The sequence below is a fragment of the Phocoena sinus genome, chromosome 7, assembly GCF_008692025.1.
Source record: "Phocoena sinus isolate mPhoSin1 chromosome 7, mPhoSin1.pri, whole genome shotgun sequence".
NCBI classification, from domain to species: domain Eukaryota; kingdom Metazoa; phylum Chordata; class Mammalia; order Artiodactyla; family Phocoenidae; genus Phocoena; species Phocoena sinus.
In genome coordinates, this window is record NC_045769.1 from 44,177,368 (window position 1) to 44,321,546 (window position 144,179).

General features: G+C 39.4%; 2 protein-coding genes across 6 annotated transcripts; one reads left to right on the forward strand and one right to left on the reverse strand.

The window, feature by feature from the left end:
• Positions 1-32,400: 32,400 nt before the first annotated feature.
• NAB1 (NGFI-A binding protein 1) lies at positions 32,401-77,328 on the reverse strand. 5 transcript variants are annotated; one of them, XM_032637878.1, is made up of 9 exons: positions 77,057-77,209; positions 76,129-76,232; positions 66,395-67,232; positions 55,029-55,162; positions 52,561-52,612; positions 41,038-41,127; positions 38,686-38,848; positions 36,476-36,592; positions 32,449-34,916 (listed from the first exon to the last, which is right to left on the reverse strand). In XM_032637878.1, the coding sequence occupies exons 3-9, from the start codon at positions 67,211-67,213 to the stop codon at positions 34,828-34,830; spliced, it is 1,464 nt and encodes a 487-aa protein (XP_032493769.1). In that variant the 5' UTR covers positions 67,214-67,232; positions 76,129-76,232; positions 77,057-77,209; the 3' UTR covers positions 32,449-34,827. The 5 variants fall into 5 exon arrangements, with proteins under 5 accessions (XP_032493767.1, XP_032493769.1, XP_032493766.1 ...); XM_032637875.1 differs by lacking the exons at positions 76,129-76,232; positions 77,057-77,209 and adding exons at positions 72,434-72,541; positions 76,720-76,804; XM_032637876.1 differs by lacking the exons at positions 76,129-76,232; positions 77,057-77,209 and adding an exon at positions 72,434-72,721 and having other exon boundaries at positions 32,401-34,916; positions 38,686-38,845.
• LOC116756851 lies at positions 76,239-100,882 on the forward strand. The gene is made up of 2 exons (XM_032637880.1): positions 76,239-77,048; positions 100,770-100,882. Exons 1-2 carry the CDS (start codon positions 76,384-76,386, stop codon positions 100,777-100,779), a joined length of 675 nt encoding a protein of 224 aa, XP_032493771.1. The 5' UTR covers positions 76,239-76,383; the 3' UTR covers positions 100,780-100,882.
• The last annotated feature ends 43,297 nt before the right edge of the window (positions 100,883-144,179 follow it).

The following is a 144,179-nucleotide window of genomic DNA, read 5'->3' on the forward strand; positions in this document are numbered from 1 at the left end:
GCTCTCAGTTTTGGATTCCAGTTGCTAATTCTGCAGCAGCAGGAAACCTTCCCATGAACATTTCAGGCATTGTATTAGGGCCTTTATATATATGATCTCATGTAAGCCTCAAAAGCCTATATTATGACCTATATTTTATTGATGAAGAAATAGTAACTCAGAGAGGATAAGTACATTTCTCAAGATCACACAGCTAATAGTGGTAGATCCAGAACTTAGACCCAGTGCATCAGACTCTAAAGCCCTGGTTCTTCTTCCTTTAGGCCAATGGCCCATAATCTCCTGGGAAGATTTTAAACTAAAATACCTGGGCTCACTCCCAGTTGATAATGATTTAATATGCCTGAGGTTGTCCCCAGGCAAAGATAGGGTTGTAAAGCTCCTCAAGTGAATCTAAGATGCACCCAGCATAGAGAACTACTGCTTTAGGTGAAGTGCGGCTTCTTAGCCTTGTTCCACCCACTGCTGTGTTGCACTGATGATGGTTATCTATTCTGCAAGCTCGTCTGCTCTTATAAATCACCACACTGGATCTCAAGCATTTTATTTTTCAGCCCCCTCTTGAACTGCCCACTATTTTCCAGTTGGAGAGAGATCCTAGTTCTCCATCAATTTTGAGGGCATTTGTGATTGGCTTACTCTGAGTCCATGGAAAAATCAAGTTCTTCCTGACTTGGGTCACCAGCTTTGTTTACTCTCTCAGACTTTCTCTGGTGATCCTTTCAGGCAACTATTCCCCCCTGCCTCTGTTCTCTGGAAGGGTCTCTCTGAATGTCCTCACTAGTAATAAAACTAACATGCCTAAAGCCCCAAAAGGTCAATTGGCAGTATTCACACCTCCATACTTCCCACAATCATTCTAGAGAGTGCTATCAATCAGGAAATGGATTCACCTGAGCTAAGATATGGCCTTGGCATTCTCCTCAATGCAGTGCCACTCAATGCAGGTGACCACTACTAACCAACTGGAACTGGCATGGAAAGTAAAACCTACCAGGCTTAAACTCACAGTGTAAATGGCTGTAATAATGTCCAATGAGGGAAGATGAAGGGCATCATTCTTAATAGCTCAGATCCTATTTTTTTACACCTTCCTTATAAGGGGCCCTCAAAACAGAGAGATAACATGCCTTGTGATAATTAAGTTCAGATGTGATGCAACCAGTGACTGTTTTCCATCACCCAGGTCATTCACTAACCTTGCAATAACACTGACCCTCATATTACTTGATTAAACTTTTTGGACACTGCTTATAGCATAAAAGTGGGGTTTTGCTCTACATTAAACTATGGTTTGCCTATTGTTTTTGGCTGAACGTTTTTGTCCCCCACCAAATTCAGATGTTGAACCCCTAACATCCAAGCAGTGGTATTTGAAAATGGAGTCTTTGAGAGGTAATTAGGTTTAGATGAGGCCATGAGGGTGGGGCCTCTGTGATGAGACTAGTGCCCTTCAAAGAAGAGAAAGACAGAGCTCTCTTGCCATGTACATGCACAAGGAAAGGCCATGTGAGCACACAGTGAAACAGTGGAGGTCTGCCACCTAGGAAGTGTGCTCTCACCAGACACAGAATCAGCTGGCACCTTGATCTTGGACTTACTGCCTCTAGAACTATGAGAAATAAATGTCTGTTGTTTAAGCCACTCAGTCTATGGTATCTTGTTATAGCCGTCCAAGCTAACTAAGATATTTGTGCCCACTTACACAATACTTGAGAATGGGTTAAGACCCAAAAATAAAATTTAACAAATTAAGGGCTGAAGGAAGCTTTTATCCATCCTTTTTGTTCTTTCTCTTTCTACCCATCTCTTTCTAGTCTTATTTTCTTTAACAGAAGAATTGATATTAAATTCTCAATTCTTGTATATTAAGGTTAAGAGGTGAAAAGGGATATTCTCTATTCATAATATATTCAGCTTTAAAAAAGATGCATAAGAAAAAAAAACTATGAAATTTAAAAGTCACACCAGCATGCAAGCAGTTGCCTTTTTAGGCTGATGGAGTTAGAATTGATTTCTTTCATCTCTAGTTCCTACATTTTAAAAATATAATGTGAGTCTATTATTTGATAATGGGAAAATTGATGATTCATGTTTTGAAATGTCAAAAGTTTAAATTAATAAAATTAGTATTATCTTTAAAAAGAAGACAGATTAAGTTACTTTTTTATAGATGTTCTCTCCTTGTAGGGTTTTATATAAAATAATCTCTGTGTGATATTGAGACAACAGGAATATTGAATTTCAATTTACAAGGAATGATTAGATTAGTTTACCAGGGTTTCCTTTTTTTTGGTTGGGGGGTGGCTGCGTTGGGTCTTCGTTGCTGCACACGAGCTTTCTCTAGTTGCAGCTAGTGGGGACTGCTCTTCATTGTGGTGCGCAGGCTTCCCATTGCAGTGGCTTCTCTTGTAACGGAGCATGGGCTCTAGGCGTGGGCTTCAGTAGTTGCAGCATGCAGGCTCAGTAGTTGCGGCACGCGGGCTCTAGAGTGCAGGCTCAGTTGTTGTGGTGCATGGGCTTAGTTGCTCCAGGGCATGTGGGATCTTCCCAGACCAGGGCTCGAACCCGTGTCCCCTGCATTGGCAGGGAGATTCTTAACCACTGCACCACCAGGGAAGTCCCTACCAGGGTTTCATTTTGAGGATCCTGAAGATGCTGCTGAAGAGCTTAAAAAATAAGTAAATAAAAAGATTTCCTTTTAAAATAACATGAGTATAAAAGTTGAAGAAACAACTATTTCTCCCAGAATTTTTTCTTGGCTTTACAGTAGGTCAGATCTGGTTTAAATCTTTGCTTGGCCAATATCTGCTATATTTCACCACAGGCAGATTATACCTACTCTGGACTTCTATGTCTCCATTGCTAAAATAATCTCTATCTTGCAAGCCTATTGCACAGTGGAAAAAAATATGTATTTAAAAGCACAAACTGTCTCATTTAAACATGTGCCTGAATATAGTTCATTACAGTTGAGATTCTTAGATTAAAATCTAATGTTCTGGGCTTCCCTGGTGGCGCAGTGGTTGAGAGTCCGCCTGCCGATGCAGGGGACACGGGTTCGTGCCCTGGTCCGGGAAGATCCCACATGCCGCGGAGCGGCTGGGCCCATGAGCCATGGCCACTGAGCCTGCGCATCCGGAGCCTGTGCTCCGCAACGGGAGAGGCCACAACAGTGAGAGGCCCGCGTACCGAAAAAAAAAAAAAAAAAATCTAATGTTCTTCTAATTTTCTAGCACGGTTCACTGATGAAAAATCCTTTTAGCATGTGTCATGAAGAGCTGTCTGCTGTACTTCCTCATCAAATTTATTTATTTTAACTTTTTATTTATTTATTGGCTGCGTTTGATCTTCATTGTTGCATGCAGACTTTCTCTAGTTGCGGTGAGTGTGGGCTACTCTTCGTTGCGGTGCGCAGGCTTCTCATTGCGATGGCTTCTCTTGTTGTGGAGCACAGGCTCTAGGCATGCGGGCTTCAGTAGTGTGGCTTGTGGGCTCAGTAGTTGTGGCTCATGGGCTCTAGAGCACAGGCTCAGCAGTTGTGGTGCACGGGCTTCACACAACTCCACAGCATGTGGGATTTTCCTGGACCAGGGATTGAACCCGTGTCCCCTGCATTGGCAGGTGGATTCTAAACCACTGTGCCACCAGGGAAGTCCCCTCATCAAATTTTTAAACCATCAGAATTGTACTGAAACATTTCTCAAAATCTAGGTTGCAAAAACACATCATTGAAGGAAATGGCATGAAGTTGGTGAATGTATCTTTTCTGAGAATCCTAACTTCAGTATAATTAAATCTTTAGTGTAGTAAAGATTGGCTTCTCTATAGTACTAGATGAAACAAGCAAGGAGGCTCTTCCCCATTCTGACTCCACCTCTGAAATGTCCTGGAGAATCTCCTTGCCCAAATTTTACCCAATATTGGCAGTTCCTGCCCAAGCTCTCAGTGACCCCCAGCATTCCTTTGGCTCATGATTTATTATATTTCATACATTAGTCTCTCTCTGGTTATTATTATTCTAAAGGTACATTAGAGGACAGTAGAAACCAGAGGATTTCTGGGTTTGTTTTCATCTCTAAGATTTGATGACTTCTTGAGAAAATTGTGGTTGATTGAATAGCTGGAGAAATGGGCAGGTCTCATCTAAACTGGATTATAAGTCCTTGGGGATGTGTTTTCCTAGATACACTTCTTGTCATTTTCTGTGTTTTTGAAATGAATGGTATTAAATTTAAAGCAAAGAAATGTAAATGAAAATGTCTATTCTGGGACTTCTCTGGTGGTCCAGTGGCTAAGACTCCACGTTCCCAATGCAAGGGACCCAGATTCTATCCCTGGTCAGGGAATTAGAGCCCACATGCCGCAACTAAGAGATCACATGCCACAACTAAAAAATCCCACACGCGGCAACTAAGACCCAGTGCAGACAAATAAATTAATTAATTAAAAAAAAAAGTCTTTTCTGCCATAGTGCAAAAATTGTACTCCTATGGAAAGCTTATGTTACCAAAAATTTTGTCATAAACTTAATTGTTTCCATGTGAGGTAGGGTTAGGATCTAGAGAGTCTCTTATACACAATTCTTATCACTTTCATTGTTATTACAAGCTAAACAAAATTGGTGTAAGTGATCAACAAAAGACAGCAGAGTTAAATGAGCAGCCAGCCACACAAAGCAGCAACGTATTCCTAGACTGTGTGAGCCACAGCATTTTCATTTTTCTTATTTTGGTGCCAGTTCTTGACTGAAATTGTTATAATCAAAGGAAACGTGTGTCAAGCAAAACATGTTCCCTAATCAGTCAATTGTCTTTCAAGCAATTCATGTTAACAAAACTTGCTCTGAGGAAGACATGTCTGTACTTAATACCCATGAGTGGAGTTACTGTCTACCTCATTCCAGTCTTTTAAAAGAACCCAACCCATTCACTGAAGCTCTTCAGAATTCTTGATTTTGACTCTCTGCCCTATTTTTGTTCCACACCTTCACCCTCAGTCTCCCCTCAGGCCCCCACGCTGGCATCCCAATTTTGGATTTAGCACGTCAGAAACCTCTTCAGGACAGAATTCTCAGCTCCTACCACCTGGTCTCAACCATCCCAGCCATGGCTAAGATGAGATGCTTTGCCCCGGAGCACTGGCCACAGTATGTGAGATCTGCCCAGTTGTGCCCAGTTCTCACCTCCTAGGGGAAGGATGCTGTATAGGGGTGACCAGTAAGTAAGAAACACACAAGCAACCTCAATTCTTTTTTAGTGTATCCTGTGGATACTCATTGATGCGGGTGAGCAGAGCAAGACAAGATTCTCGTACCTCTGGGGGGTTTGACATAATCTAGTTTGGAAGAAAAGGTTTGCACTAGACTAAGATTTCTTCTCATCTGGTGATTCCGTAACTTATTCTTATCAATGCTTGCAGCTACAGAACAGAGTTATTTTGAGCGAGGAGTTGTAGTTTACAGCTCAATTCCTTCAGTGTGAGCAAGCAGTGCTATTTATAGTTATCTCATTTTATTGCTTTAATTTATGTATCTGAAAGAATCTGCTCTAATTGTGGGCAATTATCAGGAGGGAAATGTGCTCTCATGCACCTCAGGAGATTTATTTGTGGCCTATGATTTTAAATAGCCCATTTATTCCTCAGTGGGTAGAAAATCAATTTTATGGATCTTCAAACATACATAATAACCATCATAAATAATAAAATTAAATATTAAAGTGGCATTAGCACTTTATACATTTGCTTTAACGGCTTTTCTTTTTTATCTATAAAAGTTACCTATGTTTGTACTATGTACATACTTCCAAGGGTATTTCTAGTATAACACAATACAAAGAAGAGCTTTGACCCACTCTATGGATTACTAGGAGTAACCAAGACTGGTTAATGGCACGGATGGGAGACACAAGGCCTCAAACAACAGAGAAGACCCTCTAAGGCATAAGAAATGGAAGAACTGAATTTCTTCTGACCTCAGACGACCTTAAGGAAGCATGATCTGTCTAAGCAAAGTTTACCAGCTCTATCAAGTATTTGATATGTATCTTTCCAATCCAGCTTTCTCACTGACATATAGTTATATTTCTCAACCAAAAGATGAATGAGAATATCATCTTCTCAAAAACTGGAAGTGCATTTTTGTTGCTTATAGAATAAACTTAGGAATCCCTAGCTGGCTTCTTTACCCATATTGTTTTTCCAGCAATGCCATATTCTCTAACATTTTAGGCCTTGCTTTTGTAATTTCATCTGACCCTAATGCATTGTCCGCCTATCAAAACCCTGCCTCACATTGAAGGATATTAAATGACACCACTCCCAAGAAACCTTTTCTGATCAAAATCAACCTCCCCAATTAAAATCAACACCCCTCCAACCTTCCAAAGTAGTTATTTGATACAGTATATCATGACTAGTTGCTGATATACTTATATCTCCCATTAACATCTATACTCCTGGATTTCAGATTGTCTCATTTATCTGTGCATATCCCACAAATTCCACATGTATCTCCTATGCATAAGAAGAAGTTATGTAATTGCTATGTGAGCACAATACTGAGAGATGGAATAAACTAGAATATCCCCATCATTGTCCCAATCCTATCAAGGGGAAACTTGGAATCCAAAGACTCTGATCAAAGCCTGAGCCACCCCTCTTAGACAGCTGGTGTGGTGGCTCATATCTTCAGGCCAGGTTCAGGAAAGAAACAATTGTTCCTTGGCACAAAAAAACAGCAGGTTCCATTTTTTTAAAAAAAGGATAAGAGAAATAGTGGTAACAGGAGAAATATACTTTCTTCAGTGTGAGTTTAGATTATGTTGTCTCAGACAAAAAGTAATGCTTGCATTGGTGAGGTGTGATTACTTGCTGGCTAACCAGTGGGAAAATCTACTGCGGTTCTCATGGTCAGGAGACTGAACTGGGATTACAACAGCCACTTTCACTCTCATTTAGGGGTCTAGATCCTGTCCCTTCCCTCCAGAGCTGACTGAATCAGAATTAGTACCACAAAGAACACCATGTCAAAGCCTGAGGATGTCAAGCTTTCAAGATGTAAAAAAGTTTCTCTGGACAGAGCTTCCTCTTCCTCATTGGAAAGAATTTCTCCAGAGAGAGGATGGGGACTTTAATGGGGAGTAGGGGAAGATGAAGGGAAAAAGATATAAGGATGCACCTACAAATGATATCTTCCCTTTAAAGCCCATGCTGGGAAGGGCCTTTGCTTGGATGGGACAAGGGAATGCCTTGGATAGAGCCACAATCAATGTTTCTTTCACACTGCCCTACTACACTGAGATCTGACACAACCATGGAAAACAACAACACACTTCACAGACTTGGACTGAGGCTCTGTTTGATCAGGTACAGACTGGCAGGCCAGGGGGTCAGGCAGAGACAGAGCTGGAGGGGACTTTGTCCCCAAGTGAGTTACTAGGAGTAGTCATACCTGGTTAATGGCAGTGATAAGGAGACCCACTGTCTCCAGAAACGGAGAACATGACGAAACATAGAGATGGTAACACTGGACTTCCAGGTGATTGTATCCATATGTCAGCAGGGAACATCCTAAAAACCAACAGGAGTGGCCTCACTCTGGTGATGAGTAATAGGGATTCTGATAAGGGAAAATTTCTTTTGGACTCTCATTGTTGGGGGCTTAGTACAGATGAGTAGAGATTTAGAGAACTATAGGTGGACTCTTTGCTGAAATAAATCATTTGCATAGAGAGAGAAGGCAAATAATACATGTGGAGGCCATACTTAAGAGAGCATTAAAGGCTATCTGATCTCCCTTTCCCAGCTGGTGAATGCCAGCGTTTTGCTTCCCAGCTGAGTCAAGTTTGTCAGAGGACCTCATTGGCTGCACTATATGGAGCTAGATCCCAGAGGCACCTTTTGGGAAGAAGCTCAGTCGAAAGCCAAGCAGGTATCCAAACTCACAATCAATAGAATGGGGTAGGGCAATGGCAAGTCTGGTGATAGGGCACAGGATAGGTTTAAAGTGCCAGGTAGAAGGGTCCTCTGAGCCAAAGCACATACTTTGCTTTTTCTAGTGAGCCAGGGGCACTGATATCTGGATAGGGAGAAAACTCTTAATGGTACTGACTGCCCCCCAAAAAATGTTTGCCTAAGAAATTTGGATTTTATGCTATTAGCAATAGAGAATCATGGAAATTTTTTGTAGTGCTATGTTTTGATTTTCTTTAGCAGGGCAATGAATGAGTAAAGTAGTGTTGAGGGGAATTATTCTGGAAAAAAAATTCAGAATGAATTGGAGGATAGAAAAAAATAGAGGTTGAGACTGCATGAGATGATAAGGGACTGAACTAAAGGATGACAACGAGACTAGAAAGAAATGGATGTATGTATGAGAAGATACAAATGAAGAATCAACAGGACTTGGTATCTGGCTGAATAGAGAAGGATAATTTTCAAAGATGATTCAAGTTTTGAATCTAAGTGAAGAGGAAAATGTTGGTACCAGTCAGGAATAAGAGCAGTTGGCCTTTCCTTTGTCTCCGCTTCAAGTTTTCCCTGAGCATATTTTGGTGGAAATAGCTCATTTTAGGGAAGTTAATACAGCTAAAAATATTTGTATCAGGTAATTTGAGCAGAGAAAGAGAAAAAATAAACCTCCTTCCTGATTACAGAATTCTTCCAGCTAGATAGGAAGATAATATAAGCAGAGTCCAACAAAGATATAAATTCAAGCTAATACTCTTTTTTTTTTTTTTTTTTGCGGTACGCGGGCCTCTCACCGCTGTGGCTTCTTCCGTTGCGGAGCACAGGCTCCGGAAGCGCAGGCTCAGTGGCCATGGCTCACGGGCCCAGCCGCTCAGCGGCATGTGGGATCTTCCCGGACCGGGGCACAAACCCGTGTCCCCTGCATCGGCAGGCGGACTCTCAACCACTGCGCCACCAGGGAAGCCCAAGCTACTATTCTTTAAATATTGTTCCACATGTGTTTAGTAGGGGTGTAAATAAACTGATATTTTTATTAACAAAAGTTATATGTCTTTTTATGTTAAAAAGAATTGATTTATTACATGACCTGAATGTAGCATAGTATTTTTACATTTCATAGTTTTTAAATAATTCCTGACAATAATACCATTCAAATTTTATTTTGCTGAACCTGTTGGAATTTGCTTCACTTGGAAAAGCACAGTTTCAATTTCAATCAGCTTTCAGCTATAGAATCTTAAAAGTAATCATCTGACACAGAAGACATCCAACACTGTTTTTTTTGCTTTTTCCATATCATATCTTTTCCATAAAAAGAAATTTATTCTGTACGAGAAATGTCTACAGAAGCAAGAGAAAAACGCATTCATTTAGGGAGTTACTCCTATAGCTGAAAATCAAGACTGGAAAAATTTGGCCAAAAGATCCCACTTTTCTGTGCTTTTTTGTTTGTTTTGGGTCCCTCTCTCTTCAGTTTTCTTTTGCAGTTTTTTGAATAGGAAACTTCTTGGGAGTCTATTAAGGGTTCAAAATTTAGACAATAAAACAAATCACTTGTTCCCAGTAAATAGCACCATGCCTTGCAGTAGTAAGTGTCATAATTTTAGCTGACTGAGACTTCAGGAGACTGTCAGCTAATCTCATGGTTGATATCCAACTTATAATTGCACAGTGCAGTGTGCATTTATGTGTTGCAAGATTCTCACCAGAGATTGTTTTTGGTATTTCTACTCAAGAACACCAAAGGAACAAGACAGCTTATATTTAGCCTATTATTCAAGGAGTTACTTAATTAACCAGCATGATATTCCCAATTAATTCCAGTGTGTCCACATGAATTCCTGTAGACTGGGGTCCCAAGATGGTCAACAAGCTAGTTACCTTTTAAACCAGCTCTGAATTTAAAATAATTTCTGTTGTGGGAAATCGTGTAGGATTTAATCATTAAACAGCTAATTGGTTTGTTTCAGAGAACACTGTTGCAAAATCACTTGAAAATGTGGCCATTTTGCTACCTACCAGGCCATCAGTCACTAGCTGGGCTGAAGGTGTACCTTTTCTTCTATTCTATAGCAATGTGCTTAGCTTTACATGGATAATACCAACGTCTTCTCCCTGTTGCTAAAAAACCACAGTTATAAGTCAATGAATCTTTTAATCTGTGATATTAGGAAATCCATAAAATTCAGAGGCCAAGAAATTTCCTTTGGAAAACAACGTTCTGGTGTTTTAGTTTTCCAGGGATGCTGTAACAACGTACCACAGACTCAGTGGCTTAAAAAACAGAAACTTATTTTCTCACAATTCTAGAGGCTATTAGTCCACGATCAAAGTGTCAGCAGGGTTGGTTCCTTCTGAGAGCTGTGAGGGAGGGACCTGTTTCAGACCTCTCTCCTTGCCTTGTAGATAGGCACCTTCTCCCTAAATCTTCACATTGTCTTTCCTCTGTACACTGTGTCTTCTGTCTAAATTTCCTTATCTATATAAGGACAACAGTGATATTAGGTTAAGACCCACCCATAAGACCTTATTTCAACTTAATTACCTCTTTCAAGACCCTATCTCCAAATATGATTACATTCTGAAGTACTAGGTTTGGGGGGGGTTAAAACTTCAATATACAAATTTTTAGGGGAACATGATTCACCCCATAACATCTGGAGGCAAGGTTTTATGGATCTTAAAGGTCTTTAGCACCTATTTGAGTCAGTGTAGACACTGGCTCTCAGGCAAAGTGAGTCCCAAATGTGTCCCCAAACCACACCAGTACTGCCCGACATGCACCCTGGGCTTGCTTTCTTCTATTTTTTTACTTCAGCTCCAGCTTCATCACATCTGCTCCTCAGAAGGCTGCTGGGAGAAGGCTCACTGTGGTCACCAGCCTGTGAGATCTCCAGAGTCTTTGTCCAGGGTGCAGGGTCTACTCTCACAGCTGCCAGTCCTTGGGGTGCCACAGCCATGCTCCCAACCACACTTGTCATCTGGGTTCCTGAAGCAGCCCTGCCTGTACTCAAAGTCTCACAAAGTCTTCTTGACTAACTCACTCAGCTCCAGCCTCCAAACCTCACCACACAGAGAACCCCAAATCAGTCCAAGGGATTTGGAGGAGAGATTTCATTCTGCCCTCTCCAGCCTTCTCCCCACTCCACCTCAGCCCATAAAACCTACAAAATGTCCTCATGGTTTCAAGACAGGGACTTTAACTCTGAGGAATGGAAACAAGCAACCTCTGGCTTACAAACATATGTGGGGTGCTGAGGGTGGGCAGTGTGGGTGGGTGGGTGGTAAAGTGCTGTGCAGGTGGGGAGAAGGTGTGTGGTGTGTTTGTATGTATAGACAGTATTGGTATTTTAGCACAGAAGTTGATTTTTCAGTCCTAGCTCTGAATGATCAGCCTGTCTACAGACATTTACAGATGTGTTAAGATAATCATAGAATCTTAAAGAGTCTTAAGAAATCTTACAGATCCTTAAAATATTATCTTTAGAGTTTATGTGAAAAAAGTGGGGCACAGAAATATTAAATGTCCAAGATTACATAATAGTTCATAAAAGATTAAATTTTATATGTCTGAATGCTAACATATTGTCTAATGATCTGATACTGAGTTATAACTGTGTAAAGGGTTTCATATGAAAGCACTTTGGAGTGTCTGCCCAGTTCATGACATCCCCCTAAAATATTCCCCGCCCCCCCCACCCCCCCCTCCCCACCTAAAGTGGATGAATCTCCATTCTCTTTTCCACAGTTGGTTGGACTGGAGTGGACACCTGACCCAGGCTATGCCAATCAGAATTCCTCCCCTGGGAATTTGGAATTAACTTGGAGATAGAAAGCAGCCATGTGTGTGATCTTATGATGAGGCAAGGTTCTCCACTGCCCAGTAGTATCCAAGTAAAGGGAGAGTGGCATCTTGCTCCCACAATCACTACCCCCCTTTGCGGTCAGGGCCCACCCTCTGTGGTGAAAAACTTAGGAATGTCCCACTGTTGAAATGGCTGATAGTTCACATGGGCAGATCAGTTGGAGATCCTTAACTTCTTAAGTCTAGGAGGCCCCCTTCTGCTGGATGGGCCAAGGTGATGTGATGTGCTAGCTGCTGTCAGTGGAAGGACCTCTACAGGTAGCAAAGCACAGAGCCCAGCTAATCGTGGCTCCCTTACACAAGGACCAGGGCAAGTGTAGCCTCGCTCCAGTGGTGACCCAAGGTCTGCAGGCCTGGCTGGGCTCCCCCATGTGGCTCCCAGCCCTGCTGAGTAAGGTACTCACATCTTCTCCAGGCAAACTCTGCCTCCATCCATGTGGCTCCCCCAAGGTCCTGGTCCCTCATCCCCGGCTCCACTGACCTGCCTCCCTTCTCCCTGGGGGTAGGGGGTGGTTACATTCAGCATCTTCTTCCAGCCTCTTTCCAAGGTATTGTTGTTAGGATATAAATTCTATACCCTGCTTCCTTCAAGGCCTTTTCTTTCATTTCTCACAATGTTTTCTTCTCTCAACAAAACCTACCTCATTCAAATCAAAAGCTTTGGCTTCTATACATGTCTTCATGAAGACTTTGGCTTTTATGCGAGACTTCTATGAAGTCTTCAGGGGAATTTGTCTACTGTGGGCAGGTATTCCAGAAATAACCCTTATGGGTGAAGAGCTTTGGTTTCTGGCTGCGCTATGACTCCCAGAGCGGTACCTACCACTATACCGAGAGTTCAGGGACCTGACCACCGCGGGTGCCATCACCCAGTGCTACCGAGATGTGGCACCTGGCACCACGCCCAGACCCACTGGATCCAGATCTCTGATGCTGCCCAGCAGTGGTCAAGCGGTTCCACGACTCCAAGGTCAAGTTCCCACTGCCTCATTGGGTCCTGAGTCACTAGAACGAACCACGCTTCACCATCGAGGCTCAACACCCTCCTATTTTTTTTTCTTTTCCATTATGGGTTATTACAGGATATTGAATATAGTTCCCTGTGCTATACAGTAGGACCTTGTTGTTTATCCATTCTACATAATAGTTTTTATCTGCTAATCCCAAACACCCAGTCCATCCTTCTCCCACCTCCCCTCCCCTTTGGCAACCACAAGTCTGTTCTCTATGCCTGTCAACACCTCTTTTAGATGCAGAGCCTCCCCACCCAAGTCTACCCAGATAAACTCCTTGGGAAGGTGGGGGGGAGAAGGGCAGAGAATAATAGGAAATATCTGTACCTTCCTCTCAATTTTACTGTGAATCTTAAACTATTCTAAAATGTAAAGACTTACCAAAAAAAAGAAGAAAAAAAAAAGTTGCTGCTTCCAGTACTATTATTGCTGACAGACTCTTACAAAAGAGCTTATTTTGTTAAAAAACAAAAAACAAAAACAAAACAAACATTGACTGTTTCTTTATCTTTGCATACTGGCTGGAACATTCTTAATTCTCTTTCAGTCAGTGTGGATGGCTCTGGAGGAGCAGAAAGAACTACAAAACAGAAACACACACACAAATTCTTATTTCAAAAACTCACCTCCTAAGTGGGTAAACTCACTTTTGCTGGCAGTCATATTCCACTTCATGAATTAAGGAACAGGTAAAAGCCAGGTGGCAGGGATAAAAAGGAAGTAGACTTAGAGAAGCAGAGAAGACAGTGGGAACAGAACTATGTGGGTTCCTGATAGTGTCAGTTTCCTGGTTTCAGCCCAGCTAGAGCTGTCCTTTTATCCTCATATTCTTAAACATCACTATATTTTTTAAATAAATTTCTAATTTTTCTTAAGCTAGCTCAAATGAGCTTACATATTTAGCAATCAGAGCAGTGCTACTGAATACAGTTTTAAAGTTTCAAAGCTAATCTACATTTTCCCAACTGTCTTAAAAAAAACACTTTAAAATACATTAATAGATGGTTAAATGGTCCTACAATTTTTATTGTGAAAATCTGTGTTATTGACTGCAACTCTATGGTTAACATTTTCTTGATGAAGAGTTCAGAATGCAGCTGTCACATAAAATCTTAAGTGTTGGTATCCATCTGGAAAGAGATACAGGCAAGAGAGTAGACTAGCTCCCTGATGCTAACTGGTAGCTGCTGGGCTATGGATGTCTTCTCCAGATAAAGGCTCCCTCTGAGCATGAGGAGTAGCAGGAAGAGACTGGACTTTGGGAGCAAGCGTCAGTGCTCCAACCTCAGTCACTACCAACAAGTAGTTGATTCCCTTGCCTCGACTTGAGATCTGCCATATGCTAGGGATGAAAGTCATTTCCTTTCCCTATTATTTTCACTCTTCCTGACACTCTCTTTTAAGGAAAGCTTATGGGAAATTTTGCTCCCATGACTCTTCCTGCCTTAAGCTGGAGCAATCAGATCCCCCCTGGAGGAAATATGGAATTGGGCTTTCAATCTTAGTTGGGATCTGGACAGAAAGTCGTGCTTAGCTGGGCAGCCATGAGTATGCTGAAGCAGACACTGCTAGTGGGACAGATGAAGCACATGTGCAGAGGGAAGGGGAAACTAGGAAACATTTAGCTTCTCTGAGACAGTGGAAACAAATAAACATCACTTCTGAATTCCCAGCTTCTTGGGCATTGGTTCTTCCTGAGGCTGTACTGATATCCTGCCCTGGATTCCTTGCGATATACTTGTATTCTTCCAAAAAACTTCCCTGTGTGCCTAAACTGATTTGAATGGACTCTTTTGCAGTCAACCAAGAGCTCACACTAGTCATTATATAATTGACAGAGTATGTAGTCTGTCACTTATTCACCTGATTCTCAGAACAGGTTAATATCAAAAAAAAAAAAAAAAAAGAAGAGCATAATCCAAGTTTATTTCTTCCCTTTCCATGTATCTTTTCAAGGAAAGAAGGGTTTTTCAATTTCTTAAATTTCTTTTTAATATGAGCAAAGATATAAGAACTTGTTATATAAAGTGCCATTGTATTTTAGTTGTTGGCCTAGATGTGAGAGCCAAAAATTAACTATGCTTAAGATATGGGATGACAGATTCAGGAGTTCCTATTTTAAATAATACTGAGGCCATCAGATCCTTTTCCTCACAAATTTCAACTACTTATGGGGTGATGTTGTGCCAGAAATCTCCTACCATCTGTAGGATCCAGGTTGAACTCTAATGAATAAAAAAAGCTAACTGAAAATGGAATGCTATCTTTGTCCAAAATAGGCATAGACAGCTTGGTTGTAGCTTTCCTAGACAATTAAATCCAGAAGAGACCAATGAGGTCAGGGATTCCTAACTTGGAGTCCATTCTATATTGGGTGAGTCTATGAGTCCATTGAAATTTATGCAAAAGTTAAGACCTGGGTGCATTATGAGGAGAGGATCAATATACTTCATCAGATTATCAGAAGGACATGAATCGACAACCAGTGAAAGCCCAACCTTCTTTTTACTGAAGAGGAAATTAAAGTACAGCAAAGATGTGATCTGATAAGTCACACATTAAGACAATGGCAGAGCCAAGGACTGGAATCCAGCATCCCAAACCTCAGTCAGTGTTCTTTTGCTGCAGGACAGCACCTCCCATGTGCTTGAATAAAACCCTTTTTGTTTTTTAAATCGGTTTGTAACAAATAAGCAAAGCATGTTCTTTAAGGAAAGAAAGGTTGCAGACTCCAATAATTTTTTTTCTTCAGTTACTATTAGCAATAACTTAAACATTATAAGGATAGCCTCCTGGATTCTTGGGGATACCCATGGAATCAGGTAAGACAATATCTGTACCTCATAAAAGACTGTGACTGTTTACAACACTTTTATGTCTTTTATATGCCATAATTCCACTGCAGTCCTGGGATCTGGAGAGCATCTCTTATGATCCACATCTTACAAATGAGAGAACTGAAGGTCAAAAAGTTTTAATGACTTGTTTAAAAGTCTCGTCACCTGAAGATAAAACCAGTTATAAAACAGAGGCTCTCTGGGGACTACCCTGGTGGCAAAGTGGTTAAGAATCCACCTGCCAATGCAGGGGACACAGGTTTGAGCCCTGGTCTGTGAAGATCCCACATGCCACGGAGCAACTAAGCCTGTGCACCACAACTACTGAGCCTGCACTCTAGAGCCTGCGAGCCACAAGTACTGAGCCCGAATGCCACAACTACTGAAGCCCGCACACCTCAATGAAGAGTAGCCCCCGCTCACCGCAACTAGATAAAGCCCGTGCACAGCCACAAAGACCCAACACAGCCAAAAATTGATTAATTAATTAATTAATTTTTAAAAAACAGAGGCTTTCTGACCCCCAGTCCTTAACCTATGTAGCACATGTCTTTGAATTACCAAAGTGTACTTCTCTGGTTAAAGGAAATGCAGCTATAGATGTAGAGATATAAGTGACTTGTTGATGGCAAATAAATGGTAGATGAGCCAGAACTCAAATTCATGTTTCCTGAATTTTCTCTGACCACTAATAGTAACGTGTTTTGTTTTGTTTAGGGGTACACTCTTCACCTAGTGGAGAGGCAGGATGGTGCAGGAGAGAGAGCACTGGACTAGGGAGACAGGGACCTAGGGTCTCACCGTGGGTCTATCACCTCTCAGTTGTGAGACCTTTGACAAGTCACTTAACAGCTGGGCCCAGGTTCGTTTAGGGAATTGGGCAGATGATTTTAACATTCTACCCTCTTTCAATAGAAACAGTTCCTTAGATTCTTCCATCTATATGTGTGTATATATGTATCACTACCCATGTTATAAATTCTACCTCAGAATTCTGGTGCCCCATCTGCAGTCAGAACAAACATAAAATGGACATCTTGTGAGAGATTTTGAGAGAATAAAGTGACTTTCAAAAACTACTTTTATTAAGTTAAAAATAGCAAATTACAAAGAATGAGGCTAGTGTAATTTTCTAACTCAAAGATTTTTACAAAAGCTAATGACCTTGTACTTTAAGAATAGTGGATTGTAGGCTACTACATAGAATAGTTCAAGAATAGCAGATTGTAGGCTACTAAAATATTAGTTTTTATAGCTCTTTACTCCCAATTCCAATGTTGAGTTTGGGCAGATCCTATCTTCCCAAAGCGGCCAGGATGTGGTTGGGCATATATTCCTTCTTAGGCTCTGCTATGTATACATTCACTCCCTTTGGTGGCAGAAGCAAAGAGCAGATGTATCCAGTTTCCTTTCATAGAATTAAAGTCACCAAGTTCATCATTTCTGTGAGATCAGGGAGAATATGTTTTGGCTAAACTACAGCTATTAGAGTGTTTTAATCATAACTCAAAGCTGCCCGTAGCATGAGGAAAACAAGTACATTCTAGAGGTTAAAATGTATTTTAAATCTTTAAAAATACATATACATTGGTGAACTTTTACTGTTTTCTTCTAAACATTCTCTTCATTCTTGTTTTTTACTACCTATTTTTGAAGACATAAAAACTGCAAATAAGCAGTGATAAAATAAATGAAGTGTTTTAGAACAAATAAACACAGATTATTGTAAACAGCCAGATGTTTACTTTGGTAGCCTGGCATCATGGGTCGAGTCATTAGTATTTTACAGTTAAAAGCTCATTTTACTGAGATGCATAGAAAAACAAAAAACCCAAATGTTTTCTTTTACACAAATTTGTTCTGCTGTGAAGTTTGGTGTTCCTGATCAGTTGTTGTGGGATTCTACTTCAGCCTTTTGAGATGCAGACTGTGTGACAGGGGCTGAGCTGAGGAGTTTAAGGGATCCAGATGCACTAAATTCTGGCTTGCATCGTGAGCTGGGGTGTGTCAAAGAGCTCTAAGTAAATCTGTCTAATCTGTGATGAAGGAGGGATGTGGTGTTTATCAAGGAATAGGCCACCCTTAGATTTGCATAAAAGATGCCCTATATCAAGGCCATTACTAATTTTCATACTCTATTTACTTTTATCAGTATGTTGTATTTTACTTTAGCGAATTGCATTAAACAGTTGCACCAATTCTTTTCCCCAATTACCCTGTTTGGTAGCACACTCTTAAAGGTTAACAATGCCCTACTTAATAATCACATCCAACAGCCTGTTCGCATCCTAAGTGACTCTTGTCTAATTTGACATTACTGATCACCTCTACTCTGTAGCTTCCAGGATGTTACTCTCTCTCTCTGTTCTTCTCTCTAACTGCCCTTTCTTTTGTATCTCTGGCGGTTCTTCTCATTCCACATGCTCCATATGAGTTAATATTTCCCAGGATTCTATGTTTAACTTTCTCCTATTTCTACCCTCTCTCATTCACTCCCATGGCTTCAACTACCATTTATAAGACACACTACCATTTATAACCCCCCAATCCATGACCCCAGTCTTGACCTGAGCTCCAGGCTTTCCTCATCTCCAGACTTTTGTTTCCAAGTAAATCCTAAATAGCTCCACTAAGATAAACTGATGGCCTCTCAAACTCAGCATGTCAAACAGAGCTCATTGTCCCCTCCTCCCCATGGAAGGCAGCCTTCAAGATGGCCCACAATGATACCCATTCCTGGTGTGCACATCCTTGAGTGAAGGCAGAGTATGGGTCTGGATGGTGGGCACAGTTTGTAATTTTTTCTCTTATTCTTTAAATTTGTTCAGAATAATGTCATCTGTTTTATATTATAAATGTTTCAAGTTCAGGATTCATACCTTAATTTGTTCTTAAGGTCACCTTGTCCTTAGATGCATGCCTAAAAAATGTTCGTGATAATTTTTGTTGGATTTAGAAAACCCTTGAGTTTTAAGAAAATATTTAACAAAACAACACATGATTTCTCTATCTTAAAAAAAGACTCTCCATTTAAGAAACAAAGTAACAATCTTTACATTTGACTTTGAATTTATCTTAAGCCGTCAGTGCCTATGCTGCTTCTTCCTCAACCTTTTGTAATTGTCTCATTGGAGCCCTCACATTGGTCCACATAAAGGGGCTGGAGGCAACCTATAATTTTTAAATACACAGTCTGATTTTCTTTCCTCATTAAAGACAGAAATCAAAGCAGAAACAATTGCCACCTGCAAACTAATTCCTTCTCAAAGTATCAGTGAACTCCTAAACCTCTCAGTGCAGTTCTTCTTTCATAAAATGAGAAAAATAATGCCAAATTTGCTGGTTTGTGGAAAGGATTAATTTGGTCACAATTATAATGATAAAGATAGCCTTGCAAGGTTTAAATAAAGGTGCTATTTCTAGAATTTTTCCACTCATTTCAGGAAAGGATAATAAACTAGATTTCACAATTGTAAAATTAGCTTTTTCCCTTTGTAATAAATAATTTGTGGGTGAAATTTGGAGGCGCAAATGATGTGAAACATGGTTTGAAATCTAGCTAATTTTTTCCTTCACTCAGTCCCTCCTTCCTCTCTTCCCTCTAAACGACACACGCAAAACACACTAAACCTTTATTTGGGGGTCTTTTTAGGTTTATTTGTGGATTATCAGTTTATCTATAACTAACTTTGCTCTCGGTGGAGTCTCTCTAGGAAAAGGACTTCAAATTCTCAAAAATCAACTCCAGCTTAGACCATCATTATCATTGGTTTGATATTTCTTGCTGCCTGCAGGGCAGCGCTCTCACACATACCAACAACTTCCAAATTGAACCTGTCTGAAACGAAATATTATTGAACACCAAAACTCACTCTCCTTCCTAAATTCCTCTGTAAAGTGGTGCTACTCTTCCCTCCTTTTCCCAGGGCCACAAACATGGATAATTTTTTATCCAGTTGACCAATATGTTCCCTTCACATGAGCCAGACATTTATTTTAGTCTATTATCAAGTCCTGCCAATTCATCAACAACAACAATCGCTGTCTTCCTCTGCTAGACAGTGAGTATCTCTCAAGTTGGGGGGGACCATGTCTTATGATCTTTTCATCCCCAGTTCCTAACACTGTACCTGGATATTTTTAAGCAGGTGGCTTTTGCTGAATTAATGAATTATTGAATGATTGGACAGCCTTAACTATTATTCCCCTTGCTCCTTATTCTCACTGCTCAAGTCTAGTTTGACCACCTGAAGGTTGAACACTGCAACAGCATCCTAGTCAGTCTTTACACATGTCAGAGCCAGAATCAAGCTTTTTGGAGGCTCCTTGGAATACCTTATATTAAGAATCTGATTTATATTACTTTTTTCCTGTTTCAAACATTTTTGGACTGTTTCACTCCCCTCCTCAAACACTCCTAATTGCTTCCCAAATTAAATGAGAACTTTGTATGAGTTTCAAAAGACTCCATTTAGTGAGCATTTTTTTTTCTAGATGTTTCATCTCTAAATTTTTATCTAAATTCTCTGCTCCAGTCCATTACATTTCCCAGTGGTACCTGAATGTGACTTTTCTGCTCCCCAACCTGGGCCTTTCATACGTGCTAGCCCTAAAGCAGTGTAATGCCCCTTAAATTCTCTGCTGCCTTCAGAATGGCTTGACACTTACTTCCTTTAGGAAGCTTTTGCTGGAATCTAGACACCACTAACAACTAACCAGTGGATCTATACTCATGTGCATATAGCCCAATAGTTCCTTTTTAAAAAAAATATAACATAAACAATATTTTACTAACATTACTGTTACATCTGAGAATTTACCAGTATTTTAAGATAACTATTTTTAAAATTTTATTTTATTTGTTTATTTTTTATACAGCAGGTTCTTATTAGTTATCTATTTTATATATATTAGTGTATATATGTCAATCCCAATCTCCCAATTCATCCCACCACCACCCCGCCCCCAACTTTCCATCCTTGGTGTCCATACATTTGTTCTCTACATGTGTCTCTTATTTCTGCCTTGCAAACCAGTTCATCTGTACCATTTTTCTAGATTCCACATATATGTGTTAATATACGATATTTGTTTTTCTCTTTCTGACTTCACTCTCTATGACAGTCTCTAGGTCCATCCATGTCTCTACAAATGACCCAGTTTCGTTCCTTTTTAGGGCTGAGTAATATTCCATTGTATATATGTACCACATCTTCTTTATCCATTTGTCTGTCGATGGGCATTTAGGTTGCTTCCATGACCTGGCTATTGTAAATGGTGCTGCAGTGAACACTGGGGTGCATGTGTTTTTTTGAATTATGGTTTTCTCTGGGTATATGCCCCATAGTGGGATTGCTGGGTCATATGGTCATTCTATTTTTAGTTTTTTAAGGAATCTCCATACTGTTTTCCATAGTGTCTGTATCAATTTATATTCCCACCAACAGTGCAAGAGGGTTCCCTTTTCTCCACACCCTCTCCAGCATTTGTTGTTTGTAGATTGCCTGATGATGCCCATTCTAACTGGTGTGAGGTGATACCTCATTGTAGTTTTGATTTGCATTTCTCTAATAATTAGTGATGTTGAGCAGCTTTTCATGTGCTTCTTGGCCATTTGTATGACTTCTTTGGAGAAATGTCGATTTAGGTCTTCTGCCCAGGTTTGGATTGAGTTGTTTGTTTTTTTTTAAATTGAGCTGCATGAGCTGTTTATATATTTTGGAGATTAATCCTTTGTTTGTTGATTCATTTGGAAATATTTTCTCCCATTTTGAAGGTTGTCTTTTCATCTTGTTTATAGTTTCCTTGGCTGTGCAAAAGCTTTTTTTTTTTTTTTTTTTTGCGGTACACGGGCCTCTCACTGCTGTGGCCTCCCCTGTTGCAGATCACAGGCTCCGGAGGCGCAGGCTCAGTGGCCATGGCTTATGGGCCCAGCCACTCCGCGGCACGTGGGATCCTCCCAGACCGGGGCACGAACCCGCATCCCCTGCATCGGCAGGCGGACTCTCAACCACTGCGCCACCTGGAAGCCCTGTGCAAAAGCTTTTAAGTTTCATTAGGTCCCATTCTTTTATTTTTGTTTTTATTTCCATTACTCTAGGAGGTGGGTCAAAAAAGATCTTTCTGTGATTTATGTCAAAGAGTGTTCTATGTTTTCCTCTAAGAGTTTTATAGTGTCTGGCCTTACATTTAGGTCTTTAATCCATTTTGAGTTTATTTCTCTCTATGGTGTTAGGGAGTGTTCTAATTTCATTCTTTTACATGTAGCTGTCCAGTTTTCCCAGCACCACTTTTCTTTTTTTAGTAAATGTATTATTTATTCATTTATTTAATTTTTGTTGGCCTTGTGTCTTCGCTGCTGCACGCGGGCCCTCTCTAGTTGCTGAGAGTGGGGGCCACTCTTCACTGCGGTGCGCGGGCTTCTTATTGCAGTGGCCTCTCCTGTTGCAGAGCATGGGCTCTAGGTGTGCAGGCTTCAGCAGCTGTGGCACATGGGCTTCAGTAGTTGTGGCTCACGGGCTCTAGAGCACAGGCTCAGTAGTTGTGGCACACAGGCTCAGTTGCTCTGTGGCATGTGGGATCTCAGACCAGGGCTCGAACCCATGCCCCCTGCATTGCCAGGCAGACCCCCAACCACTGTGCCACCAGGTAAGCCCCCCAGCACCACTTATTGAAGAGACTGTCTTTTCTCCATTGTATATCCTTTCCTCCTCTGTCATAGATTAGTTGACCATAGGTGCATGGGTTTATCTCTGGGCTTTCTATCTTGTTCCATTGATCTATGTTTCTGTTTTGTGCCAGTACTATATCGTCTTGATTACTGTAGGTTTGGAGAATAGTCTGAAGTCAGGGAGTCTGATTCCTCCAGCTCCATTTTTTCCCCTCAAGATTGCTTTGGTTATTTGGGGTCTTTTGTGTCTCCATATAAATTTTAAGGTTTTTTGTTCTAGTTCTGTAAAAAATGCCATTGGTAATTTGACAGGGATTGCATTGAATCTGTAGATTGCTTTGGGTAGTATAGTCATTTTCACAATATTGATTCTTCCAATCCAAGAACATGGAATATCTCTCCATCTCTTTGAGTCATCTTTGATTTCTTTCATCAGTGTCTTACAGTTTTCTGAGTACAGGTCTTTTACCTCCTTAGGTGAGTTTATTCCTAGGTATTTTATTCTTTTTGTTGCAGTGGTGAATGGGATTGTTTCCTTAATTTCTCTTTCTGATCTTTTGTTGTTAGTGTATAGGAATGGAAGAGATTTCTGTGCATTAATTTTGTATCCTGCAACTTTACCAAATTCGTTGATTAGCTCTAGTAGTTTTCTGGTGGCATCTTTAGGATTCTCTATGTATAGTATCATGTCATCTGCAAACAGTGACAGTTTTACTTCTTCTTTTCCAATTTGTATTCCTGTTACTTCTTTTTCTTCTCTGATTGCTGTGGCTAGGACTTCCAAAACTATGTTGAATAATAGTGGCGAGAGTGGACTTCCTTGTCTTGTTCCTGATCTGAGAGGAAATGCTTTCAGTTTTTCACCATTGAGAATGATGTTTGCTATGGGTTTATCATATATGGCCTTTATTATGTTGAGGTAGGTTCCCTCTATGCCCACTTTCTGGAGAGTTTTTATCATAAATGGGTGTTGAATTTTGTCAAAAGCTTTTTCTGCACGTATTGCGATGATCATATGGTTTTTCTTCTTCAGTTTGTTAATATGGTGTATCACATTGATTGATTTGCGTATATTGAAGAATCCTTGCATCCCTGAGATAAATCCCACTTGATCATGGTGTCTGATCCTTTTAATGTGTTGTTGGATTCTGTTTGCTAGTATTTTGTTGAGGATTTTTGCATCTGTATTCATGGGTGATATTGGTCTGTAATTTTCTTTTTCTGTAGTATCTCTGTCTGGTTTTGGTATCAGGGTGATGGTGGCCTCATAGAATGAGTTTAGGAGTGTTCCTTCCTCTGCAATTTTTTGAAAGATTTGAGAAGGGTGGGTGTTAGCTCTTGTCTAAATGTTTGATAGAATTCACCTGTGAAGCCATCTGGTCCTGAACTTTTGTTTGTTGGAAGACTTTTAATCACAGTTTCAATATCATTACTTGTGATCGGTCTGTTCATATTTTCTATTTCTTCTTGATTCAGTCTTGGAAGGTTATATCTTTCCAAGAATTTGCCCATTTCTTTCAGGTTGTCCATTTTACTGGCATAGAGTTGCTTGTAGTAATCTCTTAGGATGCTTTGTATTTCTGCAGTGTCTGTTGTAACTTCTCCTTTTTCATTTCTAATTTTATTGATTTGAGTCCTCTCCCTCTTTTTCTTGATGAGTCTGGCTAAAAGTTTATCAATTTTGTTTATCTTCTCAAAGAACCAGCTTTTAGTTTTATTCATCTTTGCTCTTGTTTTCTTTGTTTCTATTTCATTTATTTCTGCTCTGATCTATATGATTTCTTTCCTCCTACTAACTTTGGGTTTTGCTTATTCTTCTTTCTCTAGTTCCTTTAGGTGTAAGGTTAGATTGTTTATTTGGGATTTTTCTAGTTTCTTGAGGTAGGATTGTATTGCTGTAAACTTCCCTCTTAGAACTACTATTGTTGCATCCCATAGGTTTTGGATTGTCATGTTTTCGTTGTCATTTGTCTCTAGGTATTTTTTTTTTGCGGTACACGGGCCTCTCACTGTTGTGGCCTCTCCCGTTGCGGAGCACAGGCTCCAGACGCGCAGGCTCAGCAGCCATGGCTCACGAGCCCAGCCGCTCCATGGCATGTGGGATCTTCCCGGACCGCGGCACGAACCCGTGTCCCCTGCATCGGCAGGCAGACTCTCAACCATTGCGCCACCAGGGAAGCCCTCTAGGTATTTTTTGATATATCCTTTGATTTCTTCAGTGATCTCTTGGTTATTTAGTAACGTATTGTTAAGTCTCCATGTGTTTATGTTTTCTTTGGTTTTTTCCCTGTAATTGATTTCTAATCTCATAGCGTTGTGGTCGGAAAAGATGCTTGATATGATTTCAGTTTTCTTAAATTTACTGAGGCTTGATTTGTGACCCAAGATGTGATCTATCCTGGAGAATGTTCTGTGCGCATTTGAAAAGAAAGTGTAATCTGCTGTTTTGGGATGGAATGTCCTATAAATATCAATTAAATCCATCTGGTCTATTGTGTCATTTAAAGCTTGTGTTTCCTCAGTAATTTTCTGTTTGGATGATCTGTCCATTGGTGTAAGTGAGGTGTTAAAGTCCCCCACTATTATTGTGTTACTGTCGATTTCCTCTTTTATAGCCGTTAGCAGTTGCCTTATGTATTGAGGTGCTCCTATGTTGGGTGCATATATATTTATAATTGTTATATCTTCTTCTTGGACTGACCCCTTGGTCATTATGTAGTGTCCTTCCTTGTCTCTTGTAACATTCTTTATTTTAAAGTCTATTTTATCTGATATGAGTACTGCTACTCCAGCTTTCTTTTGATTTCCATTTGCATGGAATATCTTTTTCCATCCCCTCACTTTCAGGCTATATGTGTCCCTAGGTCTGAAGTGGGTCTCTTGTAGACAGCATATATATGGGTCTTGTTTTTGTATCCATTCAGCAAGACTGTGTCTTTTGGTTGGAGCATTTAATCCATTCACGGTTAAGGTAATTATCAATATGTATGTTCATATGACCATTTTCTTAATTGTTTTGGGTTTGTTTTGTAGGTCCTTTTCTTCTCTTGCGTTTCCCACTTAGAGAAGTTCCTTTAGCGTTTGTTGTAGAGCTGGTTTGGTGGTGCTGAATTCTCTTAGCTTTTGCTTGTCTGTAAAGCTTTTGATTTCTCCATCGAATCTGAATGAGATCCTTGCCAGGCAGAATAATCTTGGTTGTAGGTTCTTCCCTTTCATCACTTTACACATATTGTGCCACTCCCTTCTGGCTTGTAGAGTCTGTGCTGAGAAATCACCTGTTAACTGTATGGGAGTTCCCTTGTATGTTATTTGTTGCTTTTCCTTTGTCGCTTTTAATAATTTTTCTTTGTCTTTAATTTTTGTCAATTTGATTACTATGTGTCTCGGCGTGTTTCTCCTTCGGTTTATCCTGCCTGGGACTCTCTGCACTTCCTGGACTTGGGTGGCTATTTCCTTTCCCATGTTAGGGAAGTTTTCGACTATAATCTCTTCAAATATTTTCTCGGGTCCTTTCTCTCTCTCATCTCCTTCTGGGACCCCTATAATGCAAATATTGTTGCATTTAATGTTGTCGCAGAGGTCTCTTAGGCTGTCGTCATTTCTTTTCATTCTTTTTTCTTTATTCTGTTCCACAGCTGTGAATTCCACCATATTGTCTTCCAGGTCACTTATCCATTCTTCTGCCTCAGTTATTCTGCTATTGATTCCTTCTAGTGTACTTTTCATTTCAGTTATTATATTGTTCATCTCTGTCTCTTTGTTCTTTAATTCTTCTAGGTCTTTGTTAAACATTTCTTCCATCTTCTCGATCTTTGCCCCCATTCTTTTTCCGAGGTCCTGGATCATCTTCACTATCATCATTCCAAATTCTTCTTCTGGAAGGTTGCCTATCTCCACTTCATTTAATTGTTTTTCTGGGGTTTTATCTTGTTCCTTCATCTGGTACATAGTCTTCTGCCTTTTCATTTTGTCTTTCTGTGAATGTGGTTTTCATTCCACAGGCTGCAGAATTGTAGTTCTTCTTGCTTCTGCTGTCTGCCCTCTGGTGCATGAGGCTATGCAAGCTTCCTGATGGGAGGGTCTGGTGGTGTGTACAGCTGGGTGTTGCTCTGGTGGGCAGAGCTCAGTAAATATTTAGTCTGCTTGTCTGCTGATGAGTGGGGCTGGGTTCCCTCTCTGTTTGGCTTAAGGTGACCCAGCACTGGTGCCTACCTGGCTCTTTGGTGGGGCTAATGGCAGACTCTGGGAGGGCTCACACCAAGGAGTACTTCCCAGAACTTCTGCTGCCAGTGTCCTTGTCCCTGCAGTGAGCCACAGCCACCCCCCCCCCCCCCCGAACAGGAGACCTTCCAACACTAGCAGGTAGGTCGGGTTCAGTCTCCCCTGGGGTCACTGCTCCTTCCCCTGGGTCCCGATGCACACACTATTTTGCGTGTACCCTCCAAGAGTGGAGTCTCTGTTTCCCCCAGTCCTGTCGAAGTCCTGCAATCAAATCCCCTAGACTTCAAAGTCTGATTCTCTAGGAATTCCTCCTCCTGTTGCTGGACCCCCAGGTTGGGAAGCCTGACATGGGGCTCAGAACCTTCATTCCAGTGGGTGGACTTCTGTGGTATAAGAGTTCCCCAGTTTGTGAGTCACCCACCCAGCAGTTATGGGATTCAATTTTATTGCGATTGCGCTTCTCCTACCGTCTCATTGTGGCTTCACCTGTGTCTGTATGTGGGGTATCTTTTTTGGTGAGTTATAGTGTCTTCCTATCGATGACTGTTCAGCAGTTAGTTGTGATTCCAGTTCTCTCACAAGAGGGAGTGAGGGCACATCCTTCTACTCTGCCCAAGATAACTATTGATAATTTTTTCTAGTTTTTGAAAAAAATTTTTTATTGAAGTATAGTTGATTTACAGTGTTGTGTGAATTTCTGCTATACAGCAAAGTGATTCAGTTATACATTTATATATTTTTCATATTTGTTTCCATTATGGTTTATCACAGGATACGGAATATAATTTCCTGTGCTATACACTAGGACCTTGTGGTTTATCCATCCTAGATATACTAGATTGCATCTGCTAATCCCAAACTCCCAATCCTTCCCTCCCCTACCTCCCCTGCCTCTTGGCAACCACACATCTGTTCTCTATATCTGTGAGTCTGTTTCTGTTTCGTAGATATGTTCATTTGTGTCATATTTATATAATTGTTTTAAACTTATTTATTTATTTATTTTTGGCTGCATTGGGTCTTCGTTGTTGCGCACAAGCTTCTTTAGTTGTTGTGAGCGGGGGCTACTCTTCATTGCAGTGTGCAGGCTTCTCATTGCTGTGGCTTCTCTTGTTGCAGAGCACGGACTCTAGGCGCATGGGCTTCAGCAGTTGTGACTTGTGGGCTCTAGAGCGCAGGCTCAGTAGTTGTGGTGCATGGGCTTAGTTGCTCCATGGCATGTGGGATCTTCCCAGACCAGGGCTTGAACCTGTGTCCCCTGCCTTGGCAGGCGAATTCTTAACCACTGTGCCACCAGGGAAGCCCATTTGTGTCATATCTTAGATTCCACATATAAGTGATACCATATGGTATTTGTCTTTCTGAGTTACTTCACTTTGTATGATAATCTCTAGGTCCATCCATGTTGCTGCAAATGGCATTAGTTCATTTTTTTTTTTTTTTTTTTTTTTGCGGTACGCGGTCCTCTCACTATTGTGCCCTCTCCCGTTGCGGAGCACAGGCTCCAGACGTGCAGGCTCAGTGGCCATGGCTCATGGGCCTAGCCGCTCCACTGCATGTGGGATCTTCCCAGACCGGGGCACGAACCTGTGTCCCCTGCATCGGCAGGTGGACTTTCAACCACTGCGCCACCAGGGAAGCCCTAGTTCATTCTTTTTTTATGGCTGAGTAATATTCCATTGTATATAAACACCACATCTTCTTTATCCATTGCTCTGTCAAGGGACATTTAGGTTCTTTCCATGTCTTGGCCCAGTAGTTTCTATATGTGTGTATAGTTAAGCTGTATCTGCATTTCAAAGTGTTTATTGTGTTAAACATTGATACAGTATAGGCCACTCAGTTGAGAGGAAACTTGACAGGTTAGGGTGCACAGGGACTGGCATCCAACAAGTGGACTGGCCCAAGTTACTACTTACTAGGGGTGTGATAACTAATTACCTAATCTGGAGACCTCCGTTTCCTCATCTGTAAAATGAGGGTAATAATAATTACCTCCTGGAGTTGCAGAGAGGATTAAATGTACAGCAGTTAGCCCAGTGCTAGAAAATGGTAAATTTGATATATGGCACTACTACAACTGTCACTAGAAATATAAGCCTGTTTTAGATCATGTGCTTTGCAAAGCAGAACTAGTTGTCTTTTTAATAAAGGAGCATACAAGTGACATATTTTTCCTATAAACTATTATATATATAATAGTTAAAATCTTGGGAAATTAGATCTCTCTCCTCACTTTTAAATATTACAATATATTGTTTTTTTTCTTCTCTTTGAATAAGTTAGGTAACCTAAAATTTACTTCCCCTTCCATGTTAATCTTTTTAACAAGTGGATATTGCTTTTTAATATTCTAAGAATTGGAGTTAAGTACCTGGTTATATCCGTGATATGTCTGTCTTATTTTACACAAGCTGTCTTCCCATAAGTAAAACTCAGAAAGATGTGCTCCAATTTGAGAATTAGCTGATGCATGCAGAAGAAATTCACTCATCAATGTATGGGCATGTTCTGATGATAGAATAACTGGCTGATTTCAGAAAGGAAAAAGATGACCTAGTCTATTTTAACTGCTGATGGAAAACATCCTTACATTATGTTGTCAGAGACCTGAGGGTAGAAAGTGTGTACTCCTTTTTGGAATTATAACTAAAATGATGTGACTCTGGAGGACCCACAGTATGAGAACATGCTACCAAAAAGATCACTTTGTCTTCTGGGAAGGATACTAAATAGCAGGGCATGGGGCTAGACCACAGATGTTTGGCTTAACAGTTCACAGTTGAGGATGGTAGGTAGTCTCAGAAAATTATAAAATGCCTCTGCTGAGCCAGTTACCACTAAGATTCCACCTACGTGTGCACTACTTATTCACCTTCCTACATACTTGAGCCTTAGTGACCTGTCAGCAGAGGGTGTCTGTGACAGTTACAAGAGAATGGCCTTATTTGCTTAGGATTGTGTGTGGGTGTTGAACACGGCACTTTTAGCATAAATTTATGAGGTGCAAGCTTTTAATGCAAAGATGACTCATAAGGTTTCAGAATGTGTAAATATGAAGCACAATCTAACTTATACCGTCACTGGTACTCACCCACAGCAAAACTAGCCTGGGTTGATTACCAAATTGTTTGGACTACCAGGAAATTCACAAAGTTTGTCACTCTTAATAGGCTGATGACAAAAATTCTTGGGTTGATTGTAACACTTGTTTGGCGCTACCATCTTAAACCAGTGTTACATGTACTTAATCTGCATTTTGCAATATTATGTTTGATGGCAGCATTCAATTATCTCTATTTCTGAGATTGTGAAGAAGTCAATTCTTTTGAGAAGTTACACTGGAAAACTTAGACAGCAATTGTATAATACAGTAAAAAAAATTAGAGGCAACAGAAAAAGGATCATAACTAAACATTTGATATGGATGTTGAAATAAAACTAAGATCAGCATTTTTTGTGATTCGTTTCTGATGAATCACAGAACTCGCATTTCTCTTGCGAGTTTTATGCAATTGCTACAAAAATGTCATAAAAATTTCCTTTAACTGAAGATGAACTGGTAAAGAATAGACCTTTAACCTTATTGGGAGCAATACTTGGAAGTAGATTATTTAGCTGTCAGAACAATAAAACCTTGGAAACTGTGACCAAACAGATACAACCAGGATTCAATAGGATATTGTTTTAATACTTCAAAATGTTGTGGCCCTTAGAAGACAGGCAGAATATGAAAGAATAAAAATATAAAGGATCTTAACCAATTTTGTAAATGGAATCAACCATTATTCATAGTTCCCTTAAAATTGCTATTGATACTATGTATAAAATAGATAACTAATGAGAACCTACTGTATAGCACAGGGAACTCTACTCAGTGCTCTGTGGTGACCTAAATGGGAAGGAAATCCAAAAAAGAGGGGATAGATGTATACATATAGCTGATTCACTTTGCTGTGCAGTAGAAACTAACACAACATTGTAAAGCAACTATAATAAAAATTTAAAAATAAATAAACTTATGGCTAGAAAAAGATTTATGTTGAACTTAAAAAGTTAAACACAGTAAGTTTTTGGATTCTAACTTTATCAGTTGATTGTGAACTTACAAAATAAATTTCTGATTAGCTCTGCATAAAAAATTTAAAACACCATAGAGGTGTTTTTTTCCTTTAAAAAAAAAATTCGTATGTCAGTAGAAACAAAGGCCAGAGAAGAGGTTTTAAAGCTTTAACTACTGCATACTCAGAAAGTAAGAAAAACACTGGCATTTAGCTTTTGATCACTCCTATGTAAAGTAAGAATCATAGTCACTAAAGAAACAGTCAACAGGAAGGATTTTTGAGATTAAACATATTTACAATAAAAACAAATTTCTGGACATTGGATCATTCTTTTATTAACTTTGGAGGCCCACTTGAGAATCTCATTTATGAGAACACCCACAGATAACAAATAAATAAGCCTGTATTCCCTGAAACGCCACCCATGCACACAGCTGGACCATAAGTTGGTTTTTAGTTAAATAGCAGCTACCATATTTGGTCTTATGCTTCAAGCTGTTACAAACACAACGCGTTTGCTCAATTCTAACTTCAGCTTTTTACTAACTGAATTCATTTCCTATAAGAGACAGACCTCCTAGTTTCATTAGGTTAATGTCTTGTTGATTTTCTTTTGAAGACTCAGTGCAGTATTAAGTGAAGTCACCAGCAAAATGGGTACTGTGTCAGTAATACTTAAAACATTTGAGTAGCCAAGTGAGCAGACCATATGTTAGGAAATTCCTTGCATGCTTATTTAGGCTTCAAGTCTTTCAATACCATCAACTATAATTGTAAAGGCACACTAGGTGCTCATAATCACCAAATCTTAAAGCTTTTACCCAAGTGGTTTTACTAATTAAGGACAGGAAAAAGCACTTTTTCCCCCTGCCTTCTGATAGGTTCAACGGGACTGTCAAAAGAATGATTATTCATGGCAAGCATTATTTTCAAGCATTCAGCTTAATAATTTTTTAAAAAGTGACCTCAAGTTGAAATGTACTACCGTTATGACTTTATAAGCACACCCCATCTCCTTCTGTTAACTATTCCACACCTGGCTGATCTCGAGTCTCACTCACTAAATGTGCTTTCTTTCACCTGTAAAGTATCTACTACCATAATACCTACTGAACACAGAATGCAGTTAAATGTCAGTTCCTTATTCATCCCTCTGTAACACACTGAAATTTGGATTTTATCTGAGTGGTAATAGTTCCCATTCAACTAGGTATTGGGTTCCCAAAGGGCAAAGACCATGTCTTATATTTCTTCTGTGGCCTCCACCCTCACCTGAGTGTGTGGCTCAGCACTGAAGCTCTTTATTAATCTACCAAACTCATCAATTACAATTTTGTTGCAAAGCTTCTGCTAATCCTCTACCACAGGTTAGTTGAATTTCATATAATTAGCGCTTAATACTGAGACCAAATCACATTAAGACTGCAAATATTAGCATATCATGAATGTTAAATCCTAATGTTCCCCCTTTTATTTATTAATTTAGTTGGTTAGACATGGTGGGTAGTTTTCAAAATGTCTTTGTAACATTCTCTTAGGTGAGAACAAAATAAACCAAATTCTCTCTCTGACAGACCAGAGTACCTGTCTGCCAAATAACTTTATAAAAATGAAGGTAGCTGACAATAATATTTAGTCTTAAGGTATAATAAGCCCCTGGCCCCTAACACTCAAGCCCAGACCAAATGAGAGAGGGGAGACAGGTAGGCTAATACTACTGTGAGGAGTGCTATGCAGAAAGCTCTATAAACAGAGGTACGTGGGGCACACAAAGTCTTTATTGCCACAGGAAGCAACTGCACTCATCCCACGTCACCAACAGCTTTAATAGTCACAGAAACGCAGACTTCACGTAATAAAGTACAAAACAGACTTGGGGAGAAATGGTCCCTTGAACTATATTGGTTGTAATACTGAGGTAACCAATTGACCTTGTTCAGTGAAAATACCTCTAACACAATGAAAAAAATCAACTAGTTATAACATCCAATTCATATATACAATTCAAATAAAAATATATATTATTTGCTTCAATGTATAGCAAGTTTAATACATTAGTGTTTACAAAATAAAAACTGTATTCTACTGAAATTTTTCTTGTGCTTCCCCCTTATCACTAAGCATGAAAGACCAGAAAAGTATGATACTTAAGGAAACTTATTTATAGATTTAAAGATGCAGTTTGTGCAGTCATGAAAGACAGACAAATATTAGTTGTAAGATTACCACATCTTTAAAAATTTTTGCTTATTAAAATCTACAAACTTGAACCATAAGACACAATTAAAAAAAACCCACAGAATTTCTCAAAATAGATTAGAATACAGGAAACGTTTCATGAAACTACTGAGATACTAACCAGTTCTATGGCTAATATTAAAAACTGAACAATCTATGTAAATCGTATTCATACTATTTCTATGCACAGTGAACAATACAATCACAATAATCAACCTCAAGCTAGCAACAAAGTTGCAAAGTCCATAAAAAGCTTCTTCAGTGGGCAAAACACTATGGTACAATTAAAACATTTAGGAAGGAAAAAAAGCCTTTTAATAGTATAAAAGTTGTTTACTGGTGTTTCTACTGTAAAGCTATTCTACAAATCAAAATGAAAAAGGAATTATATATGTGACAGTGATCAGAGACTACAGTGCAGACATTTCATCTAACATTTGGCTGATGAATTTTAGTATAATAGATTATAACTTAATATTTTTTACATAGTTATGACCTAGAGCAGAACCGAAAACAACACAAAAAACACATATTCCAAGTCAATACACTCTTCTCAGCAATATCTGGGTTTAGATGAATCTGGAGGAAGTAAGTAAAGCTGTCAAACATCTTCTCTTAAACCAACAGAAAAAATGTAAATTGGGAGAAGTGGTATTTGTTTTTCACTATGGATTCCAATGTGAAATTCTAGTAAGTATGCAAGTATGTTATTAACATTTAAGCACACCCTCATATATAGGCATACAACCCATTAATTAAATAGGGGGAATTAAAACAGATTTTCAAGTTAAAATGAGTTTTAAGAAAAAACTGCATTCATAAATCTGAAAAGTATATGAAAATGAAATTGTAAAATAAATATGTGTCAACTAAACCTCCATAGAAATATGCCTGCAAATGTGGATGCACTGATTGTCTAAACTTGTGATGGTCTGCATGGGAAGACATTCCCCAGGGAGAGCCATCTAGCTTCTCTGACTCTGGTGCGTAGAGAAGAATTTCTGGATATAAAACAGTACTTACTCTACTATATATTATAGCCTTTGTTAACAGTCACCATCCTTATCACATTTAGGGTTAACTTACTATGTCTTAATCTATATAACACATTCTGAAATAATAATTTTAAGTCAAGGCTTTTACACATCTGTCCACTTGTTTCTAGTTCTCTGTCCAACTAATAGCTTCCTATTTTTGTTATACCTTAAGTAGCTATCATAAAATGCAACCTGGGTCAACTAGGTAAGAGAGGTTTTTCTACTCTATTGCTCAATTTTTTGACCTTACTCCAGTATTTATTAACTATGTGCCTAATTAAGCCAGTAAAAATGACATGTGACTACTATGAAATGACACATTTCCTATTAAACAAAATCAGTTTTATCAGATATTAAATCTACATTTTCCTGACTTAAATTGAGTATTTGCTTTCCATTTTTCCAAAGTCATTACAACTTTGCCAATAACTACATCACTTAAACTTTCTTTTTTATGACTGCAAAGATTCTAAACTCTGACATACAATATTTACGCAAAACACACTTAAAGTAGACAATGAAATTTCAAGTAAGATAAACTGTATCCACACCTATTGGCCCAAACAGGTCTCAACATCTAGATTTTACTTCTATAAGTTATACAAATACATTGTACATTCTTAAATAATTAATGCTTACAATATTAATTTGTAAGCCTTTCCACATAAAATGACTTACAGAGGAATGTGGATCAGTATTTCTGTTACAGATTGTAACATTCTCTTAATTTTCTTTTGTGGTTGTAGTTTTGTCTTCCTGGTTTCCACTGATTACTGTATCAGTCCTTAAGCTTTGGCTATGAAATCTGTTTGTGCTGAATGAGGCAACATTGGTTATTAAGGCTTATTTCTATGATGGAGCATTATCCTTAAATCTGATGCCATTTCCAGAGAACAGTGGGAGAATCATAGCTATCTTGAATCTTCAGGCTCTGTTTTGATGACTTTCTTTTCTAAAGTAAAAGCTGAGTGAGGGTAGTCTTTTAAAATCCCCAGGCTCTCTGTATAAAAAGAGAAACACAAAATGTATTGATATTTTAAATCAATGGTCACAAAAAAACAAACTCAAACAAACTTAAAAACAAACCCCCAAACTCCAAAGCAAGCAGTATCAATTATTCATGACTCTGCAATTCCATATAAAATTTTTATGTTTACAGAGTTGAGGTTAAGAGTTTGGATTCTGGATTTATATTCCATTTCTGCCAATTACTAGCTGTATACATCTCTGGGCAAGTTACACACCTCTCTAAGCCTTAGTGTCTTCACCTATAAAATGGGGATAGTATCTACACAGGGTGATATGAGACTTAAATCATAAAATGTATATAAAGCACACAGCATATAGAACCTACTGATTTTTATTTAATGCTTGGTCCAAAGTGATACATAACATATATAAAATAAAACTGGTCACTCGTATACAACAAAGTTATTGTCTAAAATATTTACTATCAATGAAGACATGAGGCAGAAAAACAACTTCTATGTTTAAACATGGAATTATTTTTAAAAGTTTCTCTAGCCATGGTGGGAGAAATAGGGATAAAAGAATGAAGATTCTATTTTCACAGGACTCATTCCTTGGAATTACATGAATAATTATTTCAACCTCAAACAAATACTACAGAATGACAATAAAATGTAACATTTACATGAAGTACTAATACTGGGGGATACACACACACACACACACACACACACACACTTTAAAAAGGATTCTAGAAAAGTAACCAACATTAATAGCTTATCTGAAATTAGGCAGTTCACTTCATGACTTTCCCTCTCTATACAGAAATTCAGCATAAGAAGAGGAATAAAAATAGTAGCTACCATTTACTGAGTTCCTATCAGCCAGGCAATGCCTATAGGCTATCTTGTTTAATCCTCATAACTATTCTATGAGGCAGAAATTATTTCTATTTTACAGATGAAACAAGTGACTTCAAGTAACTGCTAAAGTTACTTTAGCTCAAAGATTGGATGATACCAGATTCTTTCAAATGGTGTTGGTGTCTAAAACTTTAAGTCTGTATAACTCACTTTACTTGGATAAAAACATGAAAACACCAAACTATAATAAGAAACAGCTTGTCCTTTTATGGAGCTCAGTTTACTTCTGAAATACAAATATCATCCCCCAAATGCAGCTGCATGAAAAGTTTAGATTTGGGTACACAAGGTTTTCTTAGCAGGACAGCAAACATATAGTCCATCAATTTCATATTATGAAAGGCTGAAAAAGGGAATTACATAACTGAAACCAGCCATTTATTATCTGGTTCAGAATTGTGTATAAAGTCACCATTCATGTAATAGCTAATCAAAATCATCTCAATCTTCAAGAGCTTTTTCCCTGTCAGTCCTTTGGAATATCATGTTCTCAAAAAGACTGGCTATTAATATGGCAATCTGTTACTTCCAAGGAGAGAAAATGGACTAGTAACATCATTAGTAATGACCCCTTTTTTAAGGAGGGGGACAGTGGAAGTTAGGAGATTAGAATGGAAAGACGCTTTATTCAAATATTACTCCCTCTACGCACATCTCACATTCTCACCTGATGAGTGGGACTTCGCCTCACTGGAGTAATGTCTACTCAGCTCCCCATCCACCACAAAATGATGGAGTTGTCTGTTCTGTAAATTAGGCATTCGGAGGTTCAAAGGTCTTTCGCCTAATGAAAAGAAAAAAAAAGCAATATGAGTAATTAAAGACGCACCATGGTTTTTCTTAAAAATAAGTTTTCACAGATCGCCTGAACACTCCTTAGGAAATAAGTAAGGAAAGTCGACAGGCACTGGAAGAATTTAAATAGCTGGAGAAATATCTAAAATAATAGTTTAGGAGGAAAATGGCAACTCATGCTAGTCTCAAGATCTACCATTCTGCCAGGACATTTTGAAGAGCTAATCACAAACTAAAGAAAAGACTGAGATTTCCAGTATGCACTCCAGCTCTGGCAGATAATGCATCACCTCTGTGGGGCATTTTCTTACTAGTGCAACCATTTTACCAAGGCAGGTCACTAACCACATAACAACAAATACTACAGAGACAGAGATGGCTTCAAGCCAACTGCCCATTACTAGAACAATAACAACAACAAAACCTATGGCAAATCCACGAAAAAATATAATTAGAACAGATATGGTATAAAAGGTTTCATATGCCAAATCATACTCTATCATAAACCTAAATCCATCATACTTAGCAAATTGTTGCCCTACACTGGATTATCCTGGGGTCACAAATTAGAGTCATCAAATCATTTATTAATCCTTTGCGTCTTAACTCCAGTCTTTTTTTTAAAAAAATTAACTAATTATTTTTGGCTGTGTTGGGTCTTCGTTGTTGCGCACGGGCTTTCTCTAGTTGTGGCGAGTAGGGGCTACTCTTCATTACAGTGCACGGGCTTCTCGTGGTGGCTTCTCTTGTTGCAGAGCACGGGCTCCAGGCGCAAGGGCCTCAGCAGTTGTGGCTCGCAGGCTCTAGAGCCCAGGCTCAGCAGTTGTGGCGCACGGGCTTAGTTGCTCCACGGCATGTGGGATCTTCCCGGACCAGGGCTCGAACCCGTGTCCCCTGTACTGGCAGGCGGATTCTTAACCACTGCGCCACCAGGGAAGTCCCTTAACTCCAGTCTTAACTGTCAAGGATGACTAGAGAAGTTAAACAAGACTTCCACTAAAAAGTTTCTGTAATATTTTAAAAAGGAAGAACGTTCTTTGCCAGTACTCTGATCTGCTGATGTGTAATGTTTTACTCTATAGTTGAAGAATGCTAGTTAAGATGGTATTCTTACTTAGAAAGAAATCTTATTTTTTTGACAACAGTAACCACTCTCTGAAAAAAGTATAATAATACATAAAAAAAAAGTCCTACAAAATTGTTTTTCTTCAAACACTATATCTATTTGAAACTAGAGGATCTAGTCCTATACCTATATGCTATACATCTCTCTCCACTCAAGTGCAAGCTCCAAGGGAGCAGGGAGATTTATTATTCACTGCTGCATTTTCAGTGCCTAGAAGTGTGCCTGGCACATAGGAGATACTAAAAAAATATTTGTTGAATGAGTGAATGACAATGACTTGGGATTTTCTTCACATGTGGATACAAAAAAAATGAAATCATTTTTAAAATGGTAAAAATGCTCATGAATCAAAACTTTCTACACCTGTGTTTAAGAGAACAATTTCCAAAGTATACACCACACAAAATATTTTCATAGGGACTACAGGCCAATGTGAAGCCTGAAAGAAGACAAAATTTCTACAAGTCTCTCCATTCTTATGCTGTCTCTTCAAATCTCTGTACTCTGTCATAGTACTTTAGAAGCAGTCACCACATTCTCTTAGGAACCAAATGTTATAAATTTCAGACAAATCTGTTTATGAAGTCTAAAAAAACCAAAGTTTTAATCTTTTAAAAAATGATAAACATCTCCCATGGAATCCACTTCTTCAGGAAAAATGATCTGTACTGTTTACATCTCCCATTCCCATCCACCCTCTACAAAATACATGTCAATCACATGTGCCAGCTATTATTTAGGGATAATAAGGTTAAAAAAAAACTCTACAAGTTATATTTGCAGGAAGAATTCTTTCCTTTTTAGAAAAAGGGACAATTTAAAAATTAATTTTGATAGAGAACCTATAAAATAATCTCCATAAAATATCAAGTTTAAAAAAATCAGCAATTTTTTGTTTCCCTTTGAAGTGCACAGAGTAGCTGGCTCTAAAGGTGTGGGTCACTCTAAAGATGTACCTTGTCCATCAGCGTTATCAGAAGTCAAGCCATTAGGGCTGTGCTCTTCTGAGCTTTGCCTGTAAAGTCCTGCACACAGTCTTCTTTCAGCATGCTGCAGTCTGTCATAGCCAGCTTGGGTGCAAAGGAACTCCATCTGCTTTGCCATCACCTTTTCAGGCTGCTAGTAAGTAAAGTGAAAATAAAGTAACTAAAACATTCTAGATTTTTTTAATGGTTTAAAGATGCCAATTTCAGACTGCAGCAAATATATTTAGTAGTCATTAAAATTAGTTCATACTTCATGTGGTATACACGTTCCATAAATATGCACTGATGTCTATATCATCATGTTAAAACACAGAATGTTAGATTTTGTACGAAAGGAAAAAAGCTTTCTGCTCAATTCTGTAAAGAGAATTCCATTCTAGCTCAAAAGCAAAATAACCTTAGCTTTGTTTTCTAAGATACCAAGTCCTTTTAAAGATTTTTTAAAAAAGGAACCTCAGAGCAACAGCAACATCTGTTATAAACTGCTTCTAAAACACAGGGCGAAGTCTTGGCATTTTTATTTTAGGATCTGGCACTACACAAACTCTGATATGATGACAGTATATTTGGGGGAGAAAAGGTGTAAAACGGCTGTCTAGAAAAACAAGACAAACACACCTCCCTCTAAAATTAAGCAATGCAAATTATGCAGAAAAACATCAGTGCCAACGAGGATCTTCACCTTCATCATGGAATGAAACTGCAGTATTTTCCAACCCATCATAAAAAGACATGTTTTAAAGTACACAATTAGTTGGCTGACATATAAATTTATCTCTGCATGTGTTCTCTAAGTCCCTTCTCTATGCACTGCTCTAAATTACCTATGTGTGATAATACCTATGACAGTCAAAGCAGTGATATTCTGCCAAGGAGGTAATAGTCAAAAACACAGATAGGAATCACTGCCATGCTATATAGAAGAGCAATACAAGGCATCTACTATATAAAATTATATATATGTTACAAACAATCCTGATTCACTAAAAATCAACAGGTGAAATATATTAACTCATAGAATAAGATGAAAGCTTATACTATTATTCTGAATCAAATAAATGAATGGATAAAGAAGATGTGACACATATATACAATGGGATATTACTCAGCCATAAAAAGAAACAAAATTGAGTTATTTGTAGTGAGGTGGATGGACCTAGAGTCTGTCATACAGAGTGAAGTAAGTCAGAAAGAGAAAAACAAATACCGTATGCTAACACATATATATGGAATCTTAAAAAAAAAAAAAAAAAAAGGTTCTGAAGAACCTAGGGCCAGGACAGGAATAAAGACACAGACGTAGAGAATGGACTTGAGGATACGGGGAGGGGGAAGGGTAAGCTGGGACAAAGAGAGAGAGTGGCACAGACATATATACACTACCAAATGTAAAACTGATAGCTAGTGGGAAGCAGCCGCATAGCACAGGGAGTTCAGCTCGGTGCTTTGTGACCACCTAGACGGTTGGGATAGGGAGGGTTGGAGGGAGACGCAAGAGGGAGGAGATATGGGGATATATGTATATATATAGCTGATTCACTTTGTTATAAAGCAGAAACTAACACACCATTGTAAAGCAATTATACTCCAATAAAGATGTTAAAAATAAATAAATAAACGAGATCAAAAGGAACCATAACTTCAATTCATTTAAATTTGTAACTAATTAATTAATAAAATTTCAATAAGATTTGAGGGGGAAATGTATTTTTCAATCCTCTTAACATGAAAACACAAAACTTGGCACTACTAAATCTGACCAAAAGCAGTCACTAGTGAGAAGATCTACAGGAATAAAACTTACAGTACTTTCTAAAAGGCAAAAATGACTTTTTAAAATGTTAATTTCTGTGTACACGATTAAATAACTTAGCAGCAAAAGCACCTGAAGCTACATATTAATTAACTTTTCATTATACATGAATTGAAATGATTCAACAATAGTTACAATGTTGACTATTAGTATATTATTGAGAACTAGAACTATTTTATCTCAGAGTTGTATTACACACATAATCAACATGGCTGTTTTCCTGGTATCAAGTTGCTTCTTTCTTAAGTAGAGAATCTGTATTAATTCCTACAAAACTTCAAAGAATAAATAAGTAGCAGATGTCGGGTTCTGCTCACAAAGCAAACTAAACCTAGCTGATACTGCTATCTCACTGATACAGCTGTGGATCAGGTGACATTGTAAAAACAACCAGAAATAAATTCAGTCTTTGGATGAAACTGAATTTAAAACTGAAGCTAGTCGAAGCAGCCATTTATTTTTTAACCTACAGATGCTGTTATGAAATAGTAACTGGTGGTTGACGTTACCTGTGAACTAAGAGCAGCGAGTTCCTCACTCTTAGCTTTAGCCTGCTGGAAGAGTGTCTGCACAGAGTCCTGGAAATCTGGAAACCCATCCTGTGGGTCAAAGAATATGTCCTTTTTACTTTAAAATAACCATATTATCAAAAACTCAGAAAATGAAGTAAAGAAATCCACCTTAATCCTATTACCTGAATAATCATGATTAAGATTTTAATGTACAATACTTGATTTCAGTCTCTCAAGGTACAATTACCTTATTTCTACAGTTGTAACCTCAATAAAAACATAAATGAAAAAGATTAAAAGTTTATACATCCACAGTGTTTTACACTGGAACATAGATTTTATGATCATTGATAATAATGATTATATAACATTTCATCTGGTGGTTTGACAGTTTAATCACTATCTTCATATTGGACATTTAGATTATTTGCCTTATTTTTGGTTTTATGAAAAACACTGAAAAAATATTTTCATGGAGACAGCATTTTCCATAGTTTAGATGATCTAATACAATAGGTTCCCAGAAGTAGAATTAGTACAAAGGGATGAACATTTTTATGTCCTTTACATATGTTACTCAAGGGCCTTTATTGCTTTATTGTATCATAAGCAATATATGACAGTTTTCCTTGCCAGTACTGGGTGTTGTTTTCTTAATTGTTGCCAATTTATACTTTTGTTTTGATAATCAAAAAAATTTTTAGGGCTTCCCTGGTGGCGCAGTAGTTGACAGTACGCCTGCCGATGCTGGGGACACGGGTTCGTGCCCCTGTCTGGGAAGATCCCACATGCCGTGGAGCGGCTAGGCCCGGGAGCCATGGCCGCTGAGCCTGCGCGTCCAGAGCCTGTTGCTCCGCGACAGGAGAGGCCACAACAGTGAGAGGCCCGCGTACCGCAAAAAAAAAAAAAAAAAAAAAAAAAGTTTTAATTTTGTATACTATAGTTGTATATACTTATATTTTACTTTGTGACTTCTTCTATTACTATTCAAAAAGACATTCTCCTTTAGAGATTTGAGAAGTACTCAAATCTACCCTCTAGTTTTCTAAAGCTTTATTTTATTGCTTCTTTTGTTTTTAAAATTTAACTCTCTATCCCATCTGGAATTTATTTTGTTATATGTAATGTGGTAAAAATCCAAAGTAAATTCCCAACCTGAATTTCTGCAGAATTCTTCCATGCTGACTTGTGATTTCTCCTTTACCAGTTCAAAGGACAGGTGATAGGGCTTTGGAATTAGAAAGACCTGCACTTGTGTTCCGATTCCACCACCACTTACTAGCTACATGACACTGGATGAGTAACTTAACCTTTCTGAACTTTAGTTCCTTCATATGAATAATAAGGATAAGAGAACCTATCTATTAGGGTTGTTGTGAGATAAAGTAAATGAGATATTGCCTTTAGCATACAATAACTGCTGAGTATCAGTGTGTATTCTTATATATTCTTATTTATATGTATTCTTATATTAAATAGTACATTCTTATATTAAACATAAGTATATTCTTTTTTTTTTTTTTTTTTTTTTGCGGTACACAGGCCTCTCACTGCCGTGGCCTGTCCCGCTGCGGAGCACAGGCTCCAGACGCACAGCCTCAGCGGCCATGGCTCACGGGCACAGCTGCTCCACGGCATGTGGGATCTTCCCGGACCGGGGCACGAACAATGTCCCCTGCGTTAGCAGGCGGACTCTCAACCACTGCGCCACCAGCGAAGCCCCTAAGTATATTCTTATATTAAGTAGAGTGTACTTGGGGTACTGTACTCCTGCACAACACTGCAACTTAAATTATTTCCATTTTATACCACACACACACACACACACACACACACACACACACACACACACGCAAATATGTTTACTAATTTTATCAAGGTTTTTTTTTGGCCTGTTTAGTGCTCCACATGAAATTTGTAACTACAAACATCATGACAGCATGGTTTTACTAACTTTACTGAAAACTACTCAAGGAATCCTCAAAGACATTGTCATTAACTTCCAAAACGTTTCTCTCCTTGTTTGATAAAGCTGTATATTTGTGGCAAAGGGTGAATAATGAAAAACTGAAGTTGTTATATAATAACAGAGCAGAAAAAGTTGTAATAATAACAAAATATGTACCTTATTTGAAATATGAAACACTGGTTCAAAGATTTTCCCCATTGGGGTCTTTTCAAAAAATTATTTCTCCACTGCAAATCTCATGTTTTCAAATACTTCATCTACCAAAGGTCATTTCCTAGATAATAATTAATTTCCCATTTTTTAAAATCCAAAGACATGAAATAAAATAATTAGAATCAAGAACAAATAAATTTAACATCTTGAAATAGTCTTATGTAGCTCCATGGTGGGTTATACAATCAGCCTTTTCAAATTATTAAAAATAGCCACCTTTCTAGGCCCCTACAAGACCAAGGACCCTGGGCTTAGAGGAATGTATAGAATATAATCATTAACTGAGCTAGAATGAATTTTATACAAGTATATATACTTGAAATCTAAATGAAAAGTTCACTTTTCTTAGTCATTCCATTTTTCTCCTAAGAATTTACTTAGGCCTAAAAATCCAGCTTTATCTTTAACAAACTCTCCTTTAATTTAAGTTCTGAAGTTCAGTGAAGTAAGCTAGTAGGAGATTTAGAAAACAACATCAGTAAGAGGAGCTATCATTTTTCAGGTGCCTACAATGAACCAGTTCCTGACTATGTTCTGTAATTTACTTATATTGTCTCATTTAATCCTCACACAAACAACCCTGGGTTTCCCTCATTTTACAGCTACAGAGATTAGCTTCAAAGCCTATGCTAAAAATCACAAAATCCTTGAGTTGCCACCTTTATGAGACTCACAACAGTAAGTAGAGGCATTTCTTTTATTTCCTTTACTTTAGAAGACAGATCCAAAAAAAATATTGCTGTGATTTATGTCAAGGAGTGTTCTGCCTGTGTTTTCTTCTAGGAATTTATAGTATCCGGTCTTACATTTAGGTCTTTAATCCATTTTGAGCTTCTGTTGTATATGGTGTTAGAGAATGTTCTGATTTCATTCTTTTACATGTAGTTGTCCAGTTTTCCCAGCACCACTTACTGAAGAGACTGTCTTTCTCCACTGTATAGTCTTGCCTCCTTTCTCGTAAATTAACTGGCCATAACTGTGGGTTTATTTCTGGGCTCTCTATCCTATTCCATTGATCTGTGTGTCTATTTTTGTGCCAATACCATACTGTTTTGATTACTGCAGCTTTGTAGTATAGAACTATCATATGACCCAGCACTTCCACTCCTGCTTATATATTCGAAAGAAACAAAAACACTAATTCAAAAAGATACATGCACCCCAATGTTCATAACAGCATTATTTACAATTGCCAAGATATAGAAGCAACCTAAGTGTCTACCAACAGATGAATGGATAAAGAAGATGTGGTATATATATATACAATGGAATATTACTCAGCCATAAAAAAGAATGAAATTTTGCCATTTGCAGCAGCATGGATGGATGTAGAGAGCATTATGCTAAGTAAGTCAGACAGAGAAAGACAAATACTGTGTATCACTTATATGTGGAATCTAAGAAAATATAACAAACTAGTGAATATAACAAAAAAGAAGCAGATTCATAGATACAGAGAACAAATTAGTGGTTACCAGTTGGTGGGGGCATAATATAGGGGTGGGGAGTAAAGCTACAAACTCTCAGGTATAAGACAGACTCAAGGATGTATTGTAAAACACAGGGATATAGCCAATATTTTATAATAACTCTAAATGGAAAGCAACCTTTAAAAACTGTATAAAAATTTTTAAATAAATAAAAAAAATTCTTTAAGAAAATTTTTTAAAATGTGGATAACTACAGTACCCACCTAACTTCACAACAATTTTAAAGAAGCAAAAAATTCTTGAAAAACACTCACCACAATGCGTGGCATGCAGAAATTAACCCAATAAATGTTTGTTACTGATACTTATTAAGTTAACCCAAAAAGCCACCAGATTTAATCAGAGTAAAACAATAGCATGCTGTGATATTACTATATCTCTGTGATACAGGGGGAATAAGATAAATTTTAGAAATATTTACATAGTATAGATATCTTAGAGAATGAGCTAGGCATTTAACACTAAAATCACCAAGAGAATATTTACATAGTATAGATATCTTAGAGAATGAGCTAGGCATTTAACACTAAAACCACCAAAAGAATATTGACTATATTGGTGGGGAACTATTTTAGTGAAAAAACAATGGAAATCTAGAAACACTTGTTTATTCACTCAATCTTGTTTGCCTAACAGGTTCTATCCTCTGAACTCAGTGATGGGGATACAATGACTCCTGCCTTCCTGACAAATACAGTGTAGAAACGGAAATGGACAAAGAGATCCAGAGCACAGGGGAGTCACTGTGTCAGGGAAGGCTTCCCAGCGGGCATGATGTCTTGGCTGAGACTTGAAAGAAAAGAGGTCTCTAGGGAAAGAGAGCAGCTTTATATAAAGGCCTAGAGGCAAAAAGAACAAGATACCCTTGAGAAAGTGGAAAATACTTCATACGGTAATACAGGTAACACAGGGAATACACTAAGAGGGAGTGGTCTGAGAAGCTGGAAACCCAGGGCCAAATTCTATGAGGCCTTGTAAGTCATGTTCAGAATTTTAGATTTTATCCTAAATGCAAACAGAAGTCCTTGAAGGTCTAGGGAAAAGACTAATCAGATCTGCATTAGAAAACCCAATCAGAATGAGATGGGGATAATGTACTGGGGGAGGGGGGTCCAGGATGGTGGTTAGAGGGCTGTAGTGAAGACAGAGACTAGTGGCCTAGTCCCACACAATGGCAGATGCAACAGAGAAATACATGAATTCCTGAGATATGGCTTAGGCAACTGGGAGTTTGGTGATAACATTTACTAGAATCAGAAATTCAAGACCAGGAGGTTTGAGGAGAGAGCAGAAAGTTGATGAATTTCGTTGGGGACATATTGAGTCTGATCTGCTGCTGGTGAGACCTCCGGTAGGCAGATGCACTGACTCTGGAACCTGGGGTAAGGTCAGGGCTGGAGAGTTCCAGCCCATCAGGCCCTGAGTGGAGTGAGCCCAGGCCAGAACCCCCAGGAGCTCGAATATCTCAATATTATCTTTGATGGAGCTTGCAGAAGGAGAAAGGAGTGATCTAATCTTCTCATGTTAGGAACCAGAAGTGTAATCTCAGGCAAGAAAGTTAACCTCATTATTTCCAGTGTTCCCAGTTTTTAAATGGAGATTAAAACACAGCTTAACTGCCCAATGGAGATTTGTGGGGATTAAATAAAGTAATGAAAATAATAAAGCTTGAAAAAGTATACACTGCTATACAAATATATGGTGGCACCATTATTAGGATTATTAACCATGAGAATATTGAAAAGCTGGAAGGGGGAACTTCAAGCTCTACATGCGAAAGTTTTTAGAAAATGGACACTGCTCCATCATTAATAAAGAGAAATACAAGCATGCAATAAGAAAGAAATAACACAGATCAGTGGTCTCTCTGCAACTGGGAACATTACTATTCCGATTTTCTCTCAATCTTTGACAGTTCATCATGGATGGGAAGACTACTGGACTAAGTAGCTATCACTTCATGACATATAAAGTAGGTTTGTACCCCAAAATATATGACTTAGAAATAAACGTGAGAACATTCCCAAGAAAATGGTCTCTTTCACATTATGTTTGCTACAGGACTCTTTTGATATGTCTCTGAAGCTTTTTTCCCAGGAACCAGCTGTACCATGCTATGAGCAATTTATCTTCTTGTCATATTCTTGGCTGCTGCCATTAATCACAGTGTTCCCTTACGAGACTCTGAGTCTAAGCACTGAGAAAATAAAAGATATAGGGTGGGATGCTGTTCATGACCTAATTACTCTCATCGCATTGGTCTCCACCCCCATTCCTCCTCATCCTTTCCACCAAACACTATCAAGTTGCTTTAAAACCACTGCTTAGCTATCTTTAAAACAACTTGTTCCAACAGATGTTCTCGGCCTCACACGTGCATTTTCCCTTTCTCTACTCACACTTTCTATATGAATAGCAGATTGTAATGCTTCTGTTTTTCTTATCCAGAGGGGAAGAGTCTACATCAAATTAGACCAGCTTTCTTTTCAACAAGCTTAGTAACAGCGTAGGTGGGTATTCTGACCCTCTTCCCTCCCCCTTCCTCACTCTGCCACCCCCAACCCACTGGAACTGCTAGCAGATGTTTCCTCTAAGTCTTTCGTTTTCAAGCCCCGATTCTCTGACTTTCTGGTCTCTATTAACAAACTTCATTTCTTTCATCCAGTTATCTCTGATTGCTTTGCACTCCCAGCCCACACAGGATGAAGAATGCTGTCACCTCTCATCTCTTTATCTAGTCTCCAGCAATTTCAGTGAACGAAGAAAACTGACAGACGAGAAATGAACAGTAACCGTCCATTTAGTCAGCTACCATCGCCAGGGCTGAGACTGGTTGTTTTACACATCCTTCCTCTCTTTTAATACTTATTATACTGGAGGCAATGACAGGGTTTATTCATAGGAGATGTTCTTGATGAGAAAGAAAAAATATCAACTGAATCCACTTATAACTAATTTTTAAAAAACTGAGAGGAAGACAAGAGAGCCAGGGACTTTGGCTCATGATTTTTCATCTCCTTTAGTAGTCAAGCCATCTTAAATATGTTCTGTCACAGGTAGAGTATAAATAAGTCAAACTAATTTTTCTTGATTTACTGTTTACCTTCCCAACAAACTGTTTTGCTTCATTGTAAAAAATAAGTATGTCAAATGGTGATATCTTATATTTAAATACATTTTGTCACTTATATTGTTAAATTTTCTACTCAAAATGTATAATCGTTGGGCTTCCCTGGTGGCGCAGTGGTTGAGAGTCCGCCTGCCAATGCAGGGGACACGGGTTCGTGCCCCGGTCCGGGAAGATCCCACATGCCGCGGAGCGGCTGGGCCCGTGAGCCATGGCCGCTGAGCCTGCGCATCCGGAGCCCATGCTCCGCAACAGGAGAGGCCACAACAGTGAGAGGCCCACGTACCGCAAAAAAAAAAAAAAAAAAAAAAAAAAAAAAGTATAATTGTTAAACTTCCTTGCATTAGAAAATAACTGTGATTCTTTCCCCCTTCTTCAAAGACTACCAATCCTGTGCACACTTTGCCCTTCTTACCATACTAGCAGGAGGAAAGGTATAATCTGGATAGCGTTTTTCACACCTAAGATGCTTTGTGAATGCTCATTAGCACCCAGGAGAGTGGTATTGCTTTGAAGTTTAGAAGTCAGACCTAGATTTGAAGCCCTGGCTCTGCCACTGCAATGTGGAAAGTTGGGCAGGTTACCAAGTCCTTTCTGAGTCTCTCCTTGGCTGTAAATGGAAATCATAAAGCCTCCATATAGAGTAGACAAGGTCTGTGATAATTTCAAATGCCTAGCAGGGACAGGCATACAACAGGTTCAATAAAAACAGTTATTTAAAAAAAAAAAAAACAGTTATCTCTACAACTGACCCAGAGCTGGATTTGAGGCCTCTGATCAAAAAGAAAAGAATAAGCATAATCCATTTGCAGTTCAGCTGAAAGCAGATTCACACAGAAGGTTGTATTCCAGGTGGACAAGCTACTCATCTAGCCTCAGTAGGATATTCCCAAACCTCACGTACCGACATATAGGGTTAAAGAGGCTTTCCTTAGAGGCTGCATTCCAAATGACAGGCTACCCTAATAAGGCCTCCCGAAGTTAGCAGGCTTTTTCCTCTGTGACTATCTCATATATTCTAGGAACTATAAAGTTCAAAATCTCTATGTCTTTTAATGTCTTACATGCCCTGTAGGAAGGAGCACTATTCCAGGACAAGAGATTATCCTGAGTACTTCACAACATATATACTGATATTAAACAACGACAACGACGACAATCAAATAAATAGTTAACTATCCTTAGGGCAGGAACAACCTACTATATAATAAGAGGAGAAAAATAAGACAAGGATTTTAAAATTTCATTCCACCCAACCCTTCACAAACATCAGGAAAATACATCATTTAGCAATAAGTAAACAACTACTGAGCTTGAACAAAGCACTAATTTTTTTTAGTGTATACTCATGCACTGAAAACGGCATACAAGAAAACGTTTCTCTTTCCTTTACACGTCTCTTTTGAGTTATTTCTATTTCATCTACTGGACATGACATTTCTTTTTGTTCTCTGATCTTAAAAATGATCTTTTTAAGATTGAAAAAACTTAGCAACTTGGCATGTATGCTCATTGGTTGCTGTTAAGGATTTTGGAAAAATAAAGATGAAAAGGAAGAGAAAAAAGGACTCATTAATTTGAGCCTAGTAATTAGGAATCTTATACTGCTTTACAATGGGTTAAGTTTATTTTTATATTACTTTTTCTTAATAGAGAGTTAATAAGCTAAGAATCACAAAACAAATAATCAAATAAGACAAACAGTATGTTCAAAGAATTCTAAAATCTTTGTAGTTTTACTTATGACTGTCTTTTGTGTCAGCCACATATTCTGGACAAACTGGTCTCATTGTTCTCTAAACACACAGAGTATTTTCTTACCTCTGTGTCTTTGCCCATGCTAGTCTTTCTTTGCAACTCCCCTCCGCCCTCCACCCCACATCCCTACCTTCTGAAATCCTATCCTTCTTTTAAAACCCAGCTCAGATGGTATCTCCTCAATAAAGCCTCCTCTAATCTCTCCTCATGCCAGAAATTCTCCTCCTCCCCAGTAGACACACAGAAGGTAGACATAAATAAAGCACTAACGCTTGGTGAAAAATCTTCTTAGGGGAGTAGTAACCCTATACGACCAATACTAACTACCTCAGTATCAGCTTCCACAACCAAATGAACAGCTCCAGTATCTCAAATTTGACTTAGAGTATACCACAAGGGAATTTAGACAGCATTTATGCCAATATTGTGTATTTTGCAAAGGATTACACAATACACTATATACATGTGTAGGTATACACACATGTATAACACACACATTTTGCAGATATTGATGCTCTGCAAAACACAAATTTTTTAAAAAACTAAGCAAAAACAAGACAAAATTAAAACAAACCAACAAAAGTAAACTACTGTCCTAAATTCAAAGCTAAAGTCGCTATTCATTTCTGGGAAACAAAATCAAGTTTAGTATAAGAACATTTACAGACAACTGGGGTTGATTAGTCACTTGTCTATTTAGGAAAGGTTAGAATTGTTATTCACAGAAAAAGGAAACACTGATTATCTTAATTCTAAATCTGCAACTGTTTAAATGGCTTTGTGATGTCTATTAAAGTAACAAACTAATCATATAGAACTATAATTCAATTATCTCTAGTGGAATATAAAGGACTAGAAGGGTCACATCTAATGCTATAACCTAACATTGTGAGCTCCTAAAAAGAAACTCACAACACTGTAACTGGATACAAGAAACAACTTGTTTACATTTCAGATCAGGGCCATTGAGAGGGTCAGAAAGACTTATCAACACAGCCTAACAAGAAAACACTATAGCTCCAAGAGTCCATGAGATTCATGATTTCAAACTTCAATGTTCACTAGTGACCTCTGAAGCTAGACAAACCAGGGCTTAAATGTGAGAACAGCTTGAGTCATGATGACATGGAGAGCCAATGGTGAGAAAGAGGCGGACGTAATTTCTAACCTAGTAGCTGCCTGCCTTTACTGGACATCGGGTAGGTTTTGTACCTTCTTTCCTCTAAATCCTCCAATGGCACATGCCTTTTAGCAGTTTCTTTGTTTATCCAATTTCCCTTTCAGTGGTAGAGTCACTAACAGCTAAATCCACAGGGATACTCTCTTATTATCTTGAGATGCAACAGGAGAAAACTATTTCACTAGTTAGCTTTTTCAATGGCCTTAGATCATTTCAATAAATTTTCTGAGTGGTATCTGAAGCTAACCCATCTTAAACATTATTCCAGAGCTAACAGTGAGATAGATTACAAATATAAGCACAATTTTTAAAAAGGTGCTCGTTTTGGACAACATTTTTCTCTTCTTTGAGAACCACTGCTTGGGGCTAAAGCTTTCAGAAGTCAAAGATGTTTACCCATGGCCATTCATCATTTCACCTAACAGATTTTATTAAGTTCTATTAAGTGCAAGGCACTATTATAAACTAAGTAAAAGCAGTGGATAGACAGATAAGAGCTCTACTGTCATCTAATGGGGCAGACCAATAATAAATTAAAAATAAATATGTAATAGTTTCAGAAACTGGTAAGTGCTATGAAAACAAAACAAGCCAGGACAAAGAGCCTTAATGTGATGTTGGGGTAACAGTGCCTCTTTAGAAAGGGAAGCAGGGAAGTCAGAGAAAACTCTCTGCTATAAGCTGAAGCCATGTGAAGATCTACAGAAAGATCTACAGCGGAGGAACAAACAGAGAGGGCTGAGGCACAAATGAGTTTGACGTGTTCCAGGAACAGAAAGTCAGTCAGTGGAGCTGGGACGCAGTAAGAATGGGGGAAGTGTGGTAGCAGATGAGTTTAGAGATGCAAGCCAGAGTCAGATCATACAGGGTCTTAGATGCCTCAGGAAAAAGCGTAGATTTTATTCTAGGCACAGTAGAAAGCCACTGGAAAGACTGAAGCAACAAAAGGGATTTATGTTTTTAAAAGATTAACTCTGGCTTTGGTATAAATGAAAGATTATTACATACAAACAGATGCTACTAACAAATTACTAGTAAGAATAATTTGATGATGGAAATTTAGGGTAGTTAAACATAGCTTCTTTTCTTTAACTTGAAATTAAATAATGAATGGCTAAGAGCACCGACCGCTATCCCCTGCCCAAGAAAAAAAGGAAGGAGTTTCCTGCCTTCAAATTTCTGCTCTGTTGCAGGCTGGCCTTTAAAAAAGTATTCAATCCAAATTAAGGAGCAGTCATTCTGAAACCAGTTCTGAGAGCCCTAAGAAAAACACATTTTTCTTGCTCAACTCACCTTACGACTCGCAGGTCTGAAATCAGAAGGACTGCCTCAACCATGATCCCCTAAAAGAGGCTTTTAATTACAGTAAAGTCCCCATAACTTGCAGCTACTAAATTGTCACTTCTCTCAGATATTTAATATAAAGAAGTTAAACCTTAGCTCCTCTCAGTCTATTTGATAAGATGACTAATGATGTAAATAAAATTATAAAAGGAATAGTTTAACCAGTAAAGAGTTTTAAATCTGTAAGAAACATCTATTTACAAATCAACCTTTGATAAACTGACTGGACATCAAGCTTATCATTGTCGTTTCCTTCTAAGAACTTTCTGAGTATCTTAGCTCAAATTACTATAGATACTTCAAAGCAACCAAATTCTATATAATGTTTAAGATTCTACAATTCACATTTTCTCACTAGTTGATGGGACCATTCTTTTTTTTTAGTTTGAACTAGTAAGCAAACATTATTAGCATAAGAAAATATAATACATAATCATACCTCCACTTTAATTCTCTTCGGGGATAATTCATCTCTTTCTCCACATTTTGATCTGAGGGGAATGGGGGAGAGAGAAAAACTTGAGAAGGTAACAAATTTTTTCTAAAGGCACCTCAATCTATAAGCTTCCACCAAAACATATAACTCTGGAGCCCTGCCACCAGAAATAAGACTTCATAATGAACATTAAAATAGTGAAAAAGAGACTTTTTATCATTTCTAAATTAACGTTGGGGAAATAGGCAGACACAGTTATATTACACATTTTAAAATTATTGCACACTACCTAAGAATGCCACACACAGAAAGTACTCAATAAGTATTAATGAGTACCACATAATGAAAAAGGAAAAAAAATCAAGGAGGACTGTATTCCATGACACCCTTCATGGATCAGTATAATTTAGGATAAAATGGAAAAAAAATGGCCATTTAAGACAAATGCTTAAGGCTACATGAGATTAAAATGCATTTTGTCTATCAGAACTATAAATGCATTTTCCCTGGACCTAGGGATCCCTCTGCTGGGAATCTCTCCCACAGAAGCACCTACATATACATGAAATATAACTGCCAATTAAACGATGGCAAGTCATAAATTTTAAGTTATACCTCAACTTGAAAGATGTTAAAATGTGGAAAAATACACCTCAGAATCAACAAAACATGATATGTATGATGTTATTTACTGTGGTATTACTTATAACGGCAAAAGACTAGAAACAACTCAAGTATCCATCAACAGGGGACTAGTTAAATGAATCATGGTATATCCACACAAGGCAGTATCATGCAGCTGTATAAAATAATGAGGAAGATGTATATGTACTAATATAGCAAGATCTCCAAGACACGTTAAACTAAAAGCAAAATACAGAATAATATAGACACATACTACTTACTGTTTTTTCAAAAAAAGGTATAAGTGAGAAAACATATTTATATTTATTTACATGTGCATAAACAAACACTAGAAGGATGAAAAAGAAATTAATAAAAACTACCTACAATGAGAAGAGGAACAGAGTAAAAAGAGACAGAAATGAGAGTGCAACTTTTTTGCATTAGCTTTATACATAGTTTTGGCTTATAAATAATGTAAAAGTCTTGTGTATTTTAAAATGATTTAACTTTAAAAACATATAAATGTAAATAAACACTACAAAAAATAACTAAAAGTTGTTGAAAGCAGTCGCCTCTGGGTCGCAGTATTCAGAAAGAAGGGGGATGGAGCAGGGGAACCGCTGAGTTTCGTGATAAGCCTTGTGTACTATGTGACTTCATAAATCATGTACACGTAGTACTTTGATTAAAGAAAATTATTTAAGTAAAGCAGTCAGAAAGAAAATATTGTATAATACAGTGAAGAAAACAAAGTCATAAAAATCAGCTCCTGATCACTCAACTCAGAAAGAATCTTGTAAATAATCCTATAATATTGCTGTGTATTCTTATCCTGTTCATTTATTTTGCATAATTTTACTTGTTCCCAGTTTGTAAGTATATGGGCTCTTGAGATAGGACAGACAACAAAGCTGCTGTGAGCTGGGGAAAATAATGGTGATGACAGCAAGTGCCTGTATCGGTGGTTTTCAAACTTGAATATACACAAGAATCATAGGAGATGCTTGTGAATGTTTGCACTCTAAGGCTCCATCCCCAGAAAATGTGATTTATTAGAGCTGGAAAGGGTGCTCGGGATGTGTTTTTTTTTTTTTTTTTTTTAACACACACTCAGTCACACTAATGCATCTCCTCCAAGAAGCAGTGGCAAGCACAACCGATGGTGCACTGGAAATCAGGGTCCATGTGGAATAAGTGAACAAAATCAAAATGGTCTGCTATCTACAGACAATGCTTAGGCTTCAAGTGAGGATAAGATGAAGAATAATAAGGTATGTTTACATTAAATTTTAAAATCACCACTGCTTTTCAACATGGGGTTTTTTATTTCAAACACATGTTCCATATTGCCCTTGCTAGTAACCTAGTATTTTCCAATTGTCCTTTAAATACTGGGCAGTGGAGTCTTTTTATCTATTCAGCTAATCTCATAGATTGCAGACACCTTGCAAAAGGAAACACGTTGCTTCCACAGAGAGTTCAACAAGTTCATGTAGTTGGTAGGGTATACAAATAGGTCTATAAATGATGACTAACTAAATCCCATCATCACACTCAAAACCAAAGAAAGCATCTGTGTGAGAGAAGAATGTCGAGAACCACACCAAACCAATGCTATAGTCCTAGGGAACTATCTTTCAAAAGACAATAAAAGAGGATTAAACAAATCAATGAAAACCACTTCAGCAATAATGTTTTGAAAAGTCACTTCACTGTTTAATCTTATAGAACTATAATCACACTTCAACTTTTTCAGATATGCTTATATTCTATCAATGGATGGTGTTTCAAGCTCTACTTCTAACAAACAATGCAAAAATACTGCCAATTAGTTAAACACTTACTTGGTGGTTCTGTAAGTATATTTATAGGTGACTTCTCGAGAAATCTGCCTAGCCAGGGCAAAAAGTTCATCTCTTCTTGTCAGTAGAGCGTTATCCTTCACACAAAGCTGAGCAGCCGCTTCATTAACAGTGAGCTGCATGTTCAAAACAAAGTTTTAAAAATTATAAACATTTTTATTTCATCAATACAGAAAATGTTTCACTTAAGAATATAAGAAGTCACATCATTATATAATGAAATCATAATTTATGAAAATCAGGTTAGCCTTTACTCCTAATTAGTCCTATACTGCCTAATTTCAGAAGCAAATCAAGTTATCTACATCTCTCAGAACTTGAACTAATCAAAATAGTCATCTTGGTTTTATTTATTTATATGCTTTATTTATTTTTGTTTAAGTAGGAGAGTTTATAGAAAATAAGCAAAATAAAAAGTTAAAAAATGTTCTGCATCTTATTTTGCTTATGAGAAACCAAGGGATATGATTTTATGATATGCTGATAATATTTCCTTAACTACAAGTGAGTATACATGGTCTTACAGATTTTTTTTTTTTTTTGCGGTACACAGGCCTCTCACTGTTGTGGCCTCTCTCCTTGTGGAGCACAGGCTCCGGATGCACAGGCTCTGCGGCCATGGCTCACGGGCCCAGCCGCTCCGCGGCATGTGGGATCTTCCCAGACCGGGGCACGAACCCATGTCCCCTGCATCGGCAGGCGGACTCTCAACCACTGCGCCACCAGGGAAGCCCCAGATATTTTTTTTTAAGGTGAACTGACATGAAAATTCTTAGGAAGAAATAAAAAACGATTTTAGTTAAGTATTTATAAAATCAGTAAAAGATAGCATTATCACAAATGAGGGTTATAATGGAAAATCAAGGTCTTGGAGTCACTAAATCTCTAAGATTCATCTAATTCAACTCTTTCATCTAAGTGCTAAATATTGCCAATATAGAGTTGCTAGTTGACCAAACACCTGTACTAAAATTTAAAATATCAAAGGTTATCCTAAACTGAAAATCTATAATTTGTTTATTAGACTACAAAATGTTTTTCACATAATTTTGTCAACTTAAATAGATGTAAGTAAGGAACTGCCAAGAGGTATATCAGGCTTTTTTAAAAAGCAAGAAACATTCCAGGCATGATTGACGGCAAACTGATGGGATGTGATGGCAGAGAGACCTAGGATGAGTCTTGCTCCATCACTTACCAGCTGTGTGATTTTGGACATGTAAAAACTTCTCAGAGCCTCAATTTTCTCAGAGGCAAAATGGGATAATATCACTACCTCCAAGGACTGTGACAAGAAGTAAGTGAGAAGACAGCTGGCACAAAGTTGTTGTTAGTATTAGTTCTCGTTTTCCTTTGACAAAGAATCAGGCATTTACCTTTCTCCCTACCCAGTTATCCCACTTTATTCACAGTTTTTCTTATTTAAAATTTTTGAAAATACAGAGAAGCAAAAGAAAATGAATGCAGCATGCAGTCCTTCCATCCAGAATGACTATTAATATTTTAATGCATATTATTCCAATATTTCTCTGTGTACATATATACATGTGAATGTAGATGTGTAACTTCCTTTCCTTCACTTAGGTATGCTGCATTTTTTACTTTTTCATATATTAAGGCAGAGACTTGGCTTGTTTACATCAGTATCTGGCATGGTTAGTAAGCTTAATAAACACTGATGAATGAATTTAAATATCCTGTACAATGTAATTTTTACTACCTAGACATATAATATTACATTGTAGAAAATAGCAATATATTATTTAAATCAACCTCACTCTGGATATTACCCTCATTTTTCATGTACTACAAAGAAAGCTGCAAAGAGCATTCTTTGTGCATCTTTACACACATATTCAGTTATTTACTTGGAATAAATTAGTACAAAGAAACTTCTTGGTCACAGAATATACTAAATTTTAAGAGATTTACATATTTCATCAAATTACTCTCCAAAAAAATTGTTTCAAATCTTAATGCTACCAACAATTATATGAAGAGTTCATTTCCCAGAATCTTGACCAACACTGGCTGTTATCTAAGCTTTACCAATCTGATGTATTTTCAATGACTTTTGGTTATTATTTGCATTTCTTTGGCTGTAACACTGAAATTTTTATGTTTTTGACTTATTTTAAAATCTGCTTGCTCATGGTAGCTGCCTGTTTCTTCTATTGCACTATTTTGTTTCTTAGGGACTTAAGGAATTCGTTATGTATGAAGAGCATTAACTCTTCATATGTAGTGGTTTTGTTTTTTTATTTTTTCATAGTTTGTCATTAGCCCTATAGTTTTGTCTTGAGTGCTATGCACAGAAGCTCCCTTCTTACCCTAATACATATAAATGTTCTCCTATAATTTAGTCTAATGGTTTTATTTTTTTCCACATATTTACTCCATCTAGAATGTGTTATGGTATGCAGTATATGGTATGATATAGGTATCTAATATCCTCCTCCCCAGATTTCCAACTGTAGGTTACACTGGCTTATTCTCAAATACAGGCATACCTCATTTTATTGTGCTTCGCTTTATTGCACTTTGCAGATACTACTTTTTTACAAATTGAAGGTCTGTGGCAACCCTGTGTTATCAGATGATGGTTAGCATTTTTTAGCAATAAAGTATTTTTTAATTAAGGTATGTACATTTTTTTTAGACATAATGCTGCTGCACACAATACACTACAGTATAGTGTAAATATAACTTTTATATGCACTGGGAAACCAAAATAAATTTGTGTGTCTCACTTTAGTGTGGCGCTTTAGAACCAAACCTGCAATATCACCAATATGCTTGTAATGTGGCTACTGGCAGCAAGGTTACAATAAGCCCAGGCTTCTTATTTTAAACCCATAACTGAATATAAAAACATAATAGGAGGAATTTATTTTCAGCTTTCTCCCCTCCTCCTAAAGAATCCTCAGTAGATCAATTTCTTCCCTAAGTGCTTTTGACAGGCACAATGTTACAGGAGTTAAAAGTAAAACATACTTCAAAGAATAATCTCCTAAATAAATTAACTTCAATTTCAGCTTAGCAGTAGCTACAATGACCTTGAAAGATCCTTCTCAAGTTGCTTTTTATGTAGCTGTTTCTCTTTTGTACTCATAAATCTAAATTAGTATGGAGAAATTCTGATTGTCAGTAAGATATTTTAATTGACAACATTCAGAGGTACCAGCTCATTCAAAACTGCAGAAAATAAAACAATATTCTAGGATTCCTTCCATCATCCTACCAGAAACCAAGAAAAAAAAACATAACACAATCTTTGTTACTGAATTCAGGCTCCAACAGACCGAAAAACTATACTGAACTCTCCAGGCCCTCAGAGAGCCTTCTGGTAGAAAAACTGAGGCTGGAGAAATAATTATAGCTCACCCCAAGTTGTAACATGAAGCTGATTCATCAAGCTTTCCCCTCAAAAATGTATTTTCTGTGTCTTCTCGATTTCATGCTCCCAGTTGCTAATAATTAAATCAATAACTATTATGATATATTTTAAATAGAAAAATGATACAAATACTCCAAAACCAGTAATCATCCACTGCAGCACCAAGCTAGCTTTTTAAAAGTTTTAAGTTTCTAATTTTGTTAAAAGTATAAAATAAGATATTCTCCCTCATTGGTTTACTTACTTCCTCCACTTCCTCCTTTCATGGCTAAAAATACCAACATTCCATTCATATCTTCATGTAAAAGATTTCTTAAAGTTAGCTTTCTATTATTTTTAACTAGATTTTAAAACTTTCTCTACTGGTAGTTATAATCTTTAACAATCAAATGATTGTGACTTTCAATTAAGTTTCAAGTAAGTGTTAGCATAAAAATACTACATGAATGCTGTGTGATAGGGATGTGTGATAGGGAGGCTCTAAAGGCAATCAAGACTTTCATTTCTAGCACAGGGAGGGCTAGGTACCGTGACCAGCCCCTCTCACATTTCTCACAGGAAAAATGTTGGCTAAAATAGAAGGAAAAAATATCTTAAATGCATCAATAAGCCAGCAAGACAGTAAGAACGATTCAGGCCAAAATGAATGAAGACAGTATCTCAAAGGAGTAAGTTGAGGACAGTTGCTAAACCAGATGAACTTCAATCTTTACACCCTCATTGGGCTGGTGAGTGTGGGAAGAGAATAACAGGAAAAGCCGAGTATCCATCAAAGGTGAGGCTGAGGAGTCTACGAAAAACAATACGAAAGTACTACAGCCTGATGCAAGACAGAATTAGAAATATACCCATACCCCACAGGAGAATGCAAGGAGAATTACCTGTCTTTAACCTTGTTACTAAATGGGAGAGAACAGAAGATACTCTCCTGAGATTTCATAACCCCAAATCAGCTCTTCACATGGATTTTCAGCCCTAATTCACACTAAACAGCCTGAGAATTAATTTTCATAGGGTCCCAGAGTTGTTATGTGCAGAGTACAGGTGCCTGGTAGAAGCAAAAACAGCCTCTAGGAGAATCCATTTTCTTCCTAGGCCTCAAAACATTTCCACAGTTCCAAGAAATATGAGTTCATAGACAGAAATCATAAAACATCCAAAGAAACAAGGAACCAAAAGTAAAAACCAGCAGAAACAACAGACAGCAGAAACAGACCCTCAAAGATTTCATTTAAAGAAATAAAAGGAGTTGAAAATATGACTAAAGAGTAATATAGTCAAAATGACTAAGAAAAATTGAGAAGTCAGAAGGAGAGAAGAAATTGGGGCACGGTAAAACAGAAGATTTCAAAAGCAGACAATAGTCAGATAACCACTGGCTTCTAAACACAACAATGAAAGCTGAAGGCCAAGGAAATGATATCTTCAATTACTAACAGAAAATAACTGACAATATAGAATTTGATACCCAGAATAAGTAGCAATTAAGAATGAGGGCAAAATAAAGATATTTTCCAATGGGGTGAGGAAGGACAGAGTTTGCTATCAGTAGGCCTTCATTAAGAAAATTCTACATAATGCACTTCAGGCTAAAGGACACTAATTCCAGATGGTAAATCTGAGATATAAAGAGGAGGAAGGGAAGAAATACAAAATAAAATAAAGGAAATAAATTCAAAACATCAGTCATTATAATAAATGTAAATGGACCAAATGTTGCAGTTAAAAGACAAGGAATGTAAGAGAATTTTTTAAAAATCCAATTATTGGTATTTACAAGAGATGTATCTAAAACATGGATTCAGAAAGACTAAAAGGATGGAAAAAATAAGTAACAAGAAATTACTAACAAGAAGAAAGCATATGTACTTATATTAATATCAAACAAAAGTTTTTTAAAACTAAATGCATTATTAAAGATTAATAAGGTTGCTGCATAATACATAGAGAAATAGACAACTCCACAATCAGAGTAGGTGATTTTAACACACAACTCTTAGCTACTGATAGAGCAAGCAGACAAAAAAAAAAAACAAAAAACAGTCTATAGAAGGTTTGAAAAACAGAGTTAATAAGCTTGTTAAAACAGACATATACAGAACACTCTACCAACAACTGCAGAAGCACATTAAAAACACTGACCACATACTGGGCCATAACTCATATCTCAACAAATTTTAAAGGGCTGGCATCATACAAACCATGTTCTCTGACCACAATGTAATTCAGTTAGAAATCACTGGGAAAAAGAATAAAGGAAAAACCTCCTCATATTAGGAAATGAAAAAAACTTCTTAATAACTCATGGATTAGAAAAGAAGTCATAAATAAAAAGAGAAGTAATCAGAATTAAAAAATAATAAAATAACCACATATCAAAACTTTGGGAATAATGCTAATTCAATACATAGTGAGAATTTATGGCCTTCACTCCTTACATGAGGAAAGAAGAACAGCTGAACATTAATGAACTCAGGACGAAATATAAGTTAGAACAATAAAATAAACTGTAAGAAAGTAGATGTAAACACAAACACAGCACAACTAAAAATATCAATTAAGCCAAAAGTGCTTCCTCAAAAAGAAGCTGGAAAACTTTTCTGTAAAAGGTCAGACAGTAAATATTTTAGGCTTTATAGGCCAGTCTGTGTTACAACTACCCAATGCTACATCATAGCTCAAAAGTAGCCATAGATAATACATAAACAAATAGGCATGGCTGTATTCCAATAAAAGTTTATGTGCAAAATCCGGAGGTGGGCTAGATTTTGCTCACAGGCTCTAGTTTGCAGATCCCTGAAAAGATTAATATAGTTGACAAACCTCTGGCAAGATTGATCAGGGAAAAAGAGACAAATGTACAAACAATATTAGGTCTTAAAAACGATAAACGACTTTATGCCAATATGTTTGAAAACTTAGATGAAATGGACAAATTCTCAGAAAAATGTGACTTATCAAAAGTGACTCAAGAAGACTACCCTAATAGTCCTATAATCCACTTTTTTAAATGATCAAAAGGGAATGTCCAACATTTCTTTTCAAGTATTAGACGTTGAAATTGATCCACTCAAGCTGAGAGTTCGGAATTCAGCATCATAACTCACTAGTAATATGTTCAGGTCTAAGAGGTTCCCGGATTTGGCATCCCCCTCTCTCAGAACTAAGACTGTTGGGCTTCTCTGAAACACTCAGCCTTGCCTTCTCAACACTACAGTGGTAACTGACCTAAACTTGGCATCACCATGTATTCTGTGGGCCTAGGTCCTTATGTTAGTAACCTGCTTAGCACTCCAGTTCCTGTAGCATTTCCACTAGGTCTACAACTTACCCAGTAACTCCACATTCTCCTCTTCTTCCCCTTCCTATCTTTGATTTCCAGAGCTCTTCAGCTGGATGTTGCTATCTGCTGACAAATATTCTATTGATATAATGCCGACTTCTCTATGTGCTTTTATTTCTGAATATTACAAGCCCCTACATTCTCCACGGCCTTGCTATTCTCAACTTTCAGTTTCTCTCTCTTTATCCATTCATTTCTTTAAGATTTGATGCATACTGCTTAACTAGTTTACCAAATACTCTGCCAACACACCTTTGGACAGACGGAACTCTGCCTGCCTGGACTTCCTTCTAGTACTGCTTCTGGGTTTGTCTCTTAGCACCTGTCCCACACCAGTAACTAGGCCTCAGCCCCTCACACCATCTTCATGGTCTGACTCCTGTGGCCAGGCCATACCTAGCCATGTCCTAAGACCATCACTGATTCTCTAGCTTAAAAACAGTGTGTATAACGATGATTCATTCTACAATTCTTTACTGTAAAATGTAAAGAATTATATATTTACAATGTATACTTGGAAACAAGTATAAAAATGCATATAAGAATAAGAGGGCTTCCCTGGTGGCACAGTGGTTGAGAGTCCGCCTGACGATGCAGGGGACGCGGGTTCGTGCCCTGGTCCAGGAAGATCCCACATGTCGTGGAGCGGCTGGGCCCGTGAGCCATGGCCGCGGAGCCTGCGCGTCCGGAGCCTGTGCTCCGCAACGGGAGAGGCCACAACAGTGAGAGGCCCGCGTACCGCAAAAAAAAAAAAAAAAGAATAAGAATTTTATATGCTTGTGAGTTGAAAAAATTTTTTCAGGTATAGGTAACTTCCTGATTTTCATCTGCTCGTGACCTACTTATATGTCTTGAAAGAGAGTGAGTGTTCAGTGTTTATATGAAGAAAACTCTCAGAAATACTACCAAAAGTGAATTAAGAATAAGTCACATATTTCCTTATTTAGAAACTGAGGACAAGTTAGTAATATTCTTTAATCTTAGGAATTTGGAAAAACTCAAAAATCTTTCTCTCACTGTAAACAGTCAAATGAAAAAATGTGAAATTATCACAAGTGTACCTAAAAGGTACACTTGACAGTACCTTCTTTCTTTCAATTCCCTCAGGATTTTGTGATTTCCACCAAACTCTTGAATGGTTACTAGTTTGAAGCAAGTGTCCTGATTCATAAACTTCTATCCTAAACTATATTATTAGACCAGACTCACATACTTGAGTTACAAATAATAAGTGGTCTAAGTTAAGCTTCACAAGCCACACTTTCCAAAACCCCCAACCCCACATCTCAGCCGCTGGCATTCATTTTGACTGTTCCCTTATTTTGGGAAACCCACAATGGTCTCATTACGTAAATACCACCTGTGCCTATTTATCCAAAGAAGCAAAGGGCCCCTTAGCAAAAGCAAAGTGTGAAATAATTCACTTTGGATTTTTTTAAAGTACGTTGGGATTTTTTAAGTGAGGTTGATAGGCTTTATTAGTCATCTCTTTAACATACTTTTGCTTTAATAAAAAGACAGGCCCTTGACTGTGTTTCATCTGCTCTGTTTTAAAAATTATATGAAAACTGGATTATAGCATGAACCTAAAACCGCCAATATGTTTTGCCCTTTGTTTCCTATTACCGACGACCTTGTAGATTTCTCTATTGGTTCATAGGTAATGAAAGCGTCAAAGTGTATCCAAATTATAATGCTACCTGTATTTTCTAGATCTACTCACAAGTTCTTGTGAGTCCATTATTATATGGCAACAATATGTAACAATTACAAAAGGATATGCCCAAAATAGATCAAATCACAGAATCCCCTGTGACTAATTTTGCTAACCACTTCTGATATTAAGCACCAGTATCCATTCATATCTAAAATAATTTATTTTGTGTTTTTTTTTGTTTTTGTTTCTTGCGGTACGCGGGCCTCTCACTGTTGTGGCCTCTCCCGTTGCGGAGCACAGGCTCCGGACGCGCAGGCTCAGCGGCCATGGCTCACGGGCCCAGCCGCTCCGCGGCATGTGGGATCTTCCCGGACCGGGGCACGAACCCGTGTCCCCTGCATCGGCAGGCGGACTCTCAACCACTGCGCCACCAGGGAAGCCCTAAAATAATTTATTTTAAAATATCAGATGGTGAAATTGCTGAAGACAAGATTAATATACAAAAATCGGCCAGTGATAATAATTTTAAAAAGCAGGAAAAAATTTCATTTACGATTATACACTTTTATATCTTATATACTTGTATATATATGCAAAATCAATGTATGTTTATGATACAGACATTTAATATACATATATAATACACAGTATTTGACCTAACAAGAAATGTGCAAAACCTATGAATTAAGAAATTACTGAGGAATATAAAAGATCTAAGTAAACACATATACTATATTACTGTACGGGAGTTTTCATTATTGTAAATATATCATTTTTTCCCAAATTAATCTATACCTTTAAGGCATTTCTAATCAAAACACCAACAGAAATTTTGGGGAAATTCGACAAATGCATTAAAAATTTCATTTGGAAGGAGAAATGTGTAAGATTACCTAAAAAAACAGAGGCTGCAGAACAGTACTATAGAAGGGGCACTTGCCTTTCCATATATTAAAATACATTATTTAGCTACAGTAATTAATCTAACTCTATACTGGTGAAGGAATAGAGAATTAGACAAATGAAATCACACAGGACAAGATCAATGAATATTACTATATAAAATTAAACTTCCACATGGCAACCAGTCTGAAAGGTCAAAGGACAAATGATAATCTGGGAAAATGTTTACAACATAAGACAAAGGTTAATATCCTTAAAATATAAAATGTTCTTACCAATATTTTAAAGGTTAGACAAAACAACCAAACAACTCCAACATTAAAACAAAGGGTATGAATATAAAATTGTATGTCTGTTAAACATAAGAAAAGATACTCATACTCACTAAGGAAAGTTAATTTGAGCAATGATAAGTTTTTCATCTCTTAGACTGAGGAAGATTAAAAATGATAAATGCAAGAGAGTGGAAAAATGGACACTTGCATACAACGATAGTGAAAATGTAAACTGCTGCAGCTTTTTTAGAAGGCAATTTAGCAGTATCTACTAAAATATTAAATCTACTTATTCTTTGATCCCATAATTTTACATGTTGGGACTCTATTCTATAGGAAAACATGCACAAGTCTGTAAAGATATATATGTGTAATGTTCACATCCTACCATATATAAAATTTTAAAAATGGAAACAACTTAAGTGACATCAAAAAGTGAATGGTTAAGATAAATAACAGCACATTCATATTGTGAAATATAACCCATAAATGAATAAGGTAGCTCTATATGTAATCACTTAAAAAAATATATCTAATAGTACACTGTACTTTGAGTATATTGTTAAGTTTAAAAAAAAGCATTTGGAGGAAGAGTGTACAAAATATGATCCCACATTTGTATAGGTAAAGAAAAGAATCTGAATGTTTACAGATTCAATTACTTCACATCCTTTTGTAATGATTGAATACTCTTTCAATAAATATATAATTTTTTTTGTGTTAAAGTATAAGTCTGGGGGGAAAGATCTAATGTTTCTAACGTGAAATACTGCATTCAACTGAACATTTTTTTCAAGGAGAGTTTCTCTTTCTTCTAGCGGATAAATGGCTATAAATTTTAGCTATGAAATCGTTTTTTAACTTTTGAAATGCATTTATTTTTCAAGCATTTATTGGGTACATTAGATTCTGAGAATATAAAAATGAATGAGACATTATCTCTGCCTTGAAGAATCCCAAAGTATACTGTGAGGGATAGACCAGTATATATATAAGTACAATAAAGTGCTGAAATTACTGTGACAGAAGTGTATATTATACAGGGATAAAAATGGAAAGGAAAGGTCACTTGGGGGAAAACATATCAAAAAAGACTTAAGCTTATGCTTGAGTCTTAAGGTCTTAAAGATGCTTGAGTCTTAAATATGATGTGTTGGCCAGATAGACAAGAAAAAGGGAGTAAATGAGAAAGACACATACGTATATGCATTCTTCTGCTTAAGCAAAGTATTTCTGGATAGAGTGCTACAAAAATAAAATGAGGATTTTTAATGCCAAATGTCAAACCAAAACAATATTCAAAGCTATAATAATTCTTCTAACATTCATCTAAAATAATTTTGTTTTCTATGCTAGCTGAAAATCACTTTTAAGTTGTGGTTATTGTTTACAAATTTTTTTTCTAAAAAAAGTCTACAAAAATGATTTTTGTTCTACTTAAAATCTCATTTTATTTCTTAATTAAAAGACAAACTGCCTTGTACTTGTACATGCAAAGACTTTATGCTCTCACTGCTTAAATTCTGATATTTTTCTAAAAGTCACCCTACACTGTAGTTCCAAAGCTCAACATGTTTGAATTCAACACAAAAATACCCTAACACACACAATAGATATGGTCTATTTTCACTAAAGAGTTACATTTTGCTAAACCTAAATGTCTTTAATACTGCTTTCAGGTAATGTATCTCCTTAGCTGCAAACTATTACCAAATTAATCTCTAAGAGACACAACACACCACATATGCACAAAGAAAAATGTGGGCTTTTTACCTCATGAAGCGTGAGGTGTTTCCCATCCTTTCTCTTGGAGTCAAATCTGCCATATATTGCACTATATTTTCGAATTTCCTCCTCTTTGTGTGGATCATCATCACTCATCTCAAAGATGTGACCAATCATTTTGGCCAACTTCTTGTTGGTTTTTAGCAGCTCTTTCACTTCGTTTAAGTCACTTTTCGGCAGCGTGGGGGCCATTCGTTCCACACACTCCGCTACAGAGAGCGCGGCAGCAGCATCCAGCGCCTCACTACTTTCTTTTGGGGAAGCTGGAGAGCCAAGGTCAGCTGGGGAGAGGCTGTGCTCACTCTCAGTGGCATGGTGGCCTTGCCAGAGTCGGGACTCACTGATACTCTGCAGCGCTAAGCTCCCCACCACGTCTGATTTCCCCTGTCCCAAGCTCTGCACACAGGTGGTGGCAGCACACTTGGGGATTTTTAAATGAGGTTCCCGGGCATTGCTGTTCCTTTCATAACTGCTGCAGGATATTCCCAGCCAGGTTGGTGATCCCTCTGGTAATTTATAGATGGGTATGCTACTGACAGGCAGGGATGTCAGCGGCTGATTGAAAAGGCCAGGGTTTGTAACCCAGTCTCTCAAAGCCTTCTGTAGCCTCCTAACGTGAAGGGGCTTGCTAGCCATGCCCACGAGTGCCATGATTTCCAAGAATTCCTCTTCTCCAGCTTCACAGAGTTGCTGGACATCATCACCACCTTGTTGGATAAAGGCATCAAAATAAGAAAGCAGATTGGCTTTTTGTAATATTCTGTACAGCTGCAACTCCCCCAGGGTCCTGGGTAGGGCCGCGGCCATTACTGTGGATGGGCTTAACCTGCAAAAAGAAGAGGAAATACTCATCACACTTGCTCCAAACTTCTTAAGCCTATTTGTTAGACACTATAGGATTTAAGAGTTCAGTATGGGAAGAATAAAAAACAAGCAGCATTTGCATAGCAACTGACTGTTAAGGAAGCATTCTCTCTATGCCTAAGTTATCTTATTTTACTCTCCTATCAACCTTAATGGTCAATATTCAGTAATAGTTTCCATTTTAAAGAAAAAATTATAAAGGCTCAAAGAAGATAAGTAATTTGCCTGAGATCTCACAAATAGCTAAGCAGAAGTCTAGGGACTCAAACCAAGGCTCACAGGGCTCTATATCCCATATTTTTGACTATTCACTTTGCTGCTTCCATGGTGTGGACACAGAGGCAAAGTGAAGGATAATCAAATTCAGAAGGGGGTAAGAAGTATACTATGCAACCATGCACTGAATACTTATTTCGTGTCACACTGTATGACAAACACTTTATATTATGTCTAATCCTCACAACAGCCCTGTGAGATAGGTAGAGTTAATTCCCATTTTATAAAAAAAAAGTAGCAAGATTAGTCTGGCAGGCAGAGGATGAGAGATTTCAGTATGAACTGGAGTTGATAAGATAGAAGGTGGTATACTTAGGAACTGAGGAAAAAAAGAGGCAGGAAAAATTCAGACAAGACTTGGTGATCACTTAGATGTAAGTGATGAAAAGGAGAGGAAATGTCTAGAACTGCAACAGGCATTGGGGATACAGAAAATCAGGGATGATGGAATTCCCTTTCAAACACATGGCACTTGAACATGGTACAAGGTAGAATGCTTAAGTAGAACTGTCCTGTGTGCAAAATAACAGACTGGAGCCTAAGTGCATCTCAGGGTTAGAGACAGAGGATGAAGCCAAGGAGGGTGGAAGATCCCTCCAAAGAAGCAGCAGAGAGCCTAAGACAAAGACAAGGAACCAATACTTTTAGAGCTCAAGCGAGGCAGAGAAGTCTGCCTTTAAAGAGACAGAACAAGACCCAGCAAAGCACTGCTTGACCTCTTAGCAGCCTTTAAAAGTTATTCACAGTTGCCTGGAGACCTTCCACAGGCAAAGAGGAGTTGGGCAAGTACTTCCATTTAAGAGAAACAAACTTGTAATCAATGCACCTTTAGGATTAAAAGGACCCTATAGCCCTCTAAGGGCAAAAATTATAGTAGGCCAAAAGAATACATACACCAAAGGAAAGTGAAAGCTCCACTCTCAACTCAGAAAGTAAGGAGCAATTGTTAACTGGGAAATAAGACAAGCAGAGGAATATTAGGAACACCAGATCACCACATTTGGAACTTCTGCTTTATGCCATCAACCAGAATTCTACCCAGAATTCCAGTTTCAGTCATCCCATCCAAGGAGAATGCATTTCCCTACCACCTAAGGACTGACTCCTGGGAAGCCCCCATCTCCTGGAACCTCTGTGTCATCCACAATCTGCTCTAATCAATTACTGACCTCCTCAAATTTTATGGTTCTTTATTTTATAAGGGCATTGCCAGGTGACCTGATGACTTCCCAAGATACATTAAAAAAGACTGCATCTGAGCCCACTAAACGTCTGCTGACAGCCAAGAAATCATGTGGGGTGCTTCTGAAAAAATGTAATTTCCTAGGTCCTTGGGTTGCATCTCAGCAGACTCTCATGATTTGGCAAATTTGGCAAACTACACTAGAGGGTCCCTATTTAGTACACTCTCTGGGCACCATGAACTCCTACAGGTTTTGAGACCACCGTCATGTTCATGCCACCTCAGTTCTCTGGAAAAAACATTCCTGCATCTTCTGAATCACCCATAGGAGGATCTGCTTTGTCCTCCCACTCCAGGGGAGACTTTTTGGGGAGAGAATCTATCATCTAGCTGGACACTAACCCACAAAAACAAGCTCTTGGGAGTTACAGACACAAGTTAAAGTCTGTATTGAACAACATTATACCAAATGGAAGGGTTTCTAGAAAGTGTCTGAGGTAGAGGAAAGGAAACCTACTTTCCCTTCATACACCTAATGCAATAGCTCCACGGGCTTTCAACTCAAGAGTATACACACAAAAGAATATCTATACACACGCATAAATATATATGTATGCACATACACACACAAAATCATTTTTATAAGAGGACTGTAACCTTGCAAGATTTATGGTGTCATCAATTATCTCACCATATATACTCCCCCAAATTATGGAATAAAGTAAAAATTACATGAGAAAATCTAGAACAGATTTCTTGAATCTTTTTATGAGCAGTAAGAGAACAAAGAATATATGATGGACAAATGTAAAAGGGAAACTAAAGGAGAACTAAAAACCCAAACTTAGGTTTTATTCTTCTGAGATAAGCCAAAGATTTTAGAAAATATTAATTTTCAACTTTTATCCTTTCTCATCTTTACCCAGAAAGAAAGGAAACCCACTAGTTCCTAAGAGAAATCCCTTATGTTCCGGTAAGAAAGTAGTTATGATTATAATATCCCCATAAGGACTGATAGGACCCAGTGTACATTTCCAAAGTCAAGACACCAGATGAAAGATAAATAAGTGAACTATTTAGACTCCCAGGAGGCTTTCTAAAGGCCCACACTTACTGCTGGGAAAGGAGTTTTCTCCCTAAGCTTTTTGCTTTAAGAGAATGTTTCAGTTTCCTACAAAGCCTGTTGGGATAATTTAAACCACCACCACTTCATACATTAACTTGATTTGATTTAAAAGAAAATTTTTATGAGATTTTCTGTTTTTACAAACCCTGTATCTATTTGTGTTTCGACATGCAGGTCAAATAAATCAAAAGAAAACTTCATCTCTCCAATCTAAAGTAAACATGAAAGGATCCTAACACAATGCTATATAATATAGGAAGCTGCGAGTAGAGTAAATCTACTCAGCTGCAAACGCCAGTTACCTGGCCTGTTCAAGAGATGCTGGAACAATCGTGCTGAGTGTGACCTTTTTATAAATTCCACAATTAAGAGAAACCAGTTACCCATTTTCTAACTTCACTCAAAAGCTAAACCAAGGGCCTATATACAGCAAACTTCCACTTGCACCAGCTTAAATGTTCCTCAGCCTGGTCAGTTCCAGAGGAAGAGGAATTAAACAATGGACTCATTTAAGGCCATTTGTTGTTGTTTGTTATTCCATGATCTATTTTAAATGGTAATGATTTGTTCCTGAACCTTTTAAAAACAAACTCACTTTGGCTCCTTATGGGGTAAGATCAGTCATCTGCCAGATTTAAACTATGCTAAGTGAAATATGGAGCTGGTTTGGCTCAGAAAACTTGACTGGTCAACTCCAGCTTTGTCCTCGAACCACAACACAGCACTTAATATGAATATGGGAAACAAAGCTTCTCTGACTTTCTCCAAGCTGGGACGTGGGGATTTAGAGTAAGGCAGAGTCTTTAATGGTCACAGGGGAAAAGAAGAACTATTCCTTCAAACCTGCCTCAATCTGTTCCAAGAAGCTTCAGCCTGCCTTCTGTCCTGACTCCTCGATCAAAACTCTCGAGGAACTCCTGAGTGATCACCAGCTTTTCTCTTTAACCTCTCTGCAGCTTGACATCACTCCTTGAAACACTCTTCACCTGACTTTTTGCTATATTATGTTGCCTTCCCTTACTCTATTGTAAGTGCAGGAATTTTCCAAAGTTTTATATTAGATCCCATTTCTACTGTCTTTCCATATTCTCCCATGATGATCTCGTCCACTCCCAGGCTTCAATATCACCTACAGCAGACTGACCTCCAAACTGCTATCTGTAGCTTGGACCAGTGGTTCGTGGAGTTCCTGCAAAGTGTTCTCAAATCCAAACATACACCAAGCACTGTCTCACACATATACATCTACTTTGCAAATAAAAGTAAATAAATACTTTGTGATTTAATACAAACTCATTTAAAAGTGTAACTGAATTCACAGTTGTTGCCATTATATCAACAAACACTAAGCAAAATTAATGAGTACTTGCTTTTTTTTTTTTTAGTTTAAAAAGTGATCTTCATACCCAAAAAGTTTGAGAACCCAAACTTTTTCTGATAATTCAGCATTTCAACTACCATGTGGAGATTGTCAAACATCTCAAATTTGGTAAGTCCAAAAGCAAGTATGTTATCTCATTTTCCTCCCTTCTTCCAGATTCCCAAATCTACTCTTCCCAACTCTCATTTCTCTTAGTTGCACCACTACTCTTCCAGTTGCCTGGATTAATAAAAGTAGAGATTCCTTTTTTTTTTCTAATTTTTATTGAGGTATAGTTGATGTACAATATTATATAAGTTTCAGGTGTACAACATAATGATTCACAATTTTTAAAGGTCATATTCCATTTATAGTCATTATAAAATATCAGCTATATTTCCTGTGCTGTACAATATATCCTTGTAGCTTATTTATTTTATACATAGTAGTTTGTACCTCTTAATCCCCTTCCCCCTCCCCACTGGTAATTACTTGTTTGTTCTGTATCTGTGAGTCTGTTTCTTTTTTGTCATATTCACTAGTTTTATTTTTAAGATTCCACATATAAGTGATATCATACAGTATTTGTCTTTCTCTGACTTATTTCACTTAGCAAAATACCCTCCAATTCCATCCATGTTGTTGCAAATAGCAGAATTTCATTCTTTTTTATGGCTGAGTAATATTCCATTGCATGTATATACCATATTTTCTTTATCCGTTCATGTTTTTGTTTTCCTCTTCCTTCCTCCAATCTACATGTCCTTAGACCACATCACCACCCTTTTTCTTTCTCTGCCTCAAAAGCACCTAATTCTAATTTTCCCCTTGCTTCTTGCCCCAACTTTGAAAACAGCTACCTCACCTTCAATACTTCCCATACTGCAATGCCAACTTTATCTTCCTAAAGTACAGGTGTGGCTCTTTACTCACCTATGCAAATTTCCCCACTTCATGGAGGAAAAAATCCAAACTACTCATATAGGCATCCCAGACCTGTCCAGCCTCCTCTGTGGTCCTTAACCTGCCCCTATGCTTGTGCCAAACACTGGACTTTCCTCAAATGGTTCTTCACAGAGAAACTGTTAAGAATCAGGATACAGACGAGTAAACACACACTTAACCACTCTGATAAATGCTATGCCAAATGTTATCTTCAATACATAAGGAGCCATGGAACAGAGAAGCAGACTGCCATGGTCCTGTAGAACAGGTTACCTTAGGCTACAGGCTCCTTGATGGTAGGGACTAGTTCTCATTCATCTTTTATCCCCTTCTACTCCCAGCAAAGCATTCAAGGTAGGAACAACATCTCTATAAAGGCTTCTGTTGAATGAAACCCAACGTTTGAGTCAGAATCTGATCAGCAGCCTCCTTTTATATTCCAAAAGGAATAACCTCTGTGTAAATTAGGTTCCAATCTAACAAAAGCACATCCTGCTACTTTACCTACAATCTTTTTCATTCTCTCATCCTCGATACTTCCCCTTTTTTATAGCCTGTGTGGTGGATTCCCATAAGATGGCCGGATGCTCTCCCTTTACAGGAACACACGTGGTTGCGGCGACAACAGACATCATGTTAGCCCAGCCCCAAAAGCAGCCTTTTAAGTCAATTTCAGGCACGAGAGATCCCAGGTCTCTTTCCTCTTGGTTTCGACGAATTAAAATGTTATCCCCTAATAAACATCAATCCTATAAATGATCATTAGACTCAAATGCATTCATGAACACTACACTTGAATCCTCCTCTTCGTGATGCAGGAAATATATATGTATACACACACTTTTATGAAGTCCATGGCATTCCAAAGAAGAGAGACTCTGCCAGGAGTGGGGAGAAACCAAGGGCAAAATCCTAGTAAAATCTGACTTATTTATGCAGAGGGCTGTAAGTTCCTGCCTCCCAACACAGCCTGAAATTTTTACTTTAAAATTATCTAAGTTAACAGCAACCTAACAGCCTTCTAAAAAAATGTTAAAAAACTTGGGAAGCGTTAGCTCATGAGTCACTTACAGATTAAGGTGAATTAGTTCCACCAGACTGTTTTCCTCTAACACCTAGATGAGATTCAGTACACGCTAAGGGAATGAAAGCTAGAGATGGGAAATGGCAAGGAAGGAGATAGGAAATCTGAGGCGAGTGACCGCATTTAAAGCCTCGGAAGTATTGCCAAGGTTGGGAGAATGTAGCCTGAAGGTATAGGAGCCTGGGGAAAGGGTACAATGGGTACACTACAGGTTGAGACTGGAAAGGTTTATGACAAGCCAGAATCTGGCTTAGGGAAGGATAAGCCTTAAGCCTAGGAAGTGAATTCTTCTCATTTTTGTCCCAGTCCTAGAACTCAACCTAAAATAATTAAATGTAGTTTAGTTACATGATGGGTTATTTAAGATAGCAGGTCGACCCAGGTCCTCACTCCTGTGTATGTGTTTTAAGTACCAAACAATTTAACTAGGCATATTTATTAATAAGCATGCAGGGATATATCTTAAGTCAAGATATTTTTGGATCTTATTACTATAATAGCTATGAATTAAACATATAGCTTCTAATGAATTAACAGTAATTTAGGAAACTTAAAATGTTCTCTCCTACTGATTTTTTCTGAATTCTGAATGAAGCTGGAAAAAATTTCTTATAAACCTCAAAATTTTAATTAAAGTTTCAGTGTATAACCCTAAATTTATCAAAGTTAGAAAAAAATCAGATTTATTTTGCAATTAAACAATAACTATGCATTAACTTAGCTGTGATACCAACAGGTAAACACTAGTATTTCATATAATATGGCTGGAAATTCTTCAATCAACTAACAGTCAAGTTATTCAACATACATTAAGTGCCATTCGAGCATGTAGTATGCACACAGTACATATAAATTTTATCATTTTTTCCCCAGAAATTTATCTTTAAAAATTATTAAATTAACATACTGTACAAGTTAAGGTGCAACTCTCTAAATACAATGTATTGAGAAATGACAAAACTATTTGAAAGCTTAATGGTATATTTTAGCTGTGAGAATTCTGACGAGGATTGCTACTTTTTCCCCCAAGATCAACTTCTCTAATTTCCCACTTGTTCCATTGTTAAGTTTAAGGGAGTATATTCTACTACTGCACTAGTTTTTGAAAATGTCAGATCAAAAAGGAAATTTGCATTTAATATAAAAACTGTACTGTTTTTCATTCTACTAAAAAGAATGAACGAAGCAGTTAAAATAAAACTAAATCCAAACCAAAGGGGCTAGGAACCTTGTATTATGCTTAAGTGGGCATTATTTATTCCTTATTATTTTTAATAAACTCCACATGAAATATGCATACACAAGATGATTATACAAGCAAGATCTTAACCTGTTCAAAACATATTAAAAAATGGTCATTTCCATGAAAGTAACATAAAATATATCATGCTTCTGTGGTATCCAGAATACAGCTTCACACTTAAAGGTAAATTGTACAAAGCTTTTATTTCCAATAATGCACATGAATAGCACCAACAAAAACAACCTGACTTACCATAATGGAATAGATGAACCCCAAGTCTTAGGACAGAGTCTAGATCAACAGACACAAAAACCTGACATACTTCTGTTTCCATGCAACCATCTTTTACTTTAAATTTTTAAAGTTCATGCAATAAATTCTTCAAAGGTCTCCCCCACTTTGTCATACATCATAATTTCTTTCAAAGCAGCCACGGTACAAACACCCAAAATCTTTAATAATAAATCAATATGCTCTTAATATGTGATTAAAAGAAAATATCTAATACTTTAACTGATTCTCCAAATAGCAACAAGGAGAATGAAAATATATTAACTTTTCTACAGGGCAATGGACATTTACTAGTCATCAAAAAAGAAAATTTTTTAATTAATTTAGCTGAGATTATTCAATTTTATTAATAATTCTGAAACAAGACGTATTCACCAGATATATCAAATTATTTATTAGCTATATAAGCTCACTAAATTTCCTTGTATCAGCTATAGTATTCCTAAGGATTTCTGTCATGTTCATTACATCCACAATTAGCAGGAAGAATGAAATAAAAATCTACAACTGCCTCCATGTTTTTATTATTATTATTGATTTATTCACATATAATAGGAAATCACCAGAGCCAAGGAAAATGAAATTTTTCCAACACCAGGATGGCATATTAACTTTTGTGCAAGATGTTAAAAATAGTAAAATTAAAACAAGAAAGCTTCCAATGGTTCCTTAACATTTTCTTTCAAGACTTGATTTTCCAATAACTAATAGTCAAACAGGAATAAAGAAGGCTGACCTTGCCAGACATTTATAAACTCTCAAGAGAACACTTACATGCAAGGTAATACCTATAAGGACAACATAATTTTTAAAACTTAACGAAAATATTAAATGTTTCAAATGCTGGAAAATGGAGGAAAAAAGGATATCCCCTGAATCTAAGCCACTTTTACTGGCACTTAGACTAGACTAGAGGCAGCTTTTTAGGTCTTCTGGAAAATATCAGTCCCCACCCGAAATAGAGAAAGTAAATCCTCTGCATCCTTTCTCCCAATATGCCTTCTTAAAACCCACACATAAATCAGGACGTGTCATAATCTGGTATGTTTTAGAGGGGAAATTTTTCAAAAAAGTGAAAATCTAAGAAGGTATTTCATTGCATGCGCACTTCTCTAACAAAACAGCCTAGCATTTCCTACGTGACTAATCTTTTTAAAATTCAGTTCCTATGCAATCTAATATTATCTATTAAAACTGCCAAAATATTTTAAAACAAGATCCGAGTATCTCCCTCTCAGCTCTGATCTTTGCACTCCTTAAGTTTGCAGACACGTCACTGGCAAACCAATTGGTAGTGACAGGTTACTCCAAATCAACTCTTTCGGAAGGAAATTTTAAATTGACATCTACCCCCAAATTTTCCATGCCTCCCGGATCTCACGTAGTGAGGAATTAAGTATATGCAAGTCAAGGATTCCTCCTGATCACCTGCTGCAAAACGTGGTCTGCGGAACCTATAAATGCAAATATATTCCAATTCAATTATCCTTTCCCCCAAGATCTTACAACAATTAGGCTCACTCGAAGTGTCGTTTCATATCTTGCGCCTTGTGAACCCTGACAATGCAGCCCATAAGCATTTGATTGCACTTGCAACGTTTCTCCATGAATAAGGTCACAGACTACTGCATCCAAAGCTTGTATGTCCCAGATGTGTTTGCAAATCCCACACTCGGCCTTAACGAGCACGAGTCTCTCGCTTCCATCGCACCTCAGTGCCAAGTTTCTGTAAGCCACTTCCAAACAAAACTCTCCTTCCGCTTTCCAAAAGAAAACTACATTCCAAAGGAGAGGATACCCAGGACGAAAATTAAAGCTCTAAGTGCAACACTCTTACAAAGTAAACAAACCAACAAAAAGATTCTGCCCCTGCGGAAGGTGGCTGCAAAACTCTGGGGCCGGCGCGCGCACCCACCGCGCACCACAGACCACGCAACCCACCACCGCTCCGCGCTCCGCGCCCCGCGCGACGGCCCCAGCCGGGTCAGGAGAATGGACGCTGCGCCCCCGGCTTTCTGGGAGAAGAATGCACAGGTCGGCCCCGCTGCCTCGCTCGCCCTCTTCTCGCTGCCCCGGCGCAACGAATTTCTCCGGGAATCGCCCACACGAGCCCGATGCCGCCCTCTCCTTCCGGCGGCGGCCGCGCGGGGCCAGCTGCCCTGGACGCCCGCCTCCCCAGGTGCCGGCGCGGCCCGGAGACTCCGCCGCTCCAAGTTCGCCCGCGGTCGCACGAGCTTGAACGCATCCCGCAGTTGGCGGACAGCCAGTTGGTACGTACTAGGCCAGCGGCTGCAGAGGTCTTGGCGCGCTCTCCCCCAGGACGCCTTAGCAACTCCGAAGTGACGGCCCCCGGCTCTCTCTCATTCGGCTGCTGCGGCCGGGACGCCCCCGCTCCCATCGATGGGGGAAGGAAAGGTGGTGGGCGCTCTCTCCCTGCTCCCCCCACCCCCAGCTCGGGCCCGCCACTCCTTCCCGCCCGCCAGCCCCGACGGCGCTCGCTCGGCCGCGGTGGCGGTGGCGGCGGCTCCTCCCGGCGCGGGCGGCGGCGGCACCTCCCCCGCCGCGTCCTCCCCCCTGCTCCCCGCCTCCCTTCCCTCCCCGCGCGCGCTGCCCGTCCCCTCCCCCTCCCCCGCCCGCCTCCGCCGCCTCTACCCCCCCCACCCCGCCCGCTGTCACATTGGGAGATTCCGCTCTTGGTACATTCGCCGCTCTGGCTCCCGCCCACGCGCGGCCGAGTGACGCAGATCCCGGCGTGGGCAGCCGCTGGGCGGGGGCGGGGGCGGCGGCCGCCAGGGCCCGGGCTCGGCCTCGGCCTCGGCCTCGGCCTCTTCCCGCCGCCCCCTCCGCGGAATCCGGAGGGCGGCCCATTCACTCGGCAGCTGGGAGGAACCAAGTGGGCGCCCGGGAGGGGGCGGCTCCCGCGAATCCTGCTCCCGGCTGGGGGAGGGGGCGGGAAGGAGGAAAACGGGGGTGGAGGGAGGGAGGGAGGGAACGCCGCCTCGGGCCTGCTCTCCAGCTGCCGAGGGAACTGGGAAGGTTTGCAATTAAAAAAAAAAAAATTTTTTTTTTAAATGTGTGAGGTTCCCAATATAGTGTTTCAAAGAGCACGCCCCGCCAAATCCAACATCCCCCGGGAGGCTGATTTAAAAAAAAAATAGCACGCTCAGCCCACTAATCTGGGCGCCCGTCTCGCCTCTGCTCCCGCCCGAGCCGGCTCGACGCTGGTGGGCCAGGTGCGCCCCTCCCGGCCGGCCCAGGCATCCTGCGGGAAGTGGGCTGCGACCGCAGGGAGTGGGGGTGGCAGGTGCGCGGCGCTGGGAGGAAAACTGGCAGTTCCAGAGCATCTCAGCCCCGCCCATCTTGCCCCGTGCCCACCACCGTCCTGGCGTAGGGAGGAGGGGAGGAGTGGGAACCCACAAACCCGAAGTGCGGCGTTGACAGCTGTCTTGTTTGCTGGGTAACTTAATTCCAACCTTCTCAACCCTCCGGAAAACCTGCTTGTTATTTTACTGGCTAATATTTTCTATTTCCACGGTGTAAAAATCCGACAGTGCTAGAACAGTCCTGGCGTGTGTTCGAATAGAGTTCCCACGGCACGCTCTAGAATTTTTGAGTTTGGTTTGCATGAACTTTTTCTAACCAAAGAAAGTATTAAAACACCTCCAAAAATGTACTTAAACGATTGCCAAAAAATTTGGAAACTTGTTTTAGGGTCTATTTTTCCTTTCTTTGCAAAAACGGGAAAAGGGAAGAATTCCTCGAATTTTAGCATTGTGTTCTTGAAGGGTAGAGAGCATCTAGTAAATCTAAAACTACTGCAAATACAGGTAAAATTCCGTTTAAACGTACATATACAAACAGCTTTATAGGAGGCCAGTCCCACATCCTGGCTGGCCTCCCAGAGTGTGCCTACTTTGCTGATGGGGATACAAGGCATTCTTTGAGATGGGAAATTCTTCATACCACATCTTTATGTTGCAGCAATGGATGGGGATGATAACATTGAAAGAAAAAAAACCTTATTAAAGTACTGAATCTTTTTCTTTTTGCAAAAACATGTTATAGGAATGAGTAATGCCACAATGGAATATATATAATTAAACCTCTTTCTCCAGTATTAGTGAAAGGTTCTGTCTGGAATAGTTGTGTTGATTTTCATTTGAATAAGCATGCTTACTTCCTTGAGTTTTTTTTCAGCGGAAGAATCACTACTGGAAGCGTATCTTAGCCTAATTGTCTCGGTTTTGCAGCTGTGGACCCTATTCTGCTAAAGAGAAAGTTAACTTCGGTTGTAATAAAATAAAGACAGCTTTTTTGGAAAGATATAGGTTAACAGATTTTCAAATGAACAGATGAAATCTGCAAAATTATTTTCTTCCAGTTCTTCTCTGGAATCCTGATGTTTTGCAAACATTGTTTGTTCTGAACAGCTAGAGAAAGATAATTTTCTTCCATAAAGATGTACAATCAGTGATTCATAAGTCATGAAATGGGTAGTCTTACCTGGACTTTTGAGCCTCCCAGTAAAATTGTTTCCAGAGTTGGAAGAAATGACATTAAATCCTCTTCCCAAACTTGTATCTGTCTGACCAGCACTGAACATAATGCTGAAAAGGAAATGTGTCAGGGCAGATAGTATTTTCTGACTTGTAACTGGTTATTTCTACAGTTAAGCACTGAAATCTCTCCTTGTTTGTTTTCTGAGCACATTTAGGTAGTATATTTTTCCCACATTAAGAATGGCATTTTTGGCCCACTTTGCGTTGCCTTAAACACCCATGGTACTGGGGGAAATGGGAGGAAGGAAAATAGAAGGAAAGATAAAATTTTAAGCTTTTAGCATCTAATTCTGTATGTCTGTATGACAACAGTGTAGTTAATATGGCTGCTCAAAAAGAGAATGGAGGCATTCACCCGTATCTGAGACAGCTCAGATAAAGAAACATTGATTCTTATTTACCTCCTTACCACTTACTTTCATAGCCAGTGCTACCCCTGAACACCACCTCCTCTGCAACACACACACAGTCTTCTGCCATTCCCACACCCTGGTGGTTTGTTAAGGAACAGCATTCCATCCTGTAAGGTAACAATTATGGTTTCTGATTATTCTATATTCCATTCTATCCTGTAAGTATGTCTTACACTTCCCTTGAATTCAGTAAATGTATGTTTAATAGGATCTTAAAAAAATAATTATTAAAAATACTTCAGTGATTAGTGCATTTGCAAAAATAAGGGGTTTTTGGACAAAAAAATATTTCCACATTGTGAAACTAAAAATAAAGTTTTTAATAAAAAAAAAAATGTAGGGCTTCCCTGGTGGCACAGTGGTTGAGAGTCCGCCTGCCTATGCAGGAGACACGGGTTCGTGCCCCAGTCCGGGAAGATACCACATGCCGTGGAGCGGCTGGGCCCGTGAGCCATGGCCGTACCGCAAAAAAAAAAAAAAAAAAAGTAGAAAGTTGATAGTGGTTCTGACATTAGAGTGAAAGTTTCCCTGAAAGAGCATTAGTTTATTACTTTTAGAAAGATTTCTTTAAAATGCTTCAGTGATTCAAAACAAAAGAACAAATGATTTTAAATGTTCTTAGAGTAGAGAAGGAATAACACTATGGCTTGTAACCTACAAGATCTAAGATATAGTATAATTCTATCCTGTTGTTCTACTGTTGCCTTAGAACAATTCCATACTTAACGAATTTTCCACTCTACGTGGTGGTGGTCCTAGAGTTAACTGAGTCCTGTGTAATAGTCATAATATCAGAAATATAATTTAAATTTCACTTATTTTACAATATGAAATTTAAAGTTTTGGATGTGTATGTAGATTAAATAGATTTTTTAGTGTATAGAGATTTGACTATTTTAAAATATAGGGAGATTATAAACAAGTTTCTTAAAGGTATGCTAATAGGAATATATATAACTGATCATTCCAAGAGCCGTGACTTTAAAAACATTTGCTCTTCTAAAAAAATAAACAAATCTTCATACATTGCATTTTATTACAAGACACTATAGAATTTTTTTTAACATCTTTATTGGAGTATAATTGCTGTACAACAGTGTGTTAGTTTCTGCTGTGTAACAAAGTGAATCAGCTATACGTATACATACATCCCCATATCCCCTCCCTCTTGCGTCTCCCTGCCACCCTCCCTATCCCACCCCTCTAGGTGGACACAAAGCACCAAGCTGATCTTCCTGTGCTATGCGGCTGCTTCCCACTAGCTGTCTATTTTACATTTGGTAGTATATATAAGTCCATGCCACTCTCTTGACACTATAGAATTTTAAGAGGTAAAGGATTGTGAAGTTCACCTAGTTCAACCTCCTTCGTATATTCAAAGTATTTTCAAATAATTTTCAGAAATTCAGCATACAACTAGTCTAGCTTCCAATAAGTTGGTTATTTGGAACTTATATTGCAATCCCTGGTGGGAAAAGAAAGGAAATTGTTATATTCCCAAGATGGACTATAAATCCTTATAAAATGCAAGTGAAAATACACAATTACAGACTTAGTGGGGAGCTAGGTAGGATCTTAGGAATCATCTAATCCAATTAACTTCTACAGATAAGGACATTTATACTATACCTTCCTGATATAAAGAGAAGAAAAATACTAATATAGTATTAGGCAGTAAATATAGCCAAACATTTAGTTGAATGAAGAGTAATTCTGGTTTCAATAACTGCTCCAATATAAAATAAAAATTTCTTAAAAAACTGGCATTCAGGGACAATAATCCTCTCATTTTGCAAATAAAGATTCTTGGAATTTGAGAGAAAAATAAATAATGTTAAATGGTTAAAAAATAATTAATTAAAAAAATAAAAGTTTGTCTTCAAGACAGAAGAAAATGTAAATGGAAACTTTTGAAAAGACTATCTAAAGAGAATTTCTGGACATTTTTTAGGGATAATGCCTTGTTTTTCTTCCTCCTCTATCCTCTCTGGCAGCAGTGGTTACAACTCAGCTACTCTTTCTCTTTTCTTCCCACCTTTTCCCATTTTTCTGGCATTCACTGTGCAGGACCTGTATAGTTAACTGTTCCATGACACTATTTCAGGCCTCAACAACACTAACTACTGTCCACTCACTCCTGGCTGTTGCAAACTGAATGTCTGTGTCCCCACCAAATTCATATATTGAAATGCAAACCTCCAATGTGATGCTATTAGAAATGAGCTATTGGGAGACAATTAGGTCATGAGGTCGAAGCCCTCATTAATGGGATTAGTGTTCTTATAAGCGAGACCCCACAGAGCTCTTTTGACCATTCTGATATGTGAGGACATAACAAGAAGACAGCCATCTATAAACCAGGAAGTGGCCCCTTCACCAGATACAGAATCATCTTCCAGTGCCTTGATCCCAGACTTCCAGATTCCAGACTGTGAGAAGTAGTAAATGTTTGTTGCTTAAGCCATCAGCTGTATGGTACTTTTTTTAAAAAATAAATTTATTTATTTAGTTATTTTTGGCTGCATTGGGTCTTTGCTGCTGCACGCAGGCTTTCTCTAGTTGCGATGCGCGGGCTTCTCATTGCGGTGGCTTTTCTTGTTGCCACCACACGGGTTCTAGGTGTGCAGGCTTCAGTAGTTGTGGCATGCGGGCTCAGTAGTTGTGGCTCATGGGCTTAGTTGCTCTGCAGCATGTGGCATCTTCCCGGACCAGGGATCGAACCTGTGTCCCCTACATTGGCAGGTGGATTCCTAACCACTGTGCCACCAGTGAAGCCCCATGTGGTACTTTTTGTTATAGCAGCCTGAGTGGACTAAGGCACTGGCCATTAATAATTCTCAGCTAACTACACAAGGCACAGTGGAGAGTAGGTTAAAAAAAAAAATACTCTGCTCAGCCTCTGGAATCTATCTAAACCGTCTTCCATTTGCACACTTCATTCTTGGCTTTCTTTCTTATTCCTCACAATCCCATGTTTAGCTTTTGCTTTTCTCCACCCAATTTGCTGGATTGACAGCAAGTCTGTGCTCACTCTCCCACCTTGTCTCTGTGCTTGTCTTTTTCTTCATATCTACACTCTGCCGGCAGAGGACCCACCAGCTCAAGTCCCCCTTTTAAGCATTCCACATGAGAGTGGTTGGAAGATTTTGTTTGTTTCCTTAACAAAGGTGTATGACTTTTGAGAAAAGGAGTAAGAAAAGAGCATGTGAAGGAAGAGAACCTTTCTTGAAGTAAATGGGCAAGAGTTGGAAGAAAGGGGAAGAGATGAAGAGACAAAAAGAAGATAACTGCATTTGTGAGAAGCTGACTAAAGTGGTTATAACTCTTCTGGAAGAAGTGAAAAACCAAAGAAAAAGTACCTGAGTCCATGGCTCTCCTGAAGGAGAAAAAAGAAGAGACAGAGATCATCCCAACATAAATTCCTCTAAGCTCGCCACAAAAGTGTGCTCTTGACCTGGGACAGATGGCAGTGATGGAATGGAGTATTGGGGATAGATGTGCAGGAAGAAGGGACAGAGAAACAACGGGCATCCTGCTCTCTTCACTTGCAGAGAGCCTGTATATTATCTTTAAGTTGGATTGGAAGAGGTGGTGAATGTATCAGGTACAAGTGTGTATCAGGAAAAGGAAAGAAAAGCAGAATGGGTTCAAAAAACACCCTCTGCACCAAGTGCTTTCACCACACTATGGTTCACATATGAAGAAATTGAGTGTGTTAATATTAATGATTGGGCTGATTGTCACAACAAATTACTCAACACTGCCTTCTAGGAGAAGACACTTGGAAAGGACAATGCATGTATTGTACAATAAGAGACTTAGAACTATTGAGATAAAAGTAAATCAAACATGGTTCTGTTCACATATAATTGCCAAGTTACAGTTTGGATTAGATTGTTGTGCTTACCCAGATTTACACATCGTGATTCATCAGCCTGCCCAGGATTGGCAATAATATATGGTAGTCAAAAGTTTTAAGGACCTTGATTTCTTTTTTTTTTTTTAATTTTTTTTTTTATTTTTATTTTTTTACGGTATGCGGGCCTCTCACTGTTGTGGCCTCTCCCGTTGCGGAGCACAGGCTCCGGACGCGCAGGCTCAGTGGCCATGGCTCACGGGCCCAGCCGCTCCGCGGCATGTGGGATCTTCCCGGACCGGGGCACGAACCCGTGTCCCCTGCATCGGCAGGCGGACTCTCAACCACTGCGCCACTAGGGAAGCCCTGATTTCTTAATAATAGAAACTATTGCTGCATTTTTTTTTTTTCTTTCAACTGTAACAACAGTCGTGACAGAGAGAGAGTTTTTTCCAACTACAAATATATTCCTCAAATAAAATTTTCCAAATCTGGTGTCGGGGCTCTTACGCAAATTGCTGGTCAAAGGGTAAATAACCTTTAGAAGGGTAATTTGACAAATTGAGCCAGGAGTTTCAAAAGTGTTCATACAATTTTTTTTTTTTTTTTTTTGCGGTACGCGGGCCTCTCACTGTGTGGCCTCTCCCATTGCGGAGCACAGGCTCCAGACGCGCAGGCTCAGCGGCCATGGCTCACAGGTGCAGCCGCTCCGCGGCATGTGGGGATCTTCCCGGACCGGACCGGGGCACGAACCTGTATCCCCTGCATCGGTAGGCGGACTCTCAACCACTGCACCACCAGGGAAGCCCAGAAAGTGTTCATACAATTTGATCCAACAGATTCACTTCTAGGTTATTCTAAGTTTATAAACATTAAGAGGAAGATATTTATTACAACATTATTTTACAAAATTGAAAAAGCAAAACATCCGAGATGATGAATTGGTTAAGTTATAGCACATCGATGTAACGGAATACATTTAATAACATTGGGAAATGCTCATGATATAATAGTAGTGGTCAAAATAGGACAGAGCAGAACAAACTATAATCACTCTACCTAAATATGAAAGGAAATTTTCCAAATGTTAGCAGTAGTTATCTCTAGGTGATGGTATTATAATATTTTATGCTTCTTTTAGTTTTCAAAACTTTAACAACAAACATGCATTACTTTAAAAATCGGGGGAATTTTAAATGTTATTTTAAAGAAAGATCCTGCTTCAAAAGCAGTTTACAATGAAATAAAAATGAAAACAAAGTTGTATGTTTATCTATTTGAAGACAGCAACAAAAATCAGGAACTTATCCAACAAATATGTATGTATGGAGCCCTTTGTACGTTATTAGTCCTGTATAACTCTGTGTATTGTGAGCCTACCATGTGTGAGATGTGAATATATGTGTGTGTGTGTGTGTATATATATATATATATCATTTTATATATATGTGTATATATATATCATTATATGTGTGTATATATTGTTATATATATCCGTATATATATATATATATATAATGTTACAAATATAGTCATCCTTCTTTTATTTTTCTGATTAATCATTCAGGCAGGTATAAACTTGTATCTTCTTGAAGGTGCCCCTACTCCAGGGACGTATGCAGTCCCTGGGCTTTTGTAATTCTTTCATTGGGCTTCCACAGGCAAACAGTGACAGAATTGGCTTCTGGGCAGCCCCTGGTGTCACTGTTTCTCACTGCCCCTGTTTTGCCACAGTAAACTTGGGCTCACCAGATGCAGTGCTGGCCCACCACGTCCAGTACTGCTGAGACCCTTCTGCAGCCTGCGTGGTTCTTTAGGGGAGGACAGAGGAGCCCACTCTCAATCTCCAAGACTGTCCTTTGTAGGGCTCTGCTCTTCCTTCATTTCACAAACACAACCATCTCCCAAGAGTGTTGGCTCCATGCTGGCCTTGGTCAGCTCCAGACTCAAAGCCACTCCTATCCGCATCCCAGAATCAAACTACCAGCAGTGGCTCTCTTTCAGACTACTTTCTGATAGATTTTAAATTTGTCTTACAGTATCTTTTCTGGATTATATAAATTTTGAGTCATTCTTCTCAGTCCTGTTCTTCCAACCTCTCAGCTTGCCTAACAGTCGAGGTTCATTTGCGTAAGGACTATTTACATTGCTGAGAAGGTTCCCGTGGCAGGCTGCCCAGATGCTTACGATCCAGATCCTCTGAGCACCAGGGTAGTTGCACAAGGCCCCTCTGTGTGCCTGGTTGTCGCCCTCCACTCCTACTCACACATACTATAGAGGAGTAGGAGTTTTGAAGAACTGAACGCTCCACCTTCCTTGTATGCTAAGGTCAAGAAATAGGCAGGTTACTTATAAGGTGGCATTTTTCAAACAAGAATGGACATCCAGAAACAGATGGACAGTGGGATGGCCATTAGAGGCAGGACAAGATGTTATAAAGAAGTAAGAATTGTCTAGGCTTTCCACTCAGCACAGCAGTCTGACAGCTATGTGTCCTGTCTGAGAAAGAAAGGGGGACTCAGGTGAGGCAGGTCCCCAGTGCTGCCGGGAACAGTGTGGTTGCTCCTTTCTCTGCAGGGCTGCACAGAGATCTAGGCAACATCACTTTGGATTTCATCCTACTCCCTTCACTAGCTTTCATGCCCCCCACCCCGTCAGGCACCCAGTGTTCTTCTGATGTCTGAGTTTTGTTTGTTTCCTGAGAAGGAAGAATATGATCTGATCCAGATATACCTGGAGGTGTTAATGTTGCAGTGTGCTACTTTTCCAAAGATGTGCATACCTGGAGATTGTTTGAGCAACAACTAAACACCTACTGAAGGACACACACCCTGTACTATACTCGAGAATTTAAAAAATAAATAGACAAGCCTCTGCCCTAATTCCTGGTCTAGAAAGGGGAATAGACATGTGAAAGAATAGTTGCTCCACGTTGTAAGATGTTCTTAGTCACACAGTGGAAAAGGTGATGATTCTGCCTTGGATGGGGCACAGGGGTGAAAGTCATGAGGCTTACAAGAAAGTGACAGTTGGACAGGTCTTGAAGGATGAATTTAATAGAAAGACTCAGGAAGTACGGGCACTCTCCAGCAAGTACAGAGGCAGTGAAACAGCATGAAGCAAGAGCAGTGAGTTAGGGCAATAATTGTACAATGAAACCTAACTGGTTCCAAATGACTTCAGAATGAAATGTGAGGAGGGCAGAGACAGAAGATGAGCTTGCAAAGAACAAATTATGTAGCATCCTCATATGATACTCTAAGCAGTTGTGGGCTTTATCCTGCTGGTATAGCCCTCATCTTCAGTGAGTACAAGAATCAAACTGGTAGTGTTAGACATCAGAATAGTAGTTAAAATTAGGGAAGAAGGAGGTGATTGGAAGGGGAACAATCAGGACTTCTGAAGTGTTGGCAAGGCTCCCTTTCTTGTTTTAGGCTGTGCTTATATGGCTGTTCACTTTGTAAGAATTTATTGAACTGCATGTTTATGATTTCAGTACTTTTCTTAATGCATGTTACACTTCTCGATTGTAAAAAAGTTTTCTTTTTAATCAAACTGGGTAATTTGTTCAAAACACAGATTCCAGGGCCTCACACTCAGACATTCTGAGTGTAGGCCTGGGCTGGGACTCAGGAATCTGCATTTTTTAAACAATTACCTTGGAGGATCTAAAGCCAAAAGGGACCCCTAGACCACACTTTGAGAACACTGCTAGGGCTGTTGGGGAGTCACCCAAAAGGTTGAAGCAAGAAATTAAGAACAACGATTTGCCTGTCTGAATGTGCTGGATTAGGGAGAGGAATAAGTTGAGGATGGCTTCCATCTTATACCCAATAGCACTTGCAGGTCCTATATCCCATTCCCTCTTTGCTTTTGAAAGAGATGTGACAAACAAGGTGCTAATGTATTTTTTGAGATGTGTTTTCTTTTGGGGGTTTCTTAAATATGAAAAAATTTGACCCCAGTACAATAATTTCTAATAGTCAAATTTAAGGCATGGAACAAGCCCGTGGGGTAGATATTCTGGGGCAAGGAGCAACTTTCTAGAATTTTTTAAATGAGTGCATGCTTAGCCTATGAGTGATAGTTCAGCTACTGACCCACCACTGTTATGTCATGTACTTAAGGATAAGTGATTTACATGGATGCAGCTAAATTCTTTTTCTTGTGCCCCTTTATAATCAGAGGGATATTGTTGTGACATAAAGCAGCCAACATGGTATTCTTCCAAACCATAATCCCTATGGGAAAAAAAAAGACAAATTTCGTTTTTCCTTTGGTGTTCACAGAGTTGGAAAAAGAAAGGGGAAACTTTACTTGGACTTAAACAGAGAATGGGGAAGTCCAAAAATATGACACAAAATGTGCGCAGATTTTTCTCCTCATGACTGAAATACTGAGGAAATGCCACAAGGTTTTTTAATTGCCAAAATTATTACTTTGTAACCAGAGTCTGTCAGTCCATTCATTAGATCAGCAAAAATGTTTAAGTCTGACAACACAAAGTGTTGGCTAGGATTAAGAGCATAAGGACTCATATACGTATAAATTGATGTAATCACTTGGGAGAGCAATTTGGCAATATTTAGTCAAGTTAAAGGTGTGCATACTCTTTGACCCAGAAATTGCACTCCCAGGTATATTCTCAGAGAAACTCTCTTACCTATGCCCAAGAATATTCACAGCATCACTGGTTGCAGTACTTAAAACTTGGAAACAACCTGTTGATATATTATATTAATAGGAGAATTTATGAGTAAATTGTGATATATTCATACAGTGGATATAGCTGTGAAAATAAATGAAATAGATCTACATATCTTCCATGGGAGCATCTCACAAATATGATGTTGGATAAAAGAGCAAGTGGCAGGGCTTCCCTGGTGGCACAGTGGTTGAGAATCTGCCTGCTAATGCAAGGGGACACGGGTTCGAGCCCTGGTCTGGGAGGATCCCACATGCCGCGGAGCAACTAGGCCCGTGAGCCACAACTACTGAGCCTGCGCATCTGGAGCCTGTGCTCCACAAGAGAGGCCGCAATAGTGAGAGGCCCGCTCACCGCGATGAAGAGTGGCCCCCGCTTGCCACAACTAGAGAAAGCCCTCGCATAGAAACGAAGACCCAACACAGCAAAAATAAATAAATTAATTAATAAACTCCTACCCCCAACATCTTCTTTACAAAAAAAAAAAGGAGCAAGTGGCAGATAAATGTGTTAAAAATTGTAAATACTATTGTTGTGTGGGAAATTACCTTGCTGCTACGGAAGCCTGTTAAGTATAACAAGAGGCAAGCTATCCAAGAGATCACAGAACAGAAGGGCTTACAGACCAAAATGAGGTGCTTAAATCTCATGGTTTATTAAATCAATTGAAAACACACAGCAAGAAGCAAGGTGAAAGAGCTGGGGTGGTTTAAGTTGACACAACCTGAATCCTCAGCCCTGTCCCTATCTTCCTCGATAAGGGTATGCCAACAAGGACCAGAGTTGAGATTTGAGCAAAGCGACCCAACACATAGAAGGTGCCTAGTGTCAAAATGCACACTTGCTCTGCAGGTTTGGGAGCAAGTGCATCTGGCTGATAGCTGTATTGTAATTAGCCTGATGAGCAGTTATGGATTTTATTTTGCATTAGTTGTGCAGAGGACGTGAGGAGCCAATGGTCAGCCGAACTAAGAGCTCATAAATAGTGAATGCCTCGTGTGCCTCCTGTATCTTCAGTGTGTCATGAGTATTTGATGATTCATGGCCTCATATATGTCTAGTGTATCATGACTATTAGGTATTTCTTGGTCTTTCCATCCGTTTCTAATTATGTTCATTATAGGTCATTATTCAAATGCTCTACTTTATCTATGTCTAACATGTCTCAGAAGTTACTGACTAAAAAAAAAAAAAAGTTACTGACTTATCTTACGTATTTTACAAAATTTGCCTGCCTCATAAGCTATTTGCTTTAATTCTAGTTTCACTTTTCTCCCTATGTATTCATTTCTCTTATTTTTTAAAGCAGAATTGAATATTCTTTGTTAATTGAAATATAGTTAACAAATAATATCATGGTAGTTTTAGGTGTACTACATAGTGATTTGACATTTGCATACATTACAAAATGATCAACTTGATAAGTCTAATAACCATTTGTCATCATATGAAGTTATTACAGTATTATTGACCATACTTCTTATGCTGTATATTACATCTCTGTTACTTATTTATTTTATAACCAGAAGCTGTTACTGCTTAATCCCCTTCACCTATGTTGCCCATTCCCACCCCCCTCCCTTCTGGCAACAACCTGTTTGTGCTCTGTATCTATGAATCTGTTTTCATTTTGTTTTGTTTGTTTTGTTTTTCAGATTACACGTAAAAGTGAGATCATATGGTATTTGTCTTTGTCTGACACATTTCACTTAGCATGATGTGACCCTCTGGAACCATCCATGTTGTCACAAATGATTTCATTTTTTATGGCTAAGTAGTATTCCATTATGTATATATACCACATCTTTATCTATTCAACTGTCAATGGATACTTAGGTTGCTTCCATATCTTGGCTGTTTTAAATAATGCTACTATGAACATTAGTGTGTATATTTCTTATAGAATTAGTATTTTTGTTTTCTTTGGGTAAATGCCCAGTGGAGTTGCTGGATTGTGTGGTAGTTCTATGTTTAATTTTTTGAGGCACCTCCTTACTGTGTTCCACAGTGGCTGCACCAGTTTACAAGCCCACCAGCAGCACACAAGGGTTCCCTTTTCTCCACATCTTCATCAATACTTGTTATTTGTTGCCTTTTTCATGACAGCCATTTTGACAAGTGTGAGGTAGTATCTCATTTTGGTTTTTTGCATTTCCCTCATCATTAGTGATGTTGAGCATCTTTTCATATGACTGTTGGCCATCTGTATGTCTTCTTTGGAAAAATGTCAACTCAGATTCTTTGCCCAGTCTGGTGCTTGTTTTTTTGGTGTTGAGTTATATGAGCTATTTATTTTACATAGTATCCCCTTACTGGATATATTGTTTGCAATTATCTTGTCCCATTCAGTAGGCTGACTTTTTGTTTTGTTGGTGGTTTCCTTTGCTGTGCAAAAGCATTTTAATTTGATATGGTCCTATTTGTTTATTTTTGGTTTTGTTTCCCTTGCCTAAGGAGATCCAAAAAATATTGCTAAGACTGATGTCAAAGAGCATACTGCCTATATTTTCTTCTGGGAGTTTTATGGTTTCAGGTCTTATATTTAAGTCTTTAATCCATTTTGAATTTATTGTTATATATGATGTGAGAAAGTAGTGCAGTTTCATCCTTTTGCATGTAGCTGTCCAGTTTTCCCAGCATCATTTATCAAAAAGGCTGTCTTCCCCATTGTATATTCTTGCCTCCTTTGTCATAGATTAATTTACCATATAAGTGTGGGTTCATTTCTGGGCTCTCTATTCTGTTCCATTGATCTGTGTCCATTTTTGTGCCAGTACTGTACTGTTTTGATTACCATAGCTTTGTAGTATAGTTTCAGGATGCTTGATACCTCCAGTTTTGTTCTTTCCCAAGATTGCTTTGGCTGTTCTGGGAATAATTCTTTAGAATAATTTGTTCTAGCTCTGTGAAAAATGTCATGAGTATTTTGGTAGAGATTGCATTGAATCTGTAGATTGCCTTGGGTAGTGTGGTCATTTTAACAATATTAATTCTTCTAATTCATAAGCATGGTATATCTTTCCATTTGTTTTTGTCTTCTTCAATTTCTTTCATCAGTGTCTTATAGTTTTCAGAGGACAAGTCTTTCAGAATTGAATACTTCTAAATAATTCAGTAAACAGACATTGTAAATATATGTGTAACATGGTTAAAGTATAAATAAATGCTTGGAAAGAGTAATCCCCAAGTTCAGCATTTGGCTCAAGATGGTGGAGAGGGAAAAAAAATGTATTCAGATGGAGTTCACAGGGCTTTAATTACATTAGTAATGTTTTATTTTTCAATATGGATGGTAGATGTATGAATATTTATTATATTATTCTTTAAATTTTTCACATCTGAACTTTTTCAAAATAAATTTAAGAAAATTTTGAAATAGTAAATATCTGGTGTCTTACATGTAATAGGCATTTAATACATATCATTTTGATTTTAATAAAGTTAAAGAATTTGACTGGGCTAACTAAATTGATATGTCATCCTTCTATTGCTGGTACATACATATATTTTTCAACAAATATTTGCTAAGTACCTACTATTTACAAGGAAGGCATTGCACCAGTTTATATGGACGATGAAACGTTGAGTGAAAGAAAATTCTTACTCTCAAGAGTACTCTCAAGGTTGCAATTTAATCAGAGATTTGAGACTACTGAAAAAATAAGAACAATACCAGAGCATAATATAAGTGCCTTCAGAGATGTACAGATTGTGACTAGTCAGTCTAGGTGTGGCTAGTCAGTCTAGGATGAGATCAAAATGCCTTTGAGAAGTGGCATTCAATGTGGGCCTTGAAAGAAGTACATGTCAACAGGTGAAAACAGTGAGGAAAGCATTCCAGGAAAAGGAAATACAATGGACAGAGAAGTAAAGTGTAGGGCATGCTCACTCCGTGTCAAGGGTGGGTATGGGAGAGTGGCACAGAGGGTGTTAATAAGTTAAGTCAGGACAAGAATCCTTCTATACAACATTAGCAGTGGTTACCTATGGTTGAGATTACGGGTAATTTCAATATTTTCTTTGTAATATTCTGTATAGTCAACATATTCTACAGTGACCATATATTACAGTGACCACAAAATTGATTTTTGTTGAAATAGCTGGACAATTTGCGTATGGAGCTCTGACCATCTGGAAAGGCAGGGACAAATACTCTATTTTGCTCTTTTTGAGATTTATCAGGATTGCCTGGCTAAAGCCCATTAACAGAGAACAGTAATGAGGCCCTGAAATAAAATTATCTTTAGGAATGCCGCAGACTTAGGTGTCCTGTCATAAACATAAGAGCCTAGGCATTCTTGGAGGAAGCATAGCACATGGCTAAGCTGGAAGTTCCCTGGGACCCAGCCACCCTGGCCCAATGCTGTGCATTAGGGGAAAATGGTCACTATTGCTGAGTATGTGAAGGACTTGAAGAGAGCTGTAACTGCAGATCCACAGGTCAGGGCCCTACCATGGCTGGGCAGGGGCCAAAACCAGCAAAGGCATTTTCACAGAATGGGCTATGTACTGATGAAAGGGCCTAGATCTTTCCCTCTAGACCTGGCATTGGAAACACAACTCACACTTGTCCTTTGGACTAAACCCCTGAGGTCTTTAGACAGTTTGAGGAGAGTCTATGTTAGACTTTCTGCTGATAGGGCAAGTAAAGGTCTAAGAAATTTATTATAAAAATAAAGATATGACTATAGCAATAAAATGGCTTTGTGAGTTAGGCCAGAAAATATTGGTCTATGTTATGCAAATATTCTGCATTAAATATGTGTTAACTTATAATCAGATAGATGTTACTTTTATGAGTCCTATTCTAAACACAAAATTAACTTAAAAATACAGCATGAACTTTGATCCATAATAAATATAAAAGTGGCAAAAATATTAATATAAAGATTTCTATACTTTAATCTCTTAAAATGACTTGATATTATAACTGGTCTCTGACAGTGTCTAAATAAGGTTTGTTACCTTGACGAAAAGGACTTTGCTGTACTGTCAACATAGATAGCCTGGTTCAAAATTCAACATGATCATATCAAAGTTGGTGGTTCTACACAACCAGAGGAGGGAAGCTAAATCGTGTGTAATCTGCTTCATCTGGCTGGACATGTAAGCATCTTGGAAGATACTGTTTCTTCCTCATCTAGAACTCTGCAACACTCATCCAACACCTTTGAAAGAATTTTAGTTAGTCAAACCTTAAAAATTGTTGAGATTTTTGTAGCTGAGGCTCATGCTTGGCTTCTTGAAATATGAAACAAATAAAATCTGCAAAGTAGTATTATAATTTCTTAACACGGAGATTTTCATTGAGAGCAGTGTTAAAGGAGAATGAATCCTTTCACCAGTGTACATTAGGGAAATATGGTACACTCTTCTTATTTGACGTCCACTAGATAGAGAGCTCCTAGGAGGCAGGGGCTGTGTCTTAATGGTTTTTAAACCTTCAGTATTTCACCTGGAATAGAGCCTATAGCAGCTGCCCAATATATATATATATGGTGAATTACTGGTTTTTTGGGGAAGGATAGTTGGCAGGGTTAGGTGCAGCTGCAAGTGATGCTCTGTATCATTCTGGACCGAAAACATACCTTTTGCTATTTGGATATATCGTAGGATTACTTCTGTGTTCTAAAGTTCTGGAGAGTTTGGATAATTGAACTTGATAAAAGGACTACGATTGTGCTTTGTTGTCATATAACTTGTGGAGTCAATGTTTTAGAAAAAACTTTTTAACGTTGCACAGAAGAGAAGCGAACTTCAGGCCAAGGGTGGAGGCAGCCCTGTCTCCTGGGGGACTAGAACCAAGAGTCAGGAAGCCTGCAGGAAGCAGGGAAGCATGCTCTCTTTCTCCTCTCTGCTTTTCTCTCTGTAGATTTCGTTCCTCTTTTTCTGCAGGTGTTTTTACTTTCTCAGGACACATAGCCCCAAGCACTGCTGATCCACAGCTCCCCACCTCTCATCTTTTCTGTTGGAGAAACGAGGACAGACTGAAATGAGCATTTTTGTCTCAATTTCAGACTCCAGTGAGAAAGACTGATCTGCCCAGCTCAGGCCAGGGGGATACTCTTCACTCAATAATTTGTGTGATAACAGAGACTGAAGTTACAGGCATTACAGAACTGATTTTATATTTTCTAAGGAAAAATGTGTATCGTATATATCGCTAGTTAAAATCACGTTACACTGTTGGGCTCTAAATTCTCAGAAGCCTGGGAGGTTTCCTTCCTTGAAGGGTGAAAAAGTAGTGAACAGATGGGCCTCCCACCATCAGGCCCATTTCCCTGGGGGCCTAGAACACATCTTTGGACCTCTGCTTTCAGAGGAGACTGACCAACCATGCCCAGGATGTCAGAGCTGACAGTCAGCTGGCCCCAGTGCCTCCCCCAGTCCATTCCCGATGGCTAAGTGTGAAGAGTAAACAATCTGCAGAAATTCAGTGGTGTCAAAGGAGCTAGTCCAAAGTCATGCCGTGATGCTCTGATTTTAATGACGCCCAGGAACAGCCCCAGAGGCGAGTGTGCAGCTGCCAGGGGAGCAGCTGGTGGGCTCGCGGCTGGGCTACGGGAGGCTGGGCCCTGGCGGGGGCGGGGAGGGGTGGAGAGGAAGAGCTTGGCAGGGGCGCGCGGAGGCGGCCCTCCGCGCCGCAGCCTGTTTCGCTCGGCTTGTTAGGTTGGCACGCGGATTGAAAAATGTACGTCTAAATCTATTTCTGGCTTTTAAATGTGTGAAGGAAACACATAACTTTATTATTTTATTTTTGTCAAGTTAAAGACAGAGCCAGATGCCCCTAAAGCTTATGCATTCTGTAAGGAGTTTCTATTCTTTGGTGGAGCATCTTTGGAAGCAAAAACTCAAAGACAAATAGGTCATCTCTTCTAAGTTTTCTGGAGGAATATTGGCAATAAAAAGAATAGAGTCAGCACTGGTAACTAATGGAGATGAAGGAAATAAAACCAGGGAAGATGTTGAATTTTTTTTAAAAGAACTTGTAAAGGAAAAACAATGAAGTAAGTATTGATGTAACATGAACATGTTATTATTTGTTAAAATGCCAAAAATACTGCAGATATACATAACCTTTTAAAATTTAGTGAGAAACATATGAACAGTTGCAGAAATTCCCTCACCAGAGGAGTTTGGAAATCTTCAAAGCTTAATATCCTTTTGTGAATGGTCAGACTGATTAGGAATGAAAGAAATCTGGAAAAATAAAAGCACATTAGCAATACAACAGATATATTCCTGGGAGGGGTTGTTACGATAAATTTAACTTCAACTGTAGTGCTTCACAGTCAAAGAAAATCTTATAAAACAAAATACTGTAGATGTGTGTTTATTTTGTTCAATAACAAATGAACTGTAACATCAGGGGAGCAGCTGGTGGGCTGCTCTCCTGATAGATATTTTTTGAGCATATGCTATGTTCCAGGCACTGTGCTAAGCATAGGGAATATACTGGTAAATAAGTTGGATGCTGTTCCTACACACATATCCCTGCCTAAGCTTTGAGTTGATCAGAGAAAATATCATAATCACCAAATCAAATAGCTGCATGGGACCTAAGAGATCAGTTAGTCCAAACTTTTATTTTACACAGGAAACTGAGGCCTAAAATATTGTATAAGTGAAACTGGCTGTGCTCTTGGCCTCTCTATTTTTGCTCTCGAAAAGAAGCATTTCTTGTCCTATAGGTCCTTCTCAAATCTCCAAATTATATGCCATGTAACAAATGTAGACATTAATCTATTTCTATTATAGACTTTCAATATTCCTATGCTTTTCTGGAAATGAAACAGGAAATCAAATTAAAAAAAAACCCTAAAGTCCAATTTTCAATATCTAATCCAGTTTTTTCAGGAAGTGTTAGCCATGTGATTTCTATTGCCATCAAAAACAGTCATGTCGTGTGATACTGACCATCTGTTTAGGAAATGGCAGATACGCTTGGAAAATCCAGAGTAATAAGAACTCAAAACCATCATCGGTTAGAGAGGTTATCAGTCCAAGAAGATGCCACTTCAGTCAGATGTGGATGAAGCATTATTAGATGGACCATCTGGATTTCACACCTACCTGTGCTCTAGACTTGTGTGATAACTGTGTGTCCCTTGGTTGTCTGACCTGCAGTTGTACTGCACTGTTAGCACAATGCTTGCCAGCCACAAGGATGTTGTGACAATTGTTCAAGTAAATGCTATAAAGCAGTCTGAGCAATTCAAGAGAAGGGTGCTGGGCTTCCCTGGTGGTGCAGTGGTTGAGAGTCCGCCTGCTGATGCAGGGGACACGGGTTCGTGCCCCGGTCCGGGAAGATCTCACATGCTGCGGAGCGGCTGGGCCCGTTAGCCATGGCCGCTGAGCCTGCGCGTCCGGAGCCTGTGCTCCGCAATGGGAACAGCTCTTTTTTTATATTTATGTAGTCTTAATACAGTAATATAAAAGATTCCTCAAGATATGTTTGGATGTCTGTGTGTGTTTCATTCCATTTGTTATTCATTCTAACTTTTAAATTGATTATTATTATTAACCTGGCACTAAAGGGAACCTATTCTCTAGAGCGCCACCCCCCACCCCCACCTGTTAATCTATAACATAATGAATTGGGTCGTGATTTCCTAGCTGAATCTGGATCATTTGGCCATGGACTCCGATATGTTGGAAACACATGTCTGAGAATCTGTTTGGCTGGATGACTTGGACTGAAGCCTCAATGTAAAAAAAAGCACAACTAAATAAAAGCTAATAAATCCAAATACCTGACAGCACTGAAGCTGTCAGGGATGATGGTGACCTAACCATCACAGATGAGTTTCTATACAGCCCTCTTTGTTTTTCTTCCCCGCTCCCTCCCTCCCTCCCTTCCCTCCTTCCATCCTTCCCTCCTCTTTCTTTCTTTTTCTTTCTTTCTTACAATAGGTTTATTGAGATGTAATGCACCTACCAAAAAATTTACCCTTTCAAAGTGTACAATTCAGTGTTTTTAGTATAATCAGAGTTGTACAATTATCAGCCAAAATTCCACAACATTTTCATCAGCCCCCAAAGAAACCCCATACCCATTAACAGTCACTCCCCAGTGCCCCTCCCCCAACAACTACTAATCAACTTTCTGTCTCTATGGATTTGCCTACTTTGGACACTTTATGTAAATGGAATCATACAATAAGTGGCCTTCAGCATCTGGCTTCTTTCACCCAGAATAATGCTTTCAAGGTTCATTCATATTCATTCCTTTTTATGGCCAAATAGTATTCCATTTATGGATATGCCACATATTGCTTATCCATTCATCAGGACATTTAGGTTATTTACACTTTTTAGCTATTATGAATAATGCTATTATGAATATTAGTGTACAAGTTTTTGTGTGAACATATATCGATATCTTTAACTAGAATTGCTAGATTATATGGTAACTCTATGTTTAACTTTTTGAGGAACTAAAACTGCCTTTCAAAGTGACTGCGTCATTTTACATTCCCACCAACAAATAACAAGGGTTGAAATTTGTCCACATCCTTGTTGGCACTTGTTATTGTCCAAATTTTTGCTTATAGCCATCTTGGAGGGTGTAAAGTGGTTTCTCATTATGATTTTGATTTGCATTTCCTTAATGACTAATAATGTTGAGCATCTTCTCATGCAACTGTTGGTCATTTATATATCTTCTTTGAAGAAATATCTAAGTCCTTTGCCTATTTTTAATTGGGTTATTTCTTTTTTATTGTTAAATTTTAAGAATTCTTTGTATATTCTGGTACAAGTCCCTTAACAGATAAGTGACTTACAAATATTTTGTCCCATTCTGTGTGTTGTCTTTTCATTTTCTTAAAATGAAGCACAAAATTTTTAATTTTGATGATGTCCGATTTACCTTCTTTTGTTGTTGCTTGTGCTTTTGGTGTCACATTTAAGAAACCATTCCTAATCCAAGGTCACAAAGATTTATTCCTATATTTTCTTCTAAGAGTTTTGTAATTTTAGCATTTACGTTTAGGTCTGACTCATTTTGAGGTAATTATTTTATATGATGCAAGGTCAGAATCCAACTTCATTCTTTTGTGTGTAGATATCTAGTTGTTCCCGTGAATTGTCTTGGTTAGCCTCCTTGTAGAAGAGCAGTTGACCATAAATATGAGGGTTTGTTTTTGGATTCTCAGTTCTGTTCGGTTGATCTGAATTTCTATCCTTATGCCACTACCACCCTGTCTTGACTGCCATAACTTTGTAGTAAGGTCTGAAATGGGGAAGTGTGAGAAAATTTCTGCAAAAAAGCCAGCTGAAATTTTGATATGTATTACATCGAATCTGTAGACCAATTTAAGGAGTACCACTACTTTAACAATATTAAGTCTTCCAATCCATGAACCTGGGGTGTCATTTCCATTTATTTAGATCTTCTTTAATTTCTTCCAGTAATGTTTTAAGAGTTTTCAGTGTGCAAATCTTTTATTCATTTTGCTCAATTTATTCCTATTTTTATTCTTTTTGATGTTACTGTAAGTGAAATTGTTTTCTTAGTTTTGCTTTCACCTTGTTCATTGCTAGCGTATAGAAATATACTGACATTTGTATATTGATCTTGTATACTGCAACCTTAGACGTTGTTTGTTAGTTCTAGCATTTTTTAGTAAATTCCTTAGGATTTTCTATATACAAAAGCATGTCATCTACAACTAGAGATAATTTAACTTTTTTCTTTCCAATTTAGATGCCTTCTATTTCTTTTTCTTGCCTAGTTTCCCTGTCTAGAGCCTCTAGTACAGTATTGAACAGAAGTGGCAAGAATGGATATCCTTGTCTGTTTCCTAATCTTAGGGGGAAAGCATCTGGTCTTTCACTATCATGTATGATCTAAGTTGTGGACTTTCTGTAGATGACCTTTATCAGGTTCAGGAAGTTCCCTGTGTAGCTCTCTTTAAATGCCATTGATGGGCAGAGCTGAATTGTTCAAACTGATGATATCTAAAAGTTCATGTGGTACTTTATGTCCTTTTCAATGTTGTAATAAGATATGGAAACAATATGCCCACTAGAGCCAGATTATTTATTTTTTTCTGGAAAAGGCTGCATGTTGCAGAAGGAACTTTTCTGTATTTCTCTTTTTCTATCCCCCAAGCATTATTCCTTATCTCCCACCACATGAGAGCAAACAACTGATTGTGGCAGGTAAATATAATAGCTTCTCTCCATACTCTCCTTATGCTTGTAGGATGCAGTATATTTGTACACAAATTTCAATAGCACATATTCTATGGATGATATATAAAATAAGCTGCAGGAAGTCAGTAAAGGTGTCAACTCCAGAAAACCATCTCAACAGACTGCTAAGAAGACAAGACATTATCAAATCCAACTTAAATTTTAGTTCTCAGGGGACCTGGCAAATTAGGACTTGCTCCGCATCCTGGAAGAAGAATTGCTGGTTTGATGGTGATTTTGACAATGATAAAGATGTTGATGATGCAGCCTCCTCAGTTTAATGTATAAGAACTACCAGGTGCTAAGTGGTACCTTTAAGAGGCAGAAGTCAAAGAGCCAAGGCAGGACTGGCCACCCAGGTAGAAACAATCCCAGCCAGGGAAGACACAGTATGGCAGTAATTAATTATTGAATGGCTTTGGTTCTGTTCTCTAACTTCTATTCTCAATTTTCCAACTTCCTATTGCAATTAGACTGCCATTTTCCCTAGTGGCCAGTATTCATCTCTCACTCTCAACTTTTAGCACTTTGCCTTTTGCTCTATGTAGTGTCTAGGGACAATAAGTACTGCCTTTGGCTGCCCCATGAACCTCTCCCTTAAATGGCAGAATAGAAACACTGCATGTCTCTTGTGTCTGGAACTGACCCTGCACCCGCCCCAGGTTTGACTTTGCTTAGCCTTGCATTATTTATGTACGACAATTATAATCTGAAAAGCAAACCATAACATTACAAAAAAAAATCTTTAAAGTCCACATCATGTGCTTTCAGAGCCAAGTAACAAATGTGTAGTACTCTAAGTCTTAATAGCAAGACCAGTTCTGCTCTTTGAATTGAGAGCCAGCTTTGCTACCTCTGATAGAAGAGAGATTATTCTTTGCTTATTTCCATTCTGTTTTTTGGCATTCTCATGCATTTTATTTTATTTATTTATTATTTTATTGGATTATAGTTGATTTACGATGTTGTGTTATACGTATTTCCATTCTGTCAACTCCCAACATTTTAGGCAAGAATTGTCAGGATAAAAAGAACTTTAAAAGAACAGAGAATCTTCCTTTGCTTTCAGGTGAAACTACAACCCAATCGCAGAGTAAGTTAGAAGTTAGGTAATTGGGAATTATTTCTTCTGCATAAGGCTGACATCATTTACCCCTATCTAATAACTTCGGTTTGGTGGAAGGGAAGGAAGAAGGAATGATGGAAGAAAAAGGGGTTGGGGTACATGAAAACTCACAACAGTACTATACCTTTTTCAGGTCTCAGTGAAGGAGTTTGGGTGTTTCTCGTGAAGTGCCACCGATCCCTATGAGAAATATGTTTGTCGTGCTCCACGCCTGCTTGGAGAGTCCAAGAACTGCTAAAAACTGATGGTAAGAACTAAGGAACAACCTAGAACAGCTGGCCAAGGGTGAAGAACTGATAGACAAGAGGAGATGAGATTTGATTTGCACTTCGGGTCACACTAAGTAAACAGTGAGGCAAAACAGTGGAAAGGCAGGATTATTTTTGCTAAAGCCTTGATGAGTTATCACACTAAGTTGTGAGCAAAGTGGAGAACAAGCTCAGGTCTTAGGCTCTGACTTAGCTCTACGATGAGACGTCATGTCCTTCGGAGGCTTCTCGTGCGGCCTCACTAAGAATCCCAGGAGAGGGATTTTCCATTCAGCTACTTGATAATAAAATTTAAGTCCTGATTTTCAGGCAGTTAAAAGAAAGGACAAAGCTAATGTCCTCGTAAAAGCCTGAAAAACGGAAACAATTAAGGAAATGATCATGAAACTCTAAGAACCATTTCCAAGATTGAATCATAAAAAATGTAGACTAAAAACTTATTAGCGATAATCATGGTGATGAGGGTAAAGAAGACTGTCCTGCAAGCAGAGAAATCGTTCAGTTCCCACATGGCTGTCCTAAGAGAAAAGAGACTCTGGCCTAAAGGAAATGTCAAAACTTATTTTTTTAAATATATGATCCTGTTGTTTTTTTCAGAGAATTTGCATTTGGAGGTTTATTCTGAGTAAATTTCCCCAGAGAAACGTTATGCTCTCTTACTCTGATACAGAGAGCACAGATAGTGTCAGAACAAGAAATGGAAATGACACTCAGAAATTAAATAGGGGCCAAATGGAAATACTGTGCAGGTGAAATGTTTTTCAATCATTAGTGTATTTTCCCAATCTCTCCGATAGGGGTAATTTAGTTTTGGGTGAGAGTGGGGATAGGATGGGTGGGGTGGAGCTGGGGGGAAATTGTGGTACCCTTAGAACCACAGGACTAGAAAGGGAAAGGAAGAGTATAAAATCCACCTTTTGTTCCTCCATCTGGATTACCCTAAACAATTTCCAAGTAAATAATACCTTCTCAGGAGTACTTCTCAGGAAAAAAAAAAAAAGAAAACATTACTGAGCCTCCAAATGGAGTCTAACTTCAGATGACATAAAGGCCTTGGGAAGACCCTAGGGTAGTGGACATTAATTAAAACTGAAGTGGAGTGGGTTACCTTAGGACTAGGAATTGAAATGTTCATAAATCCAATTATTCAAATAGTCCAGAACCTATTTTTAGGAAAAAAAAAGTCACAAAATGTATTTACAATGCACAGGTAAGATGATTAAGGAGAAATTTGTCTGAGAAACAAGTCTCAGAGTTTAGAATTAGGAACTCAGCACATGGGTTCTGCATCTGTGAGAGCCAAGGGGGCTGCAGGAGGGATCCAAAAGTACAGTTTCCTTCAACCCCAAAGAGGATGCACCGCAGTGAACATTTCCTCTGATGTTTTGAGGTTGTGAGCAGATCTCCAAGATACGTATCTACGTGTCATCTTACAGTTTATGAAGTCCCTTATTTGTATGTAAGAGTTTACTGTTCAGGTGCAACTTGAGATAGGATTTGATTTTAACACATTTCAGTTTTAACACATTTTACTCTACACTGAATTATTGCTCTGCATAATAATTAGACATAAATACTAACTTTGTATTTTTCTTCTTCTCATTTTGCCATTTCTTCAACACGCAAAACTAAGGTCAATGTTTATGTCCCTAATGCCAAGTACAATTTAACTATCATACTCTTTGGTCCTAACTTTCTCATCACGTACCTACTTATTTGATTCAGTATCTGCCCCTCAGTACCTGAGTCCATGCTCCTCGCCTGGTATTCTCCGTGCCTAAGTATTTTATCCCAGCATCCCTCTGCCCCATCTACCCATATTCCAGGATTTGGGCAAGTGCTTTCTGCTCCCATTCCTGCTCATTGTGTCTTGGGCAATGAAAGGCTTGAGGTGGCAGGAACTCTGGGCCATGACTTAAACTGCAGTCTTCAACAGAAGGGCAACAGTAATGTTTCTATGTTGTGGGTGAGGAAGAGAAGGACCAGGGATGGCAAAGTAGAGAGTAAAGAAGGGAAGGGATGGGGTGGGCCTAGAGAGAATAGGCTGGGGATTCCTGGATACCTTAGATTCCTCTCTAAATTATAGTAAAATGCCAGTGGCACCCCAGCACCACGAGGCCAAAGCAAGCAAGAGGAGACCTCTTTGCGATGTGGTAGTTGATGCGATGTGTCACTCAGGTCTCCTTCTAGGAATGAAGGCTTTATTTCTCCAAATGCCAGAAGTGCTGGTAGCCGACAGCCTTCAGCTGTCTGCCTTCTTTAGAACTGCTTGGGCTGAAGAGAGCTGCCTCGCCCTCAGTCACAGCCCCTTCTTGAAGCACCCTTGTGTCCAATGACCGGTCAAAATCAAAGGCCATTCCCTTCACCCCCAAAGAACATCTCTGAAAGTCCATCTCAGCCTCACTGTGGTGAGGAATGGGGAATTAGCGTTTAGTGGACATAGAGTTTCACTTGGAGATCATGAAAAACTCTGGAGATGGATGGTGATGAAGATGGTTGCACGATAATGTGAGTGTACTTAATGCCACTAAACTGTACACCTGAAAATGGTTAAAATGATCAATTTTATGTTATGTGTATTTTACCACAATAAGAAATTCATACATTAATTAAGAAAATACAGGGGTAGGATCAGATGTGCTTTCAGTTTCCCTCCAGTTCTAAAGGTCCATAATTACATTAAGTTACCCTTTGCAGCCAAATTTGGGTTGGTGTGATTTCAGGGGCCAGATTATACAGCAGTTCTCAATTTTGGCTGCATGCTAGAATCACTTTGGGAGCTTTAAAAAAATGATGCTTCAGTACCCCCATACTGATTTATATGTAATTGTCTAGGGACCCGGGTTTTGGTATTTTTAAAAGCTCCCAGTGATTCCAGTATGCAAAACACAGTTGAGATTTACTGGGCTAGAAGAACGCCAACCCACACCTTCCCCACCCACTTGCTATTACTGCTGAGGATTTGGCCACTTGTTTATCTTTCAAGACTCATCTTTCCAACTCACCCCCTCCTACACATACCCAAGGGACAGCTGAACCAAATGACTTGTCATGTATCCTCTCCCACCAAACCCTGTCTGACTCTGTCCCTTTGCTCCTGTTTCCTCTAACAAGATTGCCCTCATCTGACTGATGTCAGCCCCAGTGGACCACTTCTTTGAGCCCTCAGCACCCCTCGCTAGGCTGTGCCAGGTACCCTCCTCTGAACTCTGGAAGCGCTTCATGTGTAGACCCTTATACTGCTGCCCTTATCACAGAGGTGGGAAATCCAACTCCCCAGTGCTGGGATCCAGTCTTTCTTCCTGAGTTCCCAGGTCTGAAGAAAGACACTAAGGAAGTTACCAGTAGATATAGTTGAACAAGTAGGTTTCTTTAATTAGAGATAATTCATCCCACAATTGAATAGCATTTTTTGAAGTAAATGCATTAGAAAGGACTAGCATATCAGTGTAAATAAGACAGTTTTTCATTTAACATTAATTAAGCTATTATTATGTGTCTGGGATTGTGCTAATACTTAGAATTTCTTACTGCATCTCTGTGGCAACCATAGGAGGCAGGTACTATCATCTCCATGTTGTAAATGAGGAACCAATTTCAGGCAGGTTAAGAGCTTGCCCAGGATCCCAGCTAGTGTGTAGCAGAGCTGGGAGTTGCCATTGGTATACAAGTGATGATTCTAGATCCTTCCTGACTTGGGGAAAGGGACAGAGCAAAAAATGTATGAGGTCACTGGGAATCTAAAATGGGAAGAGAGGAACTTCCCTGGTGGCACAGTGGTTAAGAATCCGCCTGCCAATGCAGGGGACACGGATTCGATCCCTGGTCCGGGAAGATCCCGTATGCTGCAGAGCAACTAAGCCCATGTGCCACGACTACTAAACCTGCGCTCTAGAGCCCGTGAGCCATAACTACGGAGCCCACTCGCCACAACTACTGAAGCCCGTGCGCCTAGAGCCCGTGCTCCGCAACAAGAGAAGCCACCGCAACGAGAAGCCCGCGCACCGCAATGAAGAGAAGCCCCCGCTCGCCGCAACTGGGGAAAGACCGTGTGCAGCAACGAAGACCCAACGCAGCCAAAAAAAAAAGAAGTTTTTTTTTTTAATGGGAATAGAGGCTGTTACTGGTAGGAAAAGGGAACCAAAAAAAGGTGAGGTCGCAGACAGAAAAGACAAATGTTGAAATCTTGCTTATTTTACTCAGGCCTCAGCTTAATTGTGAGTAGGTATTTAAATCACATTCTCAGTCTGAAGGTAGGTGCTGTGAGCCCCTCATTCCCCAGATACACTTCAGTTAAGCCCAGCCCAACGATATTTACTGAGGATCTATTACACACCAGAAACGGTGCGAGATATCTGCATTCCAAGCACAGATGATACTAGATCTCTGCACAGATAGAGTTCTAGTGTCTCCTTCTAGCAGACATGCCAAGTACGAAGGTATGTGTTCTTATCATCAAGGTATGTATCGGCAGCTGTAGAAGTGCAAGAGGACCAAGTATCCCAGAGAAGTTAGGGAGGGCTTTACAGCATTTGAACTTGGGTTTGGTGGGTGTATAGGAATGACATTTGAACTTGGAGTTGGTGTGTGAATAGGGGTGGCCACATGGAAAAAGAAGATGAAAGTTCAGCAGGTGTGAAAACATGGATTCAAAGGACATAGTAGTTTGGGAATGGGCCAAGGAGTCAGGGTTGTGATAGGGAATAGGGATGGGAGGGAGACAGGGCCATCTATGCCAGGCTAAGGAATTCTGACCAAATACATATTTTAGAAAAAAAACATATTTTGATGGCAACATGGAGGTTTGAAAGAGAGAACAGTTAGAACTCTTACAAAATGAAAACTGAGAGTCCAGGAGTAGGTCTACACTGTATGTGTATGTATGTATGTGTTTGTGGGAGAAAGAATCTGTAGGACTTGGTGACCAGTTTTTTAAAAAGAGAGTGAGAAAAAGGGAAAAGTCAAGGGTCCTAGGTTTCTAGTTTAAGCATCTGAGTTGATTGAATTGAAGACTGGGAACATAGGAGCAGTTTTGAATTCAGTTTTGATCAGGTGGAATGTGAAGTACCCCAGAGACATTCAAGTGAGGGCAGAAATAACATAGGAGGCATGAGGCTGTGATCCAAGATGTCAGGTTAGGGAGGCAGCAGAATAAAAATACCGTCAGTTTTTTAAAAATGAATGCCAGACTGCCAGATGACATTAAAACACATCTGGGAGTAGACATGGGCTTTGGAGCTGCAAGACTCAAGCTTCTAGACTTGGCCACTTAGTGCTGTGATCTTGGGATGTTTCCTAGCTTCTGGGACTCTCAAATGTAAAATGGAAACAATATTAACCTATCTTGCAGGGTTGTATTCAGATTAGCAATAAAGTTTGCAAACTCCTAACAATGCAGGTCCAACTGAGTTGGCTCGTGGTAGTTTTTGTTAAAGTTCATGGATGGAAGGAGTAGGGTTAAATTTGGGAGAGGGGACTGTCCTGTGTTCAAAAGAAAGAGAAAGAGTCTGGGGAAGGGACTATTTGCCTAAAGTGGCTAGGGTACAAGGTGGACTTACCCTCTGTAGAGAAATGGATCATCATCATCCATAGCCCTGTTCAGGTCCCAGAAGTAGGTGTTTGAGGTAGAAAAAGACCATAACCACCTTTTCTATTTGATTCCCTCTAGTCACCCTCAAAGAGTTAAAATCAGTGTACTGGGGACTTCCCTGGTGGTGCAGTGGTTAAGGATCTGCCTGCCAATGCAGGGGACACAGGTTCGAGCCCTGGTCTGGGAAGATCCCACATGCCATAGAGCAACTAAGCCCGTGTGCCACAACTACTGAGCCTGTGCTCTAGAGCCTGCGAGCCACAGCTACTGAGCCCACGTGCCACAACTACTGAAGCCCACGCACCTAGAGCCCATGCTCCGCAGCAAGGGAAGCCACCGCAATGAGAGGCCCGTGCTCCGCAACGAAGTGTAGCCCCCGCTCGCCACAACTAGAGAAAGCCTGCGTGCGGCAACGAAGACCCAACACAGCCCAATATTAATTAAATAAATAAATTTATTGAAAAAAAGAAAATCAGTGTACTGCTAGGATTGGTCTTCAGAGTAACCCTGTCTGTGCCCACCCTTTCCCCAAGAAGGAAAGCAGAAAGAAAGGGAGAGAAGGAAGGAGGCACCTGTAGATGGATAGGAGGACTGTCGCCATCTGCTTATTCATACCTGGCTTTCCTCTCAGAGTGTAACACATTCTTTCATTTTATAATAGAGAAAAAATTCAAATGAAATTCATTAATTCCAAATTTTAATCAGTTGATTAATTTACAAGTAAAAATGATTAAAGTGAGGTCCTTTCCTATTTCGATAGACGGAGGGAATGAAGAGCGTAGGGGAGATTTGAACATGGAAAAGAGAAGGATGGTTGGGAGAGTTGTTTAAAAAGAGAAATTTTTTTAAGAGGTGAAGAGTGAGGATATAGAAAACATACTTCAGATTTTGCCTACAGTTGGTTTCCAATATTTGACAGACATCAGGTGCATGTAAGATTTTTGTCGTACGCAGCTGCCAACAGTTGCAGCTGTGCATCTAGAAATTTGTAGAGCTGTCGTTGTTATAATGTTGTTGACTTTTGTTCTAAAGGAGCTTTATTCACTGAGAATCCACAGAACTCTCTACCTTCCTAAGAGCCCAGGCTCCCCGAATACCAGTGTTTAGTGCAACTCAACACACACTGATGTAGTAAACTCCATATGTCAGAGACCACACCGGGAGTGAGATAAATAAAGGTAGTTTTTATCCTCAAGGAGCGTCCAGTGTGGAGAGGAGTAGGGGTAGCAGCCATTGGTGGTGGAAGCAGATGAGGGTGGGGGGAGGCAGATAAATAATGGCCACATAAACAGATATGTTTATTAATTCCCCGATGTGACTGGGACCTTGACCCATTTGCAAACATTATGTAATCACTGAAACAAGTCCAGCTAAATTATTCAAAACTCTCTAAATGCCAATTCCATTTAATTTTAAATAACAAGCATTCCTGAGAGGGATGATTTTCAGAACGGTGACTAAGGGAAAATATTTTTCCAGCAGGGTTTCTGCACAGGAAAAAATTCATTGCTTCCATCCCCACATCCCACACCCCGCATTCCACACCCCTTGGTGTAAAAATATTTGTATTTAAATAATTTTAAATGTCATGCATTTATAATTAAAAGCAATTCTGTGCTCAGAGGAACAGAAATTACTGACTTTAAATCAATGAGGAAAACTAAATTTTCCTCAAAGGAAAATTTCATCAGATTCAAAGGTAGTGTAGATCAAGCTAATGTGATATAAGCCTATTCATTGCATATGGTCTGTGCTGTGACCACTGATATAACGGCCCACCTCCGGTGGCAGGAGCGTAGAGGACATTCCAGCAAGAACACTTCGTGTCTCCCAAGGGGTCTCTTCTCTCTCCCTTCTCCTTCCCATCTTTAAGTACCCAAGGACTGGATTTGCCCAGAATGTTTCCTTTTCCTTCAAAACCACACTTCCATACCCCATACCCTTTGGTTGGTGAGATCCTTCTAGTTAAACAGCTCCTGATGCCTTCTCATCATCCCTTCTGAAACACAACAGCCTGCCTCCCCATTCTCGACCCTAGTCAGGGCATTGCATTCCCTCAGCCACAGTGATTGATTCAGCAGGGCATGAACTGGAAGATGAGCCAGCCAAAGCCTTCACCAAGGAAGACGGGGAGGGGTGGGTTCCTGATAACTTTGGGGCACTCCATGGATTCTACTCTGCCTGTGGTGGTTAACTTTATGTGTCAACTTGCCTAAGCTGCGGTGCCCAGTTGTTTAGTCAGACACCAGTCTAGGCGTTTATGCGAATGTATTTTTTAGATGTGATGAACATTTAAATCACCAGACTCTGGGTAAAGCAGATTACCCTCCATAATGTAGGTAGGCCTCATCCAATCAGCTGAAAGCCTTAAGAACAGAGATAGATTTCCCAAGAAGGAATTCTCCTCAAGACCACAACATAGAAACACGGCTTGAGTTTCCAGACTGCTGCCCTGCAGAGTTCAGACTGAAGACAACGTCAACTTTTACCTCATTTTCCAGCCTGCCAGCCTGCCCTAAAAATTACCCTCACAATCACGTGAGAAAAGTCCTTAAAGAAATCTCTTCTCTCTGTCTGTCTCTCCTTCCCTTCCTCCACCCTTCCCCTACCTTTTCTCTCTGATTTTCTCTGTCTTCTGTTGATTCTGTTTCTCTGGAGAGCCCTGGCTAATACACTGACTAAGTCATATTTTCACCCTCAAAAAACACAAGGTTTTATTTGTGCGTTTGTTTAAGCCAGCTTGAGTTGTGTTCCCATCACCTGTACTAAGAGTCTTGAACATTCCTGGGTGTAAATGGACAGAATGCCCTATAGGTTCATAGGTGAAAGATTCTTCCAGAAATCTGCCTTATTAGTTACTATACAATAAGCTGCCTAAGGACTGGGATTGTGTCTGATGCTTTATTCAACTGCCATTGCTTAGAATTCTTGTTACATAGTCATATTAATAAATATTGGTTGAGCCGAATTATAGAAGGAGGTGACCAGGAGTGCTCAGCTCCTGGAATTGCCCTGGTAGGTGGGGATACAGATATGCTGACATTTAAGAAGCCCAAGAGTGACCACAGGTTTTTATCATTTGGTTATGATAACCATAACAAGTAGCCTCAGCAATTATTATTTTCATGGAGTTTCTTAGAAATTGTTGCAGTGTGTTTTCATTTGTGTCCTTACATGTATATGTCTATTATCAATACACATGGGTTCCATTCTAGGTCTTTGGATTGGATGGTGCACATTTCTTAGCCGCATCAAAGCTGCACCCCTCCAGGGAGATTCTAGTCAAGAGCAGGACAGCTCCATCTTTGCTACATTGTTGTATTAGTTTCCTTGGCCTGTCTTTTAACAAATTACCACAGACTGAGTGGTTTAAACAACAAAAATCTATTGTCTCATGGTTCTTGAAACTGGCAGTCTGAGATCAAGGTGTGAGCAGGGCCTTAATTCCTCTGAAGGCACAGGGAAGGATTGTTCCAAGCCTCTCTTCTGGCTTCTGATAATTCCTTGGCTTATGACAGCAAAACTCCAAACTTCATGTGGTATTCTTCTTGTCTGTGTGCGTTCATATACAAATTTCCCCTTTTAATAAGAACGCCGGTCGTATTGGATTACAGGTCCACCCTAATCCAGTATGAACTCATCTTAACTAATTACATCTGCAGTGACCCTATTTTTAAATAAGGTCGTATTCTGAGATATTGGGGGTTAGGACTTCAACACATTTCAACCCATAACAATTGCCTGTACTTCTTCAACTCATTTCTGAGCAGCCTTCATATGAAGGCACTAGAGCTGTGAGTGACAGAAGGACAGGAGAGCTGGCTGCCAGAGCTAGGAAGCACATTGCTAAGATTCTGGCCACTTGGTGGCTCCGTGATTGCAGCTACACATTCCTACACCAAACAAATCATTTCTATCTAGAAGCAGCAGCCTCGTTCCAAAACTAATACTGATCATCTTCCTCTTGTACCCTCCTCTAGCGGGTCTCCTTTCCTTCTCCAGTATCTTCTAGTTGGTTTTCAACCTACTTCTTCTCCCTTCTTGAAAAGAATAACCAAGAAACAAGAATTAGAAACAACATAAAAAGAAAAGAATGAGAGGAAGAGCGAGAGAGGTTTTAAAAATAACACTGTTAAAGATGGCAAACGTACTATTTTCTGTGACGTATAGAGCTGAGGTTGGAAAGCTTCGGAAAGTCATTTTCTGAGGTTCTAGGTGCTTTGTACCGCTCAGACTAGCTAGAGATGTGGGAGGTGACAGATGCAGAAGCAGCATGGATGGCGCTCGGCAGTGGAAGTGGAAGAGCGTGAGGCCATTGTGCTGCTGCAAACTCTCCATTTCAATGCAGGAGGGGGTCAAAGACAGTTCTTTCAGGTGACTGGGGATAGGGAATGTGACTAGGATGGGGGACAGGGAGCTTGGAGGAGGTTGGTGAGTTTGTGGAGAAAACTTGCCTAAGGGACACTGCAAATAGGCCCAGGTGCTGTCTTTGTCATGCTTGCTATAGGTCACAGCCACCTACTCTTGGAAAGCTTTCAGTGTAGTCCCTGATGCATAAAGAGCTGTGAACACCTGGCCTATATCAGTTGGATAATTTTACATAACTCCTCAGCCAAGTAAATCGACACCAGATTAGGGGCAGGCACCTAACACAGAAGATAGCATCTAAAAGCAAGTAAGAATTAAAGTTAAAATTAAATGTATTGGCAATATTTATGCTATTCCTATTTACTTACATTTAACATATTGCTAGTAAATCAGTAGCAAATATGGAAAAATATGATGAATAATTTATAGGCCAGAAAGTATATATTTTTTTTCCAGAAATTGTCTGAAACAGGTGTTTCAAGAGTTTTACCTGTGATGTTCTTCTGGGCCTGCCATCCATCTAGCCGAAAATAAAAATTTAGCCCAAGAGCATTTTTTTGTTTGTTTACTTGTCTACAAGTAGTAAAACAATAGGAAACAGAATTTTCACCACACAGTGTAATCTTATAAAGCTAGATGTTTGACTTTATAAAAACCCAGCCTACCTTGTGTAGAGTCCCTCTCTCCTATTCATTGATTTCTGTCCTACATTTACAGCTGGAAAAGCCAGTAGTTTTTGTGGTAATCTTCATTAATATCAAAATAATGGAGAAAAGATTAATTACAGCACAGTTTTAAAAGAAATATATCTGATTTTTCTGTGAAAATAAAATCTGCTTAAAATTGGTACAAATCCTGGTCCACAGTCAGTGTTCAATAAATGATAGTTGAAATAAATTGTAGAAGGAAGGGGCCTGGAATGCTACTACCAACAAACACACACACACACACACACACACACACACACACAAAACCTTACCATTTGTGGTTGTTTTCTATTCTTTAGGAGCAAAATACAAGATAAGATATAAACACTGAAGAAGGGTGTATCCTGAAGCTTCAGATTAAGGTATATTAATTTTTAGTCTCTCTGAAGATAATGAGGTTTGGTCATAAGATTATTCAGTAAGGTCAGTGTTGTCTGCAAATTACAATTTTGCTGGTAACAAAATATTTTAAGTCTGTGTGGCAACATGGTAAAATGGATCTAGATAACTATGTCTCAGTTATGTTAAGAATAAAGATAGCTGCTCTCCTAGCTAGTAGACACAGTGGGTTCTTAGAGATTCACAGTAAAAAATAAGTTATTCTGCTAAAATGTGTTTTCGGCAGTGTTTCAAAGTAATTTGCAAAGTTTGGGGGAAGAAAGGAAAGCACCACTTGATGCTCTTCCATGGGGAAGGCCACAGCGCCACAAGTGATGAAACAGTGACTGAATCGATAGCATTCTTCAAGGCCAATGCTTGAATCCAGTAAGACATTCTGTCGAAAAGCAGTTATAAGTTACAGTTTAAAATAGTATTTGTAATATTGGCTTGCTTGGAATAAGATCAGGTTCCTCAAAACACTTGTAGGCATCTTTGAATAACTTTTCCGTAAACAGAATAACTTCAAGAATAAATATCTGAATCTTTCCTCACTCTCTTGGAATCTTCTCTTCCCCTTCACTAAAGGTCCTCATCTCAGCCTAAAGCAGTGATTTTCAACTAAGGGAGATTTTGTCCCCCAGGAGACTCTTGGCAATGTTTGGAGACGTTATTGGTTGTCACATCTGGTGGAGGTGGGGGCGGCGGGAGGAGGGAGGGGCCACTGGCATCTGGCGGATGAGGCCAGGGCTGCTGCCGAACATCCTACAATGCACAGGACAGCCCCACAGCAAAGAATTATCTGGCCCAAAATATAGATAGTTCTGAGACTAGCCTGGAGGTATAAATGAGGCAGGTGTGTGTGTGTGTGTGTGTGTGTGTATGTGCAGCGTTGTCACAACAAGTAGACTATACACATGCTTGAACTCTAAAAGCCCACTGAAACCCACATAAACTGGTAGCCTTACAGATCAGCAGTTCCAGTAAAGAAATTCTACTTTCAAGCTAGATGTGAGGCAAGCTCAGAAAGGGTTTTTTTATTCTTTGCTCCACCCCAACTCCTCAAGTAGAAGTTCTAAAGGAAGCATTGTTGTAAACAATCAGAGGGACCGTTGACTTTATTCTAAGGTTTTAGAATTGTGGCTGGTCCTTAGCCTGAGAGTCTCCACTACTGGATGGGGCGCCTCCATGAGTTTGTTCCTTCTATCCTGAAAGTTTTAACTGTGTATTTTAACAGTGACTGCCATGTGAGCATTCTTTATGTCATCCCTTTTGGTTACATGTTGTTTTCTCTTCTCACCCTCCAGGCCCTTGTCCAAGACAACAGGAAATTTTCAGGTCACGTGTTTCCTTTCCAGAGAGTTGTTTTGTGGATACAATGGAGTCTTTAGCATTCACAAGATTTAGAGGACTTCAGCATAATTTTATTTTCACATACCAACAATCACTTACGGCAAGTACCTTTTCTCTCCTGACCACCATAGAGCACACTTTTGTTTCCCCATCCAGTCCCCTGTCTCACTGGCCACAGCTCTGAAACGGCTGTGTTGTTTACCACAGTCTTCCTGAGACAGGTTGCTGCCTCCTTTTAGGAATACCCATGGTAAACCCACCTGAGGAGGGTTTTGACTCAACTAAAACTTCAACCAGCATCAGAGGCTTTCGAAGTATAACTGATAGGCACTAAAAATGTCAGTAATGTTGGTAGATAGCACACAAGAAATTTTAAGCAGATAAAGCACCGTTTAGCAAAATTACCTACCAACATCCTTTTTTTTTTTTTTTTTTGTGGTACACGGGCCTCTCACTGTTATGGCCTCTCCCGCTGTGGGATCTTCCCAGACCAGGGCACGAACCCGCATCCCCTGCATCGGCATGTGGACTGTCAACCACTGCACCACCAGGGAAGCCCTTAAGGTCCCTTTTTTTATTTTCCAACATCCTTTTAACAGACAAAAAAAGGCAAGAGGAAAAAAAAAAGCAATAACTTATATAATTAATCTGTACAAAATAACACAATTGATATATTTTTTAACAGTAAAAATCACGGAATGCTAAAGCTGGATGGGACATTCTGTACTGCTTAGGTGGGCTGCCTGGTGTAACAAGTGCTGGCTTCTTTCCTTTTCCCTCTCTTGTTTTACTTTGTCGATGAAGACACGAAGGCTCAGGGAGGGGAACTGACCTGGCCAAAGTCATGCAGGCAGCTAGGCAAAGTCAGAATTGGAAACACAATGTGCACTTTCTTCCACATATATAAAAGGCTGAAAACACAGAAGACTGTGATATTTATATGCATACTTTCCCAATTTTTTTTCCAGTGTTTCCTTTTTTCCCTGTTATCTTTTAACCCAAATTTCCCAACTCCTTACACAGACTATTTTGGAAATTAGAAGACATAGTTTTAATGCAAATAATGCCTTTTTAAAAGAAGTTGTAAGCACCCACAACATTTTTATGCTTAGTGACTTGTTGCCAACTATATATATTCATGGGTGGATGGGTATATCTGGATCTATAAATGTCATTTGTATATTCATATACATTCGTACACCAGATTTCCAAATCTAGTTGTTTCCCCTCACCTCCAAGGAACACACCGCTCCTGACATTTCGATAGCATAGCCTAACTATACAGTTCCATCATGGGAGTTTGTATTATATATAAGTTTATGGTAAAGGTAAAAATACGGGTCTTGATAGTTTTCTTCCAGTGATATTCATTATCTTTAGGAAAGGTGAAAATATAAGCAATCAGTGCATTTCTGTGGAAATGAAGGAGAATTTGATCTAAATAAGAATAAGCAGCATCTCAGGCTTGACAAACTTTTCCGGTAATTTTTTTTCCCCTGCTCTGCAGAGAGCCCTCAGCATGGGACATGGGTCTGGCTGCTGAAAGAAGTGTCCATGCAAATCTCATTCTCTATTTTCTGTAATCACCACCTGAAATACGTAAGTAAAACACACAGTCTAATGTACCTTAATGTTCATCCTCATACTTTAAAATAAGCATTATTTCTTGGTGACTATACTTGAGAAGTTTTCTATTTAAACTGCGTATACATATGATACCAATTTTTTTAAATCTTGTGTGTAGTCACATATATAGGAACAAAAACCTTTATGTATGTTTACCAAGATGTCGACGATGGTTTTTTTTCAGTGGTATGACTTTTCTTTATACTTATCTCTATTTTTTACAACGATTATTGATTTCTTTAATGTTCAGAAAATTATTAATTTAGCACAAAATATTACGTAAAGCCTTTTCAAATGGCATCCTTTGTCTCTCTGATTCACTGGAGTTTGTAGCTACTTCTATTCATTCAATAAATATTTAATGAATACCTACTATGTGCAAGGTCCTGTGCTAATGGCTGTCAGATAAATAGTTTTATTATTTTACAAAGCTCAAGCCTATCAGCTAACAGATATTCACGGAGTGCCTGCTCTGTGTTCACCGCTGCCCAGTAGGAGTTCTGGATACAGTGGTGAACAAGATAGTGTTCTGTCTCCAGGAGCTTATATGCTATAAACATGTAAACAATAAATAACAGTGGTCAAGACGCATTTTATGAAGGACATTTTGAGGTAATGTCGCAGATAGTAACTGGGAGGATGAGGCTGCTTTAGCTGAGAGTTTGTGGAAGCCCTCGCTGAACAGGTCACATTTGGATTGAAGACTGAATATTAGAAGGAGACACTTTGTGAAGATATGACCTCGAGCAGGGGGAACAGCAAGAGGGAAAGACCCAAGATGAGAGCAAGCTTGGTATATTCAGGGAAAACAGCAAAAATCGGCAGAGTACAGAGAAGGAAGAGAAGGAAGCAGAAGCCAGTAGGGCAGCCTTCTAGGCCACAGTACAGAATTTAGATTTGATTCTCTGTTGCAAAGAGAGGTCTTTGGTGAGTTCCAAGCAGAGAAGTGATGTTGCCTAGTTTACATTCGAAAAAGATCCTGCGGGCTTCTGTGTCAACAATGGATTTGGGGGAGGCAAGTGTAGTGTCAGGGTGCTGTTGAGGACATAGCAAGAAGCTGCCACATAAGGATAATTGTGGAGGAGAGATACTGAAAACTTTAAAATGGGAGAATACCTCTTGGTTGGGGAAAAAAAAAAAATGTGTTCTACCATTGTATAGCTACTCTTCTCTTTTTTTTTTTAATATGTTTATTTATTTATTTTTGGCTGTGTTGGGCCTTTGTTGCTGTGCACGGGCTTTCTCTAGTTGCGGCGAGCGGGGGCTACTCTTTGTTGTGGTGCGCTGGCTTCTCATTGCGGTGGCTTCTCTTGTTGCGGAGCACAGGCTCTAGGCTCGCAGGCTTAGTAGTTGTGGCGCACAGGCTTGGTTGCTCCGCCACATGTGGGATCTTCCTGGACCAGGGCTTGAACCCATGTCCCCTGCATTGGCAGGTGGATTCTTAACCACTGTGCCACCAGGGAAGTCCGCTACTCTTCTCTTTTAACTTTTGTCTTTTAGAGTGTGGCTGAGATTACTATCATCTCTTGGTATCTTTTCTCCTCTATTTTTATAATAGAACTCCCTGAGTTCTAGCTAGACACATGGGCATTAGGTCGTCAACTACATTTCCCAGCTTTCCTTGCTACTGGGAGTGACCTTATGACTTAATTTAGACCACTGGGAAATGAAGTAATGTGTGCTCAGTCTAGATTATCTCCTTAAGGACACAGTCACTTGGTAAACTTTATTCATTCTTCCCTTGGGCTGAAATTCAGACATGCATCAGCCCATCTTTGGCCCCGGGGTGTGAGAACATCACCCTAGGGCATGGTGGAGCACCAGATGGAAGGACCGACTTCCCTGAATGACCTCATGGGACAGCCCTCCGGCTGGCCCTCAATGCTCCTGTTCAATCTATAACACGTGAGAAAAAGAAAGTTCTTTCTTTTTTAGAGCTGTGCTGTATTCTAGGGTGTTTTGGTTAGAACCACTTATTCCATACTTTAAGGAAATGAGGAGCTTTGGGGAAGCCAAAAGAAGAATTTACAGCAGAGAAACCAGGGCATGGCAGATGTCTTTGAGCCGATCAGTGCCCCCTTGTCTGGAATAGGAAGAAAGCATAGCCAAATGAGAGAAAAACTATTTGGATACCAATCTGCTCCAAAGCCCTAGGGCCATACCCAAGGCTTGGGAGAGTCCTGACTGCCAGCTAAGATTTAGGGTGAGTAATAAAGGAACATTCCAATCATGAACTCTGTATAACATTAAGTTGTGATAAGCTGATAAAAAAGAAACTGAAAAATAACATAGACTCGTTTTCTTTACCAGTTATTTTAAAGAAACTTTACATTTTGAATTAATTACTCCTAGTGAAGAAGTATGTATATACTACACACAAATGGAAAATACACCAAGTTCCATATCAGTGGAGCACATTTACACACGAGGCCTTGTTCCTCCATCCGTACTGGGTGGCTACAGCTAACTCTTCTCATCTGGTTGCAGTGTGCCTTAATTTGGAACCTGACTAATTTTTTTAAAAAGCCCATCTCAAGGTTATGGAGGTTTACACACACACCAAACAAAATGAATTAAGTAAAACTAATATTATGTTAGGTAAGAAAATAATCTTCAATATGGAAGAAACCCAAGCTCCCTTAGAGAGTTTTGTGGGGTTTTTTTGAGGATTAAAAAAGAGAATGTATGTAAAGCAACCAGCAAAAAATATTATTGTTGTTGTTAGTTTCTCCCTTTCCTATACTCACTCAATTATTTGTCTTTCAAATTCCAAAATACTCTGAAATCTGCCATGAGTCCCTGAAAGAATGACTAAATGATCATTCTCAGTAAGCTGGTAATTTGGCTTTTCTACATCACTCAATATAGGATTGAAGTGAAAGGTGGGAGGGAAGGGACACTAATATTTATGGAGCATCTACCATGTGTACACTTTAGGTTGGTTATTTCCTCTGATCTTAATAATTCAATGTGGTGATACCATCATTCTTTTTTTTAAATTATTGCAGTAGTTAATTTACAATATTGTGTTAGTTTCAGGTGTCCAGCAAAGTGATTCATTTATATTTTTTTCACATTATATTCCGTTAAAAGTTATTACAAGTTTATAGTTCCCTGTGCTATACAGTAAATCTTTGTTGCTTATCTATTTTATGTGTAGTAGTTTGTATCTGTTAATCCAATAGTTTTTTTTAATTTTTAAAAAATTTTATTGGAGTATAGTTGATTTACAACGTGTTAGTTTCAGGTGTACAGCAAAGTGAATCAGCTATACATATACATATATCCACTCTTCTTTTAGATTCTTTTCCCATATAGGCCATTACAGAGTACTGAGTAGAGTTCCCAGTGCTATATAATAGATCCTTATTAGTTATCTATTTTACATATAGTAGTGTGTTTATGTCAACCCCAATCTCCCAATTTATCCCTCCCCCCCCACCCCCACTTACTCCCTGGTGACCATAAGTTTGTTTTCTACATCTGTAACTTTGTTTCTGTTTCGTATATAGGTTCATTTGTACCTTTTTTTTAGGTTTCATATATAAGTGATATCATATCCCATACTCTTAATTTGTCCCTCACTCCCTCCCTCTCTCCCTCTCCCCTTTGGTAACCATAAGTTTGTTCTCTATGTCTATGAGTCTGTTTCTGTTTTGTATATACATTTATTTGTATTATTGTTTTAGATTTCATGTATGTGATGTCATATAGTGTTATCTTTCTCTGTCTGACTTACTTCACTAAGTATAATATCCTCTAGGTCCATCCATGTTGCTGCAAATGGCAATATTTCATTCTTTTTTATGGCTAATATTCCATTGTGTGTGTGTGTGTGTGTACACACACACACATACACATACTTGGGTTGTTTCCATGTCTTGGCTATTGTAAATAGTGCTGCTATAAACATTGGTGTGCATTTATCTTTTCAAATTAGAGTTTTTGTTTTTTCCAGATATGTACCCAGGAGTGGGATTGCTGGTCATGTGGCAGCTCCACTTTAGTTTTTTTTTTTTTGCGGTACGCAGGCCTCTCACTGCCGTGGCCTCTCCCGTTGCGGAGCACAGGCTCCGGACGCGCAGGCTCAGCGGCCATGGCTCACAGGCCCAGCCGCTCCGCGGTATGTGGGATCCTCCCGGACCGGGGCACGAACCCGTGTCCCCTGTATCGGCAGGCGGACTCTCAACCACTGCGCCACCAGGGAAGCCCTCCACTTTAGTTTTTTAAGGAACCTCCATACTGTTCTCCATAGTGGCTGCACTAATTTACATCCCCACCAACAGTGCAGGAGGGTTCCCTTTTCTCCACACCCTCTCCAGCATTTATTGTTTATAGATTTTTTTGATAAAGGTCATTCTGACCGGTGTGAGGTGATACCTCATTGTAGTTTTGCTTTGCATTTCTCTGATGCTTAGTGATGTCGAGCATCTTTTCGTGTGCCTGTTGGCCATCTGTAAGTCTTCTTTGGAAAAATGTCTATTTAGGTCTTCTACCCACTTTTTGTTTGGGTTGTTTGTATTTTCAATATTGAGCTATATGAGCTGTTCGTATATTTTGGATACTAACTTCTTGTTGGTCACATCATTTGCAAATATTTTCTCCCATTCCATGGGTTGTCTTTTCAGTTTGTTGATAGTTTCTTTTGCTGTGCAAAAGCTTTTTTTGTTTTTTTTTTGCGGTACGCGGGCCTCTCACTGTTGTGGCCTCTCCCGTTGCGGAGCACAAGCTCTGGACGCGCAGGCTCAGCGACCATGCCTCATGGGCCCAGCCGCTCCATGGCATGTGGGATCTTCCTGGACGGGGGCACGAACCCGTGTCCCCTGCATCGGCAGGCGGACTCTCAACCACTGCACCACCAGGGAAGCCCAGTGCACAAGCTTTTGAGTTTGATTAGGTCCCATTTGCTTATTTTTGCTTTTATTTCTTTTGCCTTGGGAAACTGATCTAAGAAAATATTGCTACGATTTATGTTGGAGAATGTTAAACATCATTCCTATTTTAACAATAAAGAAACCACGTTTGACAGAGGTTAAATTCCTTACTCAGTCACATAACTAATAAGTGGTTGTTAACGGTTGAGCTGCAGTTCAAACTCTGAGCTGTGTGACTCCAAAGCTTCCCATTCTGGCTGTACCTCTGGAGTGGTCTAAGCCTCATGGTACTAGGATGCAAGGTTGTATGTGACAGTCCCAAACATAGTAGTGGACCCCAAAACCACTTCCTACTCTCAATTTTCTTTTTTAATCCCAGGCAGAATTAATCATTTCCTCCTCTGTATTCCCATTTAACATCTTGTATACACATCCATATGTAGAGTAACTATTGGTTTACAGACCTATTCATGGTTGCCTTCACTAGACTGACAGCTTTTCATCAAACATTTAGGCAAACATTTTGGCATCTGTGTACTCTTCGTGTCTAGTATAATACCTGCAGGTAGCAGACACCTAATGAATGTTTATTGAATCATCCACAGATTCCCGAACAGCAATAACATATCATCATCCAGTTGCCCATGACCATCGCCAGGACTGTCTCTGAGTTATCTTCAGTCTAGGCCCCCAAGCCTTGTGAGGTTTCCATGAGCAGCAGGTATCACATGTGTGTGAAGACACGTGAAGCACTGCCTGTCAGAACTGTCACACATTGACTAATATAAACGAAAACCTTTTGAAGTTGTGCTTTATGGTAACTGCAGAAACCTTTCTTAGTAAATGAGAAAACAGCCTTTTCACTCTGCCTTGGTTTGCTGCATTAAAACGTTCTGAAGGGCAGCACATGTACACACACAGACACACACACACACACACACACACACACACACACCCCTACACACACAGTGAGAGCTAGCATTATTCCTACAGTATCAGGGACCTCCTGAACTGTAATCTCACCGCATGGGGGCTGAATCACAATAGTAAACATAAGAGGAACTTTCACAATAAATTCTTTAAACATATTCATAGCTGTCAGCCACGATATTAGATTTAGTTAGGCAACCCTGATTTGTGCCGCATACAATCTTTCCTGTAATTAGATTCTTTGTTGTACACATTTTGTCACCACTGAGGAAAGGTCATTAAGAGGCGCACTCTCCTATAGGTCATCGCACCCTGGACCCTATAAGCGTGACAGTAACTGGCAAAGAAAATGCACAGCTTCTTCCCCTGCATGGTAATACGAAGGGAACAAACAGTGCCTGAATCTTACTCATTTCCATTTTTTGTCAAAATGTTCTTTGTATAATCTTGCTGAGTCCATAAGAGCATGTAACAGAATTATCACTATCATTTTGACAACACTAGGCAGAAAGGTAAAAAGCAAAGCATCGTTGCTGTAGAGCTCTGTGCTGTGATTGTTGTTTTACAATCCAGACTGTTGTTCAATTTGGGGATAGTGTCAAGAACTATGGAAAAGTCTGATATTGTACTCTACTTGCAAGCTGCCAAGTTAGCCTGCCATAGTTTCATGTATTCTGGTAGAAGAAATAAGAAAATAAGAAGAAATCAGAGACAAAGGACAGCTTATTATTCACAGCAATAGTAGTAGGTGAACCAACTGTGCTGGCCTGGGGTTGCCATTAGGAGAAAAGTTAAAGCATCTTACCTGGGAATGGTCAGAGAAGAACCCTAAATTTTCTAATTAGGATTATATAACTTCCTACCCCTTTCATCCTAATCATTACCCAGGAAGCAGCTGAGAGAAACTGATCCCCTTCTGGGGAGAGTTGCATTCAATGATCTAATTGTCTGAGTAAGGTGTGTGGACCAGGAGGAGGTGAGGGAGGTAGAGTTGGAAACATTGTTGAATCAATTATCGAGAACGCCATTCCAAAGCTCAACAATACCAGGTGCCCATGGATGTCAGGAGGCATGGAAGGTCCATCAGATAGCGTGACTATAAGTCCACTGCTGAGTAGCTTGTGATAAAAAGCACGCCATCGTCAGACGGTAAATGTCCAGACAGCCACAAACTTGACCTGGATTAGTTTCAAGGACCACAATAGAGTTGCCAGATCAGACTGGAACAGAAATAGCATAACCTGAAAAAGTATTAACAGCCCTGAGACCCCATGGATAGCCCTGGGAAGGGACCAAAGGTCAAATGTAGTTCTTCTGCCAGGAGTCGGTAGGGTTGATGGCCCACATGATGTGTCCTTCCTTGTGCACGACAGATGGGTCAACTTTTGGCAGGTGTTCCAAGTCTGGCATGCAGCAGTAATCTCTGTGCCAGAAACTAGAGGCCTTGACTTTGTGCCCAGCCTACGATGCTTCCATAGTAAGTGTTTCCATGTCTGGTACAGTGATGGATCCAGGCAAGGATGGTAAGAATCTGGACAGTAACAGCTTAATGAGCAGCTTGAGTCAGGTCAGTATCGTCAGAGAACAGACTCTTAGCATGGACTTGATCCAGATGGTTCTGTTGGCAGCCACAATTTATTCCCACAGTTTGCAGCCCCAAAGAGGGTGTCTCCAACCTGCCGTTCTTTAGTTTCTAAAAGGCAGATCAAATAGCTAGGCCACTGGCAACAGCCCAAGAGTCGGTAAAAAATATAACAAGGTTCTTCAAGGATAGTATTATCTAGAACTATGAGGACAGCCTTGAGTTCTGCCCACTGAGTGGAGCAACTTCATTGTCATTTGGTTTTTGCATCACAGCACTGAAGTTGAACAGCCATAGCAGCCCGGTGAATACCACCAGGTTTCAGATAAATGGAATAAGTAGATCCAGGCATTTAGGGAAACTGCTGTGAATTGACAGCCCTGTAAGGGCCAGTGAGTTTGCTTCAGTTGACATAATGGGGCATAGAGTTTCCCCCAAAGGAATAGGTACCACTTTTACGTGTAAAGCCTAGATGCTGCTGAGGCCAAGCTGGCTGTGTTTTTGAATATGCCATTTTCATTTGACAAGTGAAGCTTGTTGGGACTGTCCCCCTTTGTTAGTCATTGAAGCTGAGTTGACTCACCCAAAAATAAAAATATCATATCAGAGAGTCACAAGGTTTCCATGGGTTAGGCATTCAGTTTTGATAAGAGCACAGTAGCAAGCTAATAGCTACTTTTCAAAAAGAATGTTTCTGGTAGTTGCATCAGGGAAGTAATGAATCCAAAACCCCAAGGGAACATCCCTGGGTGGAGACAGCCTCCTTTTGCTAGAGGCATGAATCAAAAAATCATCAGTCACAGAGGACAGGTAAATATCGACCTCCATCTCTAACTGTTTCTCCATAATGTGGCTGAGGTCAGAAGGGTAGGAGGACATCATTTCCTCATTCTCATTCATCAGCATTGTAAACCCAATCCAGAGTAGTAAGAGCCTGGATCCTAGTCAATGCCACCTCTGTGGTCTCCCACAGGAGTTTTTCTGTCTCAGAAAAATCTCTCCATGAAGGCCAATGCTTGCTTATAGAAGCCAGGACCCACTGCAAAAGAAGTTGAGACCTTTTACTGTCATCTCCAAGTGGATCTAAAGTTAGCACTGTAGATTGCAGGAGGATTTGAACTATGAGAAAGCCCAGCTGTTGTCATTCTTCCTTGATAAGCATTACACACTCCATTCCCTCAACTCCCAGGCAAATCAGCCAAAGCTCTATTGATTTGTCTGGTTTTTGCCCACAATGATAACAATTTTCCTTCCTTTCATGCTCAGTGTGGATTTGGGTCTTTGTAACTTGTCTGAATGGAAGTGGAACCTTCTGCCCACCCGAGATGAATCTTAGTACCTACTAGCTGTTACAGTGGGGCAGATTTGAGGTTGACCCCTGGGTCGATGAGGAAGTTCCCCCACCTGGAGGAGAGTTAGCACTAAGCAGGGCACTGGTCAGGCAGCTGTCTCTGAAACTCCTTCCTGACAACTCAGCTTGCAATCACCTTCCCAGTTCCTTCTCTTTAACAGGCAATAAAGTAAAAGACAAACAGACAAACAAAAGCATTTATTTTCCAGTTGGCCGTAACATTTGGTCAACTCCCTACTGATTCCCTTGAACTTTCCTCAAACCCCGTTAATTGGCCTGGGAGGCATTCATGCTTTCTCTTTCAGAAAGCCATGTCTTTGTCAGCATCTCACCATCATTGTCCAAACTGCCAAGAACTGTGAAGGGTCTGACATTTACCCTACTTGCAAACTAAAAAGTTAGCCTGCCATAGTGTCATGTATGCTAATAGAAATCCTGCGATTCCTAGGCCAGAGATGCGGTTTATTACAGCACTAACAACAACCCGAGAATCAGCATTTTTATATCCGTTCCTAATTCCCACGGAATGCAGATAGGATCAGGTAACATCCGCCCATGCAGTAGGTTGCGTTACAGAAGGACCCCAAGCTCAGGGAACCAGGAACTTTATATAATGGCCCATAAGTATGCCTGCCCTTTGTTCCAGAGAGAGACACTACCTCTCACTTCCAAGGCTGTTCGCCATACAAACATCCTTTTAAAGGAACAAAGGGCAAGTCAGTGCTTTGGCTCACAGGTGTGCAGAAATATGAGAAACCCTCAGAGAATTGCCTCCATTAGCAAAAAGCAATAGCTAGCAACAACAGTATGGGAGTGGCACTCAAACACCTGTGACTAGGAATTGAGTCCACAGCTCATGTCATTCTGTGGATTATATACCTGGAGGTATTGGGAGCTTGTGATTACACAGATAAATTTTCAACCTTCTGCAAAAGGTTAAAATAAAAATCCTCACAAAAAGAGGAAGAATCTGAGAATTTCGGGTATCTAAGTGACAGTAGAAGTCAAGGCATTTTTTTTATACTGGATTAAATTCAAGAGCTACTGAAAATTGTTGAAGCAGTATGATGGGTATCTGGGGGTTCTTTTTACTGTTCACTCTATTTCTATGTGTTTAAAATTTTTTGTAATAATTAAAAAAAATTTTTAATTAAACAATGTGAAGATAACAAAATTCTCTGTTGAAGAGAAAGTGCTTAGGATAAAAACTTCTAATGGTTGAAGTTGGTATAGAAAGTTTCTCCCCCAGAAAACCTGTGGTAGGAAGAAGAAAAATATTCTAGTATTTCATCTATAGATATTACTGAAATTGACATTTAGTTTTAGAAATACTTGATATATTTTAAATATGGGGACAAAGACCTGGGGTGAAAGAAAGTTGAACAACTGAATTTTACCGCATGATTAACTGCTGAGGATCTAACATATAACCCAAACATCACTAAGATTCCAGTGTTCACTGAGCAGAACAAAAAGGAGGGACTTGCAAATGTTTACAGCAGAGGCTGCTTCTATATAGCAAGTGGAATCAAAACAAACGGTAAGGAGAGTCTAGTCATTCATTCTTGCGTTGTGTATCAACCAAGTGTCAGCACTGGGCCAGGTGAGTGTATCTAAAAAGAGAACAGGTTTAAAGATATTTTTTTTAAGAGAGGGGGAATAAACTCATGATCTTCAGTATTTTTCTTGAAATTGTATTAACCTTATATAGTGATAGTTCTTGTATTATTTAGGATTTGAACATATTTGGGGAAAGGAAATAGAGAATGAAATCTGAAAGGGGACAGGTACAGGTGATACAGATCTGAACTGACGAAGATAAAATGCAAAGATACCTCATCAAGCTTGGAAAATGGATAGAAAAGTATGCAGTAACTCTCTGCACGGGCCACAAGATGACAGTGAGTGAGTCTTGGGCAAATTAACCTAAACTATGATTATAAGATGATCATCTCTGACTTATTTGAGTCGTTAGAAACCCTGGCAATAGAATCCGTTATTGTCTTGTTCCTCTGGCCCCTGTTTTATAGCTGCCTCAACCCCACATCCCAAGAAAGGCAGAGAAGGGTCAGTAGGCTCTAAATTAAGAATTAATAGGAAGATTAAAATCCCTTAGGAAGATGATTGCTGAGAAAGGATATTATTAAAATATGTAAAACCTTGGTGAAGCCCAGGAGTGCTGTATAACACTGTACCAGTTGCACCCAGCAGGGGCACCAGGCAAGGGCATGGTGAGGGGGAGGGAGTCGCGAGGGGACCAAGCTGGGAGTGAAACCTAGCCATGCTCTGCTCACGGAACCGTGCACCTGGCACAAGACTGCATCTGCCTGAAAGAGGGAGCACCCTTTCCTCAACTGAGTGGCCAGAGCGGGTGCTTTTTTCTTATGTGCATAAAGCTCTGTCTGTGCTAGCTACGGCTCTAGTGTGAGAACATCCTCAAATCCTGGAATGTTTCAGGGAATCCACTGAAATTCTATGAAAGTAGTTTAAAGATAAATAAAAGATGGCATTACTTTATACAGTGGGTAGTAAACATATGGAACTCATTATCCTCAAGATGTTGCGTAGTCCACAAATATAAATAGGATAAAGAAAGATTTAGATAAATTCATGCTTGTTAGAGTCATATGAGCTGCTAGAGCGTTGTTAGAAACACACAGGGAACGTCTCCAAATGCTTTCAGGGAAAACACCATGTTTATCTTCAAAATGTCCTGTAGTGCCAGTGCCATGAATTGAACAGGCAGATCCCTGGCTCTCCAGGTTTCTCAGCATGCATAATACTCAAGTTTTCCAAATAATGGAGGGCTGAGCTTCTGTGTCATAAGGATTTTCTTTACATCAACAAATTGTGTACAAATTTTTTCTCAGTGGTGGTATGAAGTTTTATGTGATCTTAAACTGAGTTTGCCAAACTTAACCTTTTCTTGAGAACTTGGAAATGTCATGACAAATGTGCATTTTTGTACTGGGCTGTAAGAGGGATATTTTTGTACTGGGCTGTAAGTGTACCCGGGGCATCAACTCAGATGTGTGGCACTATTTGACTCTCACCTATTCCCACAGAGTTACTGTGGTTGGTTCTTTTCATTTCTTTCCGTATTCGTGCTTACTTTACATACAAATTTTCATCTTCTCTCCTGTTCTTCAAGCTTCTGTTTTCACTCTTGTCAGTGGGCTTGCAGGGAAAACCCTTTCACTCCTAATATGCTGCTCCCACCTCTTTGACTTTGGAGGAAAGCATCCTACTCTCCTCTGTGTCATGTCACCTCAGCTGTGAAACAGACCTTACCTTAATTCACTACAGCCCTGAGACCAGGCTGCACTTTTAACAAGCTTAACTGAAGGTTGGGGAGTAACAGAGGAGAAGTACACTTTAGCACTGCTGCTGGATTTGGTTACCAGATGAGCTTACTCTGAACCCAGCAAGGTTCAGACCCATTCTGAGTCTTCCACAAAGATATGCCTGTTTAGTTCCCATCCCTGTCCAGCTCAGTCCAACACCAGAAGCAGGTCAAAGGTATCCACAACTCCAAGCACAAGCCCACTGCCAAGCTCCAGACATGGGAAGGAGATGTTTCCTCCCTCCAGTTCAAGGCCTATTTCTCCAATCATCATTCATTGGGGCCAGCATCTTATTACTTTCCTAAGATGACAGACCAACAGAATCATGAACTTGTCCCATGGTTCCCAGTAGGATAATGCATCAAAACACAACAGTGCAACATCAGTACATTCTAGATTATTTGACCTTATGTAGCCCACAGACATAAGCCCTACCAAGTGCAATTCTGTCCTTGGTGTAGTCTGTCCACTAGTGTGAGATGCATGTCTTGTCTACTCATCCTTCATGCAATCTCCAGATTTTGCTTCTGAGCAAGGGTGCACACAAATCTCCAAATGAATAAGGGGTACTTTTCAGGCACGATTTAGTCTAAATTCACTCTTTGAAGATAATAAATATTTATCAAAGGGAAAATACAATGTGCAGAGATGCAATTCTGCATATTACAAAACAGGCATTTGTTGTTAGGTTATAAAACAAAGATGTTTAACAACTCAGAGTCACCCTGATTGAAAGTCAACAGCTCAGAACAAGGCCTTTGCTTAGGTTTGACACCTAAATGACTCATTCTGATGATTTTCCCAAAATAAGAGAACAGTCTACCCCGAAGGTGAATTCTAGCTGCCATCCCTAGGGAGGCAAAAACTGTCTATAGCGTTTAAATCACAGAGCTTTCTCCCTCCTTCTGTCCATCAAGTTTTCAAAGATCTTTAAGCCTGAGTTTCAGTGCAGTTTCCTCCATAGGTAAGCATGCTATTTAATAGATTCTAAAACACCCTTATTTTATTTTATTCATTTAAATTTTTACATTTCAACATCTCTGAAATCAGGACACATAATCTGTGACAATCACATTTTGCCAAGCAGCATTCATGACATAGTTGCCTACATCGTGAGAAATTAGTCCATTAAAAAATGAACTTGCTGAAAATATAGTGACTTGGTTGTTCCCATCAGGGCCTGACTGGACAACTGCACAGCTTCAGACAGCAAATCGTTCGAGGTTATCTGAGTTAGGAGTATAAACCTGTTGTCTGAACACCTTCCAGCAACTTCCAGGAGGATTCATAAAGCTCCAGATTTAAAACTTGCATAATGGGTCTTACTGGCTTGGGGAAAAGTCGTTGAGATAATAATGAACACTCTCTTAAGAAATGCTGCCTCACCCATGCTCTTGGTGGCACAGTGTCTATAGAAAACCACAGATACCAGTGATTCTGAATTCAAAAGTGATTCAGAAGCACAAGCCTCTAAATGTGCAGAAGTTTTAGAGAGTACTTTTTTTTACTGAAATATAGTTTATTTACAATGTTGTGTTAATTTCTGCTATACAGCAAAGTGATTTAGTTATGCATATATATACATTCTTTTTCATATTCACTTCCATCATGGTTTATCACAGGATATTAAATATAGTTCCTCATGCTATATGGTAGGACCTTACTGTTTATCCATTCCGCATATAAGAGTTTGCATCTGCTAATCCCAAACTCCCAATCCATCCCTCCCCGACCCACCTCCCCCTTGGCAACCACAAGTCTGTTCTCTATGTCTGTGAGTCTGTTTCTGTTTCGTAGATATATTCGTGTCATATTTTAGATTCCACATATAAGTGATATCATATGGTAATTGTCTTTCTCTTTCTGACTTACTTCACTTAGCATGATAATCTTTAGGTCCATCCATGTTGCTGCCTTATTGCAGTATGGCATTATTGCATTCTTTTTTACGGCTGAGTAGTATTCCATTGTATATATGTACCACACCTTCTTTACCATTCATCTGTCAATGGACATTTAGGTTGTTTCCATGGCTTGGCTATTGTTAATGGTGCTGCTATGAACATTGGGGTGCATGTATCTTTTTGAATTAGAGTTTTATCCAGATATATGCCCAGGAGTGGGATTGCTGGATCATATGGCAACTCTATTTTTAGTTTCTTGAGGAACCTCCGTACTGTTTTCCACAGTGGCTGCACCAGCTTACATTGCTACCAACAGTGTACGAGGGTTCCCTTTTCTCCACACCCTCTCCAGGATTTGTTATTTGTACACTTTTTAACGAGGGTCATTCTGACTGGTGTGAAGTGGTACCTCACTGTAATTTTGATTTGCATTTCTTTTAGGGATTACCTTAACCAATTTATTCTGATTAATTTACCTCTTCGTTATGCAAAAGAGTGATAAATGATTTTTTTAATCTGTTGTCCAAATAACTCATTCTGTGTTATAAGAAAGCCTCAAGTCATAGTTGGACAGTGTTTTTTTTTTTCCTTAGAGGCATGTAAACGAATGGTTTATGTGACTGAACAGTGTACTCACCCAATCTGTCCCCCAGACTTCCTTGTGCTCTTTTAAGTAGGCTCTGCATGTGACTAATTCTGGCCAGAGGATATGGATGGAAAGTGACTTGTGTTATTTCTCAATCTAAGCATGGAAAAACTAGGTCTTGACTTCCAGTCACTTTTCTCTCACCATAGTAAACCCTGAAACTTCTTATAGAGATGATGGAGCCTTCATCAGCATGTGTCTCCTGAGTGACTAGGTAGAACAGAAGCCTCAAGTGACCTTCACTGCAGCATGAAACGAACTTTTGTTGCGTAAGGCCCTGATGTGTGGGGTTTGTTTTCACTACACCCTGAGTCTAGCATATCCTTACTGTAATATTATAACACACAACAACAACCAATGATATCTTACATTTGGTGAAATACAGTACAGGCCTACTCAGTGATGTGCTAGTAAGTGCCCAACCACCAGCTCTCATGGGGGTGGGAGGAGTCCCTGACTTGTAATATTTGCTTGTTTTTGCGGTGTAAATACTCCATCATAGCCGATTTTGAGTTATCAGTGTGACATCCACCAGCTTGCTAAATTCCAGAAAATTTAACAATTGGCTCTTGTGAACCAGTATAAGTGAGCTCCAGCATACCACCAGACATATGCTATAAACCTCCCCAGTTTGCTTCTCATACAGCATCTCTTGGTTTTTGACACCCAAATTCACAGAACATATATCGCTCTCAATATACCATTTTGGGGCTGACATTTTTATGGGGAAAATATACATTTACATACTCAAAACTCAGTAGAACATTTTTAAAAAGCAATACGTGGGGAAAATAACTGATAGAAAGTTAGAATCATGCATGGACTTTAAAAAGTGCATGTTGTCAATGAAGGTGAGTCTCTGTGTCACTGGTACCAAGACATCGAAGCATTCAGAGCAGCTGTTAACTTCTGTGTCCATTTTTCACAATCAGTAAGCTTGCTTAGTCCTTTTACATCATAATAAGTCATTTGTTACTTACATATACACATCTTAACTATGGTTTCATTACCTTTTTAGAAATCTGTCGGTGGTTTGGGGCTGATGTGTGACACATTATAATTTTTCCCATTTGAAATAATGGGAAACAGGCATCCAGTCAGTTTGTTTCAAGTAGAACAGCTGATTTTCAGTAATGGATTACTGACATGAGGTAGGAGATGTGGATTCTACAAATTCTAAGACCCTTAGTTCTTATGAGCTTGAGCATATGAATTTAATGACATCTATTTTGCCTGCTTAGGGAACTTTTTGCATAATTCTTGGTTTGTAGTTGTGTTCCAGACAGACAATACTTCTGGGGAGCTAAGCTGTGGATGGCTGAAGCAAAGAATTCCTACATTTCTAATATAGTTAAAAATATATGAAACATTAGTTATTATCTATTCTGAGGTGAGAAACAAAGTGGAGTCAAATTATTTCTGATTCATTGATGCAAAATAAATCAGTAACCATTCAGAGAATGGTTAACAACCTTAGCTAATTCATGCGCTCAAATGTCTTTCCTCTGGACCAGAACTTTCATCCTTTGACCTTCTCAATCCTGATGAGTCAGAATGAGACTGAGACCCTTCTTAAGACTTTTCCCAGCACTATCACTTTTCCCCACTCCTTTTATCCTGGGCAAGGTCAGTCTGTGGAGGAATGAAAAGGCCATTTAAGCAAGTCCACCTATTAAAATATACTTTTCTGCTTGTCACAGGGTCTGACATTTTCCTGATAGAGCTTTATCCTTTTGTGTCTTGAAAATCTGGAGTCTTAAAATAAAGAGTCCCCTGGGAAAGGTCACACCTTAAATTCTTTACTGTCTGTTTCCTTGGAGGAGATTAAGACAATTAGTTGAGGTCAAAGTCCTGAGAAAAAGAGATCAAAGTAGCCTCTTAGGGAAAAGTATGTTCTAAGAAGGGAAAAGACAAGCAGGTAAGAAAGGACTAAAACAAACTTCATTTCCTTGACAGTGTAGTTTGGAATTCCCAAGAAGTCCCTGACATTTACCCTAATAGACCGTATTATCACCACCCTAAGGAGACACCAATCCAGCTCCACACAGATTTCACACTCCCTCACATAATAAATTTTGGCCAGTGAAAAGAGCCAAATTATGGTTTTCAGATGGCATCACAAGGCTCCTTTCCTTTTATACTATTAATTTTGTGACCCCATGGATGGGATAGTATTGAATCTTATCTGCCTAATGCAGTGTGTGTCCTTGCCTAGGAAAATATGTGAGTACCTGAAACTCCCTCAATGCTTTCATCTACAGCCTTGCTTCTTTTTTTTTTTTCTTAGCATCTTTATTGGAGTATAATTACTTTACAAAAGTGTGTTAGTTTCTGCTTTATAACAATGTGAATCAGCTATACATATACATATATCCCCATATCACCTCCCTCTTAAGCCTCCCTCCCACCCTCCCTATCCCACCCCTCTAGGTGGTCACAGAGCACTGAGCTGACCTCCCTGTGCTATGCGACTGCTTCCCACTAGCTATCTGTTTTACATTTAGTAGTGTATATATGTCCATGCCACTCTCTCACTTTGTCCCAGCTTACCCTTCCCCCTCCCTGTGTTCTCAAGTCCATTCTCTACATCTGCATCTTTATTCCTGTCCTGCCCCTAGGTTCTTCAGAACCTTTTCTTTTTTTTCAGATTCCATATATATGTGTTAGCATACAGTACTTGTTTTTCTCTTTCTGACTTGCTTCACTCTGTATGACAGACTCTAGGTCCATCCACCTCACTACAAATAACTCAATTTCGTTTCTTTTCATGGCTGAGTAATATTCCATTGTATATATGTGCCACATCTTCTTTATCCATTCATCTGTCGATGGACACTTAGGTTGCTTCCATGTCCTGGCTGTTATAAAGAGAGCTGCAGTGAACATTGTGGTACATGACTCTTTTTGAATTATGGTTTTCTCAGGGTATATGCCCAGTAGTGGGATTGCTGGGTCATATGGTAGTTCTATTTTTCGTTTTTTAAGGAACCTCCGTACTGTTCTCCATAGTGGCTGTATCAATTTACATTCCCACCAACAGTGCAAGAGGGTTCCCTTCTCTCCACACCCTCTCCAGCATGTATTGTTTGTAGATTTTCTGATGATCAGCCTTGCTTCTTTGAGTGGCCTGTGGACAAGCACGATTAGCATCTCTTAGAAATATAGAATCTTTGGCCCACCCCATACCTACTACATCAGAATCTGTGTTTTGATGGATCCCCAAGTGACTAAAATGCACGTTAGCATTTGAGAAGACTGATCAACAGTACTTGGAAAGTTAAGGAAGCTCTAAGGACTTCTGAACCATCTCTCAAACGAGTACCACATATGTATCTGAACTTGGTGCTTAGCAAACATCTGAAAGTTTTTATCACTGAGGAGAACACTTCTGGTCTTCTTTCAGTACTACACAAAGTTGGACTGGCTGGCTTATAGGAATAGAGGCTATTCAGAAATGACTGATAAGCGTTCCAGCCTGTTTTTATTAAATAATTCTCCCTAGTACATAGCAGGGCCTTCTTCTCTATATTCAGTTTGCTTTAGCGTTACTGTGGAGGACTTGGGCCTCAAGTTCTCTCTGCATTTAGATGTTTTACATACAGCCTCTCCAATAATAGTGCTAATCATACAGAGACATTCTTTTGTTAGCTGATCATTTAATACCTTGATCATTTCATATCTAAGGCACTTTAATATTTGAAATAATTCTGTATTGCTTAAAGCACTATATAGTCCTAGAATCATAACGTCTTAGGGTTTTTGCATAACTCTTTAGTTATGCAAAAAGGTATCTCTGAAAGGTATTTAGAGAGGGTATCTTTAGTACACCTCTCATTTGCTGCTGGACAGCCAACAACTGGTCGTCTTCCCTCTGTTTGGACATTTCTAATGACACGACACATACCACTGAAACCACACAACTCAGATTGGGACTTGAACCCACCGTCCTTTAATTTAAATCACACACCTGGTCTCAGGACTTAATGAAGCTCAGGTTCTTTATGTCTCAATGCAGAAAGAATTCAGTGAGAGACGAAGTGATAGGTAAGAAGTGGATTTATTTAGAGAGATACACATTCCTTAGACACAATGCAGTCTGTGTCAGAAGGTGAGAGCGGCCCTAAATACAGGGTGGTTAGTTTTTATGAGCTAGTTAATTTCATAGGCTAATGAGTGGAAGGATTATTCCAACTATTTTGGAGAAGGGGCAGGAATTTCCAGGAATTGGGCCACCGCCCACCTTTTGGCCTTTTATGGTCAGCCTCGGAACTGTCATGGAGCCTATGGGTGGGTTATTTAGCGTATGTTAGTGTATTACAATGAGCATATAATGAGGCTCAAGATCTACGAGAAATCGAATCTTCCGCCATCTTGGGCCTAGTAGGTTCTAACCAATTTATGTCATATCCTCAACAACTATGTCATTCTTCTAAAGGTTGTGCCCTGCCCCCTTCCCTCCTGTTTCGCTTCCTCCTAGTTTTGAACAATTCTAATTAGTAGAAGTTCTTTCTCATACTGGATTAAAACTTATTGTCCATTTGTCTTTATAATCATTTATTCATTGCAGTTATTAATTCTACATCATATTTTCCTTAGCTGGTTGATATATTCTTTCTTGTTACTAGGAAAATTGGGAACCAAGACACAGAACTATTATAGCACAGTTCCATCAAAAAGCACATGAAGAAACCAAGACACTAGGCTTTCTTTCTAATTTATAGTCCTGTTCTCTAGACTGTGCCAAGAAGTGCTGCTCTGTGACCAACACTGAGATAATACGCAAGCAAAAACATCAGTCCCTGGGAAAGATCATGGATCAGGGTGTGGTAAAAATCCAGAAACTCTGTCCCTCCCTTTTGGGATCAAAAAATCTGGCAGACATCCTGGGGTAGGATCTGTGGCCAGAATCCACCATGGGGAGCTGATTTGTTCCCACAGGGAGATCTGAGTCTCTGGCAACTGGCAGTCTCCCTTTGTGAAATGGGTGTTCCTGGCACTCCATAAAAGTCCTCCCTCCCTCCACACTCTTTCTTCTCTCCACCCCTGCACTCCACACCCTACTGCACACACCCTCCCACTCCTACATCAATGAAACCCCTCCCTAACATACATTCTGCACACACACATGCCCCCAGAGCTTCCTCTGCAAACACACCCACACCTCTCTCAGACACACACCAGGCAGCACAAGGCTTTCTGTCGCATGCCCTCATCCTTGCCTCCACTCAGCCTCCTCAGAGCACCTTATACCATATCTACCAGCCCTACTTCCTGTTCTCATCATCTCTTCTATTTGACTTTATTTTGTGATTTTCCTTCACCTCGTCCCAGCTCACCCCGCTTTGCTCCCGGGGCCTGGGAACGCTGGCACTGTAATTTTGTTCTGCACATGTGTAATCTGGAGCTGTGACAGGCAGGAAAGTAGTCAGCCTGCCCGTGCCTGCCTGTCCTTCTCCCACAGCTAGTCTAAGACGGAGGATGGGAAGGAGCTGGCAGTCACTCCTATTTCTGGAAACTACAAAAACTCTTGTTTTCCCTCTTCAAATTCCTGGAAGAACCAATACTGTCTCTACTATAGTCATTCCTCCTTCCCTCTAACTCTGTTGCAGGCTTTCCCATCCTTTCTTCAGATCCCCTTCCAATATGAAGCTGGGGGTGGCATCCCTCACATCCTGTCCATTACAACCAGTCACTCAGGGCTAGGAGACCCCACAGAGGATATAAAGGACAATGAAAGAGGGCAATTGGTTTGATCATGTTTTTTTTTTTTTTTTTTTTTTTTTTAACATCTTTATTGGGGTATAATTGCTTTACAATGGTGTGTTAGTTTCTGATTTATAACAAAGTGAATCAGCTATACATATACATGTGCTCCCATGTGTCTTCCCTCTTGCGTCTCCCTCCCTCCCACTCTCCCCCTCCCACCCCTCCAGGCTGTCCCAAAGCCCCGAGCTTATATCCCTGTGCCTTGCGGCTGCTTCCCCCTAGCTATCTACCTTACTATGTTTGTTAGTGTGTATATGTCCATGACTCCCTCTCGCCCTGTCAAAACTCACCCTTCCCCCTCCCCATATCCTCAAGTCCGTTCTCCAGTAGGTCTGCGCCTCTATTCCTGTCTTATCCCTAGGTTCTTCATGACATTTTTTCCCCTTAAATTCCATATATATGTTAGCATACGGTATTTGTCTTTGTCTTTCTGACTTACTTCACTCTGTATGACAGACTCTAGGTCTATCCATCTCATTACAAATATCTCAATTTCATTTCTTTTTAAGGCTGAGTAATATTCCATTGTGTATATGTGCCACATCTTCTTTATCCATTCGTCCAATGATGGGCGCTTAGGTTCTTTCCATCTCCGGGCTATTGTAAATAGAGCTGCAATGAACATTTTGGTACATGACTCTTTTTGAATTTTGGTTTTCTCAGGGTATATGCCCAGTAGTGGGATTGCTGGGTCATATGGTAATTCTATTTGTAGTTTTTTAAGGAACCTCCATACTGTTCTCCATAGTGGCTGAACCAATTCACATTCCCACCAGCAGTGCAAGAGTGTCCCCTTTTCTCCACACCCTCTCCAGCATTTATTGTTTCTAGATTTTTTGATGATGGCCATTCTGACTGGTGTGAGATGATATCTCATTGTAGTTTTGATTTGCATTTCTCTAATGATTAATGATGTTGAGCATTCTTTCATGTGTTTGTTGGCATTCTGTATATCTTCTTTGGAGAAATGTCTGTTTAGGTCTTCTGCCCATTTTTGGATGGGGTTGTTTGTTTTTTTGTTATTGAGCTGCATGAGCTGCTTGTAAATTTTGGAGATTAATCCTTTGTCAGTTGCTTCATTTGCAAATGTTTTCTCCCATTCTGAGGGTTGTCTTTTGGTCTTGATTATGGTTTCCTTTGCTGTGCAAAAGCTTTGAAGTTTCATTAGGTCCCATTTGTTTATTTTTGTTTTTATTTCCATTACTCTAGGAGGTGGGTCAGAAAGGATCTTGCTGTGATTTATGTCATAGAGTGTTCTTCCTATGTTTTCCTCTAAGAGTTTGATAGTTTCTGGCCTTACATTTAGGTCTTTAATCCATTTTGAGCTTATTTTTGTGTATGGTGTTAGGGAGTGATCTAATCTCATACTTTTACATGTACCTGTCCAGTTTTCCCAGCACCATTTATTGAAGAGGCTGTCCTTTCTCCACTGTACATTCCTGCCTCCTTTATCAAAGATAAGGTGTCCATATGTGCGTGGGTTTATCTCTGGGCTTTCTATCCTGTTCCACTGATCTATCTTTCTGTTTTTGTGCCAGTACCATACTGTCTTGATTACTGTTGCTTTGTAGTATAGTCTGAAGTCAGGTAGCCTGATTCCTCCAGCTCCTTTTTTCGTTCTCAAGATTGCTTTGGCTATTCGGGGTCTTTTGTGTTTCCATACAAATTGCGAAATTTTTTGTTCTAGTTCTGTGAAAAATGCCAGTGGTAGTTTGATAGGGATTGCATTGAATCTGTAGATTGCTTTGGGTAGTAGAGTCATTTTCACAATGTTGATTCTTCCCATCCAAGAACATGGTATATCTCTCCATCTATTTGTATCATCTTTAATTTCTTTCATCAGTGTCTTATAATTTTCTGCATACAGGTCTTTCGTATCCTTAGGTAGGTTTATTCCTAGATATTTTATTCTTTTTGTTGCAATGGTAAATGGGAGTGTTTTTTGATTTCACTTTCAGATTTTTCATCATTAGTGTATAGGAATGCCAGAGATTTCTGTGCATTAATTTTGTATCCTGCTACTTTACCAAATTCATTGATTAGCTCTAGTAGTTTTCTGGTAGCATCTTTAGGATTCTCTATGTATAGTATCATGTCATCTGCAAACAGTGACAGCTTTACTTCTTCTTTTCCGATGTGGATTCCTTTTATTTCCTTTTCTTCTCTGATTGCTGTGGCTAAAACTTCCAAAACTATGTTGAATAAGAGTGGTGAGAGTGGGCAACCTTGTCTTGTTCCTGATCTTAGTGGAAATGCCTTCAGTTTTTCACCATTGAGGATGATGTTTGCTGTGGGCTTGTCATATATGGCCTTTATTATGTTGAGGAAAGTTCCCTCTATGCCTACTTTCTGGAGGGTTTTTATCATAAATGGGTGTTGAATTTTGTCAAAAGCTTTCTCTGCATCTATTGAGATGATCATATGGTTTTTCTCCTTCAATTTGTTAATATGGTTTATCACATTGATAGATTTGCGTATATTGAAGAATCCTTGCATTCCTGGAATAAACCCCACTTGATCATGGTGTATGATCCTTTTAATGTGCTGTTGGATTCTGTTTGCTAGTATTTTGTTGAGGATTTTTGCATCTATGTTCATCAGTGATATTGGCCTGTAGTTTTCTTTCTTTGTGACATCCTTGTCTGGTTTTGGTATCAAGGTGATGGTGGCCTCGTAGAAGGAATTTGGGAGTGTTCCTCCCTCTGCTATATTTTTGGAAGAGTTCGAGAAGGATAGGTGTTAGCTCTTCTCTAAACGTTTGATAGAATTCACCTGTGAAGCCATCTGGTCCTGGGCTTTTGTTTGTTGGAAGATTTTTAATCACAGTTTCAATTTCAGTGCTTGTGATTGGTCTGTTCATATTTTCTATTTCTTCCTGATTCAGTCTTGGCAGGTTGTGCATTTCTAAGAATTTGTCCATTTCTTCCAGATTGTCCATTTTATTGGCATAGAGTTGCTTGTAGTAATCTCTCATGATTTTTTTATTTCTGCAGTGTCAGTTGTTATTTCTCCTTTCTCATTTCTAATTCTATTGATTTGAGTCTTCTCCCTTTTTTTCTTGATGAGTCTGGCTAGTGGTTTATCTATTTTGTTTATCTTCTCAAAGAACCAGCTTTTAGTTTTATTGATCTTTGCTATCGTTTCCTTCATTTCTTTTTCATTTATTTCTGATCTGATTTTTATGATTTCTTTCCTTCTGCTAGCTTTGGGGCTTTTTTGTTCTTCTTTCTCTAATTGCTTGAGGTGCAAGGTTAGGTTGTTTATTCGAGATGTTTCCTGCTTCTTAAGGTGGGCTTGTATTGCTATAAACTTCCCCCTTAGAACTGCTTTTGCTGCATCCCATAGGTTTTGGGTCGTTGTGTCTCCATTGTCATTTGTTTCTAGGTATTTTTTATTTCCTCTTTGATTTCTTCAGTGATCACTTCATTATTAAGTAGTGTATTGTTTAGCCTCCATGTGTTTGTATATTTTACAGATCTTTTCCTGTAATTGATATCTAGTCTCATGGCGTTGTGGTCAGAAAAGATACTTGATACAATTTCAATTTTCTTAAATTTACCAAGGCTTGATTTGTGACCCAAGATATGATCTATCCTGGAGAATGTTCCATGAGCACTTGAGAAAAATGTGTATTCTGTTGTTTTGGATGGAGTGTCCTATAATATCAATTAAGTCCATCTTGTTTAATGTATCATTTAAAGCTTGTGTTTCCTTATTTATTTTCATTTTGGATGATCTGTCCATGGGTGAAAGTGGGGTGTTAAAGTCCCCTACTATGAATGTGTTACTGTCAATTTCCCCTTTTATGGCTGTTAGTATTTGCCTTACGTATTGAGGTGCTCCTATGTTGGGTGCATAAATATTTACAATTGTTATATCTTCTTCTTGGATCGATCCCTTGATCATTATGTAGTGTCCTTCTTATCCCTTTTAATAGTCCTTATTTTAAAGTCTATTTTGTCTGATATGAGAATTGCTACTCCAGCTTTCTTTTGGTTTCCATTTGCATGGAATATCTTTTTCCATCCCCTTACTTTCAGTCTGTATGTGTCTCTAGGTCTGAGGTGGGTCTCTTGTAGACAGCATATATAAGGGTCTTGTTTTTGTATCCATTCAGCCAATCTGTGTCTTTTGGTGGGAGCATTTAGTCCATTTACATTTAAGGTAATTATCGATATGTATGTTCCTATTCCCATTTTCTATATTGTTTTGGGTTCGTTATTATAGGTCGTTTCCTTCTTTTGCATTTCTTATCTAGAGAAGTTCCTTTAGCATTTGTTGTAAAGCTGGTTTGGTGGTGCTGAACTCTCTCAGCTTTTGCTTGTCTGTAAAGATTTTAATTTCTCCATCAAATCTGAATGAGATCCTTGCTGGGTAGAGTAGTCTTGGTTGCAGGTTTTTTCTCCTTCATCACTTTCAGTATGTCCTGCCACTCCCTTCTGGCTTGTAGGGTTTCTGCTGAGAGATCAGCTGTTAACCTTATGGGGATTCCCTTGTGTGTTTATTTGTTGTTTTCCCTTGCTGCTTTTAATATGCTTTCTTTGTATTTAATTTTTGATAGTTTGATTAATATGTGTCTTGGCGTATTTCTCCTTGTATTTATCCTGTATGGGACTCTCTGTGCTTCCTGGACTTGATTAACTATTTCCTTTCCCATATTAGGGAAGTTTTCAAACTATAATCTCTTCAAATATTTTTCTCAGTCCCTTTCTTTTTTTCTTCTTCTTCTGGAACCCCTATAATTCGAATGTTGGTGCGTTTAATGTTGTCCAGAGCTCTCTGAGACTGTCCTCAGTTCTTTTCATTTCTTTTTTCTTTATTCTGCTCTGCAGTAGTTATTTCCACTACTTTATCTTCCAGGTCACTTATCCGTTCTTCTGCCTCAGTTATTCTGCTATTGATCCTATTCTAGAGTACTTTTAATTTCATTTATTGCGTTGTTCATCGTTGCTTGTTTCATCTTTAGTTCTTGTAGGTCCTTGTTAACTGTTTCTTGCATTTGTTTCCATCCTACTTCCAAGATTTTCGGATCATCCTTACTATCATTATTCTGAATTCTTTTTCAGGTAGATTGCCTATTTCCTCTTCATTTGTTAGGTCTGGTGGGTTTTTATCTTGCTCCTTCATCTGCTGTGTGTTTTTCTGTCTTCCCATTTTGCTTATCTTACTGTGTTTGGGGTCTCCTTTTTCAGGCTGCACGTTCGTAGTTCCGTTGTTTTTGATGTCTGTCTCCAGTGGCTAAGGGTTGTTTCAGCGGTTGTGTAGGCTTCCTGGTGGAGGGGACTAGTGCCTGTGTTGTGCTGGATGGAGGCTGGATCTTGTCTCTCTAGTGGGCAGGTTCACGTCTGGTGGTGTGTTTTGGGGTGTCTGTGGCCTTGTTATGATTTTAGGCAGCCCTCTCTGCTAATGGGTGGGGTTGTGTTCCTGTTTTGCTAGTTGTTGGCATAGGTTGTCCAGCACTGTGGCTTGCTGGTCGTTGAGTGAAGCTGGGTGCTGGTGTTAAGATGGAGGTCTGTGGGAGATTTCCACCGTTTAATATTATGTGGAGCTGGGAGGTCTCTTGTTGATCAGTGTCCTGAAGTTGGCTCTCCTACCTCAGAGGCAGAGCCCTGCCTCCTGGCTGGAGCACCAAGAGCCTTTCATCCACACGGCTCAGAATAAAAGGGAGGAAAAGTAGAGAGAATTATTAGAAGTATGAGGAAAGAAAGAAGGAAAGGAGGAAAGGAAGGAAGGAAGAAAGAAGCAAAGAAGGAAAGAAAGGAGGGAGGGGAGGGAGGAAGGAAGGAAGGAAGGAGGGAAAGAAGGAGAAAATGTAGAGAGAATTAGTAGAAGTATGAGGAAAGAAAGAGGGAAAGGAGGAAAGGAAGGAAGGAAGAAGAAGCAAAGAAGGAAAGAAAGGAGGGAGGGAGGGAGGGAGGAAGGAAGGAAAGAAGGAGGGAAAGAAGGAGAAAATGTAGAGAGAATTAGTAGAAGTTTGAGGAAAGAGAGAAGGAAAGGAGGAAAGGAAGGAAGGAAGAAAGAAGCAAAGAAGGAAAGAAAGGAGGGAGGGAGGAAGGAAGGAAGGTAGGAGGGAAAGAAGGAGAAAATGTAGAGAGAATTAGTAGAAGTATGAGGAAAGAAAGAAGGAAGGAGGGAAGTAAGGAAGTAAGAGAGAAGAAAAGAAGGAAAGAAAGGGAGGGAGGGGAGAAGGAAGGAAGGAAGGAGGGAAAGAAGGAGAAAATGTAGAGAGAATTAGTAGAAGTTTGAGGAAAGAAAGAAGGAAAGGAGGAAAGGAGGAAAGGAAGGAAGGAAGAAAGAAGCAAAGAAGGAAAGAAAGGAGAGAGGGAGGGAGGGAGGAAGGGAGGAAGGAAGGAGGGAAAGAAGGAAAAAAGACAGAAAGAAAGAAGATACAGTAAAAATAAAATAAAGTATAATATAGTTTATTGTACTAAAAAATATTTAGAAAGAAAGAAAAAAAAAAAAAAAAAGAACAGATAGAACCCTAGGACAAATGTTGGAAACAAAGCTATACAGAGAAAATCTTACACAGAAGCATACACATACGTGTTCACAAAGAGAGGCAAAGGGGGAAAAATCCTAAATCCTGCTCCCAGAGACCACCTCCTCAACCTGGGATGATTCGCTGTCTAAAGGAGGGAAGGAAGGAAGGAAGGAAGGAAAGAAAGAACGAAGGTAAAGTACAATAAAGTTATTACAATTAAAATTAATTATTAAGAAAAAAAATTTTTTTTTAAAAAAAACCATGACGGATAGAGCTCTAGGACAAAATGTTGGAAGCAAAGCTATACAGAGAAAATCTTACACAGAAGCATACACATACACGTTCACAAAGAGAGGCAAAGGGGGAAAAATCATAAATCCTGCTCCCAGAGACCACCTCCTCAACCTGGGGTGATTCGCTGTCTAAAAGAGGGAAGGAAGGAAGGAAAGAAAGAACGAAGGTAAAGTACAATAAAGTTATTACAATTAAAATTAATTATTAAGAAAAAAAAAAATTTTTTTTAAAAAAACCATGGACGGATAGAGCCCTAGGACAAATGTTGGAAGCAAAGCTATACAGAGAAAATCTTACACAGAAGCATACACATACACGTTCACAAAGAGAGGCAAAGGGGGAAAAATCATAAATCCTGCTCCCAGAGACCACCTCCTCAATTTGGGGTGATTTGTTGTCTAAAGGAGGGAAGGAAGGAAGGAAAGAAAGAAAGAAAGAACGAAGGTAAAGTACAATAACGTTATTACAATTAAAATTAATTATTAAGAAAAAAAAAATTTTTTTTAAAAAAAAAAACCATGGACGGATAGAGCCCTAGGACAACTGTTGGGAGCAAAGCTATACAGAGAAAATCTTACACAGAAGCATACACATACACGTTCACAAAGAGGGGCAAAGGGGGAAAAATCATAAATCCTGCTCCCAGAGACCACCCCCTCAACCTGGGGTGATTCGCTGTCTAAAGGAGGGAAGGAGGGAAGGAAAGAAAGAACGAAGGTAAAGTTCAATAAAGTTATTACAATTAAAATTAATTATTAAAAAAAAAATTTTTTTTTAAAAAAAAAAAAAAAAACCATGGACGGATAGAGCCCTAGGACAAATGGTGGAAGCAAGAGTATACAGACAAGATCTCACACAGAAGCATACACGCACACATTCACAAAAAGAGGAAAAGGGAAAAAAATCACAGATCTCGCTCCTAAATTCCCCCTCTTCAATTTGGGATCACTCCCTGTCTATTCAGGTATTCCACAATGCAGGGCACATCAAGTTGATCGTGGAGCTTCAATCCGCCGCCTCCGTGGCTGCCGGGAGAGACCTCCCCCTCTCCTCCCTGCTCTCACAGCTCACAGGAGCTCAGCTTTGTACCCGGCCCTGCCCCTGCGCGCAGATCGCTGGAGGGCGTCTGTTTTTTTGCTCAGACAGGACGGGGTTAAAGGAGCCGCTGATTCGGGAGCTCCGGCTCACTCAGGCCGGGGGTTGGGGGATGGGGGAAGGAGGGGCACTGCGTGCGGGGCGGGCCTGCGGCGGCAGAGGCGGCGTGACGCTGCACCAGAGGCCGGCGTGACGCTGCACCAGCCTGAGACCCGCCGTGCGTACTCCTGGGGAAGTTGTCCCTGGATCCCGGGAACCTGGCAGTGGCGGCCTGCACAGGCTCCGCGGAAGAGGGGCGCGGAGAGTGACCTGTGCTCGCACACAGCCCCCCTGGTGGCGGCAGCAGCAGCCCCAGCGTCTCCCGCCCGTCTCTGGGGTCCGCGGTTTCAGCCGCGGCTCGCGCCCGTCTCTGGAGTTCCTTTAAGCAGCGCTCTTAAACCCCTCTCCTCGCGCATCAGGAAACAAAGAGGGAAGAAAAAGTCTCTTGCCTCTTCGGCCGGTGCCGGCTTTTCCCCGAACTCCCTCCCGGCTAGTCGTGGCGCACCAACCCCTTCAGGCTATGCTCAAGCCGCCAACCCCAGTCCTCTCCCTGCGCTCCGTCCAAAACCGAAACCCGAGCCTCAGCTCGCAGCCCCGCCCGCCCCGGCGGGTGAGCAGACAAGCCTCTCGGGTTGGTGAGTGCCGGTCGACACCGATCGTCTGTGCAGGAATCTCCCCGCTTTGCCCTCCACACCCGTCGCTGTGCACCACTCCGCTGTCCCGAAGCTCCCCCCTCCGCCTCCCGCAGTCTCCGCCCGCGGAGGGGCTTCCTAGTGTGTGGAAACTTTTCCTCCTTCACAGCTCCCTCCCACTGGTGCAGGTGCCGTCCTTATTCTTTTGTCTCTGTTTTTTCTTTTTTCTTTTGCCCTACCCAGGTACGTGGGGAGTTTCTTGCCTTATGGGAGCTCTGAGGTCTTCTGCCAGCCTTCAGTAGGTGTTCTGTAGG

Excerpts from the sequence above, each read along its gene's own strand:
- NAB1 (XM_032637875.1), bottom strand. The coding sequence starts at position 72,474 with ATGAGAACTAGTCCCTACCATCAAGGAGCCTGTAGCCTAAG. Across the intron at positions 52,613-55,028 it reads TATACTTACAGAACCACCAA|ATCAAAATGTGGAGAAAGAG; the intron begins GTAAGTGTTTAA and ends CATTCCCCTCAG. Across the intron at positions 36,593-38,685 it reads TGATAACGCTGATGGACAAG|GCGAAAGACCTTTGAACCTC; the intron begins GTACATCTTTAG and ends TCTTTTCATTAG.
- LOC116756851 (XM_032637880.1), top strand. The coding sequence starts at position 76,384 with ATGAATAAGGTCACAGACTACTGCATCCAAAGCTTGTATGTCCCAGAT.